Here is a 144,179-nt window from a genome sequence, read left to right on the forward strand (position 1 = left end):
TCATGTATCTTTTGGTTTGATAATCTTGAAAAATATATCCAGCCCTTAAACTGCATGTGTAAAGGAGAAATAAATAGTTACTTTTATTCTACTTCTTTTACCCTAGGTATCAGAACAAGGATTGATAGAAATTCTTGAAAAAGTAAGCCAGCAAACAGAAAAGAAAATAACAGTTAAGGTAAGTTTTCTTGAAGTAACCTGAATATTGTAGAAGTAAGCTTCCAAAAAAAAAGCACTCTTTACTAAGACTAATGCTGCTCATATATCAAACCCCTTTCACTAAAGTCTTCACACCACAATGAGGCTTTGGGGTGATTTCTCAAAGGCAAAGCATAAGGTGTAGGATGTCTTACCAGCCAGATGACAGAACTGTGACTTTTTTGCCTGAGGAGCAGCTAAGCTAAGTGCAGAGAGACTCATCATGGAAAGGTTGGCAGTAACAACTCATGAAATGTAGAATTGTGACTTAATTTTGGTGGAAGGCATTTTTAAACTTAAGTTTTGCTTTTCAGAGAGCTTTCAATTTCAATTCAGACACATTGTGACATACTCTTACATTTTCCTCTCCAGTTCAACAGAAGAAAAGTAATGGATTCTGATGAAGATGATGAATATTGAAATCTAATGTTTAAAGACTCAAACTTCTTGAAAAATTTCTAGGAAAAAATACTACTTGGTAGAAGTGAAGAGCCAATTAAATGGTAACTTTGCTTTCTGTATACATTTTGAGAAAGGGGCAAATAAAAAGGACTTGTTTATGTAAAATAAAACAATTTGGACAATTTTTTTTAATAGTATCATAAGGGACTAGTTTTGGAAGCCTGTGTTTTGTGAAAATAGTTAATGATTTTCCTGCTTACCAGTGCTTTCAGGTGTCTTCAGCAGCATATGTCCTTTAAAATTGTGAACACTATTTATGACCTTTAACTGGGGAAGGATTATGGCAGTAGCATATTTTTAGTAAGAAATAATATTAAAGCACCAGTAGCCATGGCCTTCAACTTTGTGGAAATCAAAAACAATATATTTAATCTGAAAGGACTTGAAATACATATGCTGCTTTCTGGACATTGTTTCTGAAAGCAAGTAAGCTGTGTGTGTGTGTGTGTGTGTGTGTGTGTGTGTGTGTGTGTGCGTGCGCAATTCAGACTTTTCCATATTTTTTTTCCTTGCAGATAACAATACTGAATTTATGTATATGTAGATATATATGTAAAATGTATATTATATGTATATATTTAAAACAGTGATGTTCAGGGCCACCATGAATGTCTGCACAAAAAAATCCTATCAGGTGGGCTTAAATTGCTGTTCCATTTCTCTATATACAAAAAGTCCCATCATAACTTTTTAATTATGGTTATGTATAACCATCATTATGGTTACATAAATTGTGCAAGGATTAATAGAAATTTAGATGTTAAGAAGGTTGAAATCTGGCTGTGACCTGTGTTACTAGTTGATAGCTGGACCTTCTGTGGAGGAAAAAAAGCCTTAAGATTGTCTTTGTTCATGGTAAAATTGAGAAGTTTAAAGCGCATCATCTTAGCACATCATCATCTTTCCCTGTTCCCTCCACTAGGTTACAACTAATCTTACTTTTGACTGACTTTACTATAACCATCCTGTCAACACAAAAAAAGATTTTCTGGTATACCTTTTTAAATGTCACATATCTTTTCATGTGTGGACTGATCCCATATAAATGGTTATGGCTCTGGGCTTCGGTTTTTAAAGCTGTGGTTAATTACAATAAACTAGCTGACTCATTTGGCAAAAGTCCCACTGTGAGCCAGCAACAGAAAAGAAATTTTGACACGTCTTAGCTTTCCTGAAGCACACAAACCACAGCCTGAGTAAAGACTGAAATGAGTTGTGGGTTTGAGGCCTTTTCAAGGGCAGGGACGGTTTCATTTTTGCCTTTATATTCCAGAGTGCCAGGCACAGCAGGGCTTCCTTAAGCATGTGTCTGTATGATATTAGAAGCTGTGAAGAATTTCAGTGATGGGGCTGGTGAAATCATGCAGCAGATGCAATGACAGATTTGCTCCTAAAATACTGAAGTGCCCAGCTAGATGCACAGCAGAACACATATGATGGTAAGACACTCAAAGTGACAAGAGACTAAACACAGCTAAGAAAGTACAATGACTCATGTCAGAGCTCAAGAACCCAAGCCCCGATTAGGAAGCATTTTGTATTCCTCCTTCACATGGAAATACTGAAAAGCTGTTTTCAGTGAGCTTGTACATGCCCTCTTTTGCAGGATAACCACTGTACCTTGGTGGCAATCAGCTGTGTGACTTTGTTGACAATCTTTAAACAATCTCCTGCCCCCTGAAGAAAATTTAAGAATGACAGTGATTTAAATAAGGATTACTGAGGACCCTGAAGGTAACATGGTGACAGACCAGTTTTGAGGGTTTAAATAAAATTAATTAACTTCAGTTGTTTATCCTCACTAAAACTGACCTAATATTTGCTTGTTTTCATGCAAGCCCTTCTGCAAGTCAAAATAACAAAACTGCATTAAATTTCTACTGTAATAGACTATCAAAAGTAAGGTAATTATTAGGAAATTATTATAGATTTGCTGAAAACAATCCTAGAAAATGAACACAAATTTATTAAAGAGTTGACTTTTCTCTTCAAGCTATTCTAAGTAGTTTAAAGACAAAATCATTCACATGTCAATCAAAAAAGTTCAAATTGTGGGTACTTTTTGTAGGGTTCACCATTTAATTCATCTCATTATCTGTTAAGATCTTACCGTGTGCTCACCATCATATAAAACTTGATACCAGCACAAATTCGGCCTCATGGATTTTGGACGAGTTTGAGTCATGATTCTCCCACTGGCAAGTGCTGAGAACTTTGGCTGGTCACAGCCTGAGGAATCTCGGTTGCCCCCACGCTAACCCCACCCAGTTAGTCGGCAAGGCTTCAGCTTCCAGACAAGATCCAAGCAGGATCATGGGGATGGCTCAGACCCAAACTGAATTTGCATCTTGAAAGCCATAACCTGCCAGTAAGTGATAAATGTTTAAATTCCCTCCATTCAGTGAGCATTTATTAAGCACCTGCTGGGTAGTGGGCTCTGTGCTGATGGTGAGAATACAAACGTGAGACAGTCTTTACTCTTAAGAAGCTGAAATTGTCCTGACAACCTACAGCAACATGTAGGCATCTCAGTAGATATAAGAGGTATTCAAAATAAATAGAAAGTATTGGGGGGAGAGGGAGAGATGCAAGGGAAGAATCAGGAGGAGCTTCTCGCTGGAGTGGCCCCTGAAGGAAGCTAGGAGTTTGAATAGGTGGAAGTGAGAAGGGACAGCCTGTGCAGAGGCAGAAAGACAGGAGGTGGACATTGATACACAGAAAACAAGCAGACCAGCTTAGCTGAAAAGTCAGACATGTAAATGAGCCTGCAAGGTTGGAACCAGATAATAAAGTGCTTTAAATGGCCAAAAAGGAGTTTGTATTTTTTCTAGAGGCAATCAAAAGCCTCTGAAGCTTCTCAAGTGACATGGTCAGACCTACACTTTAGGAATATCAGTATGGTAGCTGGATTGGAAAAGAGGATGCAGGGAGACCAATTAAAAAGCTATTAAAATGGTCCAGGTGAGAGGTGGTAAGGGCCTGAAATAGGGTGGTTGTGGTGTCAGTGCAGATAAGGGGATGGAGATGAAATAGAGTTGAAGATAACATTTGAGTCTTGAGCCTGGGGAACTAAAGAATGGTGTTGGGCCCACAAAATTGGGAATTACGAGAAGGGTTTGGTTTAGGAGGAAAGATCATGAGTCTGAGGTTGTTCTGGGGACACCTAGGTGGAGAAGTCCAGTATATTGCTGGAAGTAGGGCAACTAAAGCTCAGGAGAGAGGCCCAAATGGAGCAGTGGTTCTAAGATCAGCAAGTAAGAGAGAGCTGCTCACTTCTCAAGTTTTTTTTTTTAAACCTCCTGGTTAGAGCTCTAAGTAGGGGGGGGAAAAAACCTGGCATGATTAAAAAACTCATACACACTCCTGATTAAAAAAATAAAAGCAGTCTGGATAAAGTACCCGAACCTCACAGGATCTCCCTAGATTCTAAAAGATAAACAGGACAGGGACTGAACCCAGAAACCAGGCAAGAAGAACCTGTAAAGGATCATAGGAGGAATGACTATTAGAACTGATCAGACTCTGCTTTTTTAAAATGTATCCTTTTGGTCTAATAATTACAAAGAAAGTAAAAGAATTAATAGTGGCTAGCACATCTACAGCACTTTACATCTGTTATCTCATTTTATGGTCACAGCAACCCTGGGAGGGTTGGTGCTATAATTCCCATTTTACAGATGAGAGAACAGGTTTAAAGACTCCTAGCAAGTCCAGTGTTTTCTGCACTGTGTTCCCCAGCTGCCTCAGTTGAAGCAAGAAGATAAAAAGTGTAGGTTTATTTCATTTGAGACCATCTTCCCTTCTCATTCCTTAATATGTGTTCTTCAAACATCTGTCCACACTCCTGTTCTCTCTGCTGTGTATCTTGGCAATGTTACGCAGAGCCATGCCACCCCAGTCACCTCTTTACAGATCTCTCTTTAATGCTCCTCTCCCTCATCTCTCCTCCCATCGTTTACCAGATTCTGTCAATTCGACATCAGCAGTGAGAAGAGCCCTGAATTTGTAACCAGATGCCCTGGGATCCAGGCCCTGGTCTGCCACTTCATAGCAATGAGACCTTGATTTCAGCCACCTTTCTTCTTGGTGCCTTAGTATCTGTAAATGGAGAGGATGGTACTAAATGAGTCCAAACATCCCTCCAGCTCTAAAACTATGATCTCACATCTCCTCTAATCCTGTCTCCACCCCAGCACAGGCCTTTATCACCGCCCCACTACACAGATGCAGTGAACTCTACCTCTGTTTTCTCCTGCACTCATCCATCCACACCAACCTGGTCATGCGTCTCCTCTGCTCGGTCTCACTGGTTCCCTACTACTCACCACAGAAAGTTCCAACTCCTTTCCCTCACATTTAGCCCTGCTCAGTCCCATGCCATGCTGTCTTTCTATCTTCTCCTGCTTCTCCTGTTCCACAGTAAACAGTGCTTATTTCCTAAACCCTTAAATAAGCCCTGTTCCGTTGCCTTCATGCCTGCCTTCTTTCCCTCCATGCCTTTTGAATTTTTTCTTTTTTGATTCAGGTACAGGACAGATATTTCCTACACATAGAAGAATGTTTAACACAGAACAGCCACAACCACATGTTGGAAAAAAGACTTAAATGAAAACAGCAGTAATTTCTCTCAAACTCTGCCAAAAAGTTAACACTTAAAAACACTTAAAAAAAGTTAAAACACTACAAACATAAATATGAAGCAGTCTGTGGGAGTGCTGATCAATAAGCATTTTACCTTTTACTTCAGCTCTGCACTGTCTCTTAGTCTTCAGGCAAACCAGACCAAGGACTGGCTTACTCTCCAGCTGATGGTCATCTTCAAGAGTACCAGAAGAGTTGGTAGGGAATTCTCCCCTTGCTAGTTAGCCCTAGCCAAATGACCCAGGACCACCAGACCTCTCCAACTCACATAGTGGCTCTTCAAACCTGGTATTTCTTCACTCAAGTTTAGGAAAGATCAAACAGAGGTGGCATCTCAAAGGCCCAAATCAGGCCTGCCTAAGCAGGACATGAGATTTAGCTTCCATGGGCTTAGGGCAGCCATTTCTTCAGGGGTGCGAGGGAGGGAGATGGGCAGTCCCTCTCCCCATCCTTTAGGGAGAGCTACTTGCCATGCAGGGAGTCCAAAGAAGACTGCTGGATTTCTGTAAGTGGAACTGAAATACCCCCTCCTCCCTAAAATTTTCTCTGTTGGTAGAGATCTTCCTTCTTGGATTTCACATAATACTTTGTTTTGTAATTCTCCAGTATACCTATTGTATAATGTGTATTCTAGTTGTGTGTGTGTACTATCTTCCCAAGTAAGCTGTAAGCTCCATGAGGGCAGAAACTATGTCTCATCTAAACTTAGTATCTCTCCCAAAGCCTTAACTCTTCACTCAGTAGGCATTTAATATTTGTTGAATAAATCAGTGTTTATATAGAATAAAAGGATTTTCCAATTTGCAAAAGGCTCGTCTTTGGCTGGCACGCTGGACAGAACTCTTAAATATCTTGTGGCCCAGCCTCAGACACTTCACACTTACTAGCTGTGTGACCCTGGGCAAGTCACTTAACCCCGACTGCCTCACCAATAAACAAATAAGTATCTTGTGGCTATAAGAAATGACTAGCATAACAAATCCTTATTTGTTATTTTGTCTGAAACAAAGAAGACTTCTGATAGCCCCAAGATCCCTTGCCTCTTATTCAGAAATGGTTCCACCCTTCTTCTGAACCCAGCCCAGAGTCTAGGATCAGACAAAGCACTTGACAGGAAAAGAACTGCATCCACATTCACTAGGACTTAATCAAGACTTGCGGAAGAGTTCCTGCCTCTGTTCATTGCTTCATTGTCATAACTCGGGTATTAGATCTTCATGTAAAGTATGGAACCTACAGAAACTTTTATGCAGTTATAAGAATGAGTAATAAATGGCTTTAAATTTTATATAAAGAATTGAAAAATGAAGTCATTGAAATAGATCTCAGACTGTATTAAAAAATTCTACTTTGTTCCCCAATGATGATTACTGTGAATCTTTTAACAACAATAATATGAGGCAGCAAGGTGGCGCAGTGGATAGAGCACTGGCCCTGGAGTTAGGAGAACCTGAGTTCAAATCCAGCCTCAGACATGTGACACTTAATAGCTGTGTGACCCTGGGCAAGTCACTTAACTCTCCATTACCTAGCCAAAAAATAAAAAATAATAGCTAGCATTTACATAGTGCTTACTATGAGCCAGGCAGTGCTCTAAGTGCCTTAAAGTTATCTCATTAGATCCTCACAACCACCCTGGGAGGTAGGTGTTATTATTATCCCCATTTTACAATTAAGGAAACTGAGGCTTTAGATTTAAGTGACTTGCCCAGGGTCACACAGTAAATACCTTATCTGAACTCAGGTCTTACTGATTTCAGGCCCAGTGCTCCATCCACTATGCCACTGAGCTCTACTCAGTAGCCCACAGCAACATAACTTTCAGAATAGTTAACAGAATTAGCAGATAGGTAGTTTACCAATCTAGAGTAATACCTCCAAAATGACAAAGGACTAAAAAACTAAGTGTACAAAGCAAGGAGAAATTTGCAACAGCAGAAAAGATGCTATTGGTTTCCACCTCTACCAAGGAACCTCTGTTACCCTCCTACAGGAGAAAGTGAATGGGCTGAGGGAATACATTTCTGTTCTCCAAGTTGAGTGAAATGTTTCATGAAGTAATGGTAGAAGTGCTCCAAGGAGGAAACAAACAAAAAATTACATAAAGAGGTAGAGAGGAATCTTCACCTCTATCACAGTGGAGGGTGGAAGAATACAGCATAGAAAGAAGAGAGGGAGGACCACTGAACGTTTAGAGTTAAGAATTAAGTCCCTGCATTTGAGAGAGCTGGATAATCTCTGGAAGAAACAGCATCTTATACTCCAAGAAATGATGATGCAATTCCACCAGTACCTTCAGATAAATCATCCAGAACTGATCAACAGAAGAAAAGATAAGCCAAAGTGTTTGATGATTCCATGCTGTGGGGGCACCAATGTAGCACTTTTTTAAACTAACAAATGCATCCGCTGTCATCCCAGGTAGGTGTCCAGAGTGTGATAGAGGATTCTGACATTTAACAAGTCTGAGTACCACTACTGACAATTCACATGGGGGAAGAGATGCTTCCAAAAGGAACCCTGCAATCATTGCTCAGGGCTACAAAACCCTGGCCAAAAATCGGAAGCCCGAAAGGGCCCAGGGAGTAGTTTCACAATTGCTGCCGACTGACAGAGACAGATCTGGAAACATGAGCAGCTACTTAGGAAAATGGTGACTGAGTGCAGGATCTGAATTTCTAGCGTGGCCCACAGCTTAAAATGTAGGCATGAGAGGCTTATGATCTACAGTGGAGCACACTTTACAATGCTGGCAAAAAAAAAAAAACCTCTTCCTAGGGTTTTTAACAGATTCTAAACAGGCTTAAAACTGAAGAGAGAGCAAGGAGGAGAATGAGTAGATCTGAGAAGCCAGATACAACAGAGGAGAACCAGGAACTTAGGGGAGACTTGGTTCGCTTGTTGTCTTTTGTTGTCAAAGAGGACCAAAGTGACATCACTATGTTGGGGTCAAGGTACAGCGCAACCAACTATGGCTGATCAGAACTATAGGAGCTCAAAGACACAAGTCAGACACAAATAGTCCATGTGAACATTTGGAGTGCAGATGTCTCTAAATCTGCAGATCTCATTTCTTTTGAGCTGCTACAATCCTGCTTCACTCATAGAGCACAGGGCCTTCTTTGATGCAGGCACGCCATACTGGGCAGTCCTGTGCCAGTGTCTCTCATGTTTTACAATCAATTCCAGAGTTCTTCAGAGAGGCCTTGAGACTGTGCTTGTGGATATCCCTTCTGACTTACATGTGAGTGATGCCTCATGTGAGTACTCCGTAAAATAATCTTTAGAAAAACATACATTTGGCATTTGAACAACGTGGCCAGCCCATGAGAGTTGCCCTCCCTGCAGAGAATGTGAATGTTTGGCAGTTTAGCTCAAAAAAAGACCTCAGTGTCCAGTACCCTATCTTGCCAGGTGATCTTCAGAATTTTCTTAAGACAATTCAAATGGAAACAATTCCATTTCCCAGCATGGTACTAGTATACTGTCCAGGTTCCACAGGCATGTAACGATGAGGTCAGCACAATGGCTCTGTAGACCTCAAGTTTGGTAGGCAATCTAATACCTCTTCTCTCCCACACTTTCTTTCAGAGCCTCCCAAACACTGAGCTAGCTTTGGCAATCTCATCAATGTGTATAACCCTGGAAAGTATACCAGCGAGGTAATTTAATTTAACCACAGCATTCAAAATTTCTCAGTTTGCTGTAACCAAGTAGTTCCACGTATGGATGGTGTGGTGGAGAACCTGTTTTCTTGATGTTAATTATCAGGCCAAAATTAGTCCCAGCAGCAGAGAATTAAATTAGCTTCAGAGGCTGCATTAAGTGCACAATCATCTGTGGGGAAAAAAAGTCACATGCCGTCTCTCCCTCCACTTTAGTCTTGGCTTGTAGACTTTTCAAGTTAAATAATTTTCTCTCAGCGTTGTATCTGACCTTAATAATGTTTTTATCCTCGATGAACAACATTGCTGAAAACATCATGCTAAAAAGCACAGGAGCAAACACACCGCCCTGCTTTACTCCACTGGTGACTGGAAAAGTGTAAGAATGTGGTCCATTATCCAGGATCCATGCAAGCATGCAGTCATGAAACTGATGGACAATACAGATGAATTTCTATGGGCAACCACATTTTGCCCTGATTTTCCACGAGCCCTCATGAATGACAGTGTCAGAAGCCTTCATCAGAAAGATGAATACTATGTACAGGCCTCTGTTGTTGTCGAGCAGCAAACACCACAGTCATTGTGCCTTGACTCTTTCTGAAGCCACACTAGCTCTCAGGCAGATGACCATCTTCCCGGTGAAGGATCAGCTTATTAAGGACTCTGGCAAGAATCTTGCCAGCAATGACTAAGAGAGAGACCCTAGGGGAGACCAGACAAGTACAGCGCCTACAGTAAAATCCCTGGTTTCAGATGTCTTTTTTCAAATGCACAGAATGTGGGTAATAAAACAAGAGAAATGACAGGAGGTGGCAAATTTAACTTTATCTGTATCAAGACTTTAGGATGATCTGAAATAGTTTCACATTCAAGATAAACGAGAAGAGATGGTATAGTATTTCATATTAAGATGGTCTACTCATGTGAAGAGAACAGAAATCAAAGGGAGAATGCCATGAAAAGAATTTGAATGAGGATCAGAAGAAGAAAATGTTTCTCAAAAAGTGTGAGTAGATTACAGACCACTGGGATAGATAGAACAATTAGAAAAGGAGTTTGATAAATGGATCAAAAAACTGATGGGGTATTTCAACTATTTGGACATCAGCTGGCACTTCCTTCTAAGAGTAAATCAACTTTGATTAATGTGTGACTTGCCCTCATGACCATTTCATTCTTTTATTTTAAAAAGTTTAGGAAATGACAAGTAGAAGTATTAACAAGAAGGAATTGCTAGCTAATGCAGCAATGTAATAATGAGAGCTTTGGGGGCAAATGGCAGCTTAGTGATTTGTGATCACAGTTTGTGATAGACAAAAGGAAAGCCAGGTATAGTCTCTAGATTTGAGAGGAGTAGATTTCAAAGAGTTCAGAGGAAAAGATCAGTAGTTTCTCATGGGTTAAAATTATACAAGGAATACTTCCAATCCAGAAGGGATAGAAAGTACACAAGGGTAAAATTCTAAAGACCCAAGTAGAAATTATTCTAATGAGAAAGAAAAAGGGAGCTACATAAAGAGAATGATGTAATTGAAGAGAGAAACTCAATTCAAATTTATAGAAGATGGAAGTCAAATGTATAAAAGATGGAAGCAAATAATAAAGAATGAATGAATACAAATTGTGTAGCACCATCCTGCCATATGTCAGGAGTGCTAAAAGTCTCAAGAACTGAGATTTGGACAGAATGCTAAGAACAACAAAAAGCTGGACTAATTATATTGGGGGCAAGAAAGAGGTTAAAGAACTACTGTTCTGGGTGGATGGGCTAACAGACAACAGTGAAAAGGCTAAAGTGATCAATTACTATTTTGCTTTTGTTTTCTAAGGACATCATTCCAAGGACAATGATGATCTTTCTTTGAACTGGGAAGGACAGAAGGAAAAATAAGGTGGTTAGAGCATAGAGCATAAGCCCAAGGTAAGTGAGAAAATGATACAACAGCCTATAACTACCCTGAAAGAATTAGGAACAATGAACAGACTGACAAATGTGATTGCAGAGCTGCTGTGAATGATCTCTGACAGATCTAGAGGAATGGAGAAGATGCCACAGGACGTCCTGTGCAAATTTACCCTGATTTTCAAAATGGGGAAGGAGGTGGAATGTCCAAACCATAGCTCAGTGAGCTTGACTTCTATTCTTGTCAAAACTGTAGAACACGTTGTTGACCTGAGATCCATAAGGCCTGCTTACAACTGACTGCCTCTGCTCTGGATTTGCCCCTTCTCTTTTCTAGCATCTTCTATACTCTTAATGCGTCTGGAGTGGGGGGCCTCACTAGCCAATCCTTGACGTCTTCCACCAGACATCAGAGATGAGAAACCAGTAAGACGTGCCTGTGCAAGAACCTGCCCCCTGGCTACAGAACAGATGAACCTCCCTGGAAAAGACCAATATCAAACCAGGAGGAGCTTGGCATGCATAACTTAATTGTGCCAAGTCCACTCTAACTTGAGAGGCCAGGGTCGATCCAATTATGTACAGATTTCCAGACTGTCATGGGGAGAAGTACAATCAAGGGGGTTGCAGGGACTCACCAGCAAATATCTTTTTTAGGTCATAAGGAAGGGGAAGGGAGTCAACAATGGTATTGCAAAAAACACCACCATCCTCCCTGTCCGTCAGGCTCACAACATAGGAGTCATCCTGGACTCCTCACCATCCCTCACCACCACCTCATACACACATCCAAGCTGCTGCCAGGCCTGTCAGTTTCACTTTTTCCAACATCCCCAACATCCCTTCCCTTCTCTGACACCACCACCACTTTGCTGCAGGCCCTCATCACCTCATGCCTGGACTACTGGAATAGCCTGCTGGGGGCTCTGCCTGCCTCAAGTCTCTCCCCACTCCAGTCCAGCCTCCACTCAGCCACTAAAGTGATATTCCTAAAGTGCAGGTCTGGTCATGTCAACCCCCCCCACTCAATGAACCCATTAGTTCTGTTACCTCCAAGAGCAAATATAAAATGCATTATTTAGCATTCAAAGCCCTTCATAACCCAGCCCCCTCCTACCTTTCCAGTATTCCTATACCTTATTTCCCAACACACTCTTTGGTGTCGTGACACTGACCTGGCTGTTCCACAAATGACACTACATCTGTTGGCAATGGCATCTTTCTGGCTGTCCCCTCTGTCTGGAACACTCTCCACTCCTACTACTCCGCTCATACTACTGACCTCCCTGGCTTCCTTTAAATCCCAATGAAAATCCAGTTTTCTACAGGAAGCCTTCCCCAACCCCTCTTAATGATTTCCTATTTATCCTCTCTCTCTCTCTCTCTCTCTCTCTCTCTCTCTCTCTCTCTCTCTCTCTCTCTCTCTCTCTCTCTCTCTCTCTCTGTGTCTGTCTGTCTATGTTGTCTCTCCCATTAGACTGTAAGTTCCTTAACATCAGGGACGTCTTTTGCCTCCTTTCACATCCCTAGCACTTAGCACAGTGCCTGGCACCTAGTAGTCTTTTAACAAAGAGTGAATGATTTACTGATTGATTGTGCCAAACAGTTAAATTTCTTTTCCAGTTCCTTTTTCTGTAGTACTCATCTTTTCCTATTTTTTTTTCCTCCAGAGGTCTCATTTCATTAATAAAAAACATTTCAAAACTTTATAAGTGCTTGCTTCATTTCTTCCAGAAATTCGTTGAATTTGTACCGAAGTTGTGTTTTTCTCTTGAGGCTTTGCCGGTAGATATGTTGGAGTAATTTTCTTTTTAGTTTGTGTCTTGAGCATTTCTTTCATTATAGTAACTCTTTATAGTGAGACCCTTTTTTTGCTTGCTGGCTCATTCTATTTTCTGACTTTACAGTAAGGCCAGGGTCTGTGTACTTCTGGATGGTATTTCTGTGCGATCCTGTTGCCTCTTTTGTGTGGTACCATTGAGGATTATTACTCCAGGGTCTCAGGGACAGTGAAGGCTGGGGACCTGCTAGCTTTCAGTGTTCCCCAAGTGGTCTGATTCAAGGCAAAATCTGGTCACTGCCCCCTTGGTCTTCACTTTACAAGTTCCTGACCTGGATTTAGGTTTGAGCAACTGTAGGCTGCTGCTAGACTCATACCCTTTCAGCCAGCTGGGAAGCTCTGCTAGTTCAGCTATAGGGTTCCCTTTTATCTGACATTCCTTTCCCCAGTTATTCCTCGGCAGGCTTAAAGACTGTGCTAAAAAACTGAACCAGGAATTCCCACTCCACTCCAAGGCCAAACCACACTGCTGCTGCTTGTTTCCGAACTTCCTTCTTGCTTGGTACATAGGCCAGGGCCTGCATCCCTCCTCGCTTCAGAATGCCACTCCTAGGCACAGGTCCCTTCCTCTGTCCAGACTGTATCCAGGACGTGGATCTGGAACATGGGCAACAAAGTTGTCAGTCAGCAATTATTGCTGTATCCTGCATGAGGTTACAAGTTCTAGGTCTGGTTCTTTCTGGCACAGTCTCTGGGTACATTTTGCAGGATGCAACCCCATCTTCAGTGTCCACAGGCCTTTCCAACTTCCAGCACCAACTTGGGCAGGAAAAGTGACTCACTGTAATGTTTTTTCTTGGATTTCCTGATCAGGATTCAGTTTGGTGCATTTTCTAGATCTGTTTGAAAACATTTGGTGGAATGTACACTGTACTTTCTCCTCCACCATCCTATCTCTGCTCTCTGCAACAGTCTTCTGATTGGATCTCCCTGCCTCATTGTTCCCCACCCCATCCCATCTTCCATTCAGCTATCAAAGTGACCCTCTTAAATTGTAGGTCTGACCACATCATCCTCCTCCATGTTAAACTCCAGTGGTTCTATTACCTCTAGGATCAAATGTAAAAAAAATCCCATTTGGCTTTTAGAGCCCTTTACAATCTGGCCCCTTCTTTCCAGTCTTCTTACACCTTACTGTCCTTCATGTGTTCTAAGATCCAGTGACATTGGCCTCCTTGCCTTTTCACTAGCTTTCCCCCATCCCTGGAATTCTCTCCTTCTTCATCTACACCTTCTGGCTCCCTGGAAGTCTCGGCTAAGATCACATCTTCTGCACAAAGCTTTACTTGGTTCCCTCTAATGTCAATGCCTTCCCTCTGTTAATTATTGCCAGTTTATCTTGTATCTATCTTGTCTATACATCATGGTTTATATGTTGTCTCCCCATTTAGATTGTGAGCTACCTTGCCTTATTTTGTATCACCTATGCTTAGCACAGCACCTCACACATGGTAAACCTTTAATAAATGCTTGTTGACTTTATCCCAGATCCAAAGTCCCCCCTGCAGGCAGAACTAGTGATAGTTTGTGCTAAGTTAGCTACAGCATGATGCTAAAAAAGATGAATATTATGGATCCAGGTACTGGGTGTGCCAGTAGGCTACCCTGCTTTATTACAGAAAGATAGATCTCTAATCCCAGATAGCCTTCCAGTTGAAATGATCAGTGGGTCAGTATTCTACTTAGAATTAATTATGAAGGATTCAATATAGGACTCAGTGGATTCCTCCTGGTAAAGAAATTCAAAGTTCATTTTATCTTCACAAAGAATACCGTGTGTTATAGATGAAGGCGATTAAAATGGCTTTACATACACATCCCTAACAGTGACAACAAAAATAAGACTTAGGCATTTTCAAGAATCATAAATTTTACTGTTTCTTTTCCATCATTTGGCACATATCCAAGGCACATTAGAAAATTAGCAGAAATCATAAATTATTTTTTAGAAAAATATACATAAACCCCTCCCTTCTACAAGCACACGAGTGTTTCCAACAGCATGCACAAGCCATTTTCTCTATAGTGAAAAGATATCTGAAAACAGACTCCAGACAGTCCTGAAAGTCTGAGGCCCTAGACAAGTTATCAATAGCATACAATAAAAAATAAAAGCAATATTTTCTATAGAAATTTATAAAAGGAACACATGTGAATATGGCAATGATTCCTTCAATCAAAATCACAGTAACCTGGTTTGTGACATATCACAGCAGTTTAATCAAAAGCCTCTTAGGAAAGATGTGCCCGATCTTGTCTCTTTAATTTGGTGGCCCTCCTTGGAGTGTGGGATCTAGGAAGGAGCATCATTAACTAAGAGAAGGGTTTCCATGAATGTGCAAGTTCTCACCGCTACAGGTGCATACGTGAAGAGGACCAAATCATCTGCATATCTTGCTAGTAAAAGCATTACACTTAGCTTTTGTTCATATATATTTTGCAGGACAAACAACATCTTTACTAAAAATAAATGCATTTAATTGTGATTTGGTTATCCTTGTGTCGCTTTGCTAAGGAGTGGTGTTTTTTTAAGTTTTGCTTTCTTCATCCAAATGTTACTTTTCTGTACAGCATCCTCACAGTGTCATGAAGATTAACTGCTTTATTTCAGCTTATTGCAGCATAGAGAAATTGAACTTATAAAGTTTGCTACTTTATACTTATACTTATACCACTACAGTGGTTCAAAACCTTTTGGTAGAAGAGGTCATCAGAATTTCTCACTTTAACCAAAGGACACCAATACTTAAACCCAAGACTTAGTGATTCAGAAACCATTGCTTTCTGCTATCTTTTCAAGTGCTTTAAGTTCAAGAGAGAAGTCAAAATAGAGGGAATTTTTTGGTTCCATTCTTTACATTACTCTTTTCCTAGTTCAGTCTGCCACAAAGCAGTTCCATGAAGGACACTCCAATAACAGGTTCCGGCTCTAAAGTACAGACCCTGCAACAACTCTTGCGGAAGGCTTATTCTTCTTCTAAGCCAGCTGTGAAGGTGCAGTCCTAAGCCTTATTTTAAATAACAGCAGCATTATCTTGCTAGCTCTTTACTTTCTGGCAGCAAGTGAACCTTGTTACTGCTAAGAGTCTTCAGACGGTAAACTAGCTGGCTCCTGATGAGCTGATGAGTCACCATTATGAGCAGCTTCTGGCTCCTGTGATACGCCTGCTGCAGTAACAGTGTGCCTCCGCTGCATTCGCTTAGTTCTACAGCAGCCTGTACCACTGTGTCCCCCATAGGTCTGCCACTGTTTTCTTCATCAGTGGTATTAGATTTGCTCTGCTCCAGTTGGTCACGGTCTAACTTGACCTTATCACTCAGAACTGCTGGCTAGGGAAAGAGAAAAAATGGTAAAGGCCACTAAGAGGTGTTCTTTCAGCATCAGTACCAAGACTTAATAAAATGTTTTTCTTCTGAGATTTTTACTACTACATCTGTGAACCTATTTGCCTTCAAACACCATCTCCATGAGTGAGGTTTATTGGTAAAAAGGAGGGATCTTGCCCATTTTCTTAGTGTATGGGTAACCAGAACTAGGAATAGCTGAAATAGGATACAATACTTGAAGTAGTTAAAATAGGATACATAATTTCTTTGTAATGTTAGTAATATTAGTAAAATATAACTTTGAAATTCATGGCAGAAATATTATCCATTCTAATTCTCACTGTCCAAAGCCCAAATCTAGTGTCTCTGAAACAAAAATAGTGATTCTGCGACAGCAACAATCTCACAATTCTGTCTTTTGTAGACTGGGTCATGGTTTTCAAATCTGAACATTTAAGTCACAGTGTTAAGAAATTTGAGTTACATATCCACTCAACTAGATGTTTGGCAAAGCTAGTGGCTAAATCCATTGATATGCAGGGGTTTTTTTCTTTTTCAGATTTATTAATACATTAGGTAAATCCATTTGTATGCAGCAATCAACTTAAATTTTCCAAGGTCACATCTATTTCATCCACCAGGTGTGACTTCCCACATGTTCAACATAACAGCACTTCTGTGTTTTTCCTTAGCAGTATACCTCCAACTAAAAGACATTTTCAAGTAATAATAAAGAATATAATGAAAGTATAAGTTTTATTAATCATACCACTAAAAATTCTAATTTTTGCTCTTAAATTGATTATTCTTATGTTGCAGTGACAGAGCATAATAGAACAAATGATGAGTGTACAGGAAAAGTAGCTAAGCACTTCTAGTAAATTAAGAGGGTATGATTATGAAACCTCTAGGTTAATAAAATATTTAAGCCCCTCAATACAGCTTGGCTTTTAACATTTTTTTACTGAACACAGATTAAGCTTGAAAACTTACCTGACTCAGAAAGGCATCATCAAAATTGGGAACACTTCTGTCTCTTGTTATGGTTTCCGGTAAAGTTTTTGATCTAAAATATAGGTAAAATAAAGTTATAAAAGTAAACACATCAAAGAGTCATATGAAACAACATCAGTGACCACAAGGTGGCAGCATCTGAATGAACAAAAAATTATTCATGTATATTTTTAATGGTTTAAATTGCATCTTTCCAGCTTCAAATAAATTTTTACAACAACAAAAAAGCAAATACTAAGTAGAATTTTTTAAAAACTTACTTAAACTGACTAACTGAATGGACAAACTGAAATCTTCTGCTTAAAGTATCATCTGGTGGTCCATGTGGCCTTGAATTCACTGTAGATGTAAAGAATGAACTGATATTTGAATACTGTCAAGGTCAAATGATATTTTAGTAATATCTTTTCAAAACCATAGCTAAGGGGGCAGCTAGGTGGCGCAGTGAATAGAGCTCTGGCCTTGGAGTCAGGAGGACCTGAGTTCAAATCCAGCCTCAGACACTTAACACTTACTAGTTGTATGTGACTTTGGGCAAGTCACTTAACCCTGACTGCCTCTTACCCCACTCCACCCCCCAAAAAAAAGCCAAAAAAAAAAACCACCATAGCTAAGATACTATCCTTAAATTTTCTTTGACAATAAATTTTTGTTTTGCAAAAGTATTTAAACTTGGTCATTCTAATGAATTTCACTTATTTCTTTCTAAATGTTTTGGCTTTTGGTTGCATTTTTTTTAGGCCAACCCAGAGGGCACTTAGTACCATCTTAGGCCCATAAGATAGATACCAAGTAAGTAAAAGTAGCAGGATAGTGCTTAAATCTAAAAGACAATCTGCATGAATCAGTACTAAATTCTACTCATTTCATGAACTGGTTTTTAAAATAAGAACTAAAGTTTGTGATTAGGTGAAAACAACTTCTCAATTGTGTGAATTACTACAAATATTTCCAAATATGGTAAAAAAACAGCTCTAGAGACTATCTGAATAACATGAATGGTGGATGGATATAATAACGCTTAATAACGATGATAATAATAATAATAACAGCTAACATTTATATAGCACTTACTATGTGCCAGGGACCATACTAAGGTCAGTGCTATTATTCCCATTTTACAGATGAAGACACTGATAGAGGTAAAATGACTTACTAGGGTCACACAGCTGAAGCGTCTTCACAGGTCTTCCTGACTCCAGGCCAGGCACTCTATCCACTGTGCCACCTGGTTGCCCTAAATGCTGGTATTTTTGTTACTGCACAAATACCAACAACCAGTATGTACACTTCATAAAATCCTTCCACTACTAAGAAAAAAATCTAGAGAAAAATCTTTTTCATCTTGGAATCTGATGCTGATGACTGATGCTATATTAAAAACAAAAAATCCCTCATCTTCTTCTACTGAAGATGGAGCAATTAGCTACTTAGCATTATCATCCATATGCACTCAAGCAAAATGCTTTAGGTAGCATCTGCCCAAGCAGCAGATTAATGCATGTGCCTGGAACGATCCCAAACATCTATGGAAACTGTTTTCCTCATCAGCTTACTAAGAAACCAAAAAAACTTAAGCTAAGAGGGTAATATCTTATTGTTAATTACTATTAACAAAATTAAATGAAGTGCTTACTACTAATAATTAAAAGGCTACCACTTACTAGGCACTCAGGATATTTATATTCATCTTTTAAAAAATATATCACACAAAACAAAACTTAAATTTTGCTTCTTGGAGAATATTAAGATGAGTGAACATATTCAAGAAATTTTGTAAAAAGACCCCTGGAGCTTGGGTTTGAGTCCTATCTCTGCCACTTAATACCTGTATGACAACAAGCAAGTCACTTCTATTCTCTGAGCCTCACCTTCTTTATCTGTAAAATGGGGACAATAATATTCACACTGCCTATGTCACAGGGTTGTTGTAAGGAACAAATGAGATAAAGATATGCAAGTGCTCAGTGATCTGTAAAACACACTGTATGTGTTGTTATAGACTGGTCTTCAGATTTACTATCTATCCCTTACTTTCTGCATAAAAACCTCTTCAGGCAGTAGGAAGCTTCCCTGCACATCCCACCTGCTCCTTACAATTATATTTTACATACAACCTCACATTTACACAAAATAGACAGGAAAGGCAATATAGTCATTTTTGGTCTCGTCTAGTTACATATCTCAGAGAAAAATTCTTACATTTTTTCCTGATCTTAACAGCAGCATGCCCTTCACCATCTGTTTCTGCAGCATCTTCTGACATTGCAATACAGCTGGGTACTGTCTGCAACAATTCCATGATCTTTGAATTCTATGAATTCAAAGGGGACAAGATGATTTAACAATTACTTTTTGAATTCAGGGCAACAAACTGGTTAATGATTTTCAATCTATATACAAAGGAATGTTACTAGAAATGTTATTCAAATAAAAATTCAGACAGCTGGCCAGAGAAACTCACTGATCATCTCAAACAGTGTATTAAAAACCACACTACATAAAACACTTGAAAAATTACAAAGACAGACTTTTTTTATTATTAGCTTGTTGTCATAAATATCACACTGGTTAATAATAAAAACACTAGCCTAATTTTGGCCTAACAGTAGTGTACCTGTGTCCCAAAAATTCCTCTTCATTTAGCTACCATGTTCTTTTAAACCACAAACTCTGGTATAATCAGCTATAGAATTTACATTCCAATTCTATACCACCAATAACAACATAGACTTAAGTAATAGTCACTCTATCTATAGCATATCAAGTGAATGCTATATGATTTTGGATGAAACATAACACCAGAATACCAAGATGAGTATACCTAAAAAGGAAAGTTGTCCCCACCTCCTCTCTCTATAAAACTTACTTAGTAATACCTCTCTAGATATGGTGAAGACTTAAGATTTTTATTTCATCAATGAAATCACGTCTAACATGTCTTTTAATTAGCTAGCCACAAGTTATCTCTGATGTGCTGTTAAAGAAACTACTGTATGTTCCTGGTGAAGATACACAAACCAGAAGTGCTACTATAAAGTCTTAGCTGATAACCTCTACTGCTGAAACAATACAAAAGTCCCGGGACTGCTTGACTGTAATAAAGGAGGATTCCAGACTAGAATCAGTACCTTACAGCTCACCCACTAGTTTCTAGATAGTGGGCACAGTCCACCACACAACTATTTGAGAGTTGATATTGTTAGGAATGTAGAGAACTCTCCCTCAGCAAACTTATTTAGCACCTATGTATAAGGCAGCGTGTTAGGTAGGCACTGGACAGGAAATATGAAAGATAAAACATCATGGTTTCTAATCTAGTGGAGATTAGCACCTAGCAGGGTGAGGAAGAGAAGGACTTATATAATGATACAAAGAGTACAAGGCAGAAGTGTCATAAGGAGTCATAACTCCGTATGGCAGTAGCCCAACACGCTCCACAACTGCTTTCCATAACACCACTTTGGGCAGTCATAGCAATCTGAAGAATAATCCAAGTCTATTCTAGACAAGAGGAATTCAAGTTGTCACGGAGACTTTAGTTCTTAAGATATTTCCTCCACCTACCTGTTCAGCACAGTCCATAGGGGTACACTGTCTCTTATTCCTAACGTGGACTGATGCTCCATGAAGCAGCAGGAGTTCAACCAGGATGGCATGATTTCCTGTTACAGCTTCATGCAATGCTGTGTTGCCCCTGTTGTTAGAAACATTAAGAGAGGCCCCATGCTGTAAAGAGAAAAACTTTCATCAAAGTTTATACTGAAATAGGGGTACAAAGCTAGCAGGATGGCAGTAGTACTGATTATTTCATTGTAAAGGCTATCAAGGAGATCCATTCAAAATGGAGGATGTTATTCAAACATGAGAGAAGGGCCATCAGAGAACTGAACCATGGATGGCAAACACAGCGCAAAACCTCACACACCAGTTATTCAAATCCCTGACTTTGCCATCCATATGGAAACACGAAAAGGAGCAAATACATTCCTTCTGCAATTTGTATTTTACAGCCTGATACTAAAGGGGACCCAGAAGTCTGACACTACTGCACAGGTACAGAGGACAACTGAAAACAGTCCCCAATTCCCTCCCCATCTATCAAAATAAAGAAGGGCCAGCTCTGAAGAGCAGCAGCTACTCAGCTTAAACTTAAGACTGCTGCTAGTGCTGAACTGGTGTTCACAATGTAGGGTCACAAAATATCTCACTCCAGAAAAAAGCAAACCTATTTTGAGGGGTTTTTTTTACCTCCAGTAATAAGGCAGCTGTTTCATGATGGCCATTCAGACAAGCATAAATGAGGGGTGTGTTGCCACTTGAATCTTTTTTATTTTGTTTTGCACTGAAGTCCATTAGGTTCTTCACCACCTATTCCAATAGAAGGAAGACATTTAACTTTAGACTAAAAAAGTCATAGGCTACTGCAAATTCTTCAAGGACGCTTCTATTTCATCATCAACTTTTAGTAGTATACATGTGAATCTCTAGGCTCCAATGGCAAAATGTCCACAGTTCATACATCAAGTTAGTTTACAAAGGCCAGCTAAATGTTTACTCTAATAACTGCTGCTCACAGCATTGTGGCTGAATGCAAAGAAGGAACAGGTCAACCCAACTCAAACTGCGGGTTCTGTTTGGGTTCAGACCCTTCACAGTCTTCATCTAATCCCCTGTAGTAAAATCTAATTCAAAAGCTTTTTTTTTTTTTATCATTATCAGGCATTGCAAATGCTCAAAGCACCACTGTATAAAATACATTGTATAAAAATTCTATATATAAAAACACACAGAAGATTCAAGATAGTCTCCAAGGACTTAGCTAAACTATGAGCTACTATAGTCCCAAGTAAGGGGACTAATTTGCAAAACCCATGAATCAATACCTCCATGAAGACTTCATCCCATGCACAAAAAGGGACTAGGTTTCTAGGACTAAGTCTCAGATGCAAATTGTTGAGGGCTTCACAGAATGTATGCATATAACCATCTAGTCTAGTTTACATCCACGGTGTAATACCCATGGTCTCCCCATCCTCACAAAACCCTAACTTGATCCTTCCATCTCCACTACTGTCCTATTATCTCTTCTGCCTTTTGTGGCTAAACTTCTTGACAAGGCCATCTATAAGAGGTGCTTCCACTTTCTCCCTCTTACTCCCTTCTTAGCCCATTACAATCTAGCTTCTGACTAAAACAAGTACTGGACTAGGATTACTGTTAGTAACAGGGGCCAGCAGTGACTAAAGCTCAAGACCACTACCTGAAAGTGTCCCTTCTGGCAGGCAAGATGAAGTGGGACAGCCCGATTAACATTCTTGGCATCCACATTGGCACCATGCTTCAAAAGGAGGGAGACGAGATCAGTCCGACCATGCAGCACAGCAACATGCAGTGGAGTGAAGCCATCCTGATTGGTAACATTCACTCCAAGCCCATTGACAGGAATCTTTCCAAGCTTCTTTAAGGATTCAAAAGGTAGAGAGAAGAGAGAAAAGACATCATAACTACTTAAGAACATCTGCTTGAAAAAGCCAATGCTGACTAATAATCTTGCCTCCTATGATAACAGAATCTTGGATTTTAGCGGGTTGTATAGTTGGTCCACATATACACATCCCATTTATTCTATCCCCAAAATCAGATCTATATTTTTCTACCTGCCAGGACACAGATTTAAAATCTTAGTGCAAAAAGCAGAACATCCCCCCTACACTGGATGATACTTGCTAGCCTCATTTTTTAGTAAAGTGATCAAAAAACTCCACCCTAGCCATTCCTGATTTCCAAAGCTTTTACAAGTAGATATGCTAGGGGTTATTAACGTCTTTTCTAGTGAGAATCACTGACTCAGAAAAAAAAATGGAACGTAGGAAGAAATCAAAGGCCAGATAGAAATAAAACACAAACCACATAGTTCCGGTTTTATCTGCTGTAGAGCTGGGCTTTTTGTTTGGGATTGGGAAGAGGAGTGAGATAATGTAGGACACAGGGCAGAACTTCCCTTGTTTAGGGGGGATGCTGGAGGACAAGGAGGCAGGGACAGCATCCCAGCCCTTGTCTCATTCAAGAACTGTGTTGAAGGCTCTTTCCTCCTCACTGGGGCTTGCTGCCTTGGCGCCTACAGCTACTCTGCCCTGAGCCATCACAACACTATAACCCCTCATTACCACCAAATACCCATGGGACTTTGTACCTAAAGGCCATGTTGTGGAGGCATTTAATCCATCCTGCTTCAGTCAACCACATGAGAAAAAGCAACAACGCCTCAGCCTTCTATGACCACCAAGAAGCCAAGCACCAAGTTTCTCAATAGATGTAACACCAGAGCCTCCTCTGCATATCAGACCAGATCATTTGCCTAGACCTCGTCTAGAAATAGTACCTCAGACACAAGGTCAAACCAGGAGCCAAGTTATTTTGTCTTGTTATTTCCTCTACCCCTCATCAGGTTGAGAATTCACTTCTTAGCCATACTGACAAAAGGTACCTGAACTGATTCTCTATTTTTCAAACTGGCATAACCTTTAATATTCAGGTCACATATCCATTTTTAATTTATTATGGTACCTGGAATAAGATTTTGGAATAAACCTAATATCTACCAGATGGCTTTTCAGTTTTCTTAGCAGTTCTTGTCACACAGGGAGTTCTTTCCTAGATAACATAGTTGTAGGTTTATTACACACTGGGTTATTGATTTCAGTTATTTCTGATTCTTCCTTAACTTCTCCACTAATCTACTTTTCTATTTTTTAATCAGTGCCAGGTAATTTTGATGATTACTGATTTATAATATAGAAATGGTTTCTAGAAGTGTTATCACTTCCATTCCTACTATTTTCCATTAGTTTCCCTTGATAGTCTAGATTTTTTTGTTCCTCCAAATAAATTGTTAATATTTTGATAGCTCTGTAAAGTAGCTTCTTTGGTGGTTTGATATTTCACTAAATCCTAACTTAATTCTGTTGGTACTGTCATTTTTATTATATGACAGAGCCCAACTACAAATAGTGTATATGTTCCTCCGGTCATTTAGTTGTTCTTAATTTCTTTAAGGTGCATTTTGTACTTATATCTATGAAAGTTATTAAGCATGCTTTGGTAGATTAACTCACCAGACAATTTCTTTTTTTTTGTTATTTGGAATGGAACTTCCTTTTTTTGATTAATTCCTGCTAGATGTGATTACTGATGTAAAAATACGGTTAATTTTTGTGGGTTTATTTTGGATTCTGCTACTTTACTAAAGCTATTGTTTCAGTTATTTTCTCTGCCGATTCTCTAGAATTTTCTAAGTAAATCATGCCATCAGCAAACAGGGATAGTTTTGTCTTCTCTCTCTACCTATTTTTATGCCTTTAATTTCCTTCTCTTGTCTTACTTCTACAACTATCTCAGATAATAGTGGGTTCTCTGGTATTTGAGAGAACATATTCACAAATGTAATGATCATCACAGGAGCCTTGAGGGCAGGTGCCTCAATCAAATTGTACTTCCCTGTCCATGCCTAATAAATGCTTACCTTCTCCTGTTCTAATCCCTACAGATTAGGGTCACTAAGCTGCGTAAGCAAAAAATGTTCTTCTGTCTTTCATCTCTACCCTTCTGAGTCCCTAGCCTTGCTCTACCTTCTCCCTCTTCCACTGCACTATCTGGAACTCCCATTCTAGCACTAACAAACTACCTTCACCTGAGACCACTTCGTTTCATATGCTTTCTCATCTTATTTTACTCACAGTAACCTGACTCCCCAACCTGCCTCCGACACACTGGTTCAGCAAGAGATGTTTCAGGCAGCTCGTCACTGCCACTTCAAGACCTTCTGCCACTATTATTCAGCAACCTTTCCTCCTTCAAGGTTCAACCCATTCTTCTATATCATTCTATCTAGATCCTTGCTGCAGTCATCAATCAACACAGAGGCATTCTCTTTTCTTTCTCAAGGAGTTCAGAATATGGCTCATAGCATTCTCCCCCAATCCCTGCCCTCATATTTGGCACTTCAATATACTCCCCTGATCTTTGTATCCTCAAACTACCTTTTATTTATCTGTCTATATTTTGAAGGAAAGGAATGGGTTTTTTTCCCATTTTTTTCTTTGTTTCCCAAATACCTAGCATAGTGTTTAGCACATATTAGATATTTGATAAGAGAAAGAAAGAGAGAGATACAAAAAAGGAAGGAGAAGAAACACACAGAGAAATGGTATGGGGATGATGAAAGGGAGGGAAGGAAGGAGGGACAGAAAAATGGGATGGGAGGGGAGAGAGAAAGAAAGAGAGAGACTCAGTAGGTTATAAAGTTTCAGTAACTACTGAAAGTACTTATACACTAATATACTATGGGTGGAGCTGTGAAATGGTGTATACACCTATTCTGGAAAGCACTTTGGTATTATGCAAATAAAATGACTAAAATGTCCATGTTCTTTGAACCAAAAACTCCATTACTGGGCTATGCTCTCAGGAAGCCACTGATAAGATGAAAGCCCTCATATACATCAAAATATATTTATCGCAGAAGTTTTTGTAATAGCAAAGAATTGGAAACAAGTAAATACCCATCATTTGGGGCCTGAAAAAAACTGTGTGTCTGAATGTAATGGAATATTAATGTACTGTAAAAAAAGTATGTATGTGGTTAATACAGAGAAGCATGGGCAGATCCATATAAACTGATGCAAAGGTGAAGCAAAGCCAAGAAAATATATACACAATAAAGACAACATAAATGGAAAGAACAATGACACATCAACAAATTAAAAGTGAATGTAACAAATTACAAAGATCAAGCATGACTCAAATGAAGAGATGAGAGGACACCCCACCCCACCCCTTCATGGATGATGTCCAAAAGTGTTACACATTACACATGCTTTCATACTTTTTCAATATCTCAATTAGTGGTGCTGATTATTTTTCCTCTTTAAAAATATTATTTGTTATAGATGGCTCTCTAGGAGGAGTATCACCAAGATACTGGGGAAAACTGATGATGTAAAAAACAGAAGACATGAATAAAAGCTTATTTTAACAACAACAAAAAAATAAAGTACTTGTCATATCCTTCAGTTCACTTGGATAACACACTTTAGAATATTATTTTTTTCCTTTCAGAAACTGATTAGCCAATTAACCACAGAAGTTTGCTGGAGGCATTCTCTGGATGGCACATGTATGATGGTTTGGGTTTTTTTTGATTAGGCAATGGAGTTAAGTGACTTGCCCAGGACCACACAGCCAGTAAGTATTATGTGTCTGAGGCTGGATTTGAACTCAAGTCCTCCTGAATCCAGGGCCAGTGCTCTATCCACTGCCCCACCTAGCTGCCCTCTGCAAGTAAGATGAAATCAAAGACTAGTATAAGAGTTTCTCCACACTTGTTTTGCCTGATAGCCATGTTCCTATGATGTCGCATAAAAATGGTCATTTAAAATGCATAAGGGAAAATGAAAATAATACAAAAGTAAAATTTTCTGTAAAGTAAATAATTATTTGGCAATATGAAATAGTATTAATCAATTTTATCGACCTGTATACATCAAATTTGCCTAGAGTGAGGCACAGGGATAGAATAACAAAAAAAATTCTCTCCCAGAAAGCATCAAGAGCCCTGATGCAATAAGTACAAGTTACCTGCAAAAGGTACACTGAGGAAGGAAGCACACTCACAGTCCAAACTCAGACTTTTCCCAGACAGCAAATATATTTAAAGTAACGAAACTGTTCAACCAACATATCAGACTTTAAAATGACAATAACAGCTAGTACTTAACACAGTGCTTTAAAGTTTGTAAAATACTTTATATTATCTCATTTGACCCTCACAATAGCCCTGTAAGGTACATGTTATTATCTCCATTTTACAGATTAGGAAACTGAGGTTGAAAGAAAGTGACTTGCCCGGGGTCATGCAGCTAGTGTGTGAAAAGGGATTTGTACTCAATTCTTCCTAACTCCAGGTACAGGGCTCTAGCTACTGTACCACCTAGCAGTATCCAAATGAGTCTTACACCCTACAAAATAATCTCCACAAGGGGCACGGGGTTTACATGTTTATTATGGCAATATCATAAACACTAAAAAAAAACACTTGTTCAGAACCCCTTCTTTGGAGCTTTCTTCAGAACTAATTTATAAACCACACTATAAAATGGCTCTCATCCCATTTCAGTCACACCTCATTTTTTAAAAAATAATAAAAATAGTACCCAGTTTGATCATGCACATGCACATCACCAGATCACCTCTGACTGCCTTTGGGCTATTTCCAAAAAATAAATCTACCCTAAAAGAACAAAGACACTAGCAATATTTAAAACAGTATGTTGCAGGTTTTGAACACAATCCCAAAAAGAATTCCAAGAATTACTGGTGCAATGGATTAAAAGCTGAGAAGGCATGACTCCTGCCCCACCACAATGCGTAAGTTCTCAAGTTTGCTTTTTAGAAAAAAGTACAATTTAACAGTCACACTTTGTGCATGGAGCAGACAGCAGTGATATCTGCACCACCTATTACACTGTCTTGTCTCTGTCTTATTAAGTAGCTCCCTAGTTCCCTCAAGAAGGAGGCTGAGCTAGGTGGTGCAGTGGATAGAGCACCGGCCATGAAGGCAGGAGTTCAAATCCAGCCTCAGACCAAACACTTGACACTTACTAGCTGTGTGACCCTGGGCAAGTCACTTAACTCCAATTGCCTATAAAGATATATCACTTAACTCTAATTGCCTATAAAGATGTGTGTGTGTGTGTGTGTGTGTGTGTGTGTGTGTGTGTGTGTGTGTGTGCATGTGTGTGTAAAGAAGGAGGCTGGCTGAAATAAGTATGGCCAGTGCTCAGTCTCTAAGGGGATTAATTATAAGCTCCTTGCCACTGCTGAGCTAAATCTCCTCCATCTTTAGACTGGCACATTTAAAGAGGAGATCACACTCCCACTAAGGAAACAGTCAGTCGGTGGAGTTAATAGACATATACATAGCAGGACTGACTTTCTCATCCTCCAGAAAGAGCCAAACCTTTTGTCGTGGAGCACACTTTGGACACTGGCATAAGGGATGACAAAATTCGACATCTGCCGTTCTGACAGTATCTTCTCCATCTTCTAAATCTTCATCCATCCACTCCAAGAGATAGCGTACCTGGCACCAATTAAAGTGGAGAAAAAGCTTTCACTTGGTACATTAGGGGAACTTAAAATAGAGCTTGCTTCTTTTGAAATCAAATTCACTTATGAACACACACACACACACACACACACACACACACATACATATCACTGCTCACAAGCTCACTGATGTCAGCACCTGCAATTCTCCAAACAAAACAAAGCAATTTATTACTTCCTGCTGCTTCACCAGGACTTCACAGCTCACTTTTGTCCGAGCTCTTTTAAATCCTTTTAGTGAAGATTTAAAGAGATTAAGGTACTGTTTAGTGTTAGGTCATGCCAGTGCAACAATTAGTTTCACAGTGGAAAGTAACAGAGAGATGACAGGAACATTTAGGCATGACTGCTTCAAAAACCTATACCTCACAGGCAGAATCATTTTTTTAGACCTTCACAAAGTGATGTATAGAGGAATGAGGCAGACGGGGAATATGGATTCTATGCAACATTATGCTTTGCTATAGACTATCTTTGTGACAAATCACTTTTCTGGAACTCATTTTTCCTACATAAAGAAAAGGGGACTGAATGAGATACTCCCTAAAGCAGGGCCATTATAAATGGCCAAAAGTTTGTATCACTAAGTGTTTCTGTTTTTTGCTTCTTTGGGTTTTTTTTGCTTAAGAGTACAAAATAGATGATTAGAGAAATGCAAATCAAAACAACTCTGAGGTACCACATCGCACCTATCAGATTGGCCAACATGACAAAACAGGAAAATGATAAATGCTGTAGAAGATGTGGGAAAATTGGGACACTAATGCATTGTTGGTGAAGTTGTGAAATGATCCATTTGAGAGAGCAGTTTGGAACTATGCCCAAAGTGCTATAAAAATGTGCATACCCTTTCACTCAGCAATACCACTTCTAGGGTTGTATGCTAAAGAGATCATAAAAACGGGAAACAGACCCACATGTACAAAAATATTTATAGCCGCTCTTTCTGTGGTGGCAAAGAATTGGAAACTGAGGGGATGCTCATCAATTGGAGAATGACTGAACAAATTGTGATATATGAATGTAATGAAATACTATTGTGCTATAAGAAATAATGAGCAGGCAGACTTCTATTGGGTCTGGAAGAGATACAAAATACTCTAGGAAAACTTGAGTGGAAGAGAACATTTTCAACTGGAGAAAACAGAAAAGGTAATGGGGAACATGGGCCAGGCCTTGAAAATGAATATTATTTCAATGAGAAATATAGTAAGAAAGAAATACATTCCAGGCATGGAGGAAGGGGGCGGAGCTGGTTAGGAACCTCTCTAAAGGTTCAGATGAGACTATTAAATCCAGAGGACAAATGAAGAAACATGTAGCGTAACAGGAAATAAGAATATGAAAGAAGGCTTGAAATGTAGTTTGGAAGCAAACTATGGAGAGCTCTGATATTAGGTTATGGTGTTCTTTTTTTAATTTTAGAGGCAATATAGAACCACTGAAGCTTTTTGAAAAGGTCAGAGACATTGTCAGACTTATGCCCTGGGAAGATTATTTTGGCAGCTGTGTTACAGTTATGTCACTACTGATGGTCTCCCTGAGTTCATCTTCAAAAGAGCTATTTGTACTTTTTCATATAGCACTGAAGTGTTAATGTCCAAAAGCAGTGGTTCAGCAGTCACAGACAAGAAAAACTGTCGGGGCGGATTCTGGGAAGATGGTGGAATAGGTCAGAAAATTCCAAGCTCTCAAGATTTTCCCCCACAAAAGAGATAAAATAGCACCTTAGGGTGAACAAAGGTGTGGGGAGGGGGGGGTTTAAATAAGAACACAACAGGGCTCCTCCTGGGACAATCCAAGAAGATATGAAGCAAAATCCCAGGATGAGGTTGGTCCCTGTGAAGAATAAACAGCTCCAGGCAGGGTCTGCTTAAACAACAAGCCAAAAGCCCTGGGTTTAGCTGGGTTGGGAGGCTGCCTGGGCCCCAGCCACAAGAAATTTTACCCCCAGTACAGTGAGGGGAGTTGGGTGTCTGAGCCAGGGAAGATCAAGGGAACCTCTGCTGACAAGGAACACTCTCTGTGCTGCAGAGAGTGGAGAGCAGCAGGGCAGGATGGCCCTGGCTGTGGGCACCTACAGGAGGATAGAGGTTCAGCTTTGGTTCCAGGCTAGAGGGGAAAATTGAAAATCTGAGGCCAGAGGCACCATCCCCCATACCCCAGGACTAGAGGTGATCATGGACTAGAAGGTATAACTACAAAAAAAAAAATGCACAGGCAAAGGAGAAAGAATCCAATCATAGAAAGTTAGTATGGGAATAGAGAAGGCTGAAGTTCACCTTAAGAGGAGGATATTAAAGCAAAGAAATCCTCTTCTACTCTAAAGAGTAAAGTCAAATGGTCACCTGCCCAAGAAGAATTTACAGAAGAACTTAAAAAGGACTTTAAAAATCAAATGAGAAAGATTGAGAAAAACTTAAAAAAAAATTAAGAACAATCCAAGAAAAACAAGAAGAATATGAAAACAAAGTCAACCAGTTAGTAAAGGAGATCCAGAATCTTAAGGAAGAAAATGACACCATAAAAATCAGAATTGGGCAAGGAGAAGCCAGTGAAGTTACAAGAGATCAAGAAATAATAAAACAAAATATAAAGAATGAAAAAATAGAATAGAAAGTGAAACATCTTATAAGAAAAGCAACTGATCTGGAGAACAGATCAAGAAGAGAAAATTTAAGACTACTTGAAAGCTATGATCAAAAAAATGAGTCTTGATAAAATAATACAAGAAATAATTAAAGAAAATTGTCCTGAAGAATTAGAACAAGGGGAGGGGGAATAGAAAGAAAAAATCCATTGATCACCACTTGAAAGAGATCCTATGAAGAAAACTTATAGGAATATTACAGTCAAATTCTGAAACCCCCAGCTCAAAGATAAAATATTAAGAGCAACAAGAAAAAAACAATTTAAATATGATGGTGCCACAATTAGAATCACACAAAACCTAGCAACAGAGACACTGAAGGACCACAAATGTTGGAACACTATGTATCAAAGAGGAAAAGAACTGGGATTCTGGTCGAAAACATCATACCCTGCAAAGTTAAGCACAATCCTGAATGAAAGAAAAAATGGATATCTGATCAACTGTCAGACTTCCAGGACTTCACCTTAAAAAAAAAATGGAACTCAATAGATTTGTCATACAAAAGCCAAGAGAAACACAAGGTACATATCAAAAACTGATTATAAGGGATTCAATAATGACAGACTGTTCACCTTTTATTAAAATGTAAAACGGATGTCTTAAGATTGTCATTAGCAACTGGGTAGTTTGTAAGAAAGACTGGGGTAGACCCGAATATGATATGACTTTAAAAAGTAAAACTATACAGGAACAGTTGAAAAGAGTAATTATCTTATACAAATGAGGTGCCAGAGGAAGAACTGACACAGAGGAATTAGATGAGGGAGGAGGGCTGGTAGTTCTGGTAGCCCACTTTCACCAGGAATGGGTACAAGAGGGAACAATACATACATATATATCTAGAAGAGTATAAAAGTCTTCTAAATTTGGAAGAAATAAAACGGTAAGGGAATAGGAAGGGGGGAGAAGATAACAGAGGGATCTTTGGAGGGGAGGATGAGGGAATAGGTTAAAAGTGGGTATAGAAGAGTGTTCAGATTTATGGGAATGGGAGGATAGAAGAGGGATCCTGGTTGGGGGGGAGGGGGTGTAGGCTGAGGGAAAGGTAACAGGTAGAAATAAACTAGAGGAGTCAGGAAGGAAAGGAAATAAGAGATACACACAAACAAAAACAAGGATCAGGTGTAGAATTTGTTAGGTAAAGTATATGTCTATATATGTATGTATATATGTATGTGTACATATACATATGTGTATGTATATACTGCTATACAAATTTATCCATACTTAATTATAACCTTGGGGGGGAGGGGAGGAAGAGGGGGAAAAAAGAACAAAGTAAAAAGTACACAGCGGAGAACAAAATAAACTTACAAGGAAGCAAAGAAAAGATGGACAACTCACAACACAAAGTGTATTATTCATCATATAGCCTTTCTTGAAATTAAAATTTATTGCTATATATTTTGAATTCTCTATGTTCTGCTGTGCACATGGCATGCTTTTTTTCTTTTCTTACTTTGTATTTAAGTTTCAATATTGAAGTTTACGATGTTTCTTTTTCTTTTCTCTATTCTGAATTTGAAAAAGAAAAAAGAAAAAAGAAAATTCCACTTTCTGCCAAGAAAAAAAAAGAAAGAAAAACTGTTACAGAACTACTTGCAAGTTTGTTCCATTTTATGCTTATTTGTTGTTAGTTTCATCTCTGAGTCATCTTCAGATGATGTAGTTCAGGTGAGTATCGAGCTTCTGTAGACTTTTTGCTTCTACCTACTTTCTGCAGTTTTAGGAGGCTAATACCACTCATAATCTTTCATAATCCTCTTCTGTGGGGTTTTACAAATGAATCTGCATTCAAAAATGGTTTTGTCCATAGCTTCCATCTTTTTGCTTTGCAAGAAAATCAAATGTTGTTAGCTAAGACGGTTTCTCCTTGGCTCTTTTTGGCCTCATCACTGAGGGACCATAAAGGCAATGAGAGAACATAAATAATTATCCACACGTATGTCTACTTTCTCATCTTTAAACAAATCTTTGTAAGAATGATCTACACACAAAAAATAAATAGAAAAATAAAAATTAAAAACAAAGAATGATCTACATACGTACAGAGGGTATCTTTGATGAAAACATGAAAAGGGAATAGGCACAGTTTTGCATACAATTCCCTGTAACAGACCACTTCTTTACAGTCAAACAACTGACTGAAATAAAAAATGAACACACAATTTTGAAGTGTTTATTGATTGATTAAAAAAGTATTTGCCTTTATAGGACAAAGTCTAAAAGGTTTTCCTCTAATCTCTCCTATACATTAAGAATATGTTACGATAATAAAGATTTTATGATAAATAAAACTATGAAGACAATCCTGTTCAATGACTCTAATTGTTAATATGGGAGGAACAAGGGAAACAAGAAAACAAGGAAATGCATTCTTGCCAAAAATGTATTCACCACTGTTCTGCAGGATCATCTTGCTCTGCCATTTACCACCTGTATGACCCTGGCCAAGTCATATAACTTCTCTGAGCTTCAGTTACCTCATCTGTAAAATGAGAAAGTTGAACTCAATAAGCTCCAAGGTCATTGCATGTAGGTCTAGAGTTATGAGTCTATGACTCCCTATAGATAATAAATAATAATAATGATAATAACAGATGCCCACATCTGTATGTTGATCAAAAGTTTTCAAAGTATTTTTCATACATTATCTTATTTGATCCTCAAAACAACAATGTGAGACATGTGCTGTTATTATCCCTGTGTTACAGATGGGGAAACCAAGGCTCAGAAGTTAACTGATTTAATTAGGTCATACAGCTAGCTGGATACTGCATATGAACCATCTTTCCATAACTCTCAATACTGTACTCTATCCACCATGGCATTACATCTCTTGGGACAAGTCCTCCAAAGAGATGTTCAGGTATGAAGCTGTCACGTATTGCCTCCATTAAAGCCCTAGAAGGGTCTTCAGTAAGATGTATAATTACTTAAGAGATCAGACTTAACAATTCATATGGGAAAAACTAAATGAATAAAAAATGTCTACTGTCTCAACTATGACATACGGCTGAATAGTCAGTCAAATGAACAAGTATATCAGTACCTATCAAATGTTGCTAAAACTACAGAAGGACAGTGAGTTGGATCCAGAATTGAACAGAAAGAAAATTGCATGTGGGAAATTGAACCACTAATGATTCCAAGCTGCCCTTCCCATTCCACCTCCCTCAGCAAAAAGATTCATTTTTTAAATACAAATGTTTTCCTGCTAATGCTGTATGGTTGCAAATCTTGGAATACCACAAAAATGTGAAGAGATTAGAACTGTGGTTAACCTTTTAAGTCAAGGGAGACAGACACATGGTAGGCTCAAGTGGATTACAGCAATTTCCCAATATGCACAATTAACAGGATAAAATAAATCATTAAAGAAATATTACTCAAAAATTAGTGGGTCAGTGTCAAGAAAAAGGGATAATAAATAGATGGCCTAGGTACTTAAAGGGAATGACAAAATGTTAAAAAAAAACCCTAAAGGAAGGCCTCCAGAATAACATAGGATAAGAAGGCATGGATGAGTTATGACCTGTACCAATGAAGGGAATATGCTCATTGATGAGATCATGAATCTCATCGATAGATAGATAGATAGACAGACAGACAGATGGATAGATAGATAGAGGACACAGGGTGAGTTGAAGATGAAGGGGTTGTATCTAGAGAATAAAATTAAGGGGTGAGAGAGGATTATACTAGGAGGAGAAAGGGAGAGGTAGAATGGGGTAAATTATCTCACAAAAACCAGAAATGAAAAGGTTCTTACAGTGGAGGGGAAACAGGGGAAGGTGAGAGGGAATGAGTGAATCTTATTCTCACAGGATGTGGCTTAAGGAGGGAATAATATACACACTCAATTGGGTATGGAAATCTGTCTTACCCTACAGGAAAATGGGGAGAAGGGGACAAGAGAGCAAGGGAATGATAGAGAGGAGGGCAGACTGGGAAACGGGGTAATCAGAAGCAAACACTTCTGAGGAGGGACAGGGTCAAAAGAAAGAACAGAATAAATGGGGGGGCAGGATAGGATTAAGGGAAATAGAGTTAGTTTTTCACAACATGACTACTATGGAAGTGTTTTACATAACTGCACATGTATAACCTATATTGAGTTGCTTGCCTTTTCAATGAGGGTGGGTAGGGAGGGAGGAAGGGAGAAAATTTGGAACCCAAAGTTTTAAAAACACATGTTTAAAAAAATGTTTTCACATGGAACTGAGAAATAAGAAATACAGGAAATGGGATACAGAAGTCTATCCTGCCCTACAGGAAAGTAGAAGGGGAGGGCGATAAGAGAAGGGGGGGAGAGATAGAAGGGAGGGCAGACTAGGGGAAGGGATATTCAGAATACACACCATCTTGGTTGTGGGGGAGGGGTGAGAGGAAAATGTGAAACTCAAAATCTTGCGGAAGTAAATGTTCAAAACTAAAAATAAACAATTTTTTTTTAAAAAGGAAAAAAATGATCACGAATCTTACTTTTGAGAAAGATAAGTTGGAGAGAAGACTAGAGGTTGAAGGCTGTTATAGTAACCCAAGGGAAGCAGCAAAGGACTGAACCATAGAGGTGGCACTATAACTGAAGAGAAGGGGAAGGATGTTTTGAAGATAGAATTTCAGATCTTACCAGTGCCACACCCCCACCTCCGGGCAAAAAAAGAGAAAAAAAAATAAGATAGAAAAGCGGCTGCATGGGGTTGAGTGACAAGAAGGAATCAGTGTGGTATAAAGGAAAGAGCACTGAATTTGGGGAGCAGATAGTTGATTATTAACAAAAGGAAACTAAGAGCAGTCAGACATGTAGGAAAAGCAAAAAGGAATAGTGTCACAGACACCAAAAAAGAAGAAAAGCTAGAAGGAAGGTGGCCAATAAGATCAAATACTGCAGAAGGCCACTGGATGTAGCTGGAAGAGACATTAGAGGTCAATGAGTTCAACTCCTTCATTTTGGAGATTAGGAAACTTGAGAAAAGAAAGGTTAAATTATTTGCCCAAGATCATACAAGTACTAAGAGTCAGAGGTGAGATTTGAAATAAAGTCCTCTGACTCCATAAAGACTCCCACTCAATCTTTTTTAAGGTAATTCTAAAAACTTACCATTTCTAGATCTCCATCAGCAACAGCTCTCAAAAGTTTTTCTACCTTTAAAAAAAGGGGATACGCAATCAGATAAGGTATTCAAATGGCTTCTGTAATGTTAAAATTAAATGATTCTGAAAACACAGTGACCTTCATTAACCTCAAGCTTCATTACATATACGCTGTTATTTGTTGAAAGTTTTTAAACAGACAATGATAACTTAATCACTTTGTAAAATATAAATGCTTACTGAAAGGTTCAGGACCAACTCATTATTACTGATGGTAAAGAGAGGTTAGCAGTAGCCCTTATAATCATTTGTAATGGGCTTTAGAATGCACAATATGATTTCTTTTGGTAGTAGATCTATATTCTTAATCATGTTAGCTTAACCTAATACTCCAGGCTGAAGAAAGGTAAGAGATGGCTCAGAATTAGAAACCAACTGACAAGCACTTAATAAGCACCTATTATGTGACAGGCTATGTGTTAAATTAGGGGATAAGCTAAAAGAAATCTTTATTTAAATGTTCAATGAAGATTATCCCCATAGTAAATAACAGAGTTAACTATAAGCAAATGTTTTTACCTCTACATGCCACACAGCAGATCTCATCTCAGAGCTTACATTATTTATGATACCAAAGAAACAGGTACACTTCTATGTTATTCTGAGATATAGGTTAAATAGTCAGCTATGTCAGGACCATACTCCATTTACTATATTATTGTTGCTAGACAAGAAAGCATCTAATTGCAGAGTCCTGCCCTAAATAGCCAAATGCCAACCCTTCTTTAAAAAAAATCTCACCTCTTTATAATTATTTTTTATTTCTTCTTGTCTGAGGTCTACACAAGCTGAAGATAAGCTTGAGATCGAGGAGGCCTGACTGATGGAGTCCACTGAACATAAAGGAGAACGAACAGGGGACTATAATAAAGAAAAGACAACAGGATTTAGTGCCCCCTATCATTAAACACTAGAAAAGTGATGTTTTTGTTAAAGTTAAGATTAAACTAGCAAAAGGCAATATAGATAATTACCTCAGAAGATCTCTTCCCCCTTTCAAAAGCAAGGTGATTGGCTTCCATGACAGATACAATCTAGTTTTAAAAAAAAAATTTAAATACTGAAGAGAAATAAGAAACAAGAAAAAAGACACCCAAAATATTAATAGGATCATGTAACTCCAATCTGATTGTAGTATAAAATGTGAGTCCAAGTTTTAAAGAACAAATCCTTTTATTAAGGGGATTTGTTCTCTGAAGTCTGGATTTGGTCAAAGTGATGGGGTGCTTGGGTGCTTGTGCTTGTACTTGGACCCCAATTTCTTCCAAGTCCCAGAAACACTGTCTCTGACAACCACTCCCCAGCCCAAGGACACTGTGCCTAGCAGTTATTCATGCATAGGCCTCAGCACGACCCTTATCTGGGCTGCTCAGGCCCCAGCCCCCAGATCATGTATCTGGAAGCCTCCCAATTTTTTAGTTGTGAGAAAGCTTTCCTCTGTTGCAGAGCATTTTCTCATGAAGACAGAGGGACAGGGGTGTCCTTGACCGGCCCAAGAACTCTTCCTCTTGTCAGACTTCAAAGATCCATTCCCCTTCCTGTCTGGTATACTCCCTGTATTTTCCCATTCATAGTTCCCAAAGACTTTGGATTACCTCATCAGTGTTCCTGGCATTTCTTTCCCATGCTCTTTTCCATATAAACCCTAGCTGCATTCTCAGTCTCTTGCAGGAATCCTTAAGAATCCTTGCCCGCTGAAAAGCATAACAATAAATCTTTGCCACCTTGAAGAATGCTTGAGTCTGTGAATTCATTCCAGACAACCCATCCTGTATGCCGGTCTTCGAGGGGTCACAACCTCTCAACCTCTTACACCGCAACAAAAGGACTTCATTTGAGGACCTAGAGGGCCACATGTGGCCTAGAGGCCACAGGTTCCCCACCCCTAAACTATTGTCTACAAGCTAAAATCCTTATTGGGGGATTTGGGGAAGACTAAAAACCTGTAAAATGCACAAGCATAACTTAGAAAATTATAAAAAAAACCTCAATTTCCAGAAATGCAAATGGAAGAAACCATACAGAATCTTTCTGGACCACTCCATCTTGATCTTCCCCAAAATACCAAATATATGAAGAGAATAAAAAAGGAAAAAACAATAGCTAGAAAGACTTCTGCACCTGAGCCAGAAGATATGAATTTAGTTTTCCAAAAGTTTCAGAATCGGAGAGTGATTCAAGGAATAAAGTTAACAGTAGTACTTTTCACATTAGTGAAAAGGCTCATTGGAATAAAATAATCACATTTAAATGAAGCTAACTGAATAGACAGAAGTAGAAAGCAGGTTACATTCAAACAAGAAATGCACAGAAACCTGAGTGAAAGCTACTTATGCTAAAAATCTAAACAATGGTATGACCATTTCAGAGCAGATTATACAAATGACAGGGTAACTGGAAAGTCTCTAAAAAGAAATGACAATTAAGTAAAAAGGAAATCAATCTCTAAGCACTTGCTACACACACCCTTACTTCCTACTCTACCTTGTAAAGACTTTTCCGAACCGTGTTTTTTTCTTTTTCCCTATTTCCATCTATGCCTTGGGCAGAAAGAATTTACCTGGTTATTTAAAACCCTTGATGCTCCACTGAGAAAGGTACTTTGGAAATTGAAAATACAAATAAGTGAAATGCATTAATAATTAACATCCAAATACAATTAAGCAGTTGTGAGCCAAACTCTGTCCTCAAATATGTCTGCATTATTTGTGAAAGAATACAAAAGATAAATCTGTGGAAATAAATTATAGAGACTCAAATGTAGAAATTAAAAAATGCTACCTTAGAGTTTAATGCACACTTCAGTGGTGTTTCTTTTATTCGGTTCTGGTGCTCAGTGCTGGCTCCATTTTGCAGCAATACTTCTATGATGCCCTGATAGCCCCAGCGGGCAGCTATATGAAGAGGTGTGTCTCCTTTTTCATTACCAATATCTAGTCTGCAAGAATGCACATCATAGTAGACTAAAGCCTTCACACACTGCAAAGAAATTGGGAAACCATAACTTCATTTGCTATGCATCAAGCAAAAATGTTAAGTTTAATTTCTACTCTCTATATTCTCCCATTACTTAGTAATGCCAACAAATAAGTTTTAACTCTATACAGTGTAATAACAGAGTAATAAATACAGGGTTAAATTTAAAAGCGCTTTGGGTTATCAGAGTAAGATTTTCTTTTTAATGCACATAACATGGAAGGTTTATGCTTTATGCACCACACCTGCCTTTCAGAGAGGAAATACCATCTTAAAAGGGAAAGAGTCAATATCTAAGCACTAAAAAATAACTGGGCATATAAATTAAGATTACAGGTAAAAATCTTAAGTCCTTTAGCCACCTAGCGTCAAAATTGCCTTTGGTATCATAGGTGGGAGAGTCCTTGTGTTTTGGGGACAAAGCAGCCCAAGTTATCCAAACCTGAACCCGGGAAAAAAATTTTACCACTAATCCCACTGAGTCCTAAAACAAGACAAAGCCTCCCAGGTGAAATCTGTATTTCTAAGATGTGTTTAACCAATGGTACTGGGGGCAGGGGGAAAGAGGAGAATAAGACAAGAAATAGAGTGACTGATCAATGGAATAGATTAGGTATACAATATATAAAGAAGTAAATGACCACAGTAACCTAGTGTTTGATAAACTCAAAGATCCCAGCTATTAGGGCAAGAATTCAATGTCTGACAAAAACTGCTAAGAAAACTGGAAAGCAGTCTGGCAGAAAACTAGACCAACATCTCACACCATATACCAAGATAACCTGAAAATAGGTGAAAGATTTAGACATAAAGAGAGTATCATAATTAAATTAGGGGAACTGGAAAAAACTACCTATTAGATATTATGAATAAAGGAAGAGCTCGTGACCAAACAAGGGACAGAGAAGATTACAGAAAGCACACTGGATAATTTTAAGTATATTACATTTAAAAAGTTTTGCACAAACAAAACCAGTGCAACAAAATTAGAAGGAAAGCAGGAAACCAGGGATAGATTGACATTTCTCAAATATATAGAAAGCTGACCCAAATTTATAAAAAATAAGAACCATTCTTCAATTGACAAATGTCCAAAGGATGCAGTTTTCAGAAGAAGAAATCAAAGCAATCAACAGTCATGCAAATATGCCCTAAATCACTAATAATTAGAGAAATGCAAATTAAAGCAACTATGAGGTACTACTTCACACCCATCAGAATGGCTAATAATAAGGAATGCTGGAGTGGATATGGAAAAATAAGTACATTAAAACATTGTCAGTGTTGCTGTGAAGTGGTCCAGCCATTCTGGAAAACAATTTGGAACTATGCCCAAAGGGCTATAAAATGATTTATGCCTTTTGATCCAACAATCTGCATGCTGAAGAGATAAAAGAAAAAAGAAAAGGACCCTTTTGTACAAAAATATTTACGGTAGTTCTTTTTGTAGTGGCAAATATTGGGAAACTGAGGGGATACCCACCAACTGAGGAATGGTTGAAGGAGTTATGGTATAGGATTGTGATGGAATTCTATCACACTGAAAGAAATGACAAAGGAGGTGGTTTCGGAAAGACCTGAGAAGACTTATATGAACTGATACAAAGTGAGCAGAACTAGGAGAACACTACACATAGTAACAGCAATATTGTAATGATAATTAACTGTGAAAGACTTAGCTACTATGATCAATACAGTGATCTATGTCAATTAAAAATGACTCATGATGAAAAATACTATATGGCTTCAGAGAAAGAACTGATGGACTCTTGAGCGCAGATTGAAGCATATTTATTTTCTTGTTTGTTTTTTCACATTGTGACTAATGTAGGAATATTTTGCATGATTTCACATGTACAAGGGTATCACATTTCTTGACTTTTCAAGAGGTGGGGAAAGGGTGGAGGGAGGAAGAGAATTTAGAACTGAAAAGAAAAATAAAAAATTGAAAAGAAAAAAATGTAAGAGGAAAAAAGTATGAAAAACACTTACTGATCAGGCTGTGACATACAAAATGGACATCTGAGTAGTAGTAACTCAGTGGAGTCATTGAGTTAGTATCTTGGACTGGTACTGTCAAAGGGGGCAGAAGAATAAGACGAGAAGGAGATCAGGCTGGATTTCTTTTAGAAAATAGTATCACTCCTGCAAACCACAGAGTACCATAATCTAGGAAAGAAGCTATTAGAAGACAAAAGATTACAAGATATAAGGCACTGTTCTGCTCTCATGGAACTTATAGTCTATGATGATTAGACATAAACAGACTATAATATTCAGTATGACATGAAAAAATACATTAGCAAAGCAAAATGTTTTAAGAAGTCTGAGAGGGAAGCTATTTCCGAAAAGACGGGGTAGACTAGAGAAGGCTTCATGGAGAAAATATTTGAGCTGTGCTTTAAAAAAGGAAGGGGAAAGAAGGGCATTCCAAGCATAGAAAATACCATGAACATGTAAGTGGGACAACTCTTGCTGTGCTTTGGGGACAGAGAACTATTTAGTATAGCAGAAGTGTAGAATGCACAGAGAAGAGGAATAGGAGACAAGACTAGAAATGCAAGATGGTATCAGATTGTAGAAGGCCCTGAATGCCAGACTAAGAAGTTGAATTCATGAGGCAATCTATATAGAAGGATGACTATTCTGTCTTTGGCATAAAAGATGAACTAGCAAGGTGAAGAGCCAAGGTGAAAAGACATTTTAAGGGGCAGCTTAGGTGGTAAAGCAGATAGAGTACCGGCCCTGGAGTCAGTAACACCTGAGTTCAAATCCCACCCAGGCACATAACACTCACTAGCTATGTGACTCTGGGCATGTCATTTAACCCCAACTGCTTCACCAAAAAAAAAAAGACATTTTAGGAAGCTACTGCAATAATACAGGCAGGTAGTAACGACAGATAAACAAAACCAATGTTAAAAATTTTCACTTTTTAAAACAAAATAGCCGTCAATTATAATACTATCAGAATGTATACTTAATTAGAAAATAATTACTCACATCTTCATGACCATATGTACAGGCTAAATGAAGAGCTGTGTTGCCATTATTGTCCTGAACATCTGTATTTGCCTTATAGTGTAACAACAGAAGCTTAAAAAGGAAAGAGTCAACAATAAGCACCTGAAAATTAATGTTTAAGTACAAATGACATACTACTGTAACTTTTAAGTACCATCATAAACCAAAATGACACATACAAACTTAAATTATTTAAATTATTAAAGGTCAAGGATTCTCTTGGTTTTATAAATTCCATATTATCCCAAACCCAACACAAGCTATTTATTCCACTAATCCCAGGACTATGTACATGCCACTGTAACAGCTCTGCCTTTTACTTGTCCTTATTAGTATAAGGAAGGTGATGCAGCAGGACAGGAAGTAAAACCTCATTCATGAATGAAATGAAGCTTATGGAAAAACCACTGACTAGCTGTGTGACCCTGGGCAAGTCACTTAACCCCAACTGCCTAACCAAAAAGAAAAACAAAAGAAAAAGAAAAACCACTGGCATAACATCAAAATCAAATATGGACTTCTTGTCTGTATCTTTTTTCTTTCTATGTTTAAATCGTACCCAGTCACTACTGAAACAATGGACTGCTTACTGTAACACTCTGATAGCCCTTCTGACAAGCCAAATGAAGAGGTGTTGACCCATGGTAATCAGTTGCATTCACTACAGCCCCTTTGGAAACCAGCAGATCAATGAGTGATGCTTGCCCTAGAGAGAATACAAGAAGTGCTTCAAAACAGATGAAAGCTACATTCCTGACAGAAAGAAAGTTAAGGGGAGGCAAAGATATTCCAAACTGAAACAGGAACTACCCCAACTTTATTTCCTCTTTATCATACACTTGGTTCAGTTTACATAGAGTAAGTGCTTTGATATTTAAAGGAGTCACAGCTTCTAAGTTATTCGAGATGACAAAATTTCAACCCCTCCTTCAAACTTCCTTGAGTTAATAAGTTTTATAAAGTAATGTAAATGTAAGCAATATAAGTTTCTTTGAGTTAATATAAAAAAGTATATAGCCTTTGGCAAGTAGCAGTCAAGAGCAATAAAGGGCAGAAGAGTAGTTGTTTATTTGTTCAGCCAATGAGAATAGCTGGATATATCTGACTCAGCTTGCAGAGAAAATGGAGAATAAGGGAGAAAGGAAGGGGAGGTGTGGAGCTGCTGCTTGCACAACATTAATTACAACACTGGAACGTGGGCTTTACAGGAAGGCTTTCAACCTGCTCTTCAGGCTGGACAGGGCCATCAAGGCTGAAGCAAATGAAGAACAAGCTGACAAGCATTCAGCATTTTTAAAAGACGATTTGGTTGTTTTCAGATGAAGAGCTCTGGGCTGGAAAATAGACAACCTCTCCCCTCCCCCATCAATGAATTCACTTAACCTTACCAAGAAGAAGGCACAAGGCTACCTACCACAAACAGCAGCTACGTGCAGTGGCGTGTAACCCCTGTCATCTCTGGAAAATGGTGTGACAATTGATGGGTCATTCAGTCTCCTTCATACCAGAAGTGAAGAGAAGAAAAACAGCAAATCAAATGACACATCAGGTAAAATTCTTCTGAGTCAATCTGCAATTTCCCAGTCCAAGTGAATTTTATTCAGTGATATCACTGTAGCTATAAAGCCTACAATCATAGAGTCTCAAGGCTGAAAGAGACTCATCAACAGCTAATCTAATCTAATATACCAAAAAAGAACCCCTGTTTCAGAGCCTCTGCTCAAATACCTCCCAGGAAAAGGGACCCACTCCCTCCACGGCAACCTTCTTCAAAGAGGAGCAGCTCTAAATGGGAGGAATCACCATCCTGTGTTAAGACCAAAGCCTCCTTTTGCTTTCTTGGATCAGGCAGAACAAGTCTAATCCCCCTTCTAAATGCAGCCCTTCTAACACTTCAAGGGAGAAACAATCTTCTCTTCTTCAAGTTCCTCAAAGTGATTTCCACACTTCATGAACATGAGATCCTTTACTACCCTGGTTGCCTTCTTCTAAGTATTCTTCAGTTTATCAATATCCTTCCTAAAACATGCCACCCAACACCAAGTCAATACTCCAGATGGGGTCTATCCAAGGCAAGACTTCCCTCCTTATTCCAAAAAGCTATCTGTGTTTCTCTTAATTCAGGTTATGATTGTATTAGCTCTCTTTCCTCTATCACACTGTTGATTCATATTAAGGTTACAGTTCACTAAACCCCTCAGATCTTTTTCAGGCTAACTGATATCTAGCCATACCCCTTTGGGTGTTAGTTTTTCAGCCTAAATACTAGGCATTACATTTAACCTTTATGAATTTCACCTTATTTCATTTGGTCCTGTGTTTTATCTTGTCAAGATTTTTTTTGTACCCTTACACTGTTATTCCAGTGGGTTAGCTATCCTTCCCAGCTTTTTCCTCATCTGTAAGTTTGATAAGTATGTTATCTGTCTTTATTTGACTCACTGATTAAAGATGTCAAATAGTACAGCGCCAAACACAGATCCCTAGGACACTCCAATTTGATACTGACTTAGTAAAAACTATACTTTGAGTCTGGTGCATCCAACCATTTCCAAATCCACCTAAGTTTATTACAATCTAGCCCACATGAAATATATCAGCGGCTTTTTCAAATGCTTTGCTAAAAACCTAGGCAAACTATATCTATAGTATTCTCTGACATATTAGTTTAGTAACCTAGTTTAAAAAAAAGAAATAAAGTTAATCCAGTATGACCTCTTCTTGATAAAGCAATGTTGGCTCTTTATATTTTTTAATTATTAAAAGATAAATACTAAGTACCAATACTAGCAACTAAACTTGCTAAGAGCTATTTAAATGTAAATTGATTTCATTAAATAAAGTAACATAATTTTCCAGTTACTCCTTCTACCTCTCATCAGGATTCTTCATCCATTCATGCTTATTCATTTTCATTTGGCTCCTTATAATCATGCTTTCTTTTCTAGATAGTCATTAACCAATTCTTTAATAATATAATTCAGATTTTTTTCCAGTAATCAAAGTGAAGCTCACTGATATAGTTTACAGACTTCTCTTCCATTTTTAAGAAATCAGGACAATATCTGCCCTTCTCCTGTGGCTCCTTTCCCAGTCTCCATGATTTTTCAAATATCACTGACTGTGGCACAGAAATCACTTCTGCAAATTCTTCCAGTACCTGAGATGTAGTTCATCTGGGTTAGGTGACTTGAACTCATCATGTACATCTAGGTGCTCTCCTAACACCTGTTTAATTATCTTGGCTATCACCCTCCCTATTAGCCATTTTTGTTCTGTCCTCTCCATTCCAAAGATCATTCTCCCTTTGGCAGAAAAAAACAGATGCAAAATTAAATTTTGAGCAGCTCCTGCATTCTTTCTGATGGTAATAATCCTTTGTTTAAAAGGATGGCACACACTCCCCAAATGTCAAATGGTCAAAGGATATGAACAAGCAGTTCTCAGAGGAAAATAAATCCAAGCTATTAAAAGCTATATGAAAAAAAAAAGTTCTAAAGTACTACTAATTAGAGAAAGACAAATTAAAACAACCGTGAAGTTCTACCTCACACACATCAGATTGGCAAGGCTGACCCCAAAAAAAAGGAAATTGGCAAATGATAGAGGAGTTGTGGAAAAACAAGCACACTAATGCACTGTTGGTGGAACTGTGAACTGGTCTAGCCACTCTGCAAAGCAATGTGAAATTATGCCCCAAAAGTTATTAAACTCTACATATCCTTTGACACAGTGGCACCTCTACTAGGTCTATACCCATAAAGAGAGCAAAGAAAAAGGGCCAGTATGTACAAAATTACTTACAGCAGCTCTTTTTGTGGTGGCAAAGAACTAGAAACTGAGGGAGTGTTGGACAACTTTGGAATGGCTGAACAAGTTATGGTACACGATTGTAATGCAATACTAGTTTACTGTTAGAAATGATGAAAGGGGCAGTTTGAGATACCTGAGAAGATTTGTATGAATTGATGCTGAATGAGGTAAGCTGAACCAGGAGAACAACTTACAGAATAACAACATAATAACCACCTGCAATTCCAAAGGACTCATGATAAAACATGCTGCCTACCTCCTAATAGACAGCTAATGGACTCAGAGTGAATGAGATACTTTTTTTTTTTGACATGGCCAAATTGGGAATTTATTTTGCTCAATTAAACATGTTTTTAACAAGGTCTTATTTTTCCTTCTTTCTTAATAGGGGAAAGGGTTGAGATGGGAGGGAAAGAATGCAAACCTAAAAATAAAAATAAAATTGAATTTTTTAAAAATCAAAGCTATTTGTCTTTAGAATATTGTTGTCAATCCAGAAACTGTTATCTTGGTTCTGCTCACTTCATTTTTCCTCAGTTCATCCAATTCTTTCCAGGTTCCCCTGAAACCATCCCCTTTATCATTTCTTATATGACAACAGTATTCCATCACATTTATATATCTTAACTTATTCAACCATTCCTCAATTGATGAGCACCACCTCAGTTTCCAATTTTTTGCCGAAATAAAGAGAAATATAAACATTTTTGTATATCCTTGAGAGTTTGTTTTACTTAGGATTAATCTATCAATCTACCCTCCCTTTTATTCCCCCTTTTCCCTTTGACCCTTTCCTCTCTGTTTCTCTATTGGGTCAGTCAGTCAAATACATTTATTAAGAACTTACTATGAGCCAAGAACTGTGAAAAGCAGTGGGGATACGAAAAAAGGCCAAAAAAAATTCCCTGTTCTCAAGAATCTCACAGTCTAATGGGGGAGACAACATACAAACTACTACAATCAGACAAGATAAAGGCAGGATAAATTGAGGGCAGTCTTGGAGAGAAAGTACTAAGATTAAAGAGGACTGTAACAGGCTTCTTGAAGAAGGTGCAACTTTAACTGAAACCCGAAGAATGCCAGGGAAGCTAGGAGGAAGAGATGAAGAGTGTTCCAGATATGGGGGACCGCCAGTGAAAATGGCCAAAATTGGGAGACAGTGATTTCTGCAAGCATGAGGAAGGAAGCTTCTGCCACTGGTTGGCAGAGAACATGAAAGGGAGTAAGATTAAGAAAACGGGACAGGTAGGAAGCAGCCAGGTTATGAAGGGTTTGAAAGCCAAGGACAGGATTTAAGATTTGATACTGGAGATAATAAGGAGTCTCTGGAGTTTATGAATATAGGAATGATACAGTCAAATCTGCTTCTTAGAAAAGTCAATTTGATGGTTGAGTGGAATGTAAATTGGAATAAAAGACAAGGGAAACCACCTAGTAGGTTACTGAAATAGTCTATGCATAACGTGATAGTGGTTGTAGTGTCAAAGAAGGGGTTATACATGAGAAATGCTATGAAGGTAGAAACAAAAAGACTTGACCATTGATTGAATGGCGGTAGGGTAGGGGCAGGGGATGAGAGTGAAGATCAAGGATGTTACTATTGTTGTTCATTGATGGTTCTTAAAGGGGATCAATGACATCACGAAGGGGATGTCTTTACCTGAGCATGAATTAGATTTAAGTGAGGCAGAGGTGAGAATGATACCAGATTTGAAACTTGAGGGAACGAAATGAAATGTATTTCTGTACTTGTTTGTGAGATGAGAATGAAAATCAGATGAGAATTTACTGGTGTACTCCAATTATGAAAGATACTTTTCCCTACCTACTTCTCCTCCTTCCCCAACGTATTCCTCTTACCCTCGCTTTCCATTCTTCCCTTCATATTATCAGAACAAAATGGAAGCACTCTCAAGTCTTCTGAATAAGTAGACTCCTTCTCCCACCCACAACGATTACAGAGTTCAGAGACACATGTGTCATTTCCTTATATTAAAATGCAAATGGTTTATCACTACTTAGTCCCTTATGATTGTCCACCCATGTTTCTATTTTTATTGCTTCTCTTAATTCCTGTGTTAGCACTATAAAGTTTCTATGCAACTCACATCTTTTCATCAGGAATGCTGGGAAGTCATCTAATTCATTAAAGATTCATTTTCTGCCTATAGGATGATACTGCATTTTGCTGAATAAATTATTCTTGAGAATAACCTATATCCCTTACCTTCTAGAACATTATAATCCAACCTCTCTGTTCCTTTCTATTCATGGCCCTGACTCTGACCTGAATTCTTTCTTTCTGATTGCTTTGCAGTATTTTTGACCTGGAAACCTTCAAGTGCTCCCAAAGCGGTCTGGATTTTAGCTATAATGTTTCAGGAATTTTTCATTTTCGAGTTTCTTTCAAGAGTCAGCAAATTCTTTGTATTTCCCCTCACTCTCTGGTTCTAAGAAAATTGGGGGAATGTTCTTTCAACATTTCTTGAAATACAATGTCCAAACTCTTTTTTTGGTCATGACTTTCAGGTAGTCTAATGATTCTTAAATTTTTTCTTCTCAACCTGTTATCCAGGTTGGTGGTTTTTGCTATATCTTATATTTCCTTCTTTTTTAAAGTCTTTTTTCTTTGTTTTAGTATTTCTTGTTGTCTCATGAAGTCATTGGTTTATATTTAGTTCTTTCTAATTTTCATCTTCTGCCAAGCTGTTAATTCCTAGCTGAGGCAGCCAGGTGGCACAATGGATAGGGTGCTGGGCCTGGAGTCAGGAAGACCTTAACTTGCTACGGGACCCTGGGCAGATCACTTTACCTCTGACTGCCTCAGTTTCCTCAACTATAAAATAAGGACAATAACAGCATCTATCTCACAGGATTGTTAAAATGATGAAATGAGATAATATCTAAGACGCTTAGCACAGTTCCTGGAATATAGGAGGTTTGACGTAGATGTTTATTCCCTCTCTGCCCTTTCCAATTCTTTCTTCTATAGCTCTCATTTCTTTTCCACTTTTGTCCTCTAGCACTCTCATTTCATTGATTTAAAAAAAAATTTTTTCTAAACTCTTGCTTCATTTCTTCTAGGAATTCTAGTTGAATTTGTGCCTAAGCTGTGTTTTCCTTTGAGGCTTTGCTCATAAATATTTTGGAGTTATTCTTTTCTTATGAGTTCATGTCCTGAGCATCTCTGTCACTAAATAGCTTTTTATGGTGAGATTTTTGTTTGCCCATTCTTCCAGCTTATTTTCTGACTTCCGACTTTATGCTGGTTTTGCTGCTTCTTTTGGTGGATATTGAGTGTTGTTATTCAAAGATCTCAGGGACAGCATAGGCTAAAGATCTGCAAGCTTTTAGTATTCCCAAGGTAGTCTGATACAGGTCAAAGTCTGTTCTCTACAAGTTTCTGACCTGTATTTCAGTCTGAGCATCAAGGCTATGAGTTTGCCTCAGTTTGAATTTTAGTAAATTGCTACTAGACTTGGCTACTATCAGTTAACTAGAAAACTCTGCTGGTTCAGAGTGACAGAAATGTTGGTTTCTCTTTGATCTAGGTCAGGATTCCTACCCTAGTTATTCTTCTGCAAACTTCTAACTGGGTTAGATGACCGACCTAAGAATCCCCACTTTGCTGCAGGGGTACAAGTCATACAGCTGCTATTTGTTTCTGAACTTCCTCCTTGCTAGGTATATAGGATAGGACCCACAACTACTACTTACCTGGGACTCTACCCTAGGTAAAGTCTACTCTGCATCTATGACCCAGAACTGAATAGTGAGTAACAGGGCTCCCAGTGTCAGCACTGGTTTTTGCATCCTACACTAATTTAGACCCCTCCAGGCTAGATCTGAAATCTCTTTTGTCTTGGTGCACAGCCTCTCCCTGGGTTGGAATGAATGCTCTGTATAGCCGTTCCTGGTTAGACCCTGCCTTTACTGTCCAGAGATGTCTCTGTGTATCTCCTTATGACAACATGAGCTGGAAAAATGACTCAATGGAATTTTTTCTTGGATTTTCTGATCAGTACTCATATGTGTTTTCTAATCTGCTTGAAGGATCTTGAGGAGAGCTAGGGAGAAAGCTCACTGTTACTTATTCCAAACACTATCCTGACTCTGCCTCCGTAATTCCCTATGTCCACCATTAAATTTTCTACAAGTGCCTCATTTCACTCTAATTCCAAACCTGAACCATCAGCCCCTTCTAAGTCAAGCCTAGCCTATCACAGCCCCCTTTCTTGTCTTGTACCTTTCCAAAGCTATATTCTAGTCACAGGTTTCATCTTATGAAGCCTTAGTTATACCTTTACAATCAGAACAGTTCATCTTGCTTGTCAGCCACACTTAGTGCACTTGTTTGTTAACAGTGGAGGTCTCAGGTTTTATTACTGACTCCTTTCTTGGATTATGTTACCTCTAAATTTTAGGTGTCCTTACTTCTCTTCCTCTTTCAGTTTAAGCCTTCTGCATGAGACTTGAAAGACAGTGGCAAACATATTCTTACATTCTTTGTTATGTGTATTCTAAGCTTGTTCAAAAGCATGTCATTCCTATATTTTAAACCCTGGTTCAAAAATCCAAATTCCATTCTTAGACACTATCTTAACCAGCCGTTCACTTTCTAAACCAGAATCCTTGGTCTCCATTTAGCAACAGGGATAAAAGCACCCACTGTGCCCCTAAGGTCTTCATTCTCAAGGATTTAAAACCTTTGGCAATGCTTTCTAGTGTTCCTTTTGACAATACCATTTGAAACCATCTCAATCAGCAAGAGTGGGTAATAGTTATCTGTTTTCATGAATCTTAAGGAGATTGTCAGGTCTTACAAGCATGAACAGGAAAATTACAAATTTCTATTGTCATTGTTAGGCTGATAAACAGCTTCTTCATTACCTTCAGCAGGAAGCCACAAACTACTACTATTCATGTCTTGTAGCTCCTCTTTTTCTGGCTCTTCTGGGCTGATCCCTCATTTGAAAGCACATTTGGATCTATTTTGTCTTTACCTGGAAAACAAGCAGCCACTCCCTCTTCAGGCTGTCCATCATCTTCATCTTCAGGAAGAGTCTCAAATTTGTTTCTTAATTCCAAGCATGCAATGGTTTTTCATCTTTTTTTTTCTCCTCTGTATAACATTCTTCCACCCTCCAAGTAGGTTCCTAATAACAGGCTTGCTGACCTTCCTGTCACAAGTCATGATTCCTCTCTATTCAGATCATTTTTCTTCTTGGTTTTCACACTGAACCCTGCTTCCAATGGGATATGAGCATTCCAACACAGAGACACATGTAGCCTATAGGGCTCTTCCCCAAGAAAAGACTAGTGTAGTTGTTAACCCACAGTGAGGGCTCTTGGGAACATTTGAGGGCAAGGAAGTAACCAGTGAGAACATGACTTGGACATACCTGTGGTCCAAAGTCTCTATCACCTTGTCTTGAGATGCCATAGAGGGCTATCAAGATATAGTACTCTGAACTTCAAAGATCCACAGAGGCTTAACCCCCACATGAGGTCTTCACAGAAACCCAGGGAACTAAGGGCAAGATCAAGCAAGGCTGACATACTACCCAAAAGCATGGGGGGTGAGGACATACCCTAGCACAAAAGCCCAAATTCAAGAACTAAAGCTAAAGTGATGAGTAAACCAAAAACAACACCAACCAGTTATCAAATGTTGTTGAAATTCTAGAAATCTCACAAAAAGTAATTCTGGAATAACTATAAGAAGAAACTAAGAAAAATTTTTTTGATTTTTCCAAAAGGACTACATGAATATGTAACACAAACAACTGACCTGGAGAATCAATGGATGCCCATAAAACCATAATAATAAAAAAAATTTTGGACATTTTATTTCGGGAAATCATAAATGAAAACTTTTTAGACCTATGAGAAGCTAAACGCAAAGTAAAGATGAAAACAATATACTAACTACCTCCCAAAAGAAACCTCCAAAAAAATTCCCAGGACCGTCAAAGACTTCCAAGTCAAAGAAAAAATACAGAAAACATCCAGAAAGAAAGAGTTCAAGTTCCCAGGAACCATTATCAGGATCACACAAGGACTGACAGCTATAAAGAAGGGAAGAACTTGGAATATGATATTCCAAAAGGCAGACAATCAAGAGTAACTTACCCAGCAAAACTGAATATTTTCCCCTTGCAAGGGGAAAAGCGGCCCTTTAATGAAATACAGCACTTGTAAGCAATCCTGACGAATGGTAAGAGCTAAGCAGAAACACTGAAAGACTACTAACACAGGAACTGAGAGAAACAAAAAAAGGTAAATATGTTTGATTCCGTGGAAGGAACTGTACAAGGATGAAGTATTTACATTCTTAAATGGGGAGAAGAAATAAGTGTCACTTCAGAACCCCAGTGTCATCAAGGATCACAAAGAGAGTTAAATATGACAAAGGAGCATGTAGTCATTCAGCTACATTTTGATGATGTTAAAGAAAAAATAAAAAAGAGAAGAGAAAGGCTTGAGAGGAATGGACATCACTTAAACCTTGATTTTATCTGAGGCAGTCAAGGAGGGTAAAACACACATATAATTTGATTTGCAGAAAAATGAGAGGGGCAGCTAGGTGGCACAGTGAATAGAGCACCGGCCCTGGATTCAGGAGGACCTGAGTTCAATTCTGGCCTCAGATATATAACACTTACTAGCTGTGTGACCCTGGGCAAGTCACTTAACCCCATTTGCCTAACCAAAAAAAAAAAAAGGAAAGAAAAATGAGATGCAGGCAGAGAACATAAGTATGGCATTAATCATAAACAAAACAAAATGAATCAGAGGGCAAATTGTGAAGAAGTTTAAAGGCAAAAAAAGTAATAATTTGTGTCCTATGTCTGGGGAAAGGGAAGAGAAGAGAAGCAAAAGAGCAGAAATAGTTTGCATCAGGTATAGATCACCAATACTGTCCACACTCCTGACTCACTATCCTCTTCTTTTTTGTAAAGAGGAAGCAGGAAGCAAAGAAAGGAAAAAGTATTAGAAAATAGGATGGAGGAAAATAGTTAACCATAATAACAGAACATGAAGGCAATGAACTTACCCATAAAATGGAAGCATATGGCAGAATGGATGAGATAGCACAAATCAACAATTTGTTTATAAGAAACACACAAGAAAACACAAAGATTCACACAATTAGAGCCAGAGGCTAGACGGGGTAGCAATCATTATGTCAGACAAAAAAAAAGGCAAAAAAAGTAGGTAAGTCTAAACACTAAGAAAAAGAGTATCTTTTAAAAGATAAAAAGGAAACTACATTATCCTTAAAAGCACCAGACACAATGAATTAATATCAATACTTGTGAGAAACAAATTTAAAATCTTCATTATTAATCGATGTATGTGTAAAGAATATTCTAACAATTTAGTTTTCTCAAGAGCTGCCTTTTCCAGCTTTGTGAGTCAGACTCACAATGCAGCTTAAACTGATTAATCAAAACCCTGACAAGGCTCACAATCACTGGCATCCTTCTGCCTGTGTACTTGAAGTGAAGGGAAGCAAAGACTGTAGAACCTGTTCCTGTCACAGAACTCTGGTTCTGTACTTTAGGGAAGGTGGTCACAACTCCCAAAGATTTGACTCCAGAATTGTTGTATTGTGGGACTTAATAGGTTTCTTGTGGGAAACCACTAAATGATTGTTTTGCAATCCATCTTCCCCCCTTCTTCCCCACTTGTGATTTAAGTATATAACCTATGCTTTCACTGCACCGAGGGAGAACATTCCTCACTCTGAAATTGATTAAATTATTTGATTCCTGACACTCCCTTCTCTAGGTCTGCTTTGTTCAGTTCTGAGCATTCTCAGGTTAGAGACAGGCCCAGTAAAAATCCTGTTAACACTGACATGTATACACCAAATCTTTACACAATATCTAAATAATTAAAAATTATTTACAGGGATAAATAGACAATAAAACTATATTAATGGGGGCCTTCATGTACCCCTTTTAGACCTAGAAAAGTCTAACCAAAAGCAAAGACAGACATTAAGGGGTTAAATATTTTTACTATATCAGATATGCTGCATCTCAAGCAATTACTGAATGGGAAAAGAAATGGGCACACATATTTTGCAACAGTGCATACAACTTTTATAACTACTATATAGATATAGATGTATAGATATAAATACTGACTCAACAATAATGAAAAGCAGATATATTAAATGCATTTTTTACTGATTACAATACGATAAAAATTATAATCAGCAAAGGGCCATTGAAGAAAGGATTAAAAATTAATTGGGCAGGGGCAGCTAGGTGGTGCAGTGGATAAAGTTCTGGTCTTGCAGACAACAGGACCTGAGTTCAAATCCGGCCTCAGACACTTGACACTTACTAGCTGTGTGACCCTGGGCAAGTCACTTAACCCCAACTGCCTCACCAAAAAGGATAAAAAGCAAAAAAATAAAAATTAAAAAAATTAACTGGACTAAATAACTTAATCCTAAAGAATTGGTGGGTCAAAGAACAAATCATAAAAACAACAGGTATACCAAATATATGGGATACAACCAAAGCAGTCCTGAGAAAAAAAAATTTAATTTCTAAAAATCTTTCAAGGCAGCTAGGTGGCGCAGTGGATAGAGCACTGGCCCTGAAGTCAGGAGTACCTGAGTTCAAATCCGGCCTCAGACCAAACACTTGACACTTACTAGCTGTGTGACCCTGGGCAAGTCACTTAACCCCAACTGCCTAAAAAAAAAAAAAAAAAATAAAAATAAAAATCTTTCATCAACAATAGAAAGACCAGATCAGTTAATTAAACATCTAATTTAAAAAAGAAAAAACCAACAAATTCTTAAAAAGCCAATTAAATACCAAAAGAGAAATCTGAAAATCAAAGAAGAGATTAATAATTTTTTTAAATTTAAAAAAAAACATTATTTTGATTTTTAAAAGAAGAAAACCAAGTTACCAGTATTAAAAATGGAAAAAAAAATGCACAACAAATTAAGAAGAAATGAAGGAAATTACGAGAAATTATTTTGTTCCACTAGATACCAATAAAACTGACAACTTAAGTGAAATGTCTGGGTATTTACAAAAATATGAAATGCCAAGAACAAAACAAAACAAGGAACAGAACAAAGACTAGACAACTTAAACAACCCAATCTCAAAGAAACTGACAAACCATAAATGAACTCCCAAAGGAAAATTATGCTTAGAGAGACTCATGAGTTTGCTAATCATCACAGTCAGGAAGTGTCAGAGTGAGTATATAAGCCTACAATTTCCTAATTCCAAGTCCAGAACACTTTCTAGCATGCCATGCCATTCTTAAAAAAGTTTTACCGATTCCTTTAACATCAGTAATTTCCATAACTATTCCTTCCCCACAAAGTCAGCCATTTCTTGAAACACAGAAAACAGAAAGTTAAGCAAAACCAACCAGCCAATCCTATCTAACACAGTCCTCAAACTCTCCAACAAAAGAAAGGAGAAGCATTTCTTCATCTCTTCTACAGGTTCAAGATTAGTCATCAGAATTACACAATATTCAATTTCATTTAACTTTTTCTTGTTTATATCGATGCAGTAATTTTGTATTTTGTTTTCTTGGTTCTACTTACTTTACTCCGTATAAAATTAATGTCTTCCTATGTTTTTCTGAATTCCTCATATTTGCTATTTCTTATCACATGATATTCCATTATATTTATATACTGCTGCCCTACTGAAGGACATCAACTTTGTACATTACATATTGCTTCAAGGAAGCAGCAGCATCTCTATCAAGTGTGCTATCACAAGAGAAAGAGTGATGGGAAATGGAAGAAACTAAAGATAAAGTTGCTCCCATTCCAGAAAATGCCTGAAAAAAACTTGCTCTAACACCAAAATGATATACCCATGACTATGCAAGCACGTTTTTTCCCCTCAATGAAAGCCAGGAAAAGCAATTAATTTTTTTACATTTGTACAGCACGTTAAAAGTCTACAAAAGTTTTCATGTACACTGTCTCATTTCAGATTCTCTGTATCTATCTTGCTTGCATAATTACCTTGTGGGATATAAAGGATAGGTGGCATTATCCCCATTTTACACATGAAGTTCAAAAAACTTAAATTATTTCTTCAAAGTCATAATATTGCCTAAGGAACCATGACTAATAAGTGGCAGGGCCAATATTAAAATTTAACTGCTCTTTCCACTATACCAGCTCATAATGTTCTCAACATAAATGTTCCCAAGCAGTGTGTTATGTCCCCGCGGACCCTCTTACCCAGAGACCAATTTCTCACACTTGTCGCAGAAGCAGAGAGGATGGCACATTTTTTGAACAGTGTCTTCATCATGGTCATCCTGACACAAAAGTTTTTCTACTTCTTCCTGGTTACCTGAAGCAATGTGCTACAATAAATCCAGAAAATAGGACACATAATAAAATGCTGTCAAATAAATAGTGTAATCTATTTTAATGTTGCTTGGTTTCAATTTTTTAGGTTATAAAGCTCTTTTTTCAAAGCTTTTAAACTACTTAATTGGCTTAGGTGACAAAGGGTTGGGAGGGAGAGAAATTAAACTGAATACTAAATTAATGCACTTGTACTGAGAAAATAGGCATTCCCTATCTTCAAAGTTTTATCCCCCAACAGATTTTAGCATTATCTTTCCCCCAAACCTCCTGTCCCTGCTATGTTCCCTACTACTCTACAAGGTACCACTGTCTCACAATCTAGGTATCATCCCTGACTCCTCACTATCTCTCACACCCAATATCCAAATTGTTGCCAAGGCCTGTGAATTTTACCTCTGCAACGTATCTTGAATACACATCCTTCTTTCCTCTGACACTGCCACCACTCTGGTACAGGCCCTTATCAACTCACACCTGGATTATTGCAGTAGCCTGCTGGTGAGTCTGCCTGTCTCAAGTCTATCTCTCCACTCCAATCCATCCTCCCTCTAGCCATCAAGGCGATTTTCCTAAATCATAGGTCCAACCATGTCACTCTCCTACTCAATAAACTCCAGTAGCTCCCTTATCATCTCCAGGATCACATACAAAAACTTTTTCTTGGTGTTCAAAGCCCTTCACAATCTACAGTGGACCCCTCCCCTCCACAACCTTTGCAGTCTTCTTATACCTTATTCCCCTTGCCATGTACACTTCTATCCAGTGACACTGGCCTCCTTGCTATTTCATAAACAAAACACTCTCTCAACCCTGGACATTTTCTCTGACTGTCCTCCATGCCTATAGTGCTCTCCATACCATCTTCTATAGGAAGGCTTTCCCAATCTATTAATTTTAGTGCCTTTCCTCTCTTAATTATTTCCCATCTATCCTGCATATAGCTTGTTTATATATATTTGATTGCAAACTGTCTCTCCCATTAGAGTGAGCTCCTTGAAGGCAAGGATTTCTTCTGCCTCTTTTTATATCCCCTGCACTCAGCACAGTGCCTAGCACATAGCAGGTACTTAATAAATGCTTTTATACTGACTGATAGCATATACTAGGAACAGAATAAATGCATTAGTAAAAATCAAGTGAGCATTTATAATCCCAAGTTACAAGAGTCATCATAATGGATTCTAAAAACACAAACCACAAAGCATTGTCTTTAACTACAGAGAATTGTTGGTGTCTTACCTTAAACAAACAATCAATAGGGGTCGAATTCATCTGGGACAGTAAGTTCATTCTCTGCCTAAGGGACAGTTTGTCCCTAAACCCCTCAGATTCCTAGAAGACAAACAAAACACTGTTGAATTACAAACAAGATATATATCATAGTAGAACAATATAATAACAAAGATTACTTAATCTTGACAATTTCTAACTGAAAAAGATAGACAGTTGATGAGTTCTTTTCTATTCTCTCTCATTTATGACAGGCTGCATTTAGGATAGGGATTCTTAACCTTTTCTTGAGTCATGAACCCCTTTGGCAATCTGGTGAAGCTCATGGCCCCTTTCTCAGAGTAATGTAGAAATTCACAAAATAAATGTATGAAATAAAATACATAGCATTAGAAAGGGAACAATTCCATTCAAAGACAGTAAACAAAATTTTTTGAAAAGTTAACAGACTCTAGGGAATATTTAATTCATTTATAAAGATGTTTAAGATATTTAAATTAATCTAATTAGTAATTAATTTTAATTGTTAAGTTAATAAGATTAATTAATATCAAAGAATGCTGCCAGAGACAGGTCAAAAATATATAGATAATGTAATATGTAGAGAAAATTTTGTCCTCACACCACGGGGAGGGGTGGTTGCCTAGGTGACAGATACAAAGTTATCAAAGCTATTGGATCTTCATACTTAAATAAAATAATAAATAAGACAGAAGAAGATGCCCCTTCTGAGAAAGTATGAAGACAAGTAAGGAGAGGACTACTTACAACTGTTCCCTGCTAATCATCAAATTAGATCTCATAAAGGGCAGAAATTAATTTTTCAAGCATCAAAATATGTTCTGTCTGACTGGCAGGAATAAACTACAAACAATCTTCTGCTGTCCCTGGACACTTATCCTAAGATAAGTGTCCAAGAGCTTTGCAGAGCTAAGGTATGTCGTTTTTGTGCTTTTTAATAGAGGCTGGTTTTTTTTAAATTGGAGTTGCTTTAGTTGTTTCATATGGTTTTTTCAAGTACTTTATTTTTTTTTGTTTTTTGTTTTGGCTAGGCAATGGGGTTAAGTGACTTGCCCAAGGTCACACTGCTAGTAAGTGTTAAGTGTTTGAGGCCGGATTTGAACTCAGGTCTTCCTGACTCCAAGGCAGGTGCTACCTAGCTGCCCCCTTTTCAAGTACTTTAATCTCTCTTTTAACCTCTAATATGTAAGCAGGAACAAAAAGGGTACAGCACTTCCAGATGTCACATCATATTATAAAGCAACAGTCATCAAAACCATCTGGAACCGGTAAAAAAAAAAATATCAAGGTAGAACAATGGAATAGACATGGAGAATCAGAAACAATGGAACGCAATAATCAAGCTTCTGATAAACTAGAAAACCTAAAAGACTTAGGAAAAAACTTCCGTATTTGACAAAACTGCACAGAAAACTAGAAAGTGGCCTGGCAGAAATTAGGGCTTGAACCAAACACCTTATACCATATTCCATAATACATTCTAAATGGATACATGACCTTAATATTAAAGTAGATAAAATTAAATAAAAAATTAGAAACAAATCATATAATTCTCATAGCTAGGTTTAGGTGATGTATTCTTAACCAAACAAGAATTAGAGGCAATTAGAAAAAAATAAAATGGATAACTTTGATTACATGAAACTGAAAAGCTCCAGCACAAACAAAATTAATGCACTCAGGATGAGAAGGAAAGCAATTAAATGGGGGGCAAAATCTTTGTACCAAATTTCTCAGATAAGGGTTTAGTATTCAAGATACATAAACATACACACAGACACAAACACATACACACGTGTGTAGGTATATATATCATATAGACAGATATATGCACATGTGCATATATACATGTGTACATATGTACACATATGTATACAAACAGTTCCTACTTTATACAAATGGACCATTCCCTCAGACCTCTATGTAAAGCACTTTTTACATAATGCAAATTTGCCTGGGGATGTGGGGAAGGGAGGAAGACAGAAAGGAGGCCATGTACCCATGGAGGGCTGGCACATGAGTCAAAGACAGTTGAGGTCAGGGACAAAGAAGCAAGAGCAGGAGGAAGAACATGCCAGCCATCTGGGGGCCTGGTCAGAACCAAGAGGAAGAACACATGAGGGAAGACACATGGGGGCTGGACACGGACACAGATAGGAGAGGCTGGGTGACACATGACAGACAGAAGACAGACACAGCTGGGCAGAATGGGGCAAAGGTCTCCTCTCTTGGAGTCAGAGATCTCAAGCCCAGCCCCCAATCTGGGAGCAGTGGCGGTAGTGGCAGTCTCCTCACACACACCCATTTGTCTGCTTCCATTTTGTAGGAGTTTTTTTTTGGGGGGGATAGAATGCCCCAGAATGACAAACCAAGGGACAGGAGTGAAGAGAGAACAGAACTGCACAGTAAACTTAACAAAAGCGTCTTTCTAGAATGCAGATTTCTTTCAGAATTCTTCATGTAAAGTCAAAATTGCATAAGGCGAATTTACAGAAAGTAAGAACTGCCTGTACAGTATAGAAGATAAACAGATGTATGTATATATACACATAGGTACATATACATATATCTGTGTATGTATACATACACATATACGTATGTGTATTTATATCTATATGTATATACCTATGTGCATATATATGTATATAACCAAAAGCCATTCCCCAAGAGACAAGTGGTCAAAAGATACAAACAGTTCCTAAAAGAACTGAAAACTATTAACAACCAAATGAAAACACCAATTAAGAGAAATGCAAATCAAAACAACCCTGAGGTTTCACCTCACACCCAGCAAATTGCCAAAGATGACAAAAGACGGGAATAGTCAATGTTGGAGGAGTTGTAGGCATGCTAACGCATTGTTGGTGAAGCTATGAATCAGTGCAACCATTCTAGAAAGCAATTTGGAATATGCAAATAAAATGACTAAAATGTCATTTGACCCAGGGATTCCATTACTAGATTTATTCCCTAAGCAGGCCACTGATAAAACAATCCCTATATACACCAAAATAGTTACAGTGGCACTTTTTCTGATAGCAAGAAATGGAAACAAAGTAGATGGCCATCAATTGGGAAACAGCTAAACGAACTGTAGTATGTAAGTGCAATGGAATATTACTGTACTGTAACAAACAACAAACATGAAGAATACAGAGACACATGAAAAGATTTAAATGAAATGATACAAAGCGAAGTAAGAAGAGACATGAAAACAAAAGACAAAATGACTGTAACAATGTAAATGACAAGAACCACCAAAAAATCAAAAGTGTTGAGAAATTATAAAGAATCCATGTGTTCTTTATGTAATCTGAAACACAGAATCAAAAACTAATTAGGACTATAACTCTCCTAGTTAAATCAGGATTTAGCATGATACTAATAAAATCAAAAGGAGATAAAACTGCCATTTAGACCATTATATCAAGAACATAATAAACCCTACACAATTTTACAAGTAAATTGCTTTTTACAGACAACCTCTGGGTGTGCTTCTCTTATCCTGGAATGGCAGCACTGACTGGCACCTTTACTACCAGCTTTCCTTTAAGCTGTTCACTTCCAAGATGGACCAAGAAGCAATAGAAAGGGACAAGGCTGGAACATGATTGTTAGCTCAGAGGTGAACTGAGTCAAAATTTAAAATTTGTTTTGTGTTTCATTAGGCAAACTGAAGTGAATAACAAAGCCTTTTTACTGGTGTCTGAAGGCTCAAGCTCAGTTTCCCTTCACCCACACCTTCTGAAGAAGCAGTGTAACTCCATTCTCCTGTAAGAGGCATTTGAACCCTGTCCCTTCAGTCCTTCTAAACCAAATGAATTATACCATCATAAGTGGAATGATCAAACTAAATTCTTACAGAGGGCTTTTCAGAGAGATTTCCTTGTCGAATATACTCTATTGCAGCCTCTATTGAAGTCAGGCAGTAACCCAATTCATCTTTTGTTGAACTACTAAATCTGAAGTTTTTGATGTAACTCAAATTTGCCATCCTAACAAGGGAAAAAAAAAAGAAAAGTTATAATGATATATGCCCAATTGACACATACCCAAAGAATCTACAGTCAGTCCAGCTGATGTACCAAAACTAAGTTGACTAAGACTATCACCAGTAGATACGGCATTTGATCCAACAGAATTAAAGAATAGTACAACTCCATACTCTGCCCGAGAAGGGATTATACACTTAACATAAAGAAGAGCTCAAAATGAAAAATAATAAACTCATAGTAGAACCACGACTAGTTCTAAATTACAAGACTCTGTGCAAGTATTGTTGGCATTTATTCAACAAGTCCAGAAAAATCTACCAGTAAAAAAGATACAAAACTAGATGTATCATATAGGTTACCTAATGATTGCTTGGTGCTAGGTATTTCATATATAAAAAAATAACTGTAAGAAGATTTCTTACCCAAAAAATTTACTATCCTATCATTCTCCCAAGAGAGATAAATAAAAACTGATTTTTTTTAAACTTTCCTGAAGAAATTATTACCCAACCTGGAAGAGTGATCAAGTACCTAGTCATTATAAAGGTAGATAGGTAGTCAAAACATGAAAGTCTAGATAATGGAAACCACACTGCAATGTAGCAAGCTAAAAACATCTTTAAAAGATTTTTTACCAATTTGGTATCTCTGTCTTCACAAGTAAATAAAGCAGGACAGACAGCAGATCATCAGCACACATGGTCTCCATGTTAACTGTAGGAAAAAATATTCAAGAAAAAAACAAAGATACAATTAAATATCTTTCTACCTATCTCCAAAATCACATCCCAATATGATTACATCGCACAGTAAAATATCACTGTCCCCAAACTAGAAGTCACTTTGCATACACAATAAACTGAATGGCCTTTAATGTGATATAATTATTTTTTTTTCAGGGAACTAAGAGACCATAGCAGTCTAACAAGGGACCAAGCATCATATCTCCCTAAAGCTATTAATAAAGATATATTTTCCCCATTTGAAAGCATTTATGTTTTAAATACTATGTGCTAGTTTTCTATTTCTAGCTTTCTAAAAGTACCATAACTGGACATATGGCTCATCAGCTTACACTCACGTAACTTACGTAGAATGTAAAAGTAAATATATGTTTTTTTCAGCAAGGAGAACAAAGAGGGAAAGGAGATAGCTATGCTATTAGTGGGATGATGGCTATTAATCAAAAGTATATTTTTCTAAGATCTGAAAAGAATAACCAATCAGAGATTCTAATGTGCTACATGCATAATTAGTCAAAAATTAATATCTGCTACGAGTGGTTGCAGATAAAACACATAAGATTCTCTATTAAAGTGTATCTAGCATTTCCTACCATTGCAGTTATTCCTGGACCCTCATCTTTAATACTGGCACCTTTTACATTATGGCTGTCATAAGCATCTCCCTGTACCTAGATTTCATTACCAGGAAACTTCCATCGATCTCCACTGGAAAAAGATATTTTCTTTATATCATCATCATAATTAATAATAATAACTAGTAATAATAATAAATTACCTTAACATTTACAAAGTTTTGGGGAAGTATGGAATGCTAACCTAGCACCTCATCTGTAAATCAATCAATCGACAAGCATTTATTAAACACTTACTATGTACCAGGCACTAGGCTTGGTTTTGCCTTATGACAACCCTATAAAGTTATTCCTATTTTGTAAATGAGGAAATTAAAATCTACGGAATTTAAATGACCTATGATTACACAGTAAGTAGGCAGTAGAGCTGGGACTACAATCTAAATCTTCTTGAACTAAGTCTATTGTAACAAACTATCTCCTCATGATTTAATTTCCTTTTTTCTTCCTAAAGCACAGATCTGACTATATCATCCCATTACTGAATAATCTCCAGTGGCTCTCAATCATCTCCAGAATCAAATATGAAACCCACTCATTAGTTTTCAAAGCTCTTCATAACCCAGTCTCTTTCTACCTTTTCAGGCTTCTTACACCTTGCTCCTCTCCATGTTCTCTGTGAACCACTGACATATGCCTCCTTGCTCTTCTCTGAACATAACTCTCCATTTAGCGACTCCAACCATTTCCACTGGCTATCTCCCATGCCTGGAATGTTGATTTCCTAAAGTCCTACCTTCTGCAAGAATCCTTCCCCAGTCCTCCTTAATCTTAATACCTTTCCTCTGACACTACCCCCAGTTTATCCTGTAACCTCTCTGTACAAAGTTGTTTGCATGTGGTCTTTCCCATTATTCTGTGAGGTCCTTGGGGGAAGAGACTAGTTTTTGCCTTTCTTTGTATTCCCAGTACTAAGCAAGGTGCCTGATACACATTAAGTGCTTAATAAACGTTAGATGATCAACTGACTGTAATTCCTTATGTCCTTCCATTAACTGTATTACTCTCTAAATTTCAACACTGTAGGAACATTCTATTCCCAGTTTCCTTCCCTGTACACAAACCTCTTTGGCTAGGAGACTGCATAATTAGCTGTACCACTTTTCGAAGACAAACCAACTTCTGTTGTGGAGAGGTACACTTGTTCAGTTGACCCAGTTCTCTCTTTGCACGGGGAATGTTGAAGCTGTAATGTAATTTGGAGACACGATTTAGGTCAGAGGATGGCAGGTCATACTAATTCTTGACCATTTCACAAAATAAGCATCTCAAGTTACTGACTTCACAGACCTTTTAAAGGTAATTGAAAAGAAAGCAAAAGTATCATATTCAAAACAATAATCTGACAAATGCAGCTGGATTAAATGCCTATTTCTAATGAAATTGACAATAGTGGGGATAACAAATCTAGAGGTTATAATAAGGCCTCACAGGTCAACTAGTTTAATCCCTTCATTTTATAGGCGAGGAAACTGAGGCCCAAAGAGGTAAAATAAATTGCCCAAAGTTACACAAGTTATCAAGTGTCAAAGGTGGGACATGAACCCTAGGCCTCTAACTCCAGAGGCATTGTGCCTCTCACTATGCCACATTAATCTAGTAAACATATTACACTTGCTAACCTCTCTAAAGGAGATTACAGGAAGCAGAAAAATTGAAGTTCATGTTTTTGAATCCCTCTCTATCCCCAGGAATCAAAAACCACCCAAAACCAACTCTCAGGAAGAAGCAACAACCAAAACCTCAGTTTCATTATACTGTAACTCTTACCTGAATTCTGGTTTAACACCAATATCTTTCTGCTGAAGGTCTTGAAGACTTCTTGTAATTTTGTTAAAGGCAGCATCCTAACAATAAATTTTTAAAAGTTTTAGTTTCTTTAAAGATATAGAACATGACTTCCATTTCTCTTCTGAAGCATATTTAAAACCTACCTCACTTGCTTCAATAGTGCCCACATATTTAAAGATCAGATCATATATATCATGATGAATATACATCTGCAAAATTAATAAGATCATGTTTTAGGAAATATATTATGCAATGGCAAACATAATATTTTAACATGCTATACAATTTTTCCCTCTTGCAACCTTAGCCACTTACTTCAACTGCCTGTTTCATCAAATTCATCTGAAGCTCCTGCTTGGCTAGCATTTTCTAGGCATTGAGAAAATTATGTTAAAAAGAGCTTTATTTGTACTGTGTAAAACTTCAAGTAAATATCTCTATCTACAAAACATTCTACTTACCAAATGAGAATCTCTTAATAACTGCTGGAGACATTTAGTATAAAGTGCATTCACTGAATCCTGTGCAAAAAAAAACAGTATCTAGATAAGCTGTCACTTTTTAAAATCAATATGCATAAGCCATCTTGGAATTAAAAAAAAATAAGTAGGATAAATATCCCCTGAATGGCCAAAATATCCATAAGATTCTAAAGTAAAGAAATAATGACTTTCCTGAATTGAAAAAACAACTGAAACTTCTACTCCATAAAATTACAAGCTACTCACTATGTAATGACGAAGGCTCTTTCTTTCATAATCTTTGAATGTTCGGTGGAAAGATGCAATGTTTTTGTCAAATCTCTCTGAGTATCTTCCCAAAAATTCTCTTACATCTTCAATTGTTTTCAGGGTAAAGGAATTTGATGAGGTTGAAGATTCTTCTGTAAAGAAAATAAGAAGTAAGCATAACCAAAGGTTCTGATGGTTCCTGGCCCTTCATTCATTTCCAAACCTGGAAATGGATCTCCTGGGGGCAGCTAGGTAATAGAGAGGATAGAGCACCAGCCCTGGAGTCAGGAGGACCTGAGTTCAAATTCGGCCTTAGACATTTACTAACTGTGTGACCCTAGGCAAGTCACTTAACCAACTGCCTCCAAAAAAAAAAAAAAAAAAAGAAAGAAATGGACTTCTTGGTATAAAAGGGGAAGATCTCTTTAGATGGTATAACAGTAGGCTCAGTGAAGGTCCGTGTCAAAAGCAAATTTTATATTCGGTATCCAAAAGACTGACTCAATAAAGCAACAAAACCAGCCCAAGACTATGCCAGTAAAGGAATACCTAAAAGCTGGGAAGGCATTCCTGTACTATGGCTCACCCTGTTACCTGGTAATAAAATGAAAAATGTAATAGTAACATTCAAATAAAACACTGTTTCACTGTCTAGATATCAATAGCTAACTCTATTTTTCCAGAACATCAAAATCATTCACATTCATTAAAACAATAAGGTCTCAGAAGCAGATAATTTAAAAGGGGGGGGGACAAAAAAACTGTTGCTTGAGGAACAGGATTTAAAGATGAAACCCATAGACTATGCCAGCCAATAGATTTTAGACTGACTATTCCTATACAATTTTTTTTAAGGCAATTGGGGTTAAGTGACTTGTCCAGGGTCACACAGCTAGTAAGTGTCAAGTGTTTGATCTGAGGCTGAATTTGAACTCAGATCCTTCCAACTTCAGGGCTGTTGCTCTATCCACTGCGCGACCTAGCTACCCCTAGACTGACTATTCCTAAAAAGATATTTAGTTCACACTGTTTTTTTAAAAGAAATATCTGCAAATTTTTCAAATGGGATTATATGATACTGTGAAATTATTTTTATAGCTTAAAAAATAATATCACCAAACAGTTAACATTTTACAAGTTTCAAAACAGTTTTGTTTATGAATAATTTCACATGAGCATCACAACTCTGTCAGTAAGGTACCATTAAATCCATTTTCCAGATGAGGGTAACTGAGACTTAAGAAAAGTTAAGTGGCTTGCCCACAGTCACATGATTACTTAATGGCCAAATGAAGGACGTGAATCCAGATCTCCTGACTCCTGTCCAGAGCTCTTTCCACTATACCACCCTTGGAAGATTTGAACTTTTACTGAAATACAATTTGATACAATCACTGTTTTACACACACACACACAAAAAAAATTTTTAAACAAAACATACAATTAGAAAGTTTTCTCTAAAAATACCTGTGCTCTCTTTTTTCTCCAATGGATGAGCTATACATAGTATACTAAAACTTTCTTCTTTTTCATTGTAGAATGTTTCTTCAAAGAGAACAGGCACTGAGAGGGGATAGGCAAAACCAGCTCCTAATTTAATTCTATTTCCTTGTATAAAAATCTCCTGAAATTAGAAAGTAGTAATCAATCACACAACCTCCACCTAATATTCTTTCCATCACCCCATGCCAATGCCTCACTTTAAAAAGCCAACATTGTACCTTTCCTCCATACAGGTTTGAATATGACAGGTCACATACTTTTCACTTAACTGCATAACAAAAGGTTCCCAACCTCTTCCCCTCTATACAAAGATCACACTGTAGTTATGACATTTTCTTTTTCTAATGAGAGGTGGGAGAGAGGGCTAAGTTATTTACTAATGGTGGAAAAAACCCTTTATCTTTTAGAAAAACAAAGTAAAGGCTAAAAAAAAGACTGATTCTATTTGAATGAAATAACTGATTGATACCTTGATCCAAACAAAACTGACAACTCTGCATATATCTCTATCTACACTGTATAGGTACCAACTTTCCTTAGGGCAAGCTTTCTTCTTCTGAAAAGGTGCTCAGTAAACAAGACGTCCAATTTCCTTAGGAGATCAGTCTATTTCTATGTGCTCACTCAAGGCCTTTAACTTACCTGCACTGTTGACAACAATATCAAATTGCTTATTTATATAAAAAGAAGGAAGTCTTTCCCAATATATATTTTAAAAGATTTGTGATCTCAATAACATATATGTTAAGCGCCTGCTTACCCAGGTGGCAGAACAGTACATGAAAGGCAGTGTGTTACATTAGAGAGAACACTGAATTTCCAAGTCAGAGGACCCCTGACACTTACTACCTTGGTGACGTTGGGTGAGTCCCTTTACTCCTCTGAACCCCCTGTTTCCTTATGTGTAGAGGGTAGGCTGAGACGGCCTCTAAGGTCCCATAGCCTAAATCTATAATCCTATAATCCATACCAAGAACATGGCCACTGACAGGAAAAGATGCACAAGGTTTTCTTCAGAACCCTTCCTGATCAAAAGAAAGAATTTTATAATGATTCAGCCCCTGAGGTGGGGTCTTAAGAACAGGACCTGCACCTTACATGGAGATGGGTTTGTATGAGGTCTTGAGACAAGTTCTTCCTTTCTAAAATCTCTCTACAATCAGCTGGTCACAGTGACTAAAATTCCACCACTAGAATCATTCATTTGGGTCTTAAAGGTTTCTTTGGTCCCTGGGAATTCCCTATGAAAACATGGATACTAGGAGGCTGGGAGCTACCCCAAACTTATCAGCCACCAAAATCTCAGAAGCCAGCTCAGAGAAAGGTCTTGCACAAAAGGAGAGGATGAAGGGGAATGTATTCTTCCTCATGAACAAGGAGTACTAAAATGGAAGATCAGAAAACAAAGAATAACACCTTTCTTGACCTAAGGTTGAAACCTAGGAATATAACTCTTACACAGGCTCAGGAGTAAATGGACACAATTATGTCCACTAGAAATCCATGCTATTCCTAGTGAGCTGGCTAGAAATGAGAGATAACAAAGAAACACTGACTCACCACACAAAATATTTAGTGAGCCCTGGCTTTGTGCAGTAATGAAGCCAGGCATCAAGGGGACAGAAATATGAGCAAGATATTCTTCACTAAAGACTGTTTTGACAAGGAGGTAGAGGACTCGTTCTAAAGACACAGAAGTGTGTCTTAAGTTACCCATTAGGTCAATAACCTGCCTGAAAAGAATTACAAGGCTAATACCTAGCCCCAGCCCACCTTCTCCCCCTAGGTCACTGTTCCCTCCTTTCTCTTCCAAGTAAAGTGGGTTCTCAGTGATACGGAGCTGCAACTTCTCAAGTCATCCTAAAGTCAGTCTTTAACATTTCCCAAAGTACTTACATATGTTCATGTAAAAACATAAGCATAGCCACATAAAGCTGCTCCAATCAATGTTGTTTTGCAATAATATTGTTAAAATATTGTCATTAAATCCTCACTGTAACATCATTCTCCACAGTGACACATATACACACACATCTTCAGGAGTTCCCTATCTCTTAGTCACAATCTTAAGTGAAAAATATGTTTTGCTCATTTCTATCCCCTCAGCACCCAGCATTGCTGCCACATAAAGCAAGTGCTCACTAAATTTCTATGAAACTATCTCCTGTGTTGTGTTATTTGCCTATCATGCTGTCATTAAACTAGTTAATAACACTAGGTCATATACGCCTATATTTCACTGAACAAATTCACCAGCAGCAAAACCCTTGTTGCAAAAGATCACCAACACCATGAGAACAGGGCTGAGGACTGTTCTAAGCCTACTATTACAATATCTGTTTGGTGGTAGTGAGCCCTAGTAACATACAAACTATTCTCACTGGGCCCAGGAGCCTGGTCCCCACTGAGAGAGACCTCTAAACCATCACAAACCCCCTTCCTCAGCCCACTACCACTACCCCCAACCCAGGAGTTGGGCTTCATCATTCACTCAGAAAAGCATAAAGAAATAAAACGCTTTTTGTTTTTCCTATCACCCTGCTCTGCGTCCCCTCTCCCACATAATTCCCTTCCCTTCCCAGTGTTCCCCTGGTTGAATTATGAAGAAATTGGGTACCTTTCCATTCAAGGTCTGAAAACTCTCTCCCACTGGTTTCAGGACATAAGAGTCAAACTGACAGGTAGACTGTGTGCTGCTTGGTAGGCTTCCTTTACAAGGTACTAAGACCTACAGGAACAATTAGTTAAGTAGATTAGCGTGATACTCAAAACATCATCAAAAGCAGACAACAGTACTCCAATTTGATTACAATGATAATTTTTTTCAACTAGCCCAACTAAATTCAGCTTTTGAATCTTGCTGTTACAATAGCTAGAGTACGGGGGGGGGGAGCAACCCTAACAGATGATAACTGCTAACAAAAGACAACATATCTTACTTCTGAAGGCAGCAGGACCTCCCACCACTAGGGCCCTCACTTCCCCAGGCCCCTGGAAGAGGTGGAGGGCACTTCCTTGCACTTTTGCTCAGAAACAAACTGGTTTTCTCTCAATGTTATGACTACAGATTTCTGCTGCTAACTGCAGAATTCTCCATGCCTAAGACAGGCTAATTCAACATAAGCATCAGTAAGATTTATAGCCAGAAGGTACTTTATAGAGTATCTTATCATAGAATCAAAAGAAGGGCCATCAACTCCCTCATCTTACAGATGAAGAAACTGAGACCTAAGAAGGTTAAAAGACTTGCTCAAGGTCACATGTTAACAGGGGTAAGATTTCAGCAAAGATCTTCTTACTCCAAAATCAGTCCTCTTTTCCATCTACCAAGCTTTTCCATTATAGCTCACCTCTACCTCTAAAGAAATTAGGATAGGACCCTCAACTTAAATTAAAGTGCCCCTCCAATCTTCTGCAGCTAAAACACCTAATTAACCTTCACTGTGACATGTGTGATGGGCCATCTTTCACCATAAGCAGCCACATCACACAGACACAACCACTAAAGCCAAGATAGTGGGACAGGGACATGATTAATTCTAAAAGGACCAGGCAAGTCAACTGACAAGGAACAGTATTTGTTAATAAATTTTTTTCTTTCTCTTATCTGCAAATTCACTTTAAACACAAATAATAATAAGCTGGTATTATAATTTTACTTCGAAATAAAAATTTTCATGCTATCTCTATTTCCTTTGCCTTGTAGATTTTTTTTTAAATGCACTGTCGATTGAAGCAGTTTAGTCTTTCAAGTATTCTTAAATTATGGTTCATCTAGGTTTTTTTTTAACAATTCAACAAGAAAAGTAATTATCTGATGTGGCTAATCATGTGACCATCACAAAGTAAGGATGCCATTTCAGAACAAGTCCCCTTCTTCTAAATCCCCTCCCACCAATTCCTCAGAGTTACTTTCTATTACACTTGAAATAAACGTTGGTAGCTCCGTATCAGTAAACGGACTTCTTCTCCCTGGGGAAGAGAAGGGATATCAACCTCTAAATATATTCCATAGTAGTGTTTATTTTAATTGGATGAAAGACATAAATAATGATTTTGTAGCTACTCTTAAGTCATTAAGAGAGCCCTTCACAGCTCTTTAGGACAAGTCTGGAAGTAGAACTTATTCTATTAACAATGAGGTCAAAGAATTTAACTTTAAATGCTAATACTATGCATCTATATAATGTATTCTTTTTATAAATTATCTTAAGTAAATCAGAAATAGTACTATGATTCTACAATATTTCATATGCAAAATTTAATAAGAAATTTGGCATTTTTCTAAGTTTTTCCTTATCCAAAGATATGGTAATATAATTATGTGTCTTCTAGCACTTCTGATAAGGAAATCATTTTGGTTTCAGTCTACATTTAGGTGATAACTGCTAAGCTCTTTATGGGGAAAAAAGAAACCTAAAATCATATAATAAGCCTCATTCATGTTCACTGAGCTAGATGAAAAAGGCTGGAGGCCAAGATAAACATGTGACAAAAGAAGTAAGTTTTTTAAGTCAGAGAAGGAAGGGAACCATTATATACTGGGGATAGGGGAGGTAGGGGTTGGCTATACCTATGACCACAGCACTTACCAATATCCTAGTTGTGCTACCACCATATGGCAATTATCACATTTTCTATCATACTGAAGCTCTGAATAGAGGTTTAATATCTCCTACTACTATTTGTTGCCAACGAAAAATTTGAGCTGTGGGGGCAGCCAGGTGGCGCAGTGGATACAGCACCGGCCCTGGAGTCAGGAGGACCTGAGTTCAAATTCACCCTCAGACATATAACATTTACTAGCTGTGTGACCCTGCGCAAGTCACTTAACCCCATTGCCCATCCAAAATAAAAAATTTGAGCTGTCAAGTGAAAATTAGAATTTTGGGAAACTCTACCATAAGCTTAACAGCTTCCCAATTCTTAAGACTGTTCTGATGAGACTGGTGGTAATGTTAACAAATACAATTTTTTTTTATATTATATAATGAAATCTGTCAACATTTTATTTTAAGATCTGCAGGACTTAGTGAATTAATAATCTCTTCTCTAGGAGACTGAAGAAGAGCGGCAGATTATCCTGTCATCCCTAGTCTTTCACTAATCTTCAAATTTTCTCCGTCCTACTGGCTGCCCTACCAACAGTCTATAAGCCCTTCCATGTCTCTCCCATCCTCAAAAACTCCTCACCTGATCCCTTCATCCCAAATAGTATTTACCTAAATCTCTCCTTCCTTTCCTGGCTAAACTCCTTGAGAAGGTCATCTACAATAAGTGCCTCCAGTTTCATTCCTCTCACTTTTTTCTTAACTCCCTACAATCTGGCTTCTGATTTTCACCATTCAACTAAAAACACCATCTTAAACACACATCTTTCTCTCTCTCTCTCTTTCTTCAAAACTTAAAGGATTTTTCTCATTTCTCGTGCTCTCTGCAGCTACTGACACTGTCAATCACTCTCTTCTTAATACGATACTCTCCCTAGGTTTTCGTGGCATTTTTTATGCCTGCTTCTCCTCCTACCTCTGATCAATCCATCTCAGTCTCCTGTGCTGGTTACACCTGCTAACCATGGATGTCCCCAAGGCTCTGTTCTCTGCTTTCTCTGTTTTGCTTGGTGATCTCATCAACTCCCAGGCATTCAGTTATCTCTATCCAGATAGTTCTCAGATCTATGTATCCAGCCCTAACATTCTCCTGACCTCCAGTCTCACATCTAGAACTGTCTATTGGACATCTTATATTACATGTCCTCTAGACATCTTAAATTCAACATGTCCAAAAGTGAATTCGTTATCTCTCCCTTCAAACTCTCCCCCCTTCCTACTTTCTCTACTACTGTAGGGTACCACCACCCTCCCAGTCACCCAGGTTCAAAACCTAGGTGTCAATCTCACTTTCTCATCCCACCATATCTAACAACAAGTCCTATTTAATATCTTTTTGGGCACAGTTCCAAATTATTTTCTAAAATGGCTAACCAATTCATAGCTCCAAAAACAATACATTAACGTATATGCCTTCCCATCATCCTTCTAGCATCTATCATTTTCCTTTTTTGTCAACTTCACCAATTTGATAGGTGTGAGGTAAAACCTCAGAACTGTTTTGATTTGCTTTTCTCTAATTAGTAAGTTAGAGCACTGTTTCATATGGCTTTTAATATCTTGGAATTCTTCCTCTGAAAACTCCCTGTTCATATGCCCTAGCCATTCATTAGTTGAGGAATGGCTCTTAGTATAAATTTTAGTCAGTTCCCTATATGTCTTAAAAATGAGATTTTTATCATAGAAACTTACTGCAAACATTTTCCCCTCATTTACATGTTTGTCTTCTCATTTTAGCTATGTTAATTTTATTTGTGCAAAAACATCTTAATTTTATATTCTCAAGATTATCAATTTTTTTTGCCTTCCGTGACCCTCTTTTGCTTGTTTAGTCATTAACTCTTCCCCTACCACAGATCTGACATATAATTTAGTCCTTCTTCCCCTAACTTGTTTATGATGTTACCCTTTATATCTAAGACAGGTACTTATTTGGAGCTTATCTTAGAATATGTTGTGAGATGTTGGTCTATAACTAGTTTCTATTAGACTTTCCAATTTTCTCAACAGATTTTGTCAAAAAATAGTGAGTTCTTACCCCAACAGCTAGGATCCTCGAGTTTATCAAATACTAGACTACTACGCTCATTTGCTTCATTATATCATGTTCATAATCTGTTCCACTGATTGACCTATTTCTTATTTAATACTATACTGTTTTGATGATTTTGATGATTATTGCTTTGTAGTACAGTTTGAAATCCAGTGCTACTAGCCATCTCTTCTCACCCACTTTTTTCTTTGGTTCCACTGAGAATTCTTGTCCTTTTATTCCTCCAAATGAATTCGGGTATTATCTTCTTCTGGCTCTGTAAAGTAATCTTTTGCAGCTCGGTAGTTTGGCAGGGCACCAAACAGGTAAATTAATTTAGGTAATATAATCACTTTTGCTATAGCGGCTTAGGCTAACCATGAGCAACTAATATTTCTCCAATTATTTAGATGTTTTTATTTGTATAAATGTTGTTTTATAATTATGTTGACATAGTTCTTGTTTATTGACAGGCAGAATTCAAGTATTTTTTATACTCTATTTTAAATCAAATTTCTCATTCTTTCTCTTCCTGCTACATTTTATTGGCAACATACAGAAACATTGGTTATTTCTAGAGTTTATTTTCTATACTGTAACTCTGGTGAAGTTGTTAGTTGTTCCAATTAACCTTTAGTTGACTTGGATTCTCTAAGTAAACCATCCTATCATCTACAAAAAGCAACAATTTTGTTTCCTCTTTACCTGTGATTATTTCCTCTCTTTTTTATTTCTTATTACTATAGCTAGCATTTCTAGTATTACATAAAATAATAAAAGAGATAATGGACATCTTTGCTAAATTTACCTCTCATTTTTTCTGGAAAAGCTTCTATTTTATCCCCATTACAGATAAAGCTAGCACTTGATCATACATACATAAAACTTATATTAAGGAAAGAACCATTTAATTTCTATACTTTCTCGTGTTTTTCTTAAAACAGGAATGAATTTTAGGATTATACTCAATTTTCCTGGGTTAAGTTATTCTTGGTTATAAGCTTATATCTTTTGCTTTCAGGAATATGATATTCTAAACTCTATGCTCTTTTCATCTACTGGCTGCTAAATCTTGTGTGACCCTGATTGTGGCTCCTTGGTACTTGAATTCTTTTTTTCTGGATACTTGCAATTTTTTTTCTTTGACCTGGACACTGAATTTTGGCTGTAATGTTCCAGGAAGTTTTCATTTAAGATTTCATTCAAGAGGTGACAGGTGTAGTCTTTGTATTTTCACTCTGCCCTCTGGTTCTAAGAGATCTGAGCAATTTTCTTTTATGAATACTAGAAATATGACGAGTAGGATCCATTTTTGGTCATGGTTCAGGTACTCTAATGATTTTTTGGTTTGTTTCCCCCCCCCCGAGTTATCTTCTAGGCCAGTTGTTTTGCTATGAGATACCATATGTTTTTTCTTTTTTTTTTTTCAGGCTTTTAACTGTTCAGATACTTCTTGTTGTCACATAGGATCATTGGTTTCTATCTAGTTCATTCTAATTTTCAGGGAGTTTGTTGCTTGGGCAAGGTTTTGTATCTACTGTGCCAACTATTAATTCTATTTTCAATTCTTTCTTTCATACCTCACTTCTTTTGCAACTTTCCTCCAGCACTCTTACTTCATTTATAAAATAATTTTTGGCTCTTAAGGGGGGAAAAAAAACCTCTCAATTCACCTCTTCTAGGAATTCTAGCTGAATTTATGCCTAAGCTCTTCCAGGAGACTTTGCATTGCTGTGAGGCTTGATGCAATGAATAAGCTCTGTAGGAACTCACAAATTATAGGGAATCCCTCTTCAACTCAGACTCTGTGTTAGAGATTCTTTATCACAATAGCAAGTATTTTTGATGAGTAGCTAGGTGGCACGGTAAATAGAGTGCAGGGCTTGGAGTCAGGAAGACCTGAGTTCAAATCTAGCCTCACAGACTTATTAGCTATGTGAACCAGGAAAATCACTTAACTGTTTGCCTCAATGTTCTCAAATGTAAAATAAAGATAATAATGGCACTTACCTCCCAGGGTTGTTGGGAGAATCAAATGAGATAATATTTTAAAGCTCTTATCATTGTGCCTGGCACAGAGTAGACACTAATTAAATGCTAGCTATTATTATTATGAGCATACATCTCTTTGTTTTATGCCTCATCTGATGTTTATGATCAGAGGGTCACTGAACAGGACTATTTTTCTTATATCTTTGAAGGAAACTTGAATGTTTAATGTATCAATGGGGAACATTTTGATTTAAAAGGACCTATAAGATGTCTTTTTCTGTAACCAAATACTTTTCCATAATCAAACAATTAAGCACAACAGCATTATATTTTCTAACTCTTTCAGTTAACTAAGAAATGGTAAGGATATGATTCATTGTTAATTATAACTTGCAAAAGCCTTCTTGTTTTCTATTAATATCCTCACCAAAAGTGACTTCAACTCATGACTCTCAAAATACAAATGGGAAAGGCATATAGGCCTGTAGTTATTAATGTTCTCAGTCATCTTTTGTCTTTTATCATTTTATTAATTAGATCTTATATTAATTATATTACTAAGATCTGAGGTCTTATATTAATGAGATCTGAGCTTTTTTATCCTTCTTTGGTATCTTCTCTTCCTTCAGATACATTATATATCAGGTCCCTCAGTATTCTCACAATTGAGTTACCCCCAAAACATATATCTTTTATATATACATGGTCCAGTCTAGATGCTTTTCCCATCTTAGTCCTCTTTACTGTCATTACTATTTCCTTCTGTAAGTGCTCCTAGAGCTATAATGTTGGGGTTCAAGTGTGGTTACTCCACTGTCTTTGAAGATGAAAATAATATGTCATTGCATTTGCAAATCTTTTCCATTTTTCTTCTTTTGGTAGTCTTCCATTTTCACTCTTCAGTGCCCTTGCGTTAGTTAATTATCCAAACTATACAGAGAATTAACACAAACCAAGAATGATTCAACTAATGAGTAACAGGTCAAAAGATACAAAGAGCTTTCAAAAGAAAAACTGCAAATTATTAAAATATGAAAGGTTATTCCAAATAAGAAAAAGAAATATGGATCAAAACAAGGTCAAAAACAAAGGGTAGGTCCAAAATATGGTTGATTGGTTGTTATCCATCATGCTAGAAGACCAAAATGACATCACTATGTTGGGGTCAAAGTACAGTGTATCTAACTGTGGCTGATCAGAACAATACAAGCTCAGAAGGGGCACAAGTAGTCCATATGAACATTGGAGTGGAGATTGCTCTAAATTGGCATATCTCTTGTTTCTTTTGAGCAACTGCAATTCTGCTTAGCTCAAAGAGTGAAGCTCCTTCTTAGATGCAAGCATAGCATACTGGGTAGTCCTGTGCCAATGTCTCCCATGTCTCATAAGTTCTTTGGAGAAACCTTGAGAATGTCCTTGTATCACTTCTTCTGACCTCCATGTATGCACTTGCCTTGTGTGAGTTGTCCATAAAATAGTCTTTCTGACAAACGTACATTTGGCATCTAAACAACATGGCCAGCCCATCAGAGTTGCACTCTCTGCAGCAGAGGAAAGACCTTAAACGTACCTTACTCCAGTACCTTATCTTGCCAGGTAATCTTCAGAATCTTCCTAAGACAATTCACATGGAAACAATTCAGCTTCCTGGCATGGTACTGGTATACTGTCTAGGTTTCACAGACATACACAATGAGATCAACACAATGGCTCTGTAGACCTTCAATCTGGTAGACATCCTGATACTTCTTCTTTCCCACACTTTCTTCAGGAGGCTTCCAAACACTGAGCTAACTCTGGAAACACGTATGTCAACCTCACCATCTACGTGTACATCCCTGGAAAGTACACTGCCGAGGTAACTGAACTTATTCACAGAATTCAAAATTTCTCCATTTGCTGTAACCAATGGTTCCACATGTGGATAGTGTGGCGCTGGCTGGTGGAGAACCTCTGTTTTCTCAGAGTTAATTGCCAGGCCAAAATTAGCACAAGAGACAGATAATCAATCTATACTCTGTTGCATCTCGGCCTCAGAGTCTGCACTGAGCGAACAATCATCTGCGAACAAAAAGTTGCGTACCAACTGTCCCTCCACTTCAGTCTTGGCTTATAGCCTTTTCAGGTTAAATAATTTATTTTCAGTGCAGTAGCTGATTTTGATGACAACTTCGCCCTCATTGAAGGCATCTGACAACATCACTGAAAACATCATGGGAGCAAGCACACAGCTCTGCTTCACTCCATTGATAAAATACTGTACATGCTGTTGGACACAACCAAAGTGTCAGCTGGTTTTGCTGAACTTAAAAAAAAAGCTTATATTACAAGGAAGGCTTACTGGTTAGGAGTAAGATATATTAAGAAATAACTGATGTAAAAACAAAAAACATCAATAAAAAAATTTTTAAAGAATTACTATATACCCTAAAAGTTACCTATAAGTGAAATCATAGTATTTTCAGAGAACTTAAAAAGAACCAAGACACAATGAACAAACTAAAACAATCTGTGTCCAGAAATGGATTAATAAAGTTTTTATGCAGAGATTCTTGAAACAGACTGCTCCAACACAAACAGATAATCTTTTTAGGGTCTAGATCTGTGATTTCATTGGTCTAGGTAACTCTTAAGAACCTGCTTATCAATGAAGATAGACAACTTCAATTCAATTTAGTCTTAGAAGTCTTAGAAAGCTGCCTCAGCCACCAAGAGGTTAAATGACTTCCCAAGGGTCACACTGCTGGCTTTTGGCAGAAGCTGAAGCTGAACTCAGATTTCCTGACTTGAGGACAGCTCTTTATTCACTACATCAGGCTGCTTCTCTACATAATAATGCTAATATAATTTACAGAAAGTGTAATCAGAGAAAACTCCAAAGAAATAGTTATACTACAGCTAAACCTGAAGGAAAATAAGAAGTCTGAGAGGAAGAGATGAAGGAGTAAACTTCAGGAATAAAAGAAAGCTTGTGTGAATACACAGAAGTATAACATGGAATACTGAGTTCTGAGAACAGCTGGTGATGCATTTTGGCTGAAACATAATGTATGAAAGAGAATAATAACAAATAAGGCTGGAAAGGGAGGTTTCCGGAGCCTGAAAGACTAGACTGAAGTCTGTATTTTATCTTACTGGCAATAGGGAGCCACTGTAGGTTTTTGAGCAGGGAAATGACAGGGTCAGAGTAACGGATGAGTCCAAGGTTATGAACCTGAGTAATCAAGAAGTGCTATACTCAAAATATAAAGGAAAAGTATAGAAGAGGAGCCAGTTTGCAAAGTAAAGAGGAAGAATATGAATTTGGGGTTGGTCATTCAAACTGGAGATGCTAATGGAACATCCAGGTGGCTATGTACAACACAGGGCTAGAGTTCTGGAGAAAGAAGCCATGGCAGCAGAGAAGATCTAGGTCTCCATCTTAAAGAAGATATTAGATTATCAGATTATATTATTATAGATTAGACAAAGACCTTGACCAAGCAGATATTTCATTTAGTTCAAAACTCTGACTGTTTGGTATCTGATGAAAAGTTATAACATACAAAAAAAAGGAAAAGTACAGGCATCTCAGCTTGTTGACACTTTCTCATTAAATATCTTTTGCCTAATTAAATATTAACGACATATCCTTATTAAAACACATGATCTCAAAATAATAAAACAAGGAAGTCTGTCCAAAAATAGTCTTATAACATTTTCCCCTTTTATGTTAATAGTACTTTGCTTTTGGTTCAGTAAAGTATTAAATGCCTTTCTTAGAAAGGCATTTAAATTCAAAACGCTTTTGTTTACTGACCTGTTCAAAAGACAAACTCTTTTTAAATCTAAAGCATTAATAATTTCACTGTTAAAAATTCAAACAAAAAAACTAAGATGATTGGTATACTTACAATACCATGGACTTCAGCAACTCTGCGGCAAAGATCAGGACGTCTCTTTTGAATTGCCAGATAAAAAGGATTTTTCATGAGATCTTCATCATACAAAGCCATATGGACTTCAAATATTCCAAAACTGTGTTTTCTAGTATGGAGTGAAAAAAGGTTTTAGATGACCACATTAGAATTTTTGCAGCATAGAAGTCTTGATCCCACACTTAAAGAATATATATTTGAAACCATCAGCCATCATCTTATATTTCACCCTTATCAGGATTCAATTTAACACATATATACCAAATACAAACTAGAATGCAATTAACCAATCCAATGTGACCCCTTTATTCAACAGAACTACAAATTCTATTAAGAATCTCATTAAACTGCATATCACTGCTAAAAGTGCTTTGAGAAAGTACCTAAATGGCTAATTTCTTTTTCTAATCTTCTTTATCCTGAAATGTCAAGCTTAATTTTAAATGCTCATGACAAAAAAAAAAGACACTTTTTCTTGGCTTTATGAAGGTCCATCCACATTAATATTAATGTGACTTTATGAAGATTTATGTCAAGAATTAAAACATATATATTACAGGAAAGAGGCATAATTAGCATATCACAAGTTGACAATTATCATTTTGAAAGGAAAATTTTACCATTAAATTTAAAATTTATATAGCAAATACTGCATAGTTGTTTCTCTAGCACCCAATCAATCCAAACACAGCTGCTGCATTTTTTAGATCATTTCCTGAACTGAGCAAATGTTCTTCTCTCCTAAAGGATATATCCCACAATGGCTTTAATATTTAAAACAAAAGATTTGACAGACCTTAAAGTAGATAGCTCAGCTATAATCTCCCTATACAAAATGGGTGACATTTTTGAGAAGTTAAAATAAAATAGCTGAAATCAGGAGTTTGAAACTCACACCAAAGGACACATGAATGTTTTGTAAATCTAAGCCATACAAGTATAATATAAAATTATTTTGACTGGCTAGACAGCCACATAAAGGAAAAACTCAAACTGTTTAATATGGTATAATACCATATACTAACATAATGTTTGAAGATGTAAAGGGCATTTTCCTCACAAGAACCCTATATGAATTAAGGGGGTATAATTTTTATCTCCATTTTACATATGAGAAAGCCAAAGCTAAAAGCTTAAATAACTTGCCCACAGTCACACACATTTACTAAATTCGAGCCAAAGTTAAAATCCTGCTCTCTTTATCCCCAAGACCAAATTTTTTAATATCATACTACAGCAAAATGGCTAGCTCAACATTTACTGACAACAAAAGTGCTTTTTAATTATAGACTGGTGTTCACTCTGATCAAAAGCTGATAAAAATGTTATTTATTCATTCATTTATCCATGAAGTGCTTACTGAGTTCCATTATGTGTTTAATGTTGAAGGCAGGAGGTAGAGAACAAAGTGGGTATATGTGAGGTTGCCAATAAGATGTCATAATAACTGGTAGGCAGCAATAAACATAGACAGTTAAATAAAGGAATTAAATAATATCATACCATAGGGGTATACAAGAAAATATGGTAATAAGTACATGAATTATACAGATAAAAACTCAAGTTGAAATTTCTATTTGAAAGTACACTTACTTCAATCCAACAGCACTTATTTATTGAGTACCAAACTACATCTATTACCATACTAAATACTGGTCTAAGATAGCAAAGTATTGATTTTAATTGGGTTTTTTACAAAGTGGGGAAAATGTCTGCAAAGATAAAGGTATAGTTGCTCTGTTTCCTTATTACTATTCAGTATACTAAAGTTGAATAAAAAACATTTCTACTGTACATCTTTCAAATTCAGCTATCTCTTGCTGAGTTATATTTCTCTTCTATAACACAACTCTGAGATCCTCCTTACACTACCTTCCCAGCTCTACCCCAATGAGATATGATCACATTACAGTGCTGGGAACATCTTCTGGTATCAGGATGGGCAGACAACTTTCTCATGGATTATTCATAGTTATCCTGTGGACTCAAGACAGTTATTTATATGTATTCATTAGCATTGAGTTCACTTGCACATTAACTGTCACTGTACTAACACTGGATTCTGAGTACATTAAGACATACAGCTAAAAAACTTAAACTTCCATTCCCCAAATGTTAACATTTGACAAAATATACAGGTAGGAAAACACTCTGCTCAAACTGCAAATCATGGGACTGAACAGAAGGAGTACAACTCTCACACATTTACTCCAGAAATACAGTTACATCAGTAAATTCCTTCATCTAGGCCAGGACTGCACAAAAAGAAGTAACTATAAGCTGCAAACCCTGAAGAGGGTTCCTTCCATAGAAGCCAGCACAAGCAGAGGGAAACAGACCAGAAGCTCTCTAACCAAGGAAACCTCAAGGGGGAAAGAAGATTATCCAATACCCTGACTAAGGGAGCTCCACCGAGGGAATAAAAACAGTCCCCAGGAGAAGGAAAACCACAGGGAAGGTAGAAAACCGACCAGTACACTAATCAGCAGACATAGAGTTCTGACTCAAAGACTGCCAATACTTTTGAGTATGGACAGAGCAAGACAAATAGAAAGCAACAGCAGAAATGCACTCTGATCGCCCCCATCCAAGAAGGTGCAGAGCCCAGCCCTGGCACAAAGCCCCGAATCAGGAATTGAGCCTGATGGCACAAGTAAACAAAGACTGAACACTACAGAGAAGTATTATGGGTCAAGAATAATGCCAGAGAAAAACCCAGAAAACCCACAACTGCAAGAGAAACTCAGAGGGGGAAAAAAAAGCTGCTTAACTACACCAACTAAAACAGTAGCTAGAAAAAGTGAAGCAAAAGATAATAAATGAAATTAGTTCCTAGAATTATAAATGAAAAAAGAGTTCTGGAGGAAAGAACTGAAGCAACAGACAACTTATTAGAAAAAGCGGAAAACATTACCGAAGTAACAAACACCCTGAAAATTAGAACGAACCAAAGAGAATTCAATGACTTCACAAGACAAGAAAGTGGAACCAAACCCAAAGGTTGGGGTGGTCAGAGCAATGGGGGAGGGGGGAATGTTAGGTCTTTACTACCAGAAATGAGTGACCTGGAAAACAGTTCAAGGAAAGACAATATAAAAGAATCACCAGACTCCCTGAAAACAGTGACCAAAAATCCTAGATACTATATTTGAAAAAATAAATTAAAACTGCCCAACCTTTTTTAACCTGAAGACAAAGTGAAAACAGAAAAAAATCCACCAGTTTAACCTCCTGAAAGAAACCTCAACGTGAAAATTCCATTGTCATAGCCAAAATCCAAAGCTTCTAGATCAAAGAAAAAAAAAATACCACAAGCAGCCAAAAAGAAAGAATTCAATTACAGAGAATCCACAGTCTGGATCATACAAGAACTGCCTACTATAAAGTGAAATATGAATTACAAAAAGGGAAAAGATAACAACTTAAAGACAAGAATAATTTACCCTTTAAGACTGAGTATTCTAGTAGGATTCTACAAAAGGACTTTTAATGGAAATCAAGCAGCATTTCTTGATTTAGCACCTAATATGTGCCAGGTACTGTGCTAAGCACTACAAGAGGACATTCAAAGCATTTCTGATGAAAAGATCTGAGCTGAGTAGAATATCAGATATGCAAAAACAGGAGTCAACATAAACCAGAAGGCCAAATACCTAGGAAAAACCCAGCCCTGAGCTGGCACTGGCTACAGCACTGCTATCTGTGGCGCTACATGTGCAGCTGGGGATCTTCTTTCTACTCACAAAGGTAGCCACATAGAGCAGATCTCAACCAAGGTACACAAGCAGATGAAGACCCAATTCATGCAGTTTGCTGAGATGTCTCCTCAGAGAATCCTGGGCACTACATCTCTAAAGTGGCCTAGCTGGAGCTAGTGGCTGGTGTTGGCCCTGAGCTCCCCCTTGCTGCAGAGCTAAGCAACATTTTGCTCACCCTATTCATAATGGGAGCAATCTATATGCTACTGGTGCTGAGAAGTGTGTGGCTACATGTGTTCCTGCCATCCTCTCTCTACCATGGACTCCTGCTTCTGCTCAATATCCATGACAGCTGCGGGATCCAGTCAAGGCCAAGGCTGAATGAAAGGGTCGGAAAAGAGGTAGAAAGAGGCCTCAGTGCTTACTGGGAGCTGGGCACTCAGAGGGGTAGATATGGAAACATCTTTGCCCTGGTTCTCTGATCTCCAACCAATATAGATGTCATAGCAAGAATATGTGTGGTATACACAACCACATGGGTATCAGACCCTGGGCCCTGAAGTAACTGATTCTAAGACTGCCTTATTCTCTCACTTTCTTGAAGATCAGTTCTCAATGGATCCTGACAACAGTCTATTGGACAGATCTCTGTGTTTTCTAGTTTACCCCCCCCATGCCCTTTATTCATCCCTGTTTTTAAGGGGGTGTGCATATGTGCATTACAAGTATTCCTCATTCTAAGGCAATAATAGAACATGAGGAAACTCGGACTTAGAATTGACAAAACAGGGTACTGTCAGAAAGTAAGCAATACTAGAAAATAAGGCTGGGAGGGGAATGCAATGAACAAAGATCTCAGGAAGAAAATTCAAAAACCTTGAACACAAGTAGATAAACCAAAGCGGAAAACATTAACAATAAAATGAAATATGAACTCCAGATCTAGTAAATGATTTAGACATCTATGAACAAATACTGCAAAACTAAGGAAAACAATCCAACATTTGATAAGACTAGAGGACCCTGTGGAATGTGATGAGAACATGGAACCAAAACACACTGTTCTTGAGTGGTTTAAAAGAGAAATGAGAATTATGAGAGCAGAAATGTATGGCCTGCCCAGCAAAAATAGTGGGCAAAATAGAAAAAACTGATCTGCAGTGGCAAGTCTCACCAGAGAAATAAGGGATTAGCAGATTGAAAATGAAAACAAACAGAAATGAAAGACAATCTAGAGAAAATATGCTCACTGTCCAAGCAAAACATACTGCTCTTGAAGACAAGATGTGTAGAAAATACTCAAGGATCATAGGTAGCCTAGAAGAACATACCAGGACAAAACGCCTGAGCACCATAACACAAAAAAATAATACCAAAAAACGTCCAGAACTTGTGAACACATAAAATAAAATACCAATTGAAAGAATTTGCAGATTGCCTCCAGAAAAAAAAAAATAACAGGCTGCCATAGGTCAAAAAGGAGCACTTCTTGGTAAAGTATTACATTATAACCAAATCCTGTTAGATATTGTTAAGTGTCCAAACAGAAAGGAGAATTTGGGGTTGCCTGGACATGTAGTATGAAGCAATCTTCAGAGTCAGAAAAGAAAAAGGCACTCAAAAGGTGAGAAAGTTGAGAGACAGGGTATACACACACACTCTCTCTCTCTCCTTCACACACACACACACACACACACGCGCCAAACTTTAATGAAACTAGCAATACCTTCTCCAGAAGATTTTGCCTAGTCCACCGGGGGATATTTTTGGAAGGAATATCTCTGATTTCTGTATTGGGGCCAGACAGGGAATTTAAACAGAAAATTTACTAAGTACTTCCTGTGTGTATTCCATCTTCTGCCTCCATACCTTTACACAGGCTGTCTCTCATACCTGAAATATACTTACACTTCACCCCCAAATTTTAGAATCTGAAACTTCCTTCAAAGCTCAACTCAGATACAATAACCTCTATGAAGTTGTTTCTAATCTCCTGTTGTTAGTGGTCTCTCTCTCTCTCCTCAAAGCCCTCGCATTTACTTTTCTATTTATGTGTTCTATCCCCCAGGAGAATGTAAGATCCTCGAGGAAACTTTTTGTACTGCTACTACCTAACACAGTGCCATGTACACAGTAGGCACTTGATTAATGCTTATTAAGTTGAACTGAATTGAATTCCAGGGCCTTTTGCTAGTTACTGGGAGAGATACAAAGATTAGATAGGATATGATGCCTTCCTTCATGAAGTCTAGAGTCAAGCAAGGGGAGAAGGTTCATACACTTCTTCAGTGGTTCCTAAGATCTGAGATATGTCTCCACTCATGCAGAGTTTATTTCATGTACTTCTAGCCCAACATACTCCTTAAAAAGTTAATATATAATATACCTTACACAATCTCAAATAAGGGGAAACCTATTACATGAAATGGCAGCCCCTTCCACTTTGGGACAGCTCTAAATTATTAGTAAGTTTTTTTTTTAAATCAAGCCTAATTATGCCCCTCTGTAATTTCAACTCATTGCTCCTGGTTTTGTTATGTTTTTCCCCCCTGGGGCCAACATTTCTTCAAGCAGTCCTCATGTGGCATGGGTTCAAGACCCTTCACCATCCTGGTCACCCTCTTCTGAATACTCTCCTAATTATCAATAGCCTTCATGAGCATAGTATTGCAGATATATTAATCCTCTGGTGGCCAACCCCCTTAGTGATAAGAGAAAGGAACACAGTCCACGTAAGCCTGTTGTCTCAAGCCCTTGCTTCTTGGGTCCAGCTGGCTCTACCAGAACAGTAGCTATGTTGGCTGAGTCTTCTAGATCTCAGGGTCAACTCCACTTAGGAGCCAAACTTCAGCACAGAGATAACTAAAACACTTGAGAAGTACATTAGGCAGGTATAAAATTCACTGGTGACAATTTTTAGCCAAAGCAGGAAATACCAAAGCCAGACTCTTCTCTACCTTCACTCCCTTGTTTGTTTCTGAGGTGAAGGGATGGGCCATTTGTTAAGGTCAGGTCAGTGACTTTTCTTTAAACCTTTGTCCCCCTACAGCTGGTCTGAGCCAGTATAGGACAAGGTTGGGTTTTGAGGGTGATGTGACACCTTATAAAGACCTGTTTAATAAAAATCTAATTTCCAGTGCTCAACAAAAAATAATTAAATATATACGTACATATGAGATATCAAAAAGGACTAGACAATGATGAAGTGCTAATATTCTAATAGGGAAAGAATGACAGACATCCATTCAGAATCTAATGACTTCGTTGTTTTTTTCTGTTACAATGATCTTTATAAAGAAAAGGGAAAGAAAAATGAATATATTAGGGAAGAAATGAGGAAGAGCAGAAGGCAATTTATTATTTCTCATAAGTAGGGTATAAAAAAATGGAGGAAGGGTTAGGAAAATAGGGATCACATGAGCCACACACAAAGGAGGGTTGATTGACACACACACATACTCACAAATATTTTAAATTAGAGGAAGAGACACAAAAGGTTGTATTGCAGAAATTAAAAAATGAAAAGGAAAAGCAAAGACAATTCGTTCAAGAAGCAATAAGACCTGGAAATAATGCCACTGAAGCAACTTATAAAGTAGCTTATATACTCAGGGGAAAAAGGGAAGCCCTTCAGTGATGCAGAAATTGTGAAAGAATGCATTGTCAAAGTTGCAGGATGCTTAGACCCCAATAACCTTTCAAGGGAAAACAACTGACTATTTCAAGGAGAACCATAACTGATCAGCAGCATGAAATTAGCCTTCAACTTAACAGAAAAACTTCATGCAATACTTCAAAAGGAAAATATATATTATTCAATGGCTTTGGATGAATCAACTGATACTACTGACTCGACACAGGTTTTATACTTCATTTGGGTCATAACAGATTTTATTTGCTACGAAGACTCACTCTGGGCAGTCTTGCAAACAGAAGACAGGGAATTGATATCTTCAACAACTTTCAAGATAAATGTCATGAAGCTAAACTGATTTTGTTAAATTTAGTGAGTGTATGTACAGTGCACCTTCCATGCAGGAAAACATGAAGGGTTTATTGCACAGGTAAAAAAAGAAAGTATTAACAGATCCATATGTTCTCATTTCTTTTCAGTGTATCTTGCATCAGCAAAATCTCTGTGCTAAAACTACTATTTTAAGTAATACTTTGCAACAAGTTATAAGTATTGTTAACAATATTCATACAAACGAACATGGCAAAAAAAAAATCCAAGCATTTCGGAAAAAGCTATCTTTTTTTTTTAAAGGCATTTGGGGTTAAGTGACTTGCCCAGGGTCACACAGCTAGTGTAAAGTGTTTGGTCTGAGGCCAGATTTGAACTCAGGTCCCTCCTGACTTCAGGGCCAGTGTTCTATCCACTGCGCCACCTAGCTGCCCCTAAAAGCTATCTTTTCTAAAAACATTTCTTCAAAAGGAAATTTCGAAAGAACATTTTCCTCAGTTAGCAATGGTGGTTGATGGGCAGGAAGATAGATGCAAATCATTTGAAGAATTCACGGCTGTTATAAACCTATTAATTAGAGAATACAATGAATAGTTCACTGACTTTGAAAATCATGACATTACACTCAAATTAGCATTTCAGCCTCACCTAGTTCATATACCAAGGCACCTAAAGAACTATAGATGAAATAGATTGAGCTCTCATTAGATGACATTTTAAAGTTATCATTTAATGCTAAGAAAGATCCAACTGAAATATGGAAAAAAGCAACAAAATACTCACGCCTTCATCAATATGCCCGAAAAAATACTTTCTTGCTTTTCAACCACTTATTGCTACGTATCTACATTCCCCTACCTAACCCACATCAAGACGCCTTGAAGATCACAAATGACTGATACCCTTCTACAGAGTAACTGAAACTTCGGACCTCCATGCTGCAACCAAATATTCAAATACTTTTCAACAAAAAGTAGACACAACAAAGTCATAAAACAGTTAGCTAACTTTAAAATTAACAAACAGTTTTCATTTTTTGAAACTTTAAGTTTATAGTAGTTAGATTTTTACAAAATGATACACATTTTTAAGTATATCTAACTAAGGTTTCTTGAATGCGGACTTATTTGATTACAGCTAAATATTAATACATAAACTGTCAGGTGAAAGTGGATTTATCTCAGAGATGCAAATATTCTTTGACATTAGGAAATAAATAAATATAATTAATTATATTAAAAACAATACTATTCAAAATCATATCATTATATATAGGAAAACCTTTGCTAAAGTACAACTCATTTATGCAAAAAAAAAACCCTACAAAATACAGTTATAAGGAGATCTCTTTTTTTAAAAAGTCTGATTAAAAAGTATATAAAATCAAAAGCTTTCTCAGTATTAGAGTAATTGGAGGGGGGAATATATGTATATATATTTTGACAGAGGACACAAGGTGAGTTGAAGATGAAGGGATGATATCTAAAAAAGAAAATTAAGGGGTGAAAGAGGATTATACTGGGAGAAGGAGAAAGGAAAAGGTAGGATAGGGTAAATTATTTCACATAAAACAGACAAGAAAAGGCTTTTACAATGGAGGGGAAGGGGTAGGGGAGGGTGGGAGGGAATGAGTGAATCTTAATTCTCATCATATTTGGCTTAAGGAGTGAACAACATACACACTCAATTGGGTATGGAACTCTATCTTACCCTTCAGGAAAATAGGGGAGGAGATAAGAGAGGGGGAATGATAGAATGGAGGGCAGATTGGGGGAGGGGTAATCAGAAGCAAACACTTTTGAGGAGGGACAGGGTCAAAGGAGAGAATAGAATAAATGGGGTATGGGATAGGATGGAGGGAAATAAAGTTACTTTTTCACAACATGACCATTGGGGAAGTGTTTTGCATGACTATACATATATAACCTGTATCAAGTTGCTTGCCTTCTCAAGGAGAGTGGGAGGGAAGAAAGGAGAGAATTTGGAACCCAAAAATTTAAAAAGAAATGTTAAAAATTATTTTTACGTGCAACTGGGAAATAAGATACACAGGCAATGGGGTAGAGAAATCTATCCTGCCCTCCAGGAAAATAGAAGGGAAGGGGGGGCAGAATAGAAGGGAGGGCAAATTGGGGAAAGGGGTATTCAGGATGTAGGCCATCTTAGGGTAGGGGGAGGGGAGAGACAGGGAGGAAATTTGGAACTCAAAATCTTGTGGAAGTCAATGCTGAAAACTAAAAATAAATTAATTTAAAAAATCAACAGCAAGCATTATATGCAATGTTAATACAATATCAATAAATAGAGGAATAACGCAGAAATGCTACTTTTGCCCACTATTATTTGATATAGTTCTAGAAATGCCTGCAATAGCAATAAGAAAAGAGAAAGAAATTAAATGCATAAAGACAGGCAAAGAAGAGACCAAATTATCCTTATTTGCTAATGACTGAATAACTTACTTGGATAATCCTAGGAAATAAGCAAAGAAATTAATTAGGATTAAAATTAATCGGCAAAGTTGCAGACTACAAAACAAATTCAAAAATGAATATCATTACTATACAACAACAAAATCAACAGGTTAACAATAGAGAGGCAAATTCCATTTAAAATAACTACAAAATACATAACACAGTTGGAAGTCAGTCTCCCAAAGTACACTCCAATCATGTACAAAATTTTCCCTAAGGAACTAAAGAACAATTTAATAGCTGAAGAAATAGTCTGTGCTCATAGTTGGGCCCTGCCAATATAAGTGAAAATACTACCAAAATTAATTTGTAGATTTAATGTTATACCAATAAAACTGTCAAAGGGTTACTTAATAGAGTATAATAAAATAATTTATTTGGAGGAACAAAAAATAAAATATATCAAGGGAAATAATGAAAAAGGTAGGAATGAAAGAGGAATAGCCCTTCAAGACCTCAAACTGCATTTAAAAGCAGCAATCATAATTGCAAAAACATCAGTTGCTCATATGTAAGCCAAGCTAATATAATAAAAAAGATAATTCTACCTAAATTAATTTACTTATTCAGTGCTATACCAATCAAACTACCAAAAAAGTATTTTATAGAGCTAGAAAAAATAATAAAATTCATCTGGAAGAACAAAAGGTCCAGAATATCAAGAGAATTAGTAAAAAAAAAAACGCTAGGGAAGGTAGCCTAGCCATATTAGATCTTAAATTGCATTATAAAGCAGCAATCATCAAAAGTACTTGGTACTGGCTAAGAAATAAGAGTGGCAGATCAGTGGAACAGGGCAGGTACACGAGACAGAGAAGTCAATGACTATAGTAATCTACTGTTTGATAAACCCAAAGACCCCAGCTTCTGAAATAAGAACCCACTATTTGACAAAAACTGCTGGGAAAACTGGAAAACAGAACGGCAGAAACTAGGCATAGACCAACACCTTATACTATATACCACAATAAAGTCAAAATAGGTACACAATTTAGATATAAAGGCTAATACAGCAAGCAAACTGGGAGAGCAAGGAATAGGTTTACCTGTCAGATTTATGGACAACAAAAGAGATAGAGAACATTATGAAATACAAAATGGATAATTTTGATTACATTAAATTGAAAAGTTTTTGCACAAACAAAGCCAATCCAACCAAGATTAGGAGGGAAGCAGAAAACTGGGAAAGAATCTTTATAAACAGTGTCTCTGATGAAGGCCTCATTTCTAAAATGTATAGAGAACTGAGTCGAATTTATAGGAATACAAGTCATTCCCTGATCGATAAATGGTCAAAGGGTATGAACAGGAGTTTTTAGATGAAGAAATTAAAGCTATCTATAGTCATATGAAAAATGCTCTAAATCACTACTGATTAGAGAAATGCAAATCAAAACAACTCTGAGGTACCGCATCACACCTATCGGATTGGTGAACATGACAGAACAGGAAAATGATAAATGTTGGAGAAGATGTGGGAAAATTGGAACACCAATGCATTGTTGATGGAGTTGTGAAATGATCCAACCATTCTGGAGAGCAATTTCGAACTATACCCAAAAGGCTATAAAAATGTGCATACCCTTTGACCCACTAATACCACTTCTAGGGCTATAACCCAGAGGGATCATACCAATGGGAAAAGAACCCTCATGTACAAAAATATTTACAGCAGCTCTTTTCGTGGTGGCAAAGAATTGGAAATTGAGAGGATGCCCATCAACTGCAGAATGGCTGAACAAGTTGTGGTATATGAATGTCATGGAATACTATTGTGCTATAAGAAATGATGAACAGGCTGACTTCAGAAAAACCTGGAAAAACTTGTATGGTCTGATGCTGAGTAAAGTGAGCAGAACCAGAAGAATGTTGTACACAGTAACAGCCATGTTGTGCGATAAAATAATATTGACAGACTAACTTTGATAGACTTAGCTCTTCTCAGCAATGCTAGGATCTAAGACAACTCCAAAAGACTCATGATGGAAAATGCTATCCACATCCAGAGAAAGAGCTATGGAGTCTGAATGCAGATGAAAGCATACTATTTGCTCTCCTTTTTTGTTTGTTTTTTTGTTGTTGTTGTTTCTTCTTTCTCGTGGTTCCTCCCATTGGTTCTAATTCTTCTTTACAACATGACTAATGTGAAAATATGTTTGATATGAATGTATATGTAGAGCCTATATCACTGCATGTCATCTTGGGGAAGAGAGAGGGGATTTAAAATATTTGAGAATTTAAAACTCAAAAGCTTATAGAAGTGAATATTGAAAGCTAAAAATAATTTTTTTAAAAAGCAGCAATCATCAAAATAATCTGTTACTAAAAATATAGAAAAGTTGATCAAATGAATTAGAAAAAAAAAAGAATCACAAATACTAGAACTCAATACCTAGTGTTGGGTAAGCCAAAAAAAAAATTACCTAGGAAAGAATTCCTTATTTTATAAGAACTGCTAAGTAAACTAGAGAGCAATCTGGCAGAAAGTAAGTTTAGATCAACCTCTTACATTTCATAATAAATGTAAAATGTATACATTACCAGAATACTAAAGATCATATAAACCAGAAGAGAAACAAAGCATAATACTTTTCTATCTATAGGTAAAAGATGAATTCTAAAGCCAAATAAGAAATGTGATTTTTTTTAAAAGTGGGTAATTTTGATTACATGAAATTGAAATGCTTTTGTACAACATAATTAAACTATCTAGGAGAAAAAAGAAAGTAGTCAACTGGGAAAAATATATATATGTATATAATTTTTTTTACCAAATCTCTCTGTTAAAGGTTTAAAACCTAAACCATAATATAGGCAACTAATAGATATGAAATGAAAAACTATTCCCCAACAGAGAAGTAGCCACATGAACAAGCAGTTCTCAGAAGATTTGCAAACTTTTAATGACCACACTAAGGAAAGTTCTAAGTCATGTTTAACAAAAAGAAATGTAAATCAAAACAATCCTGAGGTTTCAGCTTATACCTAGCAACAAGTTGGCAAAGAAAATAAAGAATGGGAATGGTCAATGCTAGAAGAGTTGTGAAAAGAGAGGCATACTCATGCACCATTTGTGAAACTGAATTAGTATGACCATTCTGGAAAGCAATTTGGAATTATCCTAATAAAGTGACTAAAATGGAACCCCAGGAAAGTCACTGACAAAAAAAAAAAGACTCCCTATGCATCAAAATACTTATAGCAGCATTTTTGTCATAGCCAACAACTGGAAACAATGTATATGCCCATCAAATGGGAAATAGCTAAACTGTGATAGATGAATGTAATGGAAAATTACTATGCTATAAGAAACAATGAGTGTAATGAATACAGAGAAGCATGGAAAGATTTACATGAACTGATACAAAATAAAGTAAGCAGAACTAGGAAAACAATATGAACAATGACAACAGTGTAAATGGAAAGAAGAACCACAAAACAATAAAAAATGAAAGCTGTGAAATTATAAAGAATAAGCAAGGCCACAAAGAAGAAATACGAGAAAACATCTCACTCAACTACATTACAGAGATCAGAGTGCATGGATATGAAACATAGCCTATATTGTCAGTTTTTTTTTAATGTAACGATTGGTTTTGCTGACTTTTTCTCTTCCTCTTTTTTTATTAAAAAAAATCTTTGTTATAAGGGAAGGCTTTCTGGCAAGGAGCCAGGGAAGGAATGTGAAAGGAAATCTAGGTAACATAATAAGAAAAGATACCAATAAAAATCTATTTTCTAAAAAACACTCATTACACATTGCTCTCCACTCCAATTGCCAAACCCTCCCTCTGCCACCATTATTCAGGAACCCTTCCAAGGTTTATTCTATCCATCCACGTCATTCTCCCTCCTTTTACAAGGAGTACACAGCCTTCTCTCTACTCCAACTCCTGCCCTCACACAAGACTTCAACAAACATGCTAATGTTACATCAAACACCCTTAACCCTGTTTCTCAGTCTTCTCAGCTCTTATGACCTCCTCCTTCACCACATTATAGCTAAATATAGGGAGTCACATCCTTAATCTCACTATTGCCCACAAGTGTTCTAATTCCATGACAGGGAATTCTGAAATCATAGCCTCCCATAGTTTTCTCTCTATGCTTCATTTCTCCTAAACCTAGTTTTCAACCTCACCATGACCTCCAGTGCCTCCTATACTCAATATTCTTTCTCAAGCCATCAGCTCTGTTTAGGATTTACTTCCTTCCTTTCCTAGTTTTGGCCTTACAATTAATTAATTCGACTCCTCTACTGTTGAATGGTCCTCTACTGTTGAATTTATTGTTCCTTTGTTCTATTATTGCTTATGATTTGCTAATCCCCAACTCCCTCTCATACTACTCTTCTACTTTTGTGGCTAAACTTCCTGAGAAGGCTATCTACAATCAATGCCTTCACTTCCTTTCATTTAAGTCTCTTCTTAACTCTCTATAATTTGGCATCCAATGTCAATCACTCAATTAATCTCCTCTCTCTTGAAGTTACCAATAACCTCTCCACTGTCAAATCCAATGGCCTTTTTTCAATCCTTATTCTCCTTGATCTCTGAATGACTTTTAATATTGTTGATCACCCTCTTCTCCTCGATACTATCTTCCCAGAATCTAGGTTTTCATAACAATTTTCTCTGCTGGTTCTCTTCCTAACTCTGATCACTCCTTCTCAGCTGCACCCATTGAATACTGGTGCCCCCAACGCTCTGTCCTGGGCCCTCTTCTAACATGTCCAAAACTGACATTATCTCCATCCCCACCCCAACCCTTCCTCTTCCTAACTTTCCTATTCCTGAGGAGAGCACCACTATCTTCCTAGTCACCCAGTTTTATATACTAGGTGTCATCGTTAATTCCTTATTCTCTCTAATCTCCCATTATCCAATCTGTCAAGTCCTGTCAATTCTACCTTCATAAACTCTCTCATACAAGCCCCTCTTCTATCCTCTGACACTGCCACCACTCTGGTTCAGGCCCTCCTAACCACACCTCACATCTAGACTATTTTAATAGCCTTCTGTCTGGTGTCCAGACTTCAAGTCTCTCCTCCCTCCAGTCCATTCTCTACTTAGCTGTCAAATTAATATTCCTAAAGCACAGGTCTAAACATGTCACCATGCCCCCTAAACTCCAGTAGCTTTCTATCACCTCCAGGATCAAACATAAAATCCTGTTTGGCATTCAAAGCCTTCATAAAAGTAGGTTTCCTCCTGTCTTTCCAGTCTTCACCTTATTCTCTCTCACTTACTGAAATCAAGTGATACTGGTTTTATTGCTTTTCCTTTCAAATAATACTCCATCTCTCAACCCCTGACATTACCATAGCTGTCCCCCAAGCCTGGAATTTCTCCCTCTTCATTTCCTCCTAGCCTTCCTGGATTCCTTTAAGTCTCAGCTAAAATGCTACCTTTCCAAGAAGTCTTTCTAGATTCTTTCCCTACCATCCCAGTTCTCTTTGTTGATTGGTTCAAATTTATCTGCATATATCCTATTTGTACACAGTTATTTGCATACTGCTTCCCACAACAGGCTGGGAAGCTTCTTGAGGGCACGGACTGGTTTTTGCCTTTCTTCCTATTCCCAGCACTTAAAACAATTCCTGGCACACAGTAAGTGTTTAATAAATGCTGACTGACTACTTCAACCCATATGCTGTTGAATGGAGCTAGAGAAAGCCATGAAACAATACTAATCAGATACACTACAAATCTGTAATCTCAACTGGCCCTCAATCCTAATTTTCTATTTTTCTATCTCATTACTGCAGCTATTCCAAACTTCTTTTCTCAAGCCTCCCCAAACCACACCTTTCCCCCACCCTTCTCAGCAAAGGACTATACCTCAAACCTTCTGTGTGGGCCCATGGCTCCTCCTCCCAACCCCATTACAGACACTATGTGCAACTGCGGAACAGCATGGCCTAAATTTACAGGTAGACTCTAATGTTTTGATTATTTCTGTTTTTGACTTATCATTTAGTAATCGTTTTCTGTTTAAGTTAATGATATGATTGTGACTGATTATGATTATGATAAATGGAAAGTACAAGTGGAGGCAAAGATGCTACAGTGACAAGTAACAGAAATGTATCCCCTCCACACCTGAGAGTTGAGTAGTAGACAGTGATTATACCTCCCTCACCCAACTCTGAGAAAAGAATGTAGATATGCTAGCATAAGAGCAGCTGAGAGGGGGGAGGAGGGCAGTAACACATGGGATACCATGGCCTGGGGCTATATTTGTACGCCCAGCACCTAGCACAGTGCTTGGCATATACTATATGCTTAATAAATAACTTTTTAAGTGACTAGCATGCTGCCACTTTCAGAATTAACATTCTATCCACTTTAAATACCAATTCTATCCCTTCTTTCATCTTTCTTTACCCAATATAGCTGGAACAAATCCCAAACCTTTTTTTTTTATCCTTAGCATTCCTCACCAGAAAGGAAGTTCTTCATGAGCCTTGGGAGTCAATGCATTCTTCTTAGAAGACTGTACTACTCTTTCATATACAGAAATTTCTCCATTACCAATCTTTCCTTCCATGTCATTAGGACATTCCACTTGACTTGATAAGATTAAGGGATAAGCCATGTATAGGACTCTGATTTAATCTCTCAGTGAAAGATGCTGGACATAGCCATTAATGGAGATGACAATGGTCTCTTTGATGGGGTTACCTTTGATAGGGTACCTTTGGACTGGGTATTTGCTGATGCATTCATTCATATCTCTTTGAGAATGAGTGATTTGAGGAATTTTGGTTAATGTAGATGAGAGTTACTTGGCCTATAAAAGGATTGAGGGAAGTAAATAGAGAAAGGCAGACAAAAAGTGAGGAGCTGGAGGCCATACAAAAAGCTTGAGACAGTTTGATTTTATTAATCATGCTGGCAGATAATTAATAAAAAGGGTCAGTAGCATTCTCAAATGCCAAAGATCCCTCACGGAACCCACTTAATGTTTATATGCCCTTGGAAGACTGGGTACTCTCGAGGGTGGCCATCAACTCTGATTGGTTAATAAGTAATAAGACAATTAATATTATAATAAGAGATGGGCTTATTCTAATGAGAGTCTGGGGAAGGTGACTCAGATCACTCAGTCTTGGTCAAAGAGACTTATTTCTTATTCAGACTACTACTGCCTAGGGCAATCTGGACAAAAGGGGGTCTGCTCAGACTGGCAGAGGGGAAGACAATGAGCCAGAATTCACTTTAGATTAAATTCTTTTGAGGGCAGCTAGGTGGCGCAGTGGATAAAGCACTGGCCCTGGATTCAGTTGGACGTGAGTTCAAATACGTTCTCAGACACATAACGCTTACTAGCTGTGTGACCCTGGGCAAGTCACTTAACCCCACTGCCCAGCCAAAAATAAAAAATAATAATAATAACAATTCCAAGATTTCATCTCATCAGCCCTGCCCTTTAAAGAATTAAACTTTGACCTAATCTCTAAATGAGGAAGGGAAAAAAATCCTGGATCTCCCCAATATTTGATTATTTAATAATTTCTTCCAGAGAGCACTCGGAAACTCAGGCAGGTTAAGAAAAGAGTCTTTTCTTGAGAAAAGACTATTCACACAGTTTCCTTCTCCTCCCCCAAGAAGGCTTCTAATGGCAGCCATGGCCAGGACCCCCAAACTCTAGATTTAAACAGAGCATGTTCAATATTGGGGAACTAGGTATAAATCAGTCTTTGGCTGATGCCTCAAATCAATGTTTATCCTGGGAAATTCAGCATATTTATCTCATGTACAGTTTGTCACAGATGTGAGTAAAAGGCCCACAGCTCGTCTAAAAGGACCCAAGCTAACAATATTGACAAGGGACAGCTTCAATTTCACCCCCTCACAAAAGATTCACATCAGCCCATAAATATGCAAGATCTCTTTCACTGGTGGATCCCAACTCCCTCCTCCCCCAACTATCTATACTCCTAACTTATAGTGCCACCTTTATTCTGGATACCAGAAAGGGAATACAATTCAGGTTTGCTAGAAAGCTAACTTCTCCCCTTCTACACAGGCCTTCAAGCTTTATGATACTGCCCTAAAATTTGGAACTCTCTCAGAAAACAATTTTGTGTTGATTTTGTTAGAAGTAGCACCCTTCTCATCAGACTTAAACAGTCTAGCTCCACATGCCACAGAATTAGCATAGTATAGTGGATGGAATGCTAAGCTTGGAGTCAGTCAGAATAACAAATTCAAAACCTACCTAACCAACTTAACAGTAATGTGAGCATGAGTAAGTTATTTCTCTGCCTCAGTTTCCTCACCCATATTACCTTCCTCAAAGGGTTATTGTAAGGCTCAAATAAAATCATGTATGTGAAGTGATTTGAAACTTTAAAGATAAATTAATAAATCATATACATTTAAATAAATTAATACAATTATGTGGTTAAATTTCAAAAAATTAAATAAATAATAAATTTAAATGGTTGTATGAATATGCAAATATATGATAAATACAATTATAATATAAACATATGGATATAAAATATAACTATAATAACTAAATAAATATATAATAAATTAATAAGTAGATAAAGTAAGTCATTGTTCTATCATCAGAAGTTAGAAGAAGATAAAGTCCAAGCTTATTCCTCCACATAGCTCTGTCTTTTGCGGCTTCACCCTCTCTACCATCAACAAGTTGTTCCACTTCTCTCTAGGAAGCTTCTAAAGAGACAGGAGGTTTCCATCGACTCTCAATGTTCAGGAACTTTGTTCTATCCCAAACTCCCCCTTTCTGGGGCTATGGTTTCCACTCCAATAACACTTAGGTTGCCCTGTCCAGTTCCCCAATTTGCTTGGGTCATGGAACTTCCTCCCTTCCTTAGGACATGTGATTGAGAAGCTCTGCCACAGCCTCTTCACAGCTGGGGTGAAGGTGGTGCTCGAATGCATGGGTTTCTGCTAACAGCACTACCAACTCCCAACCACCTACAACGGCTGAAGTCAGATCTCAATTCTCTTATCTGTGGTCTCATTAGACCTCACTACCCTCTGAACTCTAGCAGGTCTGTTCGCTCCCTTTAGGCCTATCCCTCACAGATATAAAATACCTAATCAAATTATCTCTGAATGAGAGATTTATCTTCAATGTCTAAATCAACAAGTATTTCTAGCATCTTCCCAAAAGCCTCATCCTTTCAACCTTATCAAGTTGACCAGGCTCTCTTGATACTTTCACACACTTTAGCATAGGTGCATGCATGCATGCATATGTGTATACACACACACACACACACACACACACACACACACACACACACGAGACAGCAAAAATCCTAGCTGGATGAGTTTCTCATCCACCTACACATGCCACAGGATCACAGACTTGGAACTGGAAGGGGTCTTGGAGGCTACCCACTCCAACCCTCATTTGATATGGAAACTGAGGCCCAGAGCAGAGGTTAAGTAACTTGCCCAAAGTAACAAAGGTGACACAGATGGGATTCAAACTCAGGCCTTTTTACTCTAAGTTCAATATTCTTTCAACTATATTGCGTTTCCTTCCCAGTACAGTGGTCTCTCCGCAATAGTCTCTTAAGAGAATTTTCCTTTTCTTCCTCACTGGAATCACTTCAGTGAATATCTTTAGAATGTCATTCTTGAGCTTCCTATGCCTTAGTGGTTGACTTTCCTTGCAGAATTTTGGGCCATAGGATCCTACCTCTCTCCTCTGTCTGAGCCCTTTTAAATCTGCTCTCCCAAATATCCGAAGATCATGTCAGATTATGCCCAGCCTTCCCCTCTTATCAGAATTTGTAAGATGGAAGTAACTTCCCCACAAGGTCCCTATGCACAATGATCCTTTCACCAAAGCGTCCAGTTCCTTGTTGATGAGAATCAGATTTAAAGTAGAATTTCTTACTGTTGGTCACTCCAACTTTTGATGAATGAAATTATCTTTAAGGCAGTCAAAAAATTATTAACTATTCAAAGTATTTCAGCAATTATTTGGGTAAATGAAGTCCCTCACTGCTATTACATTGTGCCTCAGAACCAAGCTTATCGTACTTCCTCAAACTCTTCATTTATTTCCTGTCTATTCAAATGTATTGATAAATCTTAAATACAGTTCATTAAAATGCCTATCTAAACATTAGCCATTGAATATTACAATTTATCTAAAAGAAATACTTCCATTTAGACTTAGGTCACAGCAGGACAAAAATAATTTATCTATGTACGGCCTCTACAATTTAAAAAGAAACTTCAGGATGTGGATGACATTTGGAATACACTGCTGGGGAAGACTGTGGAACATCCAAAGATTTAGTATTACAGGAATTATTATTTATTAATTATCTTGGTATTCTTTGAACTAAGGAACTATAGAAACTAAATGCAAGCAGATTTCATTAAGAAGTAATTCTTTGTTGCTGACAATTACTGTTAACACGTTCTGGTGTCAAACGAAGCATATGACTATTTCATGGGTTATTCATTATTACCTTGTGAACCTGGACACATGAGCACTTTGTCACTACATTCACCTAAATATTAACTGACTCAGTACTAATTAAATGGGTTCTAAGAGCACAATACAGGAGTTGAGGATAGCAACGACTATTCCTATGCCTAATCCAATGTAGAAAATCAAATACTTTCAGGGCAACAAGGTGGCACAGTGGTTAGAGCTCTGTCCTTGGAGTCAGGAGGACCTGAGTTCAAATGCGGCCTCAGACACTTGACACTTACTTTGTGACCCTGGGCAAGTCACTTAACCCAGACTGCCTCACCAAAAAAAGGCCTGGGAAAAAAAAGAAGAAAATCAAATACTTTCAAGTAATTACGTATCATAATGTATACTATATGGCTGATTTTAAGATACGTGGCTATCATGTGATCATACATAGAATCATCATGTTTAGAACACGCAGGAATGTCCTGCCAACTATATTAACATAAAGTTAATTTCATGTTAAAAATTACATTTATACTCATATCTGTATAGAGGATGACAAAGAACTCATCCTCCATTTTAAGAAAAATCTTTAAATACATTTTTCAGTTCCTGAATTTGGATGATGTTAATGACAATTTCCACAGAAAAGACTAAATACAGGAAAGATAGTTATCAGTGCCTTAAACCAATATTAGTTATCTAACCAAATATTAGTTATCTAAGTTTCCATCAGGATCACTGTAAACCAAACTAAATGCAGAAATACTAAGCATTATAACATGTCATAGTTCTGGTTCTTCCAAACTAAAAACAAACAAAAACATCCAGCCTGGTACATATTACATGTGCCATATTTAAGAACAAATTACAAATTACAAGTTGAATCACTATACATTTTGACAAAGGATGCTGACAGAATAAGCAGTTTTCTTGTAGAATATACACATAGCATATCTTCATATAGTATTCACATAGTAGATAACAAAAAATAAGTATTAATAGTATTTCCTTAGTCTTTGATGACACCTTGAGTAGGGACACTTATCAAAGAGAAAGATCCCTCATTTTCTTAAGTCGTTTGGTTTTGGTTTTTGGTTTTTCAGATGATGAGCAGCATCTTCCAAAAAATCTTTGATCAGTGTGAGACAGTCGGAGGCAGGAGGGGCTGCGCAGGAAGACGAGAAAAGGTAAAATGTTCTAATCAGATTTAACACTGATCTCTTACTCTCATTACTCTGAGGTTCAAAAGCTTCAAAAGTTTCCACCCACAAGTACTACCTTGTTTTGGACCCAGACAACTCAAGTCTTCAAAGCTAAAATTCTCGAGATCATGGTAACTCATATTTACTAAGGGCCTTATAGGAAGGGGAGGAAGGGAAGAGGTGCAAAGAAAAGGGGGATGTGGTGTCTACCCTCTAGTTAACTTAGAACCAGTTGGGAAGAAGTATATATGCACACATGCACATCCCTATGTAAAGAACCACTAAACACTTGTACCAAACAATATGAGTCAGAGTAGTACGAGGGAAAAAAAATTCAATAAATATTTGCTGAATAAATGAATGAATCAACTAGAAGTTAGAGATCTGGATTCTGTCTCTGCTACTAACCTGCTATCTGACTTTGGGCCTAATTCCTAATCTGTAAAATGAGAGGATTGGGCTATATGATCAAAAGCTACAAAAGAGAGAGTGGAGAGTCAGAGGTTCTTGAATCTACCCTACCAATTAACTGAGTTAACTGTGGCAATCCCTCTCCAGACCTGTTTTCTCATCTGTAAAATAAGGATGTTGAACTAGACAGCTCTAAAAGTGCCTTTTAGCATCAACATTCCATAACTCTTTGACCTCACTTTAATCCATTACACCTTGTCCCAGGCAGTACATGTCACCAAATCCATCTGCCTCTAACCTTATTTTAGGCAAGAGTCTGGATCTAAACCATAATTCATTAGATACCACTTGTCATTATACTTTTCTCATAAAAGGAGATAAGCACAAAATGAATAAAGCCAGAATGTTAAAATCTGAATTTACATATCAATGTGATCTCTGTAAACTGACAGAGTTAACATGAAAGTAGCTCAATAATAAATACTCGTACTAAATGAATTGAACTTTTGCCTGATTATTAATCACTGACCTAGTTTATGGAAATCAGTAAAAGATCACAGCAGTCTAAAAACAGAGTACAAGTGTTAAAACGGTAAATTAACATCATTCCCAAAATCCAATATCTGCTCCTATCCTGGGGACATTTTGTTAAACAAAGAGTACAAAAGCAATAGTACAAAGTAATATTGCTTTTGTACCTTACACACAATGGTATCATTTAAAGAAAGCCAGATTTAAGGGTCGGATTTGAATCCTGCCTCTTCATGATGGACAAATCACATAGGTCAATCACTTAACCTTTCTGGGGCTCAGTTTCCTCATCTGTAAAATAAAAGGGCTGGACTAGATAGCATCTAATGTCCCTTTCACCTATAGATATAAAGACTCTACTTATGTGACCAAGGGTAACCTTAGTTTCCTCATCTGTATAATGGAAATAATACTCATCTCAATGGGGTTAATGCAAGAAAAATGCATTGTAGGCCTTAAACTCTGGTAAACCTGTTATTTCTTAAGTGGAATAATATCACTGCTTTGCTACAATATATTATTATTTTAAACTGATATTGGACCTTTTCTATGAAGGCCTCAGAAACATAGTAATTCCTTTACAAGTCATTAAGCTACTTTAGGATAAGCGTATTATTTAATACATCCAATTTCTTGTTTTTGAATGAAGGGTATCTATCTACTCCTCACTCCAGGAATATTTTCAAGCTATCAGTTAAGAAGCAACTACATTCCATACTGTACTTACAAAGCCAAACCCATTATGGCACTATCCAGAATAATGGAGACAAACAACAAATTTATTTATACGTCTGCTGTCAGTGGCTAAAATGACACAGACTTACTTTGTCCTCTAACTGCCCAAGAGTTTTTAATCCAGAGATGCAAAAAAAAAAAGGCAGCAAAAAAAAAACTTAGAGAGAGAGAAGAACTTAGAGAGGAAGAGGGAAATGAGAAAACTGCCCTCAGATGTTGTAGCAGGCTGAAACAAGGATAAGTTTAATTTAAAAGAGAAGATCCTCGTAGCCTAGCTGTGCAGCTGTACCTCTGAGAGAATGAAACCTCAGCCACTGCCCTAAAACCAAACAGCACGGTCATCAACGCCAAGAGAGTATTGTTAAACAAAAAGGTTACACCTACCTACACTGACAAGCAAAAGCTACTAAATAGATTTAAGTATCACAGCTCACAGGACAAGTACCACCGTGGCAAAGATGACAGTCCTAAGTGCAAGACGTGGGAAATTACCCTGACTTTCGGTTTTCCAAACACACAAAGAAGTGCCCCGCTGCAGGACAGCTGCAAGCCCGAAAGGTCAAGAATGATAACTGACATCAAAGTGGACCTATGAAGACCCCCTGCGTGAAGACACCGGCTCCTCTCCAAGGACTCCCTCCCTGAAATGCACCGACACCTGGGACCCTGGCCCAGAGACCTGCTTAGCACTTTGCCAAAAAGAGGAAAAGTTGCACTCTTGGACTGGGGAGCTGGGGAGGGAGCAGGGGCCGAACTGGGAGAGTGGGGGAGAGGGAGATTGGGCTGGACAAACCCCGAGGCCCCACACCCCGTGGAGCCGGGGAGGCCGTGGGGACCCTCCCGGGGCTGACACGATGACAGGGCCCTCCGCCGGCCGGGCCGGGCGCTTTCCCCGACACCATACCCCGGCGAGGCCTCGGCGGAGCTGGAACGAGGTGGCCAGAGACACCTGAGGACGCGGGCCGGCGGCCACCGAGGAGGCTCCTCCGGCTCTCCGCAGCCCGGGCCCGTTCAGAAGCCCACCGCCCCCACCCTCCCAGGCCAGGTGAGCCGGATCCCAGCCACTTACTCAGGTAAGTACCATGGTTTCACTTCCTGCCCATCTCCGCGGACGCTGACGCGGAGGCGGAGGCGGCAACATCTGCACCGACAACGCAGAGGCTTCCCCACCCCTCCTCAGCCCCTCCCCCTGGCCCCGGAGGGCTCTCAGCCCCGGAGCTGCAGACCGACCAATCAGTCGCCGCCTCCGCGAAGACTGACGCACAGGCGGAGCAATCGCCAAAGCCTAGCTGGTTCGAAAGGCGGAGCTCTCAAAGCGAGGAAACGAGAGCCCTTTGCCGCCCTTAAGCATGCGCAGGGCCATCCGGTTAGAGGGAGGAGGGATCTGGGTGCGAGTGCGACACTTGTGGCAGCCAGAGGGAGGCTCTCGGGGGTCTGCCGGGGTATGGTAGCTTTCGATAGAAGCGTGAGTTTGCACCCTTGAGAGTTTGCTAGTGGCTCTGAGGGTGGGGTAATACGATTCTCCACCTACATCACCCATTGGGTAACAAGAGCTGGGGATTTGGAGAACTAGGTACTAGTCCTTCCTCTGACTATAACGCACTTTGAGATCTTGCCCAAATAAAATTATTTTTCCTCACTGGGACTCAGTTTCCTCAACCCACAAAATGAAGTTAGATCAAACATATTTCGTAAGCGTCTACTATGTGCCTATGCGAGGGGATGCAAATACAAAGAACTAATCACTCCCTGCTCGAAAGTGTACATTCTAATAGGGAGGACACATACATATAAAAAGATATGCAGCATAAATATAAAATTCATACATACAGATAAAGTAGTTAAATGCAAGATACTATGGGAGGAAGGAACCTGGGAGGAAGTCGGTTTCTGGAAGTTTACAACAGGTTTATACGTTTTCTCATTGGTCTCACAAAAGCCTAATGCAGTTGGTGCTACGGGTATGATGCCCATTTTACAGTTGAGGAAATTGATGTTCAGATAAATATAGTTACTTGTGTACAATCACACAGTAAGTGCGAGGCACAATTTGAACCCAAGTCTTCTTTTCTAACAGCTCTAGTTTTTATTTGCACATAAGGTTTTAAATTAGGCACAATATCCCTGCCAAAATGGGGAAACTGGGGCTCAAAGAGAGGAACTGATTTTTCCTGGGTCACTCGGCAAGAAAGTGTCGGGGCGCCGATAGGAACTCACTTCAAGGCCATTCTCCGACATTCTGTGACATTCATTCCTCCACCGCCTTCTAGTACTGGACCCCCCAGGACTCAGCTAACCATGCCACGCCCTGTCCCATCTCGACTCTCGGCTTCAGACTGGGATCTAAGGGACTCGCAGTCTTTCAATGAGCATCTCCCCCCCAGTCAGAGATGCTCATCCCAGAGATAAGCCTGGGAGGGGCGGAGGAGGCATGTGACCTGCCGGCCCCCAGCAGCACCGCCCACCCCAGACTGTAGGGCGGGAGAGCCCGGGGCACCGGGAGCTAAAGAAACCAACTACCAGATTATAGGGCTAACGCCGCGGGACCCCGGCGGGGCCAGGGCTCTACCTGGTGCGGGAGGGATGGCTGCTCCGGTCCCGTACTCTTGACTCCGGTGAGTAGGGGCGAGAAACACAAAGATTAAAAAAAAAAAAGAAAGAAAAAGGAAAAGCGGGAATCCTGGGCCGTGGCTAGGCTGGACGCAGGGTCCAGCAGGAGATGAACTCAGTGCGGGGCAGTCCCGGGCGCCGCACCGGGCTAGCCTTGGCCCCTCTAACCCCGGGTCACCGAGAGCCGGGCACCTGCATGGAGAGAAGAGGGGAACGATGAAGAAGAGCTCGGCTCGGACCACGTCCGAGGGCGGCGGCCGGTGCCTTCGGGTCCTTGCCTCTCCAAGCGCGTGAGTGGGAAAAGACCGTGTCAAGCGCCGGCCCTTAAGACCCTAGGAGCCGCAGCAACAACAGAGAGGAGGAGCAGCAATCTACCCGTCGGAAGTATGGCGAAAGAAGAGTGCAAAGCGCTCCTGGACGCCTTGAGCAGGGTGACAGCTTGCTACCGGCACATGGTCCTCAGCGTGGGGGGCACCGCGGACTCGCAGAACCTGCGCGAGGAGCTAAAGCAGACGCGGCAGAAAGCGCACGATTTGGCTGTGGCCAACAGGAACAAGCTCACCGCGGCCCTGAAGGACAAGAACGTCAGCAAGGAGGACAAGGCAGAGTTCGAGCGCCTCTGGGTGATTTTCTCTACATGCCTGGAGATCTTGGAGACCGATATGAAGAGGGCCCTGGAGCTGGGGCTGGAATTCCCCCTGAACGTGCCCAAGAAGCACCTCATCCAGACGGGCATGTCCGGAGGCACCGCGGGCGTGGCTGCACGAGCCATGAGCGTCCAGAACATGAAGTATGAGGCCGACCGCAACATCGATGAAGTGGATCTGAAGGACCTGGAGCAGGAGATCCACAAGGTGGGAGAGATGATGTATGAGATGGAGATGAAAGTGAACGTGCCTCAGTGGACCGTGGAGGCCAAACAGGATCCCGGGGCAGAGCTCAAATCCACCACCAGTGCAGGAGCTTCCTCGGGGGGTTTCGTCTCTGTAGAAGAGAGAAAAGGCTTTTGTGACATTAGCAAACTTCTGGCTGCGATTGTTTTCAGTGCTGTGCTCATCATAGCTGTTATCTTGGCAGTGTGTGTGGTGAAATTGTCCTGATGGAAATAGGGGACTTAATCATAGACTGACTGACGGACACTTCCCCTGGCCCCCATCAAAACTTCAATTCCATTGAAAGACCAAAGTGGTTGGGTTTTTGTGTGTTTTAATGTAAGGGATGTGGATGTCTTCTACAATGAATCTGTGTGTGTTGTTTTTTTTTAAGTACACTTAAGACTGGACGAAGCAATGTTTGCTTTCTGGATCTGGAAGAGTTAATTTTGCACAAATTATCTGGGTATTATAGCTAACGGCTAGAAGAGATTTACCTGCTATTAATAGAGACCTATCACAACGACCCCAAATTACCTCTCTTTAATAGGTTATTATGTGCTACTGGTTCATGTTTACAAAGTGTCTGAATTTGACACCCCTGTGTATAATTTGGGGGAAAATTACAATGGGTCGTTTTGTAAAGCATTTCCTCTTCCTTTTTTTTCTGAAAGAAATAGTACATAGCAAATAAGCAATTTTTATCTTAATCCTTCAGGCCTGACTTTAGGAGAATATGCAAATAGTGAACCGCAGTAAATGGTGCCTGATTGATTGTACTCTGGCCAGGTTTCTCTTTAGTCACAAAAAAAGCCAAACTAGATGAGTAGAAAAAGTTTTGTTTCCACAGTCTCACAAGATGGTTCTCCCTTGAAGTACAGATAACCTATTCCAGTTGAGTGTGCCCTTTAATGTAGATTGGTTAAGCTGCGCATTAATATTGAAGATCAGAGAAATAAACCTGTTTCACCTAGGAAGGAGGAAATGGAAAGTAATTTTAATAGACTTTTGGTGGTGAACAAAACATGATTAAAATTGACACTTTCTCCTTCACTCTAGTTTGTCTTTGTTCCATAGCTAGACTAGAGCTGCTGTCCTCACGAGGGGAGGGGGAGAGAAATTTGGGGGGGGGGAGAAATCCTTTTCTAAATCCTAATCCTATAATCCGTAGCAGCAAAATGCTTAGTGAGACCAGTAATATTTTAGTTTGCTTAAGGTGATGCCAGGGCCTCTGACTTTGATGGAAACTACAGGAAATCAAGGTATATTTTATGTCGACAATGTCCAATCACAACCTTGACAGGCAAGAATTCAACTTACATCACTGCTGAGAGGAGTCATAAGATACCACTAATCGAAAGGAATAGTGAGTTGGTCAGTTATTAGATTCACCAGTCCACTTATTGTTAGCTGAGAGTTTTCATTTTTCAGAATTTTAGTATTTTTTATTTAGAAGACATCTCAAATGCCTAAGTTATTTTCATCATGTTAGTTTTTAAAAATCTCAAATTCACAACAAAAACAATATAAGGAATAAAACCCAAATAAATATACCAAATGCATAATTTATTCTACTCTCCTTTTGCATGAAAACTTTGACTATTATTCATGCTATACACATTAATGTACCCACCTCAGAGTAAGCAGTTCCATTCAACATATATGTGTGTATACACACACAAACGGAATTGCGTTCATGTTACTGGGGGCTTGAGGGTTGAGGGGAAGAATAAGCATTTCTATACTACGATGCAAAGTCAGTGCTATTATCCCCATTTTACAGCTGAGGAAACTAAGGCAGATATAAGTGCCTTGCTCAGGGTCACTGTAAGCTAGTAAGTGTTGTTCATTCGTGTCTGACCCTTCATGACCCCATTTGGGGTTTTCTTGGCAAAGATACTGAGTGGTTCGTCATCTCTTACTCCAGCTCATTTTATAGATGAGAAAACTGAGGATTAAGGATTAAGTGACTTGCCTGGGGTCACACATTTAGTAAGTGTCTGAGGCCAGAACTGAACTCAGGTAAGTCTTTCTGACTCCAGGCCCAGCATTTTAACCACTGCACACCAGCTGCTTCATAATAACACATTAAGGTTTGCAAAGTGTTTTACATATGTTATCTTATTTGATCCTCACAATGACCTTGGGTGATAGGTGCTATTAGTCACCCCATTTTATAGGCACAGAAAGATTAAGTCACCCAGAGTAATATAGCTAGCAAATATCTGAGGCTAGATTTGAACTCGGTCTTCTGATTGCAGGTCCAGTGCTCTATGTACTCTACCACCTAGCTGCCTCTGGTACTGTGCATTTCATTGAATTTTTCCCCTAAAAAATCTAAAATTTTCTTATCTTGGAAAGTTAGAGTCAAATGAGCTAAGTGCCTATGTTTGTAAATTAGTTGAGAAATCTATGAAAATACAATTTGTCTTGGACTTTAAATTTGCATTAACTGTTGCAGTCTTTTTCTTAACTTAGAGCAAATTGTGTTCTACCTTGGAAAACCATTCTATGTAAAGGAGTTTTTATGTCTTTTATGACTTTATGATTTTTATGACTTTTGATTTCTCTCCAATGAGGTCACAATACACAGATGAAATGTTGAAAAATTCATAATAATGCATTTTCCTGGTTTAAAGACTGTCCTCAGACACTTACTAGCTGTGTGATCCTGGGCTAGTCACTTAACCCTATTTGCCTCAATTCCTCAACTGAAAAATCAGCCAAAGAAGGAAATGGCAAACCACTGATGTGTCTTTGCCAAGAAAACACCAAAAGGGGACTTGAAGAATTGGAAATTACTGAACATCAACAATAAAAGAACAATAGCAGTTCTTATTTGGAGTTCTGCTTCACAAATGGTCTCACCACTTTTTTCATGCAAAGACTTCAAACTTCCTTATCTAATCTGTATTAAACCCTAAGGAATTTCGATGATGTCCAATCTATGACTGAAGAAAATATCTTAACTCCCCTAGGAAGAGAAAATGACTGCCTCAGAGAGGTTTCATTAGCAGGAGCATTGAAGTTGATAGCTCTTTTGGAGCAAGGCTGGGAACAGATGCTGTAGGCCTCTACATTGATTACTGCCCTAGTTCCTGAGGGGCCTCCTATGACTTTAGGGAATATAGGCAGGAGGTAATTTGAGAAGGTAGCTGGTAAACACTCAAAAGCATCTGAAGAGAGCTTCTAAAGTCTCCTGTTGGTTTTTTTTTCCCTTGCCTCAAAACTGTACCTTTTCATTACCATCCCACTTCAAGCCAGTTATCCTTCTCATTTCCTCTCTAAGCCAGCTGGCTGAATGATCTTTATTCATAGTCCTAAACCAAATACTTATTTTATGAGTGCTAATATAAGCAGTATTTCTAATCCACTATAGAGTTGTAATAGTCATTATCCACTACAAGCACAAGATACCAGGGATTATTATCTTTAGAATAAAAAGGTGAGAAATTTTAAGTTTGTCCCTTTTGTATTCATGACCCTATTTGGGGTTTTCTTGGTAAAGATACTGGAGTGGTTTGCCATTTCCTTCTGCAGCTCATTCTACAGATAAGGAAACTGAGACAAACAGGGTTAAGTGAACTTGCCCAGGGGTCACACAACTGCGAAGTGTCTGAGGACAGTCTTGAACTCATGAAGATGAGTCTTCCTGACTTCAGGCCCAGCACTCTATCCACTGCCCCACAGATGTTCCCTAGCAGCCTAGAAGTTCTATAACTTTATTGCATCATTCTTTTTTTTAATTCAATTTTGTCTTGTTTTCAGTTTTGAATTCTCTTCCTTCTATTACCCTCTTTTTCCCCCCTTGAGAAGTCAAGAAAAACAAAACCTACTTCAAAATATAAAGTCAAGCAAAACAAATTCCCATATCAGCCATGAGAAAGAGGAAATAAAAAAGAAAATATACTTGCATCTGCACTTTTGAGTCCATCAGCTCTTAACTGTAAGGTAAATAACATATTATATCATGAGTCTTTGGAATTTTGCTTGATCACTCTGTTGATCAAAGTTTGTAAGTCTTTCAGAGTTGTTTATCTTTACAATAAGATGCTAGCTTTGCTCACTTCACTTTTCATCAGTTCATAAAAGTCTTCCTAGGCACTTAAGTGTTCTCATTCTTCTTTCTCACTTTAGAGAAAACTCCAGCTTTTCAGTTCAGTATTTTAAAGGTATCCTAAATCATTTCATCTGAACTCAAAGGATCCATGCTTATACTTTAGTGCTTTCAACTGGACATTTTGGTGAATTAACAATGGCTTTCCAAAGTCAATATAAATCATAACTCACCAGCTTTTGCTATGCCTTCACCATTAAGAGTAACTGAGATAAATTGAGAAATGATTTTTATTGGTTGTTAACTATTGCCATCCCTCTTGGATAAAGTTTTGATACAGATTTAGATGTATCCGTTATTTTCAAATACGTTTGTATTCACTATTCAACTGAAATCAAATGGAAGCCTTGATTGAAGTATAAATAATCACAAGGACTAAATGTTTCCAAAAAGACCATGAAGATGGTTGCAAAAAAGCTCTGAAATTCTGACATACACTTTTATGTGTTTGTTAGTGTCTATGAGTATTTTAGCCTAATTTTTGAAATTGAGATATTAGTGTTAGGAACATAACATCATCTGTTAGGCCCTCTATTATGCATTGAAATTTAACTGTCACAAAAAAATAAGTGAAGTAAGTATAACTTTCTATGTCACAAGCTACTCTTTTCTAATAAGTTAAATAGTATTGGCTATGCTTTCATCCTATCTGTGAAATAAGAGAATGAATTAAGTTTAACACAGGCCTGACAACCAGTTAAGTTGGCCAAAAACCATTAATTGTATTTTTTTTAAATTATTTGATTATTACTACATGCACAAAGCATCAATTTAGTGATTTTTAAATTTTTTAAAATATTATTTTCAAGTCCTCATCTCTTTCTCCCTCCTCTTTCTCCACCTATGAGGAAAGCAAGAAAAACAAAACTGTTACAAATATGTAAAGTAAAACAAATTTCTACATTAGCAATGTCCAATAGTGTTCCATCATATTCATATGCCATAACTTGCTCAACCATTCCCCGACTGATGGGCACCTTACCCCCTCGGTTGCCTCAATTTGGTGATGCAATAAAATACAAATTCTAGAAATATTTTCAATGGATTAACTAAGGTATTCACTTAAGTTAATGTCAAAGCTTGTGCCTTAGGCCACCTTCTTCCCCACCCTAAAGATCAGATTCAAGGAAATGCTCTTACTTCAGTAGTTATTGCTATTATAAATCCAATCATATTTTGTTAGCTGGTGAATCGGTGATTCAAAGAGAAATTTTTCACCAGTGTTTGTCAATTAAGTAAATAATAGCTTTCTCCGCTATTTAAGAAATGTTTACAAGAAACTTAATGAGAGCTTTCTTTTATGATGAAAGTCCAAAATTTAGTCTTAAATTCTGAGCTATGGCAACATTTTTTTCAAGGGGAACAGCTCACCAATTCCTTTGCACTGGGAAGGTATATTTTTATTAGCAACGAGGGGAAAAGACCTTGTAAATAAAATTATTTCTAAGCTTTATATTCTATGGCAATACTTAAAATAATCACTCACATTTACTCAGCCTATTTAAGTTTGCAAAGAGTTTTACACATGCTATCTCCTTTGGGCTTTAAAACAAACCCATAGGTTAGTTATCACTTACAGAGCTCATCTGGGGTGAGTTCAAACCTAGATCTTCCTGACTGCAAATCCCAGACTCTATGAACTACACTGTACTGCTTTGTAATCAGTTTAAAGTGTGCTACATCAAATATACATATGACTAATGCTGAACTAATGAATAGTCCTAGTTGAGGAAACAATAAGAATGTTAGATTACAGCATATTTTAATCTCAACATGCACACAACATTTTTTTTGGGGGGGGGGAGGCAATCAGGGTTAATTGACTTGCCCAGGGTCACACAGATGGTAAGTGTCAAGTGTTTGAGGCTAGATTTGAACTCAGGTCCTCTTGACTCCAAAACCAGTGCTCTATCTACTGTATCACCTAGCTGCCCCATGCACATGGCTTTCTAACTATCAGGCTCCTTTCTAGAATGCAATATTTGTCTCATCCATAATACTTTTTAAAGTTAAAAAAAACTTTAAAAATTACAGTTGTGTAAGAGAATGTTGTATAGTAGAAGGTTATTGGTCTCAGAGTTGGAAGACTTGAATTCTAGTCCTAGGTCTGTCAGTAATTTGCTGTGATCATAAAATAATAGATTTAGAGTTGGAAAGGACCTTAGAGTTGAACTTTCTACACCTAATCTCCAACACCCCATTCACACATTTTACGGTTCAAGAAACTGGGCCCGGAAAGGTTAACTCACTGTCCTAAGTCACAGGTAATAAGTGATAGAGTAAGAATTCACATGCATTACTCCAAATCCAGTGCAACTTCTATTGTGTCATGCTTAAGCTTTTACCTCTCTGGACTTCTGTTTCCTCATCTATAAGCTATATCACTAAGGTCCATTACAGATATAAAAAAATTTTTTAAACCTACAAACAGAATATACATGTATAAAAGATGCTTTTTTGTTACATTTCCCCCTTTCCCCTAGTTCCATCAATATTCTTCTTAACTATAATGTTTGAGAAACTGTTGACTTTTTAGTAATTTGGAAAATTTAATTATTTAAGTTCACTGACCTATGGTTTTAGTCCAATTCAAAATGATTACTTTCTGAACTAAAAAATAATTTCATATACCATAAATCTTACTTGATAGAATATCAATTTGAATTCTGGAGAAGTCAAAATTTGAGGCTAAGAAAATATAGTATTTGTTATTTTTTTAAGTCACTTTTTTTTTAAGCAACCAGATTATCTCACCAGATTCTGAAAAGATAAAAATACTAAACTCTACAGTGTTGTACTAGAGTTTGGAGGATCTTGTGATACAAATTAACTCAGTATAGAATTGTAATCACATTAGCTTGCCAAATAGTATAAGCTCTAAATAATGTTTATATGTGGAACTAGAACTAAGTCTTTGTGTCTTTTTAAAAAATGTGCATTCCAATTATTTCTATTAAGCAAGAGAAAGTAATGTATTATATACAGCCTCTACAATCTTGGGAAATAAAGATGTTGCCGAAAGTATTACTTTCTAATTACAGCTAATGATTTTTTAAACCTTCACCTTGCTTACTACTGCACATTCTGATATTTGTGAAGGCCCCTAATCAACATATTTACCCTTCACAGATTGTCATTACGTAAAGAGATGTTCAGAAATATCACTGGATTATAGATCTCCAAATGCTTTCCCTCAATACGATTATGTTAGTCTTTTAATGCAGGCTGAACTGGACCAAATAACAGGTCCACAAAGAATTACCATTTGTTGCTGTTAGCATACACTAAAAAGTCAGATTAGCAAAGAATGACTTTGTTTCTTATTAAAATTCATATATAATTGACTAAAATGGACACATACTCATTCACTTGTGCATGAGAAGAAAAATGTTCATTTCCTTTTTTTGGAACCATGAAATGTCAACCAACATTTGTGTTACTTGATTTTTCATCTTCATATTGTAATGACTTTATGCTGCAAACATAATTTTTACATAAAAATGGCAATATGAAGTTACTTAAAATAATAATTTTTAAGTGCTGCCCCCATCTAGAAAAGTTGATCTGGAGCTTAAAATATAATTGTGAAGGCCAACGTTGCAGTAAATAATTCTTCCCCAAACATTGAAATATGTAAATAATATTAAAATGAACATACTTATATACAGATGCAAGTTTTCAAAGATAAGGAAAGGCACTTAAACGCTCTACAAAACTTTGGGTACTATGTATGAATCACAAGAGAAATAAGAAGGAAGATTAAGGATGGCTATCTAGTTTTAGGGCAGCTAGGTGATACAATAGATAGAGCACTGGGCCTGGAGACAGGAGAACCTGAATTCAAATCTGACCTCACTCACCAGCCATGTGACCCTGGGCCAGTCACTTAACTTCTATTTGCCTCAATGCCTCATCTGTAAAATGGAGACACACTGGAGAAGGAAACACAAACCACTCCAGTATCTTTGCCAAGAAAACTCCATGGACTTTGTACATAGAGTTATGATTGAACAACAACAAGCTAGTTTTAAATAGCAGATAAAACACCAAACAAAATAATAGGAAAAAGGAGAGAATTTTATTTCTTAAAAATTGTTTTCTTAGTGCATTATCATTTCCCCAATGTTTCTCCCACATTCAAAATGCTGCCCCGCCCCATGCAATAAAGTATAGATAGGGAAAAAAATCAATATCTGACAACCATACCTCAATTTGCACCTCTCTGCTGGGGGGAGGAAGGAATAATTAATTAATTAATCAATTAACAAGCATTTATTCAGCACCTACTTCATGGAAGGACTCTTACCAAGATCTGGGGATAAAATGTCAAAAGTGAAATAATCCCTGCCCTAAAGGAACTTAAATTCTATCTTCATCTATCTATCTATCTCTCTATCTATCTATCTAAGACCTTAAATTATTTATATCTATCCATCCATCCATCCATCCATCATCTATCATTCATCTATCTATCTATTTACAATATAGATAAAAGGCGATTTTGGGAGGAAAGACATTCATAGGAGGGTGGATCTGGAAAGGCTTCATGTAGAAGGTAGCATTTAAGCTGAACCTTTAAAGAAACCAGAGACTCTAAGAGGAAAAGATGAGAGGGTGAAGGGAGGAAATGTGATCCAGGCATGGGGAATGTCCAATATAAGATATGGGAAATAGAGTGAAGAGCAGTAAGAAAATCAGATTGATTGAATTGTAAAGGGAATGAAAAGAGGCAATATGTAATATGGCTGAAAAGATAGCTGGGGGCCAGGTTGGAAAGACCTTTAAATGCCAAATATAGGAGTTTATATTTTATCTTAGAATTAATGGGAGCCATTATTGAGTAGTGGAATACCAAGGTCAGCTTTGCACTTTAGGAAAATCAATTTGATAGCTATATTGGAGTTGGATTAGAGAGAGGAGGGGCTTGAGATAAGGAGACAAAATGAAAGGCTATTGAAATGGTCCATGCAGGAGTCAAATGTTCTGTCTAAGATTCTAGGGTTGTAGCTGTGTGAGTGGAGAGAAGAGGACAGAGATGAGAGATGTTATAGAAGTAGAATGACAAGATTTGATAATTGATTGGAAATGTGAGGTGAGAGAGATTAAGGAGTTCAAAATGACACCAAGATTATTAATCTGGGTTAGATTACTAATCCTTTCTCTCTCTTTTTCTCTCTCTCTCTCTGTCTCTGTCTCTACCTCTCCCTCTCTCTCTCTCCCCCTCCCCTTGCATTTGAATGAGACAGTAAGTTTGGTCTATTCTTTTGTGCCTTCGGTAAAGGAGTAGTAGAAATGGAATGGATTAGGTTGTAAGTTTTATGAGCTTCAAAAAGTCGTAAGAGTGATCCTCTAGTGGGAAACCTGCAGCCTCAAGGCTACGTGTGGCCCTCAAAGTGCAGCCCTTTGACTGAATCCAACCTTCACAGAACAATTAGAGGGCCACACATGGCCCTGAGGCCATAGTTCATCACCCCTGAAGACTGAGTACTGCATGCTAGTGTTTACAGGGAGCCAAGCCTTATGAGGAGCAAAGTGCCCAATGACCTGGCTTCACTGCAGTGGGTAGAGAGTAGCCAAGATGGAACCTCTACCAGCTATGTTGAATGCAGAAATGAACTTGATCTTAACAGAGCCAAGACAGTGGAGTAGCAGGAAGTACAACAACCTCCCTCCCCCTCCCAAACTCCTCAAAACAGATCTAGAAAAACCACCAGACTGAATTCTGGTAGGGAAATCCAAGAAAAAAAATCAGAGTGAGTCATTTTTCCAGGCCAGATGAACCTATGGAGTCAGAGAGAGAGAAGTATGGAAACAAGATGGGGCATGGCCATAAGCACACTGCCTCTGAAGTTCTTTACTGCAGGGAAATATTTTATACTTGGGTAAGAGGAGGTTCCAGGTCCATATGAGGGTGCCCCCAGAGCAGAGGTGGGGAACCTGCCACCTCAAGGCTACATGTGGCCTTCTAGTTCCTCAAGTATAGCCTTTTGACCAAGTCCAAGTGTTACAGAACAAATTCTTTTGTTAAGGAGATTTGTTCTATGAAGTTTGGATTTAGTCAAAGGGCTGCACTTGAGGGCCTAGAGGATCACATGTGGCCAGGAGGCCACATGTTCCCCCATCCCTGCCCCAGACCAATACCTGAGAACTAGATAGGAACAGGCAGCTTTGTTGCTTCCTACCCAATTCCAGGTCACAAATCCAGTAGAGACTAAGGAATGGCCCTGTACCCAGTGGCCCTAAGTGAGAAGCAAGCATCAGCTGTGTGGCTCAGGCTCCAGGGTCTCAGTTCCAGCAGCTAGCCCAGTATGAAGCCTTAGCTTCAGGAGCTTTCACCAATGAAGTTAGACCCCTGGGTTCAGGTGTGCTGACCAGACAGGATCCCAGGCTGTGGCTGCTGGCATGGAGAAAGAGGAGGAGGAGGAGGAGTGAGCACACACCATTGAGTGCAGTTGCAGAGGGGTGGGGCTCTGCTGATTGTGGTCACTTGAAGGACAGCAGAGTCCCTGGTTTTGAAGGAGGGAGCTGAAGCTTGCAGCTGCCTGAGGGACTGCAGGGAGTAAGAGTGTTTGCACTGGCAGCTGTGCTAGGGGCCCTGGTCTTGGCTCAGGGGCAGAAAGAAATACCTGAGGTCACTTATAGACCAAGACATGAGCCAGAGGAGCAGTGACCACATCTGGCCTTGGGTTATAGAACATTGGAGGGGGCCATCACCAGTTGTCTATATCTTGCCACTGGACTCAGGTGACTCTGGAGGAGAGAGTGAGGCTAATGACTTTGCACAGCCCTGCCTCACTTAAATCCAATTCACTTGCAAGTCAAGACATCACCTTCCTCAGGTCATTGGTCCTCTTTGAGAATGAAGGACTGTGGGTAGCAGTAGCTGCCCTGACACGGGGACCCAACTAGCCAGTTCCAGTTGGGCAATGCTGCTATTTTTTCCTTCTTCTCCTCCTTTCCCTCCTCATCTTCCCTCTGTCCATATGGAAAGGGTGCTCTGAACATAAATTTTGATCACTTATACTTCCCAAGGTATCTTGGGGTTTGGGGACTAGATTTTTTCTTTCTTATTTATTCTATTACTGTTTTGTTTTGTTTTTTAAACTGGGACAATTAACTCTTTTCTGTCATGTAGTTTTCATTTATGATTTCTTGAAATAGAGCTATGAAAAGTCAGGCTTTGATAAAGCCCATTGGGATTCAAATGGAGCTATTTGACTACACCTTTAAATTCAAATCGTTCTGGCTCTCACTGATTGACCAAAAAGAGATCCCAGCCCAAGCCTCACTTGCTCATTGTTTGGGTTTTGATGGTTCAGAATGAATGTAAATAGCAATTATTTCTGTTATGGCCAGAAACTCTGAGGGTCTTCCTGTCCCAGACTGATTTTTTTGTGAAGGCAAATTTGGCCATCTTTTGCCTTAATTCTTACTTAGCTTTTAATTAGTGAACAGGAATTGCCTCAGGCCAACTGCAACTTGGGAAAGACCTTAAATTAAAAAGGCCAAGGTCTCCCACTGCATCTGGGCCATCACTAGTTATCCTGACCTATGTCTTACCACTGGACTCAGGTGACTCTGGAGGAGAAAGTGAAGCTGATGACTTTGCACAGCCCTGCCTCACTTAAATCCAATTCACTTGCAAGTCAAAACATCACCCTCCTCACATCATTGGTCCTCTTTGAGAACAAAGGACAAACAACAGCAAGAACAAAAACTTCAGAAGAACCAAGCAGTCAAAGGTCCCTGGACAGAGCTCAGAAAACAACAGCATGAAAAACCTAAAGCCTGAAACATTATCCCCCATGCCCAGAGAGCAGAGCCCAATGCCAACAGAAATTAACAGCCAAGAAATAGGCCATTTAAAAATGAGTAAAAAGACAGAGAAAGAAACAGACCTAGAGAGTTACTATAGTAATAGAGAAGAGCAGGGTTCAAACTCAGAAGAAAACAAAGCAGCTTCTTGTAAAGCTTCAAAGAAAAATGGAAAATGGTCACAAGCCCCCAAAAAGTTCTTGGAAGGGCTTAACAAGGACTTTAAACATCAAGAGAGGTTGAGGAAAAAACTGGGGAAAGAAATAAAAGCAATGAAGAAAAGCAAGAAAACTATGAAAAAAAGTCAATCAATTGGAAAAAGAGATCCAAAAATTACCAAAGAAAGTAACTCCTTGGGCAAGGAGAAGTTAATGATTTCATTCATTAGACACAAAAGTAAAACAAAATCAAAAGAATAAAAAGAAAAGAAAAGAATGTGAAATATCTCATTATAAAAACAGCTAACCTGGAAAACAGATTGAGAAGAGATAATATAAAAATTGTTGAACTACCTAAAAGTTATGATTAAAAAAAGAGTCTAGACACAATACTTCAAGAAATTATTAAGGAAAATTGCCCCAAAGTTCTAGAACTAGAGGGCAAAACAGAAATTGAAAAAAAATCCACCAATCAGCACCTAAAAGAGGTCCCAAAATGACAACTCGCCCCAAAGTTCTAGAACTAGAGGGCAAAACAGAAATTGAAAAAAAATCCACCAATCAGCACCTAAAAGAGGTCCCAAAATGACAATTCACAGGAACATTATAGCTAAGTTTCAAAGTTCCCAGGTCAGGGAGAAAAAATAAGCCACTAGAAAGAAAGAATTTAAATATTGTGGAGTTACAGTCAGGACAACACAAAATTTAGCAGCTTCTACATTAAAAGACCAAAGGGCATAGAATATAATATTCTGAAGCCCAAAGGAACTGGGCTTAAATCAAAATAACCTACCCAGCAAAGCTGAGTGTAAACCTGGGGCGGAGTGGTGGGGGGGGGAGGGCAGGGCAGGGAATGGATATTTATTGAATGAAAGGACTTTCAGGTATTCTTGAGGAAAAGACCAGAACTGAACAGAAAATTTGACTTACAAGAATCAGAAAAAACATAAGAAGATAAATATGAAAGACTAATTATACGTGATTTAGTAAGGTTAAATTGTTTAGTTCTTATGTGTGTAAATTATATTTGTAACTCTTAAGAATGTTATCTTTTAAATGTTGGAGAAGATGTGGGAAAATGGGAACACTAATGCATTGTTGGTGGAGTTGTGAAATGATTCAACCATTTTGGAGACCAATTTGGAACTATGCCCAAAGGGCTATAAAAATGTGCATACCCTTTGATCCAGAAATAGCACTTCTGGGCTGTATCCCAAAGAGAGCTTAAAAATGGAAAAAGGACTCACACGTACAAAAATATTTATAGCAGCTCTTTTTGTGGTGGCAAAGAATTGGAAATTGAGAGGATGCCCATCAATTGGGGAATGGCTGAACAAGTTGTGGTATATGAATGTCATGGAATACTATTGTGCTATAAGAAATGATGAGCAGGTGGACTTCAGAAAAATCTGGAAAGACTTATACAAACTGTTGCTGAGTGAAGTGAGCAGAACCAGGAGAACATTGTTCACAGTAATAGCAAGGATCTAAGACGTCTCTAAAGGCCTCTTGATGGAAAATGCTATCCACATCCAAAGAAAGAACTATGGAGTTTGAATGCAGATTGAAGCATACTATTTGCTATTTTTTTTTCTGTTGTGTTTTGTTTCCTCTTTCTGGTGGCTCCTCTTATTGGTTCTAATTCTTACTTATAACATCACTAATGTGAAAATATGCTTAATAAGAATGTATATCTATAGCCTATATGAGATTGAATGCTGTCTTGGGGAGGGAAGTGGGGAGGGAGGAGGAGAAAAATTTAAAACTCAAAAGCTCATGGAAGTGATTGTTGATAAATCAAAATAAATTGATAAAAGCAAAACAAAAAAATTCAAAAAGAATGTTATCATTACTAGGGTATTTCAAAAGAGTATGCATAGATAGAAGGCTTTGGATTGAGTTGATTATGATGGGGTGATCCTAAAAAATAAAATTGGATAGGGAGAGGTAAAATGGAGCAAATTACCTCATACAAAAGAGATATGAACGTAAGAACTGTTACAGTGGAGGGGAGGAAAGAGTGGAAGGAATAGCAGGAACCTTATTCTCATCAGAACTTGGTTAAATAGGGAATAAAAGTCTTCTTAATTTACAGAGGGATAGGAGGGCAAAGGGATAGAATAAGGGAGGGACTCATAGAAGGGTATCAGCATTAGGGAGGCAGTGGTCAGAAGTAACCTAGATTTCTAAAAAGGGATAGGGTAAAAAAAAGACAGAAGGATAAACAGTAAGGCCCCATCAGCTGAAGCATAATAAAATCTACTCCAGCCCTTTATTTTTACTCTATTTGTGTCTCTCATTTTTAAATATGTTTCTTGTAAACAACATATTGTCAGGTTTTAGTTTTTGATCATTCTGCTATTCGATTCTGTTTCATGGGTAAGTTCATCCTATTCACATTCACAGTTATTCAGTGCTTTGACTGAATCTAAACTTCACAGAACAAATCCCATTAATAAAAGGATTTGTTCTGTAAAACTTGGACTCAGTCAAAAGGCTGCACCAAAGGACCTAGAAGGCCACATGTGGCCTCGAGGCCACAGGTTGCCCACCCCAGTATAGTATTCAATTTTTAAAAGGAAAAGGTAAATGAATTACAGAGGAAATAGATAGCAAAACTGAAATAATGAGGGATTTCAAACTTTCCCTCTCAGAACTAGATAAATGTAACCAAAAGATTAATAGAATCTTAGAGAAGCTAGATGTGATAGAAATCTGGAGAGAACTGAATGTGAATAGAAAGGAATATAGTTTTTCTTAGCAATACATGGCACCTTTACAAAAACTGACCATATATTAGACCATAAAAACTTTATAGTTAAATGCAGAAAAGCAGAAATATTAAGTGCATACTTGTCAGATAATAATTCATGGAAACACAGATTAAAATTTAATTGGAGACTAAATAACCTAGCCTTAAAAATGAATGGGTTAAAGAACAAGTCATAGAAACAATAAATAATTTTATTAAAGAGAATGATAATGGTGAGACAACATATCAAAACTTATGGGATACAGCAAAAGCAGTAATCCGAGGAAAATTTGTATCTCTAAACACCTACATCAATACAAAAGAGAAAGAGCAGATCAATGAATTGGATATGCACTTTAAACAACTAGAACAAAAGCAAATTAAAATTCCTCAATTAAGCACCAAATTGGAAAATCTGAAAATCAGATAAACAGAAGAAGAAATAGAATATTTAAATAAACCTCTTTTAGAAAAAGAAATTGAACAGGCCACAAATGAGCTAGCTGCCTAAGAAAAAAGCATCAGGACCAGATGGATTTGCAAATGAATTCTACCAAAAATTTAAAGATCAACTAATTCCAATATTTAATAAATTATTTTTAAAATAGGCAAAGGAGTCTTACCAAAGTCTTTTTATGAAACAAATATGATGCTCATACCTAAACAAGGAAGGCAAAAATAGAGAAAGGAAATTATAGACCAATTTCACTAATGAATATTGATGCAAAAATCCTAAATAAAATACTAGCTAAGAGACTACAACAATATTTCACAAAGATTATTCATTATGACCAAGTAGGATTTATACCAGGAATGCAGGGCTGGTTCAATATGAGGAAAGCTATTAATATAATTGATTATATCTATAATAAAAGTAATAAAAATCATATGATTATATCAATAGATGCAGAAAAAGCTTTTGAAAAAATACAATACTTAAATGAAAAGCATCATTGAAAGCACAGGTATAAATGTGTTTTACCTTAAAATATTAAGAAATATCTACCTAAAATCATCAGCAAGCATTATCTGTAATGGGGGTAAGCTAGAAGCTTTCCCAATAAGATCAAGAGTGAAATAATTATGTCCATTATCACCACTATCATTCAATATTGTACTAGAAATGTTAGCTATAATAATAAGGGAAGAAAAAGAAATTGAAGGAATCAGAATGTGTAATGAAGTAATAAAACTATCTCTTTTTGCAGACAATATGATGGTTTACTTGGAAAATCCTAGATATTCAACTAAAAAGGTAATTGAAATATTAATAATTTTAGCAAAGTAGCAGGATCTAAAATAAACCCACATAAATCATCAGCATTCCTACATATCACCAACAAAGTCCTGCAAGAAGAGATAGTAAGAGTTGATTTAATTAAAATAACTGTGTTGTTATTGTCATTGTTAAGTCATGTCTGACTCTTTGTGACCCCATTTGGGATTTTCTTGGAACAGATACTGGAGGGGCTTGCCCTTTCATTCTCCAGTTCATTTTACAGATGAGGAAACTAACTTACCAAAGTCACATAGCTAGTGAGTGTATGAGGCCAGATTTGAACTCAGATCTTCCTGATTCCAGACACAGTGCTCTATCAACTCCATCATCATAGACAATATAAAATACCTGGGAGCGTACCTTCCAAGACAAACCCAGAAATTATGTAAATATAATTATAAAACACTTTTTATACAAATAAAGTCAGATTTAAATAATTGGAGAAATATTAATTGCTCATGGGTGGGCTGAGCCAATATAATAAAAATGACAATTCTACCTAAACTAATCTACTTATTCAGTGTCATCCAAATTAAATTACAAAAAAATATTTTATCAATATAGAAAAAATGACAATAAAATTCATTTGGAAGAACAAAAAGTCAAGAATATCAAAGGAATTAGTGGGGGAAAATGTAAAGGAAGGAGGTCTAACAATGCCAGATCTTAAACTATTATAAGGAAGTAATTATCAAAATTTTCTGATACTAGCTAAGAAATAAATGGTGGATGGCTGGACTAGAGTCAATATAAAATACACAGTAGTAAATAATTATAGTAACCTTGTGTTTAATAAATTTAAAGATTTAAGCTTTGGCAATAAGAATTCACTGTCTGGTAAAAATTGTTGGGACAACTGGAAAGTAGTCTGGCAGAAACTAGGTATAGAACAATATCTTACACCATTTACCAAAATTAGGTCAAAATGGATGCATGACATAAAAGGAGATACCATAAGCGAGTCAGAGGAACTTGAAATATATTACCTATCATATTTATGGATAGGAGAAGTATTTATGAATAAATGAGAGATAGAGAACATTCTGAGATGTAAAATAGATCATTTTGACTAAATTTAAAAGTTTTTGTACAAATAAAATCAATATAGCCAAGATTAGAAGGAAAGCAGAAAATTGGAGGGAAATTTTATAGACAGTTTCTCAAATAAAGGTTTCATACCTCAAAGATAGAGAAATGAGTCAAATTTATAAGAATATGAGTTATTCTCCAAATGATAAATGGTTAAAGGATATGAACAGGTAGTTTTTGAAGGAAGAAATCAAAGCTATCTATAGTCATATGAAAAATGCCCTAAATCATTATTGATTAGAGAAATGCAAATTAAAACAACTTTGAAATATCATCTCACACTTATCAGATTGACTAAAATGATAGGAGAAATGACAGATGTTGGAGGGGATGTGGAAAAATTGGGACATTAATACACTGTTTGTGGAACTGTGAACTGATCCAACTATTCTGGAGAGCAATCTGGAATTATAGCCAAAGAATTATAAAACTGTGTATGTCCTTTGACCCAGTAATACCACATGTAGGTCTGTATCCCAAAGAAATCATAAAAATGGAAAAAGGACTCACATGTACAAAAATATTTATAGCTGCTCTTTTTGTGCTGGCCAAAATTGGAAATTGAGAGGATGCCCATCAATTGGGGAACGGCGGAACAAGCTGTGGTATGTGAATGTCATGGAATACTATTGTGCTGTAAGAAATGATGAGCAGGGGGGCAGTTAGGTGGTGCAGTGAATAGAGCACCAGCCCTGATGTCAGGAGGATCTGAGTTCAAATCCGGCCTCAGACCAAACACTTGACACTTACTAGCTGTGTGACCCTGGGCAAGTCACTTAACCCCAATTGCCTAAAAGCAAAAAAAAGAAAAAGAAAAGAAAGAAAGAAATGATGAGCAGGCAGACTTCAGAAAAACCTGGAAAGACTTGTATGAACTGAGGCTGAGTGAAGTGACCAGAACCAGGAGAACATTGTACACAGTAACAGCCACATTATGTGATGACTAACTTTGATATACTTACCTCTTCTTAATAATGCAAGGATCTAAGACAACTCCAAAAGACTCATGATGGAAAATGCTGTCCACATCCAGACAAAGAACTATGGAGTTTGAATGCAAATCCAAGCATCATATTTGCTCTCTCTTTTTTTTTTTGTTTCTTCTTTCTTGTGGTCCATCCCATTGGTTCTAATTCTTCTTTACAACATGACTAATGTGAAAATAGATTTAATATGGATGTATATGTTGAGCCTATATCAATTTATATGCTGTCTTAGGGTGGGGGGGAGAGATGGGGAGAAAACTTGGAACTCAAAATCTTATGGAAGTGAATGTTGAAAACTAAAAGTAAATAAATAAATTTACACCAGAGCTATGTAGAAACTTTGAAGTTAAAACCTAGGATTTAAGAAAAAACATAAAAAGGCATATATAAATGAATAATCATAAGGTACTAAACATAGATAAACTACTTACATTCAAATATGGAGAGATGATACCTGTGTCCCCTCTCATACCTATCATGTGGGGGTCACAGAGAGAGGCTAATCTGGAAGTGGTTATGTTATGTCTTGATGAAAAGAAAGAATGAAATGAAAGAGGTAGAAGAATACACTGATGGGTGAAGGGGGCAGTGTAGAAAAAGGATAGTTAGGTAAAATTATCTCTACATCTATATTTATCTAGCAGACATCTATACAAACAAGGAGGGGAGGGGAGCTGACACTTTAATCTTATTCTCATCTAAACTTTTCAAAGGAAGATAAAATACTCACACACAGACATGGGTACAGAAATATATTTCATTTAACAGGGAAACAGAACTGAGAAAGCAGAGAAGGGAGAGGGAGGAATTAGAGTGAGAGTAAATTAAGGGAAGGATTAGTATTACACGAAACAAGCTCTAACTAAGGATGTACAAAAATATATACGGCTTTTTGAGGCATCAAAGAATGGGGACTTTAAGGGGGTATCCATCAATTGGGAATGGTTCAACAAGTTATAGTATATAAGTAGGATGGAATACTAGTGTAGTGTAAGAAATAATAACTAGCATTTACTATGTGCCAGAACTATGCAAAGGACTTTACAATATTACCTCATTTGATCTTCACGACAATTCTGGGAGACAGATACTATTACTATCTATTGTTGGGTCAAAGGGTATGCACAGTGTTATAGCCTTTTGGGCATAGCTAAACAGATACTTCAAACGAAAAAAACATCCAAAACTAGTTCAGATGGGGAAGAGGAACCAAAGACAATGCCTTTCTTGCCTAGAAACTCAGTTCTAGTGATTCTTCATTGATAGAGACACCTTATAGACTGTAATAACATTGCTGGCCAACCTGCACCCTCCAGAAATTCAAGTTTAAGTATTCATGACTATAATTCTGGTGAGGATGATGATCAGCCCTTTATCAACTAGCTCAGGCAGGTCGGCAAGTCACAAAAGAACTAGGTTAGTTCAACCTGTGACCAGACTTATCAAGTTAGAGGGGAAACTAGAGAGATGGTTACACACACAGGTGGCTGGCAATACTGTAATATGTGCCTTACATTGAATTGCATATGTTCATTAATGCATGTGTTAATCATTGCATGTTCCGAATAATTTTAAAAATTATTTTGTTGTTCATTTGTACCTGTGCTAGTATCATATATGAGTCGTAGATATATTTAGCAGCTAAGTATGGGTTTTCAGTTTGTTTATTTGTGTATTCACTGCTATTTAAGCATGTGCTGTTATTATGCAGACCTACTATGTTGTTTGTTTTTACTGTTTTGCATATTTGTTTTGTTCTATGGATATGCATGTACTGTTGTGACATGTGTTAGTAACATGTTCTGCATAAAAGTTAGACCTTTAACCACTGAAGCAATCTGTTAAGTTACAATTTACGCTATGCTTGGCTATTGCACGTATTGCTTGTGGATTTTGTACAGCCCTGCAAAATATTCTAGCTGAAGGAAGGAATGTAATACACCTGTTAGAGCCCTACCAAAAAGACTTACAATGGAGCAAAAGATGATGGCTGGGGCCATCTGCAGGCAGATGACCTTCCCTGTGCTCTCTCTACTGCAAGGAGATTTTAGGCTTTATCTAAGGGCGAACTACATAGAGGGCCTGGGATTCTGAACTTGGATGGGGCCCTGACCATAAAGAAAGGGGCTTGCAGGTAGGAAACAAGGTAGAAGTCAAACCAAATAATCATCTAATGTATGATAACATATGAGAATTTTGTCAAATGATGTGTGTGGATGAATGTAATCCCCAGGCTACCCAGCTTCATAGAAGGATGCTAATTTTGTGATTGTTAAAGAAATGTTCCCCAAGGACTTTATTATACTTACTTTAGTATTAAGCTCTGGGGAAATGCACACCAAATGATCATTCTAGAGCCTCCCCAAACCCATTAGAGTTTTTCCAAACTGGAAGTATGGACACATGCCAAAAATATCATAATTCATAGGTTAAGGATAGCAAATATTTAATTGGGAAGGGAACACTTCTTGGACCCCTCCCCTCCCTATCTCACCTCAGTTGATGAAATCATAGAAAGTAAGGGGCAAATAATTGAAGTAACAGGTATTATTGTTGTGTTAAACTAAGTGCAAGAATGAGTCTATACAGTTATTTCTTCTAGTACTCTCCCTGATGAATTAGAGAGGCTGCTTTCCATTGACTAACCAAATACTACCCACACCCTGAGGGCTCTTAAAAGACAAGCCTTCTGGGAGAAGGGGTGGGGAGACATTTTTCTCTCTTCCCTTCTAATATTAGCCATGCCATCTTGCACAGCACCTTGCCTGCAAAGAGACACTGCATCCACCATGGAGCAGACAAGAAGACCATTGGTAGGCAGCAGAGAAGAGAGCCAGATATGGATTCAAGAGAGAATGAGCCCTGCCTCCTGACTCATCTCCTGGGGTCCTCTTCTTCCGTTAGTGAGCTCTTCCCAGAACCTCCATTTTTGTCAAAGAGCCTCGACCAGCCATCATTCGTTCTCCAGACTTCACTATCATGTATCAGTTGCCTCCTGATGCATGCAGCAGCTAGATGGCTCAGTGCAGGGCCTGGAGTTAAGAATGTGAATTCAAACTCAGCCTCAGACTAGCTGTGTGACCTTGGGCAAGTCATTTAACCTCTGTCTGCCTCAGTGTCCTCAACTATAAAGTCAGGATCATAATAAATAGCACCTTCCCCACAAGGTTGTTGTGAGGATCAAATAAAATAATATCTGTAAAGTGCTTAGCATAGTGCCTGGCACATAGTTAATCCTTAATAAATTCTTGTTCCCTTTCCCCTCTGCTCTTGTAGGCCCATTCTTCCATTGGTTAATTCTTCCTAGTACCTATGTTGTGAGGAAGATCTCACATCCGCCATCCCTCATTCTCAACATAACCACTGTGAGGAGATGGGAATAACCAAATAATGGAACCAGAAATTTTAAACCAATACAAGGTTTTTTGAGTTTTCAAGTCAGGGTTGCTCACCTGCTTAGATAAGGTCACATGGTTCAGGGAGAGAACAGTGTTTTCACAGGGCTTGGGAGTATTGAGAGGAATAGGGATGGGACATCTGTTTCTTGGGCTCTGGAACAGATCTTACTTCACATTTCTTTATCCATCCCACCCTGGATATGGCAGTTAAGTCAGTTCTTGGAGTCAGGCTGCAAAATAGGAGGACATGTTGATGCCTTATTCTAAGCTGTTTGCAATGTCAAGCAGGAAGCTGGTCAGGGTACATACATGATGGAGGGGCAATAGCAGGTGATAGCATAGTGGGGTCAGGATCCACAACTCCCCCTTTTTGTCTTGTACAAGCACAACATACTGACTAAACTAGGGCTCACGGATCATATTCTTACAAGTGGGCTAGGATACACGAAATAAGGAGGGTGTCCCTAGAAGTTAAGGTTTCCGAGGATTTGATAATCACAGAGTCGTCAGGGATCCAAAGCTGGCAGTAATCATCTATCCTGCGGAGGGCACAAAGAGCCTTTTTAGTCTCCGGGGGCTATAAATCAAGGGACTTAAACTAACATTAGGAAGCAAGTACACTGTGGCCATGACTATCTCTCTCACACACACACACACACACACACACACACACACACACACACACAGATCATAATCCCACGCTTCCAACAATGTCATAAAAATTGAACTAACCTGGTTGAATTGTCATAATTCCTTAAGGAGACAAACCTTGTAACACAGACTATAGAGGTAAACTGAGAGGGAAAATTTACATATCACCAGTTAGCTAGGGTAGCTGACAAATAACTAAATCACTTTAGGAAGCTCAGACTTCCCTTTGGCATCTACTTGAGAAATGTTAAACAGCTGACACTATTACAAGTCAAGTTTTGGTCAGGTGAGGTAAATATAAACAGAAGACAGGTTTTCAGTTGACTAAAAGCTGCAGGAAGCATGGTCCTGATTCCCAAACAATGAATAAAAAGAATTTGAGCATAACCCCTCTTGCAGGCCAAAACAAACGCCATGAACATCGAGGCCAAAGTTAACACGATAAGGATCATCAGTATTAAATAACATCAAGTTTCTTTGTTCCTGGTAACCCATTCACAGTGTCCAGTTAATAAGAAGCTACATTTTGAGTCCCACCTGTCTCATGTAGTCTTCCAATCACTGGAAATGTTTTCCCTTGGAAATTCTCGAATAGGCCTCATGGCGAATCTTGAAGAAGCTCTTCCAAGTAGATTCACTTCTTTGGTTCCATGCCACTTACAGAGATTCCCTATTTAATACTGCTAAAATCTGCCAGTAACAAGACAATACAATTTAGTACAACCTCCTAAATTTGGTTTTTCGGTAATTGGTTCAAGTGGTAAAAACCAGTTCGAGCCTTGTGGAGCTAATTGTATTAATAACAGAACTATAGACCATCAGATTAGAAACCCATAAGTCACCTGAAAGTTCAGAGAATTTCTGTTTTTATATACCACTTGCTCTTACTAGTTTTACCTGAATGCTCTACCACATATGAACAATGCCATCAGCAGGGCCTGACTTGGGAAATAAGACTTTGTCTCTTATGTTATCAAAAAGAGACTTCAAAACTGGAGAACATTATTTAAAAACACATTTACAATTATTAATACAATTTTATATATAAAATCTTTAGTCCAATTTTGAGGACTTATTACTAAACCATACTCAAAGCCTGTATTTCCCATCTGAAACACATTTGGAAGCCAATCATGTGTATATCTTAGTTCTTAGAGAAAACAGTCTAATCTTGATGCTTTCTCAAAGTTTACTACTTCATTAAAACTTTTACTTTTACATTTTTATCCAAACCAACCCCTTCTTTTGACTATATTATCCTCCTCAGAAGCTCCTCCTTCCCTCCCCCCTACTCCTGCTTTTCAGCTACCCCTTTTACGTGTTCTTCTCCTATTAGAATGTAATTTGAGGGTAGGAGCTATCTTTCTTTTAGTCTTTATTTACATTCCCAGAACGTGGTGAGTGCTTAGTTAATGCTTGTTCACTGACTGGCAGCTGAGAATTAAGATACGGAAAGAAAGAGACCCAAGAATCTAGGTGAGCAACCTGACCAGCAGAAACGCTGTGCCCAGAGGGGAGCAGCATTATAACATCATGAGAAGAAAAAGGAGCTGAGCAGCCTCAGCCTCATATGTTCCCGATGTGGGTGTCTCCTAACTAGCATGTGCCAAGTTTATACTACTCTTCCCATAGGCGTTGTATATATTTGTGGTGGAGTATTTAGCAGATTTATGGTGGGGCAGAGGGGAAGGGGAGTCTCTATAGCTATTATTCTTACTATGCTATCTTAGTATATGGGTTTGCTTTGAGCTAATTGTATTTATTAGATGATTATTAAAAGTAAACTCTCCAGTAAGGGCTTGTGAACTGTAAATTTTGGGGTGCAGACCCATAGAGTGAGTACCTTTAACCCATAGGTAGTAGTCCTCCCCCCCACCCAGGACCCAGTCTACAAACCTGTGAATGGAAAGTTGGAGAGATAGCTCCCCCAGAGGGGATACACAAGTTACAATGTAAGGGCAAAAGCCTTTTAATCTTATATAACTTAAGTCATCTATTTTATAATTTATGACAATCTCTTCTCCTTTTTTGGTGAATAATTCTCCCTCTAAAAAGACTCACTGATTGACAAGAATTGCTGGTGTCGCCTCCAAGCCACAAGACCCCCATCTCTGAATTCTGGACATGGTCTGACCTCTAACATCAGGGAATGCAGACTTTTTTGCATACTCTCTGACTCATTATTCCCCAATACAGGAGTTCCAAGGAAACTCTCTTAAACAAAACTTAGGTATGGCTTATGTCTAGCATCTCCCCAAAAAAGGTTAATAGAAAGGTATTCATTATACAAAGTAGAAGATATCAAGGTTGAACTTATTATATACTTAAAAAGAAAAGCAAGTTGTATAAAATAAAGGTCTACTGCTTCATGTATAATCCTCTTCTTTTTTTTATTTATATGGAAACATTCATTTTTGGTGCCTTAAATTCAGAATAAAAACGCTTTTTCAATTTTAAAATGAAGTCAATATGGCATAAAGCAAAAGGTATCAATAAAAATAAAAAAATTTAAAATAGATATCAGGAATATAACAGCTATTAATTTCCTTCACTACAAAATAAATGATTAAAACACAAATGATGTATAAGTACACCTTGACAGATATTTAAAACTGAAACAGTAACCCATCATTTTCATCATATTCTCTTTGGAGATAAAGGCAACTTTGTAGGATTACTCAACAGATGTTTCACATTTGCTTTGGATCTTTACAGTCTTGAGCAACTCACGAGGTCAGATTTCCTGGTCAGCCAGGCATAGCTTTGGCTTGTTTAGTTTTTTCAGCTCTAGGATCCTGCTGATGTTGGCCATCTTCTCCTCTGAAAAAGGTATACTCGCAGGAAGTACTTCCTACTGGGCAACTAGCATTGATTTTTCAGAGTCAGGAAGTTACCTCCAGGGCTGGAAACATCCTGAGAGATTGCTGTTCAGTCACCTGTAGTAAAGGAACGAAATACAAAGCAGAAGAATCACCCAAGCATTTAAGATCCTTTCTCGGGGCTTTCTAGACTAACCTATGTTCTTGCTGCCATTTGCATATATCTAAAATATATAGGAACCAAAACAGATACGTAATATCAAAAGCCATTCCTCCATGAATATGCAGTGGGAGAATATGAGTAGTGTTCAAAAGAACTGCAGACTATTAACAACCACATGAAAGAATGATCCAAATCACTAATAATAAATGAAATGCGGACCAAAACAACTCTGAAATTTTATTTCACATATAACAAATTGGCAAATATAAGAAAACATGCAAAAAATGGGTTGGAGAGCTTATAGAAGGACAGGCACACTAATGTACTGCTGGTGCAGCTATGAATTGGTCCAACCATTCTGGAAAGCAATTTGGAATTATAGCAAAAAAGCAATTAAATGTCCAAGACTTTTGAACCAGAGATCACACTGGTAAGCATATATCCCCAAGGAGATTAATGACAAGAAGAAAGGTCCTATTGATATAAAAATATTTATAGCACTACATTTTGTTGTGTCAAAAAACTGGAAGTATATTAGATGCTTATAAACTGTAAAATAGCTAAATAAGTTATGATACATTATTTTAATGGAATATTACTATAATGTAAGAAATAATAAATGTGAATAATTCAGAAAAGCATAGGAAAACATGAACATTAATGCAAAGGGAAATAAGCAGAAACAAGAAAAATATGCACAATGTCAATAATATATATATACTATATATATACATATATATAATATATATATATAATATATATATACATATATATAATATATATATATACACACAAAACACTATGTATATGAAATTGTTAACAGGCTCAGTTTCTTCATCTATAAAGTGAGGATAATAGTGACACCTACTTCACAGGGTGGTTGTGAGGATCAAATGAGATAATACATGTAAAGTGCTTTGCAAAGGTGTTTGCAGAGAAACAGAAAGAAAACTAATTATTATTAACTAATATCAATACAACAATAAAACAAACACAACCACATGTTGTGAAATTATAGTAACCAAGCCTAGATAAAGCAAGTATTAAATTTAAAATGTGCCAGGCACTGTGCTAAGTGCTGGGGATACAAAAGTACCTGCCCTCAAGGAACTTATATTTTAATAAGGAAAGACAACATATAGAGGGGATTGAGGAGGGTATGGTGTCAAGATGGCCAGGCAGCGTCAGGGAGGCCTGGTCTGGGGCAAGATAAGATTAGATAGAGCCCACCTATCAGAGGCAAGGAAGGCAGAAGAGTCCAAGGTTGTAGTGGAGGAGAGAGGATAGGCAGGGGAGAGGATGATGGCCAGGCTAGAGGCAGTATGACAAGGGTATGGCCAAGAAGTATCACCCTAAAGAAGAGATTTTAGAATGAACTTCCTTCCATTTGCAGAAAGGGTACAGAGCTTAGACTTAGTTGACATGTTGGTTTGAGATAGCATTCTGGGAGGGGTGAGGGAATGCTACACTGGGAAGTGTATATGATATAAAAACAAAAGTAAAGAATTTTCCAGAAATTATTCATGGTACTTCCTTCTATTCTCCTATGATTTTTATTAGTATGTTTTATTAATGATCTTTATCTATACATTAGAGTCATCGTTCTCCTTGAATTCTGAGGGAGTTTTTCACAGAGGAATTTAGAGTGATCCATCTCACTACTGAAAGACGGATTCAGTAAAATGAAATTAAAATATTTTGGGAATCTTTTCAAAGCAGATATTGTGGCAAAGCATTATTTTATGGAATAGCTTTAGGGATGTGGGTATTTGTGGACTATAGGTCAATGGTTTGTATTTAGTAAAAACTGGCATATCTTGAATTCAGATGCTTTTTGAATTCTGTTTATATTCTGACCTAGAGAAAATACTTTAAAATTACTTTATGCAGTACTGAGATAACATCTCCAACTGATACTGCCTCTCTTACATAAGATATATCAAAACATAGTGAACCACATTTGAGTTTTACTGGAAGAATCTCAGAAACTAAATAATTAATGACATAAAACACAGGATATTAGCTTTCTATTACAGAGGAATTTTAGAGAGAGAAGCAGCTGAGTCCTTATGTGATAGGAACCTCCATCAAGGGAGTGTGCGCTGTTCCCAGTGGGGGACCTCGATTTATTTTATGGAGAGGGAAGGGAAATCGATTTTTATTTAGCAAAATGTATTTTGTGCTCTCTTTCACTATTCTCTTCTTCTAAAAATTATGTAACTAATGGATCAACATGGACTTTAGCATTACCATTTCCTTACTGTAAAGATTTTAAGGCATCATCCTGCTTCCGTAGGTACAGGTGTAGCAGAAAGAGCACTGACTGGGAGTTGTGTTAAAAAAAACTGGAAGCAAAAGACCTGGGCTCGTGGTCCTTATGCAATGCTACTGACTGAGTGACCTTGGGCAAATTAGTTCTCCTCTCTGCACCTCCATTTCCTTGTCTCTAACGAGGGGTTTGGACCAGTCTAAATTATATGATAAAAGATATGTAACTAGGGGGGATTTATCAGCAGGAATTCCATAACTCTTTGTCCCAATGTTAACTCAGAAGATTAAAGGAAGCCAAGATGATGAAAGATTTTTTAACTTTAATATACTAATAGGCCATCACTAAAATTCTGCACCTGATCAACAAATCTACAATGGCAATCAGTCATTCATTCAGGCAGTCAATAAATATTTAATAAGTGTCAAATATGTGCCAGGCACTGTGCTAAGTGCTAGGGATACAAAAAGAGGAAAAAGATAGTCCTGCCATCAAAGAAATCACAATCTAATGAGGAAATAGCAGGTAAATAAATATGTACAAACAAGCTTTATATAGGAAAAATAGGAAATAATTAAAAGAGGGCAAGCACTAGAATTAAGAGGAGTTGGGAAAGCTTCCTGTAGAACAGTGGTATCATACTCAAATAGAAACCTCACACATAAGGATCCCCACTAACTGAATATTGACTTAGTTTTAAAATGTGATATTATCTGTATTTTATCACATTTTTATTTATTTTTGCTAAATATTTACCAATTGCATTTTAATCTGGTTCAGGCTGCATTCCGGGGTGTTACAGACCACCGTCAGACCATATGTTTAACTGCTTGTAGAGGATGGGATTTTAGTTGAGACTTGAAGGAAGCCAGGGAAGCCAAAAGGCAGAGCTAAGGAAGGAGAACATTCTGGACATGGGAAAACAGTCAGAGAAAGCACTCAAAGATGAGAGATGAGGTGTCTTGTTCATGAAATAGCCAAGAGACCAATATCACTGGATTGAAGAGAACCTGCTGGGGAGAAAGGTATAAAAAGACTAGAAAGTGTCGGGGGTGGGGGGGAGGCGTCATGAAAGGCTTAGAAAACCAGAGGATTTCATATTTGTTCTGGAGGCAATAGGGAGTCACTGGGGCTTATTGAGGTGGGGTGTGATATGATGAGAACTGTCCTTCAGGAAAACCACTTTGCCAACTAAATGAAGGCTAGATTGAGTGGGGAGACACTTGAGGCAGGCTATTGCAGTGGTCCAGGTGTGAGGTGATGAGGGCCTGCAATGGAGTAATGGCTGTGCCAGAGAAGAGACGAGAGCACATTCAAGAGACATTGCAAAGGTGAAATCGACAGGCCTTGGCAACAGCTTAAATGTGTGTGAGGGTGGTGGGGTGGCGACATAGTGAGGAATCCAGAATGAGTCCTACATTGTGAGCCTGAGTGACTGGGAGGATGGTGTTACCCTCTACAGCAATAGGGAAAGTGCTGTGGGAGGGAAGGTTTAGGGGTAAAGACAACAGGTTCTGTTTTGGGCATACGGAATTTAAGAAGTCTACTGGACATCCAGTGTGAGATGTCTTAAAAGCAGCTGGAGATGTGAGATTGAAGGTCAGCAGAGAGTTTAGGGCAGGATGGGTAGATTTGAGAATCATCAGCATAGAGATGGCAATTAAATCCATGGGAGTTGATGAGATCACCAAGTGAAGTAATAGAGAGAGAGAAAAGAAGAGGGCCCAGGACAGAACCTTGGGGAGACTTACCATCAGAGGGCATGACCTGGATAAAGATCCAGCAAAGGGGACTTAGAAGTAGCAAAGAGAAATGTAGGAGGAGAACCAGGAGAGAATGGTGTCCCAAAACCCTAGACACAAGAGAATATCAAGGATAAGAGAGTGATCAGCAGTGTCAAAGGCTGCAGAGAGGTCAAGAAGAATAAGGATCAAGAAAAGGCCACTGGATTTGGCAACTGGAGATCATTACTAACATTGGAGAGGGCAGTTTGGGTTGAATAATGAGGTCAGAAGCCAGATTGTAGAGAGTTAAGAAAAGAGTAAGAGGAGAGAAAGTGAAAGCACCTATTATAGATGGTCTTCTCAAAGAGTTTAACCACAAAAGGCAGAAGAGATATAGGATGATAATTATCAGGGATGGAAGGCTCAAGTGAAGGTTTTTTGGGAATGAGTGAGACATGGGCATGTTTGTAAGCTGCAGAGGAACCAATAGGCAGGGAGAGATTGAAAATAAGTGGTAGCATGGAGGCAAAAAGTGACAGAGGTGTAATCTGTTGAAGGAGAGAGAATGGAATGGGATCACTTACATAAATGAAGAGTTTTTTCTTGATAAGAAGTATGCCATCTCTTCATGTGAGATAGGGGTAGATGAAGAGATAGCAGAAGAAGGCATCTGAGTGATATGAGCTGAGGAAGAAGGGAGAAGAGGGAGCCCAATGCAAATGACATCAATATTTCCTGTAAAATGTGAAGCAATGTTCTCAGCTGAGACGATGTGGGAAGAATCATAGGAGGCTTGAGGAGGGATGAAGATGTTTGGAGGAGTCTTTGTGGAAAGTGGGAGAGTGAGTTGATAAGAGAGATGCAGAAGGGCTGCCTGGCAGCAGTGAGGGCCCAGTTCAGGTTGTGCAACATAAATTCATAGGACTTCACTTGCTAGAAATGTGTAGATACTTTATTTGCCCTGCTTTGGTGAAGGGTTTGGATGTTCTTTTATTTTACTCATTTTAATAAAAAAAAAATTCTATTTTCCTTCCTTTTAAAACAGAAGAGAATGAACATAATTTAATCTTTTATTGGTGATTCAGTCATCATTCTGAATGTTCTTTATTGTTCTATGCTGAAATACAATGATAGCCCCTAGGACTACCAGGACATTTGTTTACCTCATAGTTTTTCTTTCATTTCCTCTATTTTCAGACTGACAGTTACCACTGTCATCAATGAGCTTATATCTAGCAATTCTTTCTAAATACCCAAGTCACTTCCAATTTAAGACTTTTCTTATACCATTGGCTGGGAAACAAAATTATAGGATCAGAGATTTAGAGGCGGAGGTGGCAGGTGTATGTGGGTGGAATGGGAATCTTAGAGGTCATCAAGTCCAATTTTTTCCTGTTACAAATTGGGGCGGCCAGGTGGCACAGAGGATAGAGTGGATAGAGCTCTGGCCTTAGAGTCAGGAGGATCTGAATTCAAATCCAGTCTTGACACTGAGTGGGATTGAGACCAAAAAAACTTAGAGGTTTCTCTAGGTAGAAAACGGAAGGTTTTATTTTAGCAAGTTTCGCTCTAGAGCTGGGCGTCACCTACCCAGGGCGGACTGGAGTAGTGAGGCCCAGCACAAACAGCAGCAAGCAGTTATATATTCTTAGAGAAACCATTCCAAGAAACCCCCCTCCCCACTTGTTTGTCTCAATCTCTTTATCCTCATTGATTGAGGCAAGAGACCTCACAGTCTATATTTAGAACCCAAGAGATACATTTTACTCAAAACAAGCTTGGGAGCTAGAGGATTGCTTTATTTGGTAAAGATAAGGTACCAAACAAAAGAGAGGGTGGTTACAAAACAAGGGAGGGGGGTGGGCAACTGGTGCACAACTCCATTCCCCAAAAATGAAAGTGAAACTCAAGCCCAGCTCATGCTGAAGCCTTACTACATTTTTGAAGCATAGCTTATATCTCACATGAGAAACTTGCACTTGTCCCACACAACACTTACTAGCTGTGTGACCCTGGGCAAGTCACTTAACCCCAACTGCCTCACCAAAAAACCCCCCCAAAAACCTAGCATTCAGAGAGTTGAAGTGACTTGTCTAAGATCACACAGATGGTAAGCAGGAGAATCATGATTCAAAGCCAAGTCATTAGACACCAGATAAAGCATACTTTCTGAGCATTCTAGATTTGTGCATCTGGGTAAATAGGCTCTGAGTGAGGGTCTGAAGAACTCTCTTAGGAATAAAGTAAATTAGCTTTAGTGCATCTGTCAGTGCTTTTTTTGTTTTTGTTTTTTCTTTGCTTCCTTCCTGCTTCTTAGCAAAGTTCCAAATATTTGAGATGGTTCTGATAATAACATTTCTCTTAGCCAGAGGTCACTTGAGCCTCAATTTCCTCATATGTAAGAAGGAGATAATGCTTGCTCTCTCTCCCTACCAGATATAATGTGTCAATCTTGATTACAAACGACCAACAAGCCATAGCAGTTCTGCAACTGCTGTTAACTCTAAAAAACACCAGAGAGGCTCACAGAGATTATCAAAACCACAGTTAACTCTAAAAATAAGATAAAACAAAACAAAATAAAGCCAAAGATCTAACAGTGGTTTCTTTATTCCGTTGGAGGAGGGAAACTAGACACATGAGCCAGGGTGCCCTCTAATTAGGAGACTGGCTTTAGTGGGAAAATCTCAATAGGTACATCAATGGCTACTAAGTGAGCTGTAGGCCTGACAATGGAGGGCATTACAGTAACAATGAAACAAGTTTGATTCATAGCAGGACTTCATGACCAGAATATGGATACTACAGGTGCTTGCCCAAGCTCAGAGACCATCTCAGGCTGGTGGGAAACAATGCTGGGATTTTGCTGTGGCTGAGATCATCGAAAGAGTGAGCTGCAAAGGATTGTCGTTATGCCAAGCTCAGGACACAGCTTGCTTGCTGGGCCTTAGCTCTGGAAAACAGAATGTCTCCTAACAGTAAAATGAGGGGAGTAAAAAGAGAGAGGTGGTCTTGGCACAGAGATCCTGACAAATGTAAAGAGAAAAACTTCTGAGTTAGAAGAAAGGGCAATCCACAGACTATTTAAGGAGGCCTTCATGGGCCTTCTGCATTTTTGCACACTTTGGTCTCATTGCTGCAAACCTGAGTCCCTGATAATCACATTATGACTTTACGAGAAACATGGGAAGGGAGAGAGTGTAATCAGACTCTGGGAAAACTAACCCACACCCAAGGACTTATTCAGTGTTTATCCAATACTGTTAGAGAAAAAAGTAAAAGAGGCAGAGAGACTAGGAATGGAACCCAAGGTTTCTAGTTACTAGAAAAGCATGCAGGGAAAAATCCTTGGAAGGAATTTTCCCAGAAAAACACTCAACTCGCACTAGTTCTATGTTCACCAGACAACTCCACAATATCCTGAGTGGGTCACAACATTATAGAACGTCAGAGCATAATGAATGTTAGAAATATCAAGTTCAGTTCCCTAATTGTACAGATGAAGAAACTGATTTTCAGGATAGACAAGTCATTCAATCAATCAATAAACACTTATTAAGCACCTGCTATGTGCCTGGTGCTTTGTATCCCCTGGGCACTGGGGATACAAAAAGAGGCAAAAGACAGTCCTTGCCCAGAAGGAGCTTACAATTAGAAGAGAAAACATGCAAACAAACATATATAAAGCAATCTATATACAGGATGAATAAAAAATAATTAACAGAAGGAAGGTGCTAGAATTAAGAGGGGTTGGGGAAGGCTTGCAGTAAAAAATGGAATTTTAGTTGGAATTTAAAGGAAGCCAAGGAAGTCAGTAGGAAGAGTTGGGAAGGAAGAACATTCCAGGAATGGAGAATAGCCAGAGAAAATGCCAGAAGCCAAGAGATGGAGTGTGTTGTTTGTGGAATGGCCAGGAGGTCAGTGTAAGGTATAAGAAGACCACAAGGTAGGATTTGTTCAGGGTCACACAGCTAGGAAGAAGCAGAGCTGAGCCATGAACCCATGAAACATAGCCTCCTTCCTTACTTCATCCCTTTGAAATCCCTCACTCCCCCTGCTCATCACAGATGCTGCCTTATAAAGGCAATACCTTTCTTCATCCCACCATTTGTTAGTGTTCTTCATACTGCTGAGAAATTATTTGTATTTATTTGTGTACCTGTTGCTTCCCCCCACACACACTAAAATGTAAACTCCTTGACAGCAGGGACTGTTTTATTTGGTTTTGTATTCCTGGTGTCTTATATAGTCCCTTGTACAAAGTAGGCTCAATAAATGTTTATTGAATTGACATGAATACAGATCTTCTGGCTAAGCCCCAAAATCTTTCTACTATAAACAAATTCCAAGAATGAAGTTTTATTTCCTAAGTCTCAAGACTTCTATACAAGTGCTCAAAGGAGAGAGATATTTTAACACACATTCTATATAACCAATTATAATAGACAGTATTTATATGTTTTATATATTTATTAAGTATATTTAAGCATATATACTTAAGTTTACTTATATACACTTTAAGGTTGAATCAATTTAACTCTACACTGTCTTCATCTCTTGAATCCCCAGTCCCCCTATCATATTGCCAATTATGTCCAGCCATGCCTCAGCCTTGGATAATTCTTACCATGTTGCCTTTGTGTCTATACATATGTCCTGAACGATAATAGAGAGACATGATCTTTCTGACTGGATCCACTACAAATTTTTATTATATAACCTCAAGTGGGCCCTCCCTGCTGTTAGGCAATCCTACTATGCTTCCCTTATCAACTATCCCACATTCCACAGCAGCTCCTCCAAAGCTTTTCACTCCTTCTTGTACCTCCCACAGCTTCCCCTCCCTTCACTCTCTCAGCTGAGACCATTTGCCATGAGTTTCTCTTCTTCCCTCTTCCTCATTTCTTATTATTCAAGTACCTTCTTCCATTATCTCCTACTACACTCATCTCACATGATGAAATGACCTTACTCCTTACCAAAGTTAACCCCTCTACTTGTTCAAGTGATTCTATTCCATTCCATCTCATCCAACAGACCACTCCCTCTGTCAATCCCACTTTTTCACTTATTTTCAATCTTTACCTTTATACTGACTCCTTCCCTACTGCCTAAAAACATGCCCATGTCTCCCCTACTCTGAAAAAAAAACCCAAACCTCACTTGATCCTTCTATCCCTACCAAATTTATCTCTTCTGCTCTTTGTAACTAAACTCCTCAAAAAGGCTAAGGTAAGTGCCTCCACTTTCTCTCCTCTCACTCTCTTCTTAACCCCTTACAATTTGGCTTCTGACCTTACCATTCCATTGAAATTGCTCTCTCCAAAGTTACTAATGATCTCTTAGTTGCCAAATCCAATGGCCTTTTCTCAATCCTCGCTCTTCTTGACCTCTCTGCAGTCTTTGACATTGTCAATCACCCCCTTATCCTTGATATCCTCTTGTGTCTAGGGTTTTGTCTTCCTACCTATCTGACTGCTCCTTCTCTATCTCTTTTGCTGGATCTTCCTCCTGATGCCCTCTAACCATAGATGTCCCTCAAGGTTCTGACCTGGACCCTCTTCTCTTTTCCCTCTATCCTACTTCATTTGATGATCTCATCAGCTCCATAAATTTAACCACCATTTCTAAGCCAATGATCCTAAATCTAGCTTTCTTGACCTAAACTCTCCACTGACCTCCAGTCTCACATCTTCAACTGTCTTTCAGACATCTCACCTTGGATATCCAGTAGACATTTTAAATTCAATATGTCCAGAACAGAACTCATTATCTTTACTACCAGAAGACTTAATGTCAACAGATTAGAGCAGGGAATAGTTCACTGCTAACTTGGAGGGAAAGCTGAGCCAACACATGGTTGGCAACAGTGGAACAGAAAAGGAGTAGGCATCTTTCAGAGATCTGGTGTATTTACTGCATTTACTCATCTGAGTCAGAACACTCACAAACATCAAGACTGATTTGACAAAAATGAAGAGGAAATTCAGAAGCTGCTAAATGAAAAAAGGAGAACTTCACAGAGTTTATCAACAGGATAGTTCATCCATCTCTAAGAAGGCAGTACTTAATTCCATCAAAACTAAAGTACAAGCAAAACTTAGATGCAGGATTCTTGGCTCAGTAAGAAGGCAGATGAAATTCAGTTTTACACTGATAGTGACAATCCAAAGCATTTTTATGATGCCCTGAAGGCTATTTATGGGCCAAAGATGTATGGTGCATCTCAACTACTCAGTGCTGATGGAGCCACATTGATTAGTGATAAGGACATGATCCTGGACAGATGGGCTGAACACTTGTATAGTATTCTCAACAGACCATCATCAATCAATGCTGAAGCCACTGACTGTTGACCTCACGCTGAAATCAATCTGTCTCTAGCCAAATTTCCAACTGAAGAAGAGGATTTGAATGCCATAGGCTCCACTCTTGTGGCAAAGGACCTGGTGCTGATTCTATTTCAGCTGAGATTTACAAGGTGGTGGTGGGGGTTGTCCATTGCTCATACAAAAGCTAATTGAAATTTTCTGGGTTATATGGCAAGAGAAGGTTATCCCTTAGGAATTCAAGGATGCCTCTGTTGTTCATCTCTATAAAGGTACAGGAAATAGATTGTCTTGTTACCACCATGGAGGTGGGGGGGAGGGTCTCTCTCTTAGTAGTTGCTGGCAACAGAGTCCTCCTTAATAGATTGATCTTTCACATGGAAGATGGTCATCTACCTGAGAGCCAGTGTGGCTTCAGAAAGGGCCAAGCAAAGTTGATATGATGTTTGCTGCCTAATAACTCCAAGAGAAATGCCAGGAGCAGAACAGTAGTCTGTGTACATTCATTAATCTGACCAAGGCCTTTGACACTGTCATTCATGAGGGTTTGTGGGAAATCGTGGCAAAATTTGGTTGCCCAGAGAATTTCATCAGTATTGTACATCAGTTTCATGATGGCCTGTTTGCCGGGTTCAGGATAATCGACAATACTCTTGTACTTTCTCTGTCATTAATGGAGTGAAGCAAGGCTGTGACTTGCTCCCATGCTTTTTTTTTTAGTCAATTAGAATTTATTAAGCACCTACTATGTAGAAGGCACTATTCTCTTTTTTTTAAATTTTGATATTGCTATTGAGTTTAAAATTTTTCTCTCCCTCCTTCCTTCCCTCCCCAAGACGGTGCACAATCTGATATAGGCTACACATATACATTCCTGTTAAAAATATTTTCACATTAGTGATGTTGTAAGTAAGAATTAGAACCAATAGGAGGAACCACCAGAAAGAGGAAACAAAACTCAACAGAAGAAAAAAAATAGCAAATAGAATGCTTCGATCTGCATTCAAACTCCATAGTTCCTTCTTTGGATGTGGATAGCATTTTCCATCACGAGGCCTTTGGAGATGTCTTAGATCCTTGTATTGCTGGGAAGGGTTAAGTTTATCAATATTAGTCATTGCACAACATGGCTGTTATTTTGTACAACATTCTCTTGGTTCTGCTCACTTCACTCGGCAACAGTTTGTATAAGTCTTTCCAGATTTTTCTGAAGTCAGCCTGTTCATCATTTCTTACAGCACAATAGTATTCCATGACATTCATATACCACAACTTGTTCAGCCATTCCCCAATTGATGGACATCCTCTCAATTTCCAATTCATTGCCACCACAAAAAGAGCTGCTATAAAATATTTTTGTACATGTGGGTCCTTTTCCCATTTGTATGATCTCTTTGGGATATAGCGCTAGAAGTGCTATTGCTAGGTCAAAGGGTATGCACATTTTTATAACCCTTTCGGCATAGTTCCAAATTGCTCTCCAAAATGGTTGGATCATTTCACAACTCCACCAACAATGCATCAGTATTCCAATTTTCCCACATCTTCTCCAATATTTATCATTTTATTGTTTTATCATCTTGGCGAATCTGATAGGTGTGATGTGGTAGGTATCTCAGAGTTGTTTTGATTTGCATTTCTCTAAGCAATGGTGATTTAGAGCATTTTTTCATATGGCTATAGATGGCTTTAATGTCTTCATCTGAGAACTGCCTGTTCATATCCTTTGACCATTTATCAATTGGGGAATGACTTATATTCTGATAAATTTGACTTAATTCTCTATATATTTTAGAAATGAGGCCTTTATCAGATAGACTGGTTGTAAAAATTCTTTCCCAATTTTCTACCTTCCTTCTAATCTTTGTTGCATTGGCTTTGTTTGTACAAAAACTTTTCAATTTAATGTAATCAAAGTTATCCATTTTGCTTTTCGTAATGTTCTCTGTCTCCTGTTTGGTCATGAATTCTTCTGTTCTTCATAAATCTGATAGGTAAACTATTCCTTGGTCTCCCAGTTTGCTTACAATATCAGCCTTTATATCTAAATCATGAATCCATTTTGACTTTATTTTGGTATATGGTGTGAGATTTTGATCAATGCCTAGTTTCTGCCATACTCTTTTCCAGTTTTCCCAGCAGTTTTTCCCAAACAGTGGGTTCTTATCCCAGAAGCTCCCATGCTTTTTAGCATGATGTTTTCAGCCATGCTGTCAAAAATGCCTTCAATTAAGACAAAGACAGCATCAAGGTCAGCTACCACACTGACAGCAAATTTAT

At 38.0% G+C, this 144,179-nt stretch overlaps 3 protein-coding genes across 4 annotated transcripts in view; 2 read left to right on the top strand and 1 right to left on the bottom strand.

Moving 5' to 3' along the window:
- Positions 1 to 784, top strand: part of PDCD5 (programmed cell death 5) — a 6,624-nt gene extending 5,840 nt beyond the window's left edge. The window contains exons 5-6 of the mRNA XM_020985053.2: positions 107 to 178; positions 571 to 784. Coding sequence (XP_020840712.1) covers positions 107 to 178; positions 571 to 618 — 120 coding nt within the window. The 3' untranslated portion in view covers positions 619 to 784. The remainder of the gene's footprint in view (positions 1 to 106; positions 179 to 570) is intronic.
- A 13,780-nt stretch (positions 785 to 14,564) lies between these two features.
- ANKRD27 (ankyrin repeat domain 27) lies at positions 14,565 to 104,033 on the bottom strand. Of its 2 annotated transcripts, none has more exons than XM_020985050.2 (29): positions 103,938 to 104,033; positions 79,405 to 79,537; positions 69,495 to 69,605; positions 66,842 to 66,998; positions 65,372 to 65,526; positions 65,105 to 65,164; positions 64,959 to 65,012; positions 64,787 to 64,852; positions 64,623 to 64,699; positions 63,917 to 64,038; positions 62,110 to 62,188; positions 61,342 to 61,474; positions 57,468 to 57,560; positions 56,094 to 56,221; positions 43,447 to 43,529; positions 42,623 to 42,738; positions 42,012 to 42,104; positions 38,814 to 39,011; positions 37,007 to 37,066; positions 36,774 to 36,893; positions 35,980 to 36,024; positions 28,074 to 28,196; positions 22,317 to 22,511; positions 21,305 to 21,424; positions 20,621 to 20,782; positions 19,256 to 19,367; positions 17,314 to 17,392; positions 17,033 to 17,105; positions 14,565 to 16,042 (listed from the first exon to the last, which is right to left on the bottom strand). In XM_020985050.2, exons 2-29 carry the CDS (start codon positions 79,504 to 79,506, stop codon positions 15,743 to 15,745), a joined length of 3,216 nt encoding a protein of 1,071 aa, XP_020840709.1. In that variant the 5' UTR covers positions 79,507 to 79,537; positions 103,938 to 104,033; the 3' UTR covers positions 14,565 to 15,742. The 2 variants fall into 2 exon arrangements, with proteins under 2 accessions (XP_020840709.1, XP_020840708.1); XM_020985049.2 differs by having other exon boundaries at positions 22,317 to 22,514.
- Positions 104,034 to 105,308: 1,275 nt separating this feature from the next.
- On the top strand, positions 105,309 to 106,715 carry RGS9BP (regulator of G protein signaling 9 binding protein). The gene has a single exon (XM_020984920.2). The coding sequence runs from the start codon at positions 105,865 to 105,867 to the stop codon at positions 106,576 to 106,578; it is 714 nt and encodes a 237-aa protein (XP_020840579.1). The 5' UTR covers positions 105,309 to 105,864; the 3' UTR covers positions 106,579 to 106,715.
- The last annotated feature ends 37,464 nt before the right edge of the window (positions 106,716 to 144,179 follow it).

The sequence above is a fragment of the Phascolarctos cinereus genome, unplaced genomic scaffold, assembly GCF_003287225.1.
Source record: "Phascolarctos cinereus isolate Bilbo 61053 unplaced genomic scaffold, phaCin_HiC Scaffold_2;HRSCAF=192, whole genome shotgun sequence".
In the NCBI taxonomy this organism is placed as follows: Eukaryota; Metazoa; Chordata; class Mammalia; order Diprotodontia; family Phascolarctidae; genus Phascolarctos; species Phascolarctos cinereus.

What these genes read in the sequence shown, in the direction of transcription:
- ANKRD27 (XM_020985049.2), bottom strand. Translation starts at nt 79,506, where the DNA reads ATGGCTTTGTATGATGAAGATCTCATGAAAAATCCTTTTTATCTGGCA. An exon ending in CTATTGATTGTTTGTTTAAG is followed by an intron (nt 56,222 to 57,467) that starts GTAAGACACCAA and finishes GATTTATTGTAG; the next exon opens with CACATTGCTTCAGGTAACCA. An exon ending in GGGGGAAGAGATCTTCTGAG is followed by an intron (nt 36,894 to 37,006) that starts GTAATTATCTAT and finishes TCTTTATTATAG; the next exon opens with TCCCCTGTTCGTTCTCCTTT.
- RGS9BP (XM_020984920.2), top strand. Translation starts at nt 105,865, where the DNA reads ATGGCGAAAGAAGAGTGCAAAGCGCTCCTGGACGCCTTGAGCAGGGTG.